The sequence below is a fragment of the Lactuca serriola genome, chromosome 8 (genome assembly GCF_051521515.1).
Source record: "Lactuca serriola cultivar US96UC23 chromosome 8, Lser_US96UC23_V15, whole genome shotgun sequence".
Taxonomy (NCBI): Eukaryota; Viridiplantae; Streptophyta; class Magnoliopsida; order Asterales; family Asteraceae; genus Lactuca; species Lactuca serriola.
Window position 1 is genome coordinate 137,499,606 of NC_136415.1, and position 144,179 is coordinate 137,643,784.

Genomic DNA, 144,179 nt, shown 5'->3' on the forward strand with positions numbered 1-144,179 from the left:
ACTCGTCTTCATCGAAATCAAGCCATAATTGTTGATTAAATCACTTGCACGCAAGTAGTGGTTTGTGAAAACAGAAACTTTCGAGACCTGTCAAACTATTTCATTTGTTTTCTTTGCACCATTAACTAATAATTAGAAGAAGAGTTGACCCAACTAGTCAAGAGTAGCAAGAGTTCAGTCTTCCACTTATCCCCTCGATATGCCTTGCTACACTACGCCTCGTGGATTGAGTTGGACAAATCACCCAAGTAGTAGACTAAACAAGTCAAGAATTCCCTAATAGATTGTAATCTAAAAAAACATGCAAAAAGTAAAACCAAGTTGTGCGTATGATCACGAATTCCTGAAAATAACAACAAAAACCTACCCGACAATTGACATGATATCAACGAAAATAAAAATTAAAATTAAAATTAAAATTAAAAACAAATAACAAATAATCAAACAAACAAAATTAATTGAAAACCGTTCCCCGACAACGACATCAAAAACTTGATGCGAATATTTTTAATGCAATAGTTTGTTATTTATAATTCCTAGTTTATCGCATCTAAACCACACCGTACAGGAAATAAACCCAATCGAGTATAATATAGCTTTGATAAGCAAAGGTGTTGAACATAAGTGGAACGGTAGTGAATTAATTTAAAATGTTTGATTATAGGTTACACAAAACACACGAAAGCAATGAAGAAATATTTTATGGAATTACATCTCAAACCATTGATTAAACAACAAATCTCGATAAACTGACCGAAGACAAATCTGTTTAGGTACTTTTGTTTAGACAAATTACATCTTAAATCATAGATAATTGCACACAGATTTATTTATTCATGTTCACCGATTTCTGAAATGATTAGGTTCATGTTCACTACTACTAATCCTTTAGCAAACAAGTCAATTCAAGCAGTGATCAATTGATTGAACTAACAGATTTCTTAGTGTTCAGTTCGAATCAAGCAAGACTTGTAATAATAGTTAATCAAATTGGTTGGTTCAGTTAACTCATATGTGGTTGGTCATCATGTAGGCTCACACATTAATTTACTTATTTTCTAGTTAACCATAGGTTATGTCAACAACACTATGCTTACAATCTTGTTTTCACAAAAGCATAAGACGCAAGTAATCAAGCACATGTTCATACAAATCAATATACTTAGTCATCAATAGAAAATAATTGTCATTAAAAAATAAGGATCTTTTAAAAAGCATAACAAGATTAATTAAACATTAATAAAGCAATCCAAATAGCAATTAATCCATAATATCAAGGGTTTATCTAATCATAAGAACAAAGCAAAGGGTTTTAACACCCAAATCTGAAAGTTAATGCATAAAAAATCACATTGTAACGCTAATCATGGTCAGAACAACAAACCAAATTATTTCTGGCATGAATCCGCTCTCCAATCCTTCAGATCATGGCTCCTGTCGGCTTAACGGCCCTCCAACTGCCTTTTTGACCCTCGAAATGGCTTCTTGGGGGTTTTTAATCGCAAGAATCTATATAGGGTGTAAGATCTCTCTTTAGGGCTAATTTTCAGCTCTATTTATATTTTTTCGTTTCAAATCGACGAGTTTGGACACCAACTCGGCGAGTTCTTCACTAAAATCCCGTATTCCCCAAGTCAGCATCAAGAATCACGAAGCTTTTACTCAACACGACGTGTTTGTGTTAAACTCGACGAGTTAGTTGGGAATCACAATTTTCTCAAAACACGAAAGTCATCTAAAAAGTTGTTTAGTTTTCAGAACATTGTGAATCTTAACAATCGGAGTTATGAGTCATGATATGTGGCCAAAACACTGACAAGGGGTTAATTTGTCTACGAACACCCTTTTTGCGTCTTTTTAGCTCATTTCTCCTCCTTTTGCATTCCAGCTCCCATTTTAACTGTAATTTAACATTTCAAAGCATATTAAGTATCTTTTTGTTCTAAATAGCATAAAAACGTAGTATATAATATTATGAAAACGTCATAATTATATGCATAAAATAGACGTTATCTCTATGAATCTCATCAACACAACTCTCGGCTTCCTCCAATGCACCACACACACAGACATGTCCATGATAAATCGTTACACCATCCATCTACTAGAATTATAAACTCATTACACAACACCGTTGTTGCAACCATCATACATCGGGCCTGAAGACTGATGACTAACATTTCGTTAGGCATATAAGCACACGACCATCATCCCATTGACCTATAGGAACCCTGTCATCATCCCCCCTAACATATACCAATCAAAATAGGTAGCAAGAGTTATAAGAATCTAAATCTACAAACAACCCCAAAGTCCATGTTAATATTGACACATCGCTAGATAACTACATAGTCGTACATAGCTAATATATAAGATAGACAGTCGAACGCTTATTCCTAATTGACAGAAATGTATATGACAAGAACCATGAAAATAAGTCGGAGTAAGAGTTCTCAGACTATGTCAATCAGATTACATGAAATCCATACGTAACTCACTCAACCATCTAGCAAATTTCACATAACACTTAGCCGACTAACCTTGCCAAACATACTTACACTAGACAATGCTAGACCATCAACTATTCACATACCTATAGAATACAATTCGACACACCAAACGAAGAAAGGCACCTAAAAATTGGAAAGATCTGAATAGGTTTTTGACGAAAGCATGCTAACCCACTATTGATACTATTCCTAGAAGAAATCTTCAAAACTTATCATTGCATCGCCTCCTGCCCTGACTAACACAACCCAAAATTTATTATCCTAAGTGATGAGGCACCCTCAAAATAAGACTCTACAAGGTCGTACTTAGAGAAATCATTGTGCAGTCGCTCTTTTTCCTATACCCTTAATACACTATGCTAAAGGCCCTCAAATATCCTAAGATGTTGACGATCTCACACTACCATCTCATTAACGTATCCCAAATGGCATCCCTACAACTTTAATGACCATAACTCATCTTGAAGGTTGTCCTCTAAACACCCTTTTAGGGGTGAGCAAAAACTGCACCGCAACTAAAAATAACCACAAAAACCGCATAAACCGCAACCGAAAAACCGAAACCGCAATAAAAACCGATGGTGAGGTTTTCTGTTTTTCAAAAACCGCAAATTTGCGGTGCGGTGCGGTTATTAATTTCCAAAAACCGCAAAAAAACTGCACCGCACCGCATATATTATATACAGTTTTTTATCAATAATTAGTTTATTAAATATTAAAAATAAGACAAATTTCATGAATGAAAAACGGATAAAATACTAGAAGACAAAAGTGTTGATTTTTTCTTATGTTTAACTTTGAAAAAAAGGATGAAATTAGACAATTTTATGTTATTTATTGTTAATTACTATTGATTTAACGTTTTTAAGATATTAGTTGTTTGTGGTTTAAGTTAAATAGTTAATTGTCTTATACCTTATGGTTTTTATTATTATTACAAGTAATATGTTTGAACTCTTAAAACTATTTGAGCTCTAAACTGTGGTTAAAAACCACACAAAATAACCGCATCAAATCCATGCGGTTAATAACCGCAACATAGAAAAAATAAACCGCACCGCAAAAATAACCGCTTAACCGCACTGCAAAAATAACCGCACCATGTGGTTTTGAAAATGGATTAACCGCATTTGCGGTTAGTGGTGAGGTTTTGGCTAATAACCGCACCGAACCGCACCGCGCTCACCCCTACACCCTTTTACTCTCTCTCTCTCTCTCTCTCTCTCTCTCTCTCTCTTTCTTTATCTCTCTCTCTCTCTCAATCTCTCTTGACGATATCTTGAAAGAATGTGATACGAAGAAAAAACACACCCTCCTTTAAGAATTATCAAACAATTGACAATTATCAAAAATAGATAATCGATCCTTCCTAATAGCTAACTAAGCTCCCTAAATCAATCACACATCCTGAATGGGACACCCTGCTTCTTCACGAAAATACTCTACGCTTCTTATGGTGCTTACTTGATAGAGTGAGTTCCATGTCCAACAACTCTTATGTTGTGAGGAAAACTCGTGAATCAGTGAAGGAAAAAACACATAAACAATGGTACTCTAGTGATATATTACTTTCTTTCCTCTTCCCGTATAATACTAAGCATTAACCAACAATCCTAAATACCCGTGCGATCAATTATTCTGTCCCTTGACATCGAAACTGAATGATAGGCTACTCCACGCACCCTTATTCCTAACCAACATTCCTCCCCACTTAAGGTTCAAACTTTCCGTTTCGATTTCTCAAAAACATCATATCCCCGACCCAAATCAACCATATCATACAATCCTCAAGTCTCAATGACTATACATAACACAAAAGCAAATGGTCCTTTGAATAATTAGCTCCACCCTAAGAGCTCTACTATAGATTAACAATGACACCTTATTATACAAGATGTCCTAATCGAGAGATTCGACCCTTTACGCATACAACATCTTAAATATAACGAAGAGATGAAAGAAAAAAAGAATATAAATGAACTACATACCGAAATTTCCCTTGGACGTCGCTAACTCTTTTTTGAAAGGAAGGAAAATAGTTTTACTCTCGGCCATAAGGCCCTTCACCCTCCCCTATGATCAATACGAAAACTACAAATCCTATGATGTCAGAGCTAGAAGCACACCTTCCACTATTTCAGCATAACCAACCTTGAAGTGGACATGTTGCTTGTAATGTAAGCAAACATTGACTTATACACACGACTTCAACGAAGATGACTCCTCTGCCGATAACTGAGGAACTTATACCTACAACACTTACACTCGTACATCCACCCACACTTGAAAGAGAAACTATGGCTCCCTTTTCCTTCCATACTATAGTAAGTAGTTGAGAGAACAAGATCTTTGCACAGGGACAAGGTTTGAAAACTCAAACCTTGAGTGAATGCTTGAGATCAACGTCTGCTTACAAATAGATGTTCAAGTCAAGACTGGAAAGAGCAGTCAAGTCTTAGATAATTAATTCAACAGATGATCAAGACATTAAGAAAGAATAAGTAAACAATGATCATGGAAAGATTAATAAATGCGCAAGAAGAATATATTTGATGTGATAAAGACAAAGATGCCAAAAGTGAGAGAGAGAAGATCTGTGATTGACTTGTATTGAATGCTCCTATATATAGGAGAGAGTATTACATCGAATTAACCAAGTAACTTACATAGGACTGAACAAAAGAACTATTTCTGACATTCTGATTGTCTAAGTGTACAAAAAGCTAAGTCCTATGAGATGTTACATCAATACAAATCTAATAAATGACATGAGACAAAATAGCTATCTTCGGATCTACTAGCATTCTGGATGTTAAAGACACTCTAGAATGTGTTTCTTCTTTTCTTATTTCTTCGCTCTTTTCCTCCAGCTCCGGACATGTTCCGGAGGATCTACTTCTCCAGAACCAAACACACTTTGGAATTAGTATCAAGGATTGCTAGAGGTTCACTTTCAAGTTTCAACAATCTCCTCCTAAGTGAACTTAGCAATCCATCAAGTTTAATTCATTTCTTCCTTGATGAAGGTGTAGGCTCGGAACAACCAATCTCGGACCTCAACATACCATGCCAGCTGACTCACAAACTTTTCCTTAATGTGTTCCGGAGCATCAGACTTGGATGCACGCGAAATGAACTTTTTCAGAGCTTTGGTAGGGATCAGGTGTTTGTCTAGAACTCTAAAGCAGTCCTTCTTGTTGGTTTTTCTTGTAGTGTAGACAAACCCTAGAACAGGCTCTTCAATGGGACTATCAGTAAGGAGTTCAGCTTCCGGAAGGATGAAGTCAATTTTCGGAACAAATTGTTCTGTCCCGTAAAGGTGAGCAAGTTCATAGTCTCTTCGGCTGAACTCTGCAACATAATCTTTTAAGAAGCTTAAAGAAGCAAGATAGGCTCCCATACTAAGGTCATCCCTTTGGTTTTCTCTGAAGTATGTAGCTAGGGTATGGATATTGTTCGGATTCAAGGAGGGGAAATCCGCATCGGTAAGAGTCCAAGGAATAGGTCTTTTCCGGAAAATGTGAAACCGGAACAATGGGCAGTTTAGTTCAAACTTTACCAGGATTTTTCTTCCGAAGCCTGAGACCTGAGTGATCCTCTTCTTTGACCATACGTCCTTGGATGGCAAGTCATTCTTAGATTAGAACGTATCAAGTCTTTCACTTTCTGTTCGGATGATTACTTCGGGAGGATCTGTAGGATGGAGTGGAGCGAACTTGGTGTAATATTTGCTGTAGGGAGAAAGAGGAAGATCCAGTTGCTCAAGATCACTTGTGGGAATGTCATAGGACATGACTGGAGTGATTTGGTGTTCTTGGAGGATGCCTTCATGGCAAAGTGGAGATATCCCAGGCAGTGGGTCAGGATTATCTTTTAGAGCCTGAATCCGGATGCTTTCTTCAAGGGCTTGGTTAATTTCCTCCTGAGACCATCCATGTTTGTGTTTGAGAGGAGGTCTTGAGTGAAAAACTGGTTGTTTAGTTGTCATTGGTTTCTTTCCTTTGTTTTTATGAAGAGCAGAGATAACCAGGGGTCCGGAGTGGAGAGCCCTGATCAATTGGAGCAATTTAGGGTTCCAGAATAGAAGGTTGTACTGAAGAAGTAGCTCGGAAGGCTTGGACAGTTAAGAGAGATTTGGCCTAAGCCATTTTAATAGCTTGGTCAAAAACTTCTGGAAGTGAGGATGGCTAAGAGACTGCGGACCATATCCTTTTTTGTTCTTCAAAAATGACCTTCGGGATAGCCAACTTGGGAGCTTGAAGAGCGAGGATGATCTTGGGAGCATCATCAGGGACATATTTGTTTTCTTCTGAACTTGTTTCCTCTTTGGCACTTTTGAGAGGAGATCCAGAGAGAATATGAAGTTCATCATCAGATGATTCTTCTTCATCTCGGAGACAGAACTGAGTAGAAGGCTTCCATGGGTGACTGGGTCCTTCTCCCCCTCTTGCATCGGTAAACCTCCTAACCGGTGCAAGGAGCAGAGAGTCCTTGAGATCATCAAACTTGGAGAAGACTTTCTGAAGACCGGAAGTGAGTTGAAGAGATAGCATGTCATAGGCTTAAGCCGTGGGAGCTTTCTCAGAGAGGTGTTCAAAGGTGGTACTGAGAATAGAAGTCATTTCATCAAACTTCTGGTTTGGAACATCAATGATGTTCCAAGTTGAGCGAAGAAGTTTGATGAGGACTTGTTGAACAATCAAATTCATTTCATCCTTCTTCCAGATCTCCTTCTCTAATCGTTGAATTTGTTTCTCATGGCGAACATGGGTCTACTTGATTATATTGTTGGTAGCAGACAGAAGGTCGTCATGAACCTTGAGCATGGAAGAGATGGTATTGAGGTAGTTCTCGACTAGAGCATCGTATTTTGAGTCAATTTGATCTACAATGTGCTTTAGGCGGAGAGAGATTAATTGGTCCAAATAGGCTTCTGTTTCTTCAACAGATGGTCCGAATCAGAGTCGGTATGTTGTAAAGAGGACTTGTGAGGATGAGTTGAGGGACCTGGTTTGGTGGTTGCATCGTCTTCCTGATGTTTTGAAGGAGAGAACCCATTCAGAGAGGTAGAGGATGAAGATTCGAAGTCAAATGCGGACTCAGAACCGGATGGTTTGGATTGGAAGTGGGTAGATGCTTTGAATGTGAATTTCAGAATGTGCCTAGCATCGGTGTCCAGCAATACTTCTTCGGAGATTTCTTCTTCCGGATCAGCATGGAAAGGACTTTGGTGAGTGGGGATAGGAGGTTGGGTGGAAGCGAGTTCATCATCAGCATCAACGTCTGTAGGAGGAATATAGGGAAAATTGCTCTGAATAGCCCTATTTCTCATTGAAATCAGAGTGGATTCCACTTGAGCTCGGGTGAGATCCGGATGCCTGGATGCAGCCCTGTTAACATAACCTGTCCAATCGGGATCATTAACCCCTGGTCGTCCTGTACTCCTTCCAAGTATCAGACCAGTTGAGGCATCGAAAGTGGGAGGGACAACTCCTCCTTCCGGATGCTTGGGGTCCGGAACAATGGTTCCGGAGTGTGCGTATTGAAGAAATGATAGGATTATCAAATGTGACTCGTGGGTGTGTTCCAGGGGATTGCAAGGAACTTTGATCAACACCAACATCACCCTTTTGAGAGAGTGAGGGTGGATTATGCGGAGACTCCCCGTGAGTGTGTGCATGTGATGTAGAAACATCGAGGGGTGCCTCAGATGAGTGGATAGGGGGTGTGTGGACGGCCAAAATCAGCTGGAATGTCATGGGTGTCCTCCTGTGGAGAGGAGGCACTGAATTTGTTTTTCTTTTTGGCTTTGGGTTTGGTGGGAGAAGATTTTCTCTTCGTTGACTTTTTAGGTTTGGGTCCAGACATGATAGGGTTGGCCTCTTTTGAAGTAGGTTCAACAGAGACCGGGGCAGGTTGTGTTGGGTCGAACACAACCGAAGTCTCTAAGTGTTGTTTTAAGTAAGGAGAATTGGAAGGAATAATAGCCAACATGTGGTCCGGAAGATGTCTGATCGGACCAAATGAGGATTGGTCTGGAATTCTATAGGCCTTGACAAGTTTGAAGGAAATACATACCTCCGGAGGAATGGATTGTCAGAGCCCAAAATCTAGGGCTTGAAATTTCGTTTGCTTTTCTCTTAATGGCAAACTTGCAAAAGTCTTTCCACAAGACTTCAGGAAGATCAATTGTTTTGTCACATCCGGAGTAGATGCTGAAGACGACATTTACCCAATCCATGCTCAATGTGTCTGTTCCTCCGTGCTTGCCAGAAAGACCACGTTTGATGAGATTCATCAAAGAAATCCACAACCCAGAGACAAGACTTTTCTTGAAGTCTTTTGCTCGGTAATCTTGAGAGTATCTGACGTATTGTAGAAAGGTCTGGAACTCTTCAGTCGTTGGTTTAATAACTTTGAAACCTTTGGGTTTAGGTTTGACTCCAATAGCATTGAGAAAGGTTGATTTGTAGATGGGAATAGAGCGATTCCCAATGATGGTGGTTTCCAGAACACCATCTTCAAGCTTAATATTATTGAATGCACGGTGGAGATGATGAAGTGGTAGTGGTGGATTAGGGATTTTGGTAAGTGGGATGGAGATGGGGTGGTTAGCGATGAACTCGATCATTACTCTGATCGATTCATCGTAGTCCGATGGGTTAAGAGAGAATAATTGAGTTGTATCTCTCAAGAAGGGTTCTTGATTTGTAGAAGAAGATGAACCTTTAGAGCCTTTGGATGATTTCTTTCTAGCGATTGATTTCCTGGGAGTGGAATTAGTTTTGGTTGGGTTTTGTGAGGACTCCATTGTTGAAGAGAGATGAGTGCTTGAAGAACACGAAGAACACTGAGGGTTTTTTTTGGAGATTTGCAGTTAAGTGAGCGTAAAAGAGATAAAGTGAGGATTTGAAGGAGTATTTATAGGTAAGGGAAGATGGGTCGGGTTGAAAAAGGTAATGATGAGGATCCAAAATCAACCAGGTCGCATTAAATGAATTTATACCATTTTGAAGTTGAGGTGACAGGAATGCGAAAGGTTGAGTGGTTTGAAGTTGAAAATAGAATAGCAAGCGGCGATATGATGTTTGCTTTTAGGATTGGTACAATCATGGATCAAGGTTCAAGGAGAAATGGACAAGGATTCCGAAAAGTAACCGTTGCTGACGGTTCAGTGTAAAACCTTTTGGTATTCCGGATGAGTAAATCAGGTAAGACTAAAATCCAATAGATACATGGGTTAGTTCTAAATTTATTCTTTTTGAAGCAGTTCCAGAGTGAGTAATGTTCCGGATAGAATTTGAACTTTATTTTGAAAATTGGAAGCAATTTGAAATTCCGGATGAGAAATGAAAATTTCGGAGCAATTTTAAAATTTCGGAGTGCTTTTTGAAATTCCGGAGAAAATTTGAAATTCCGGAGTGCTTTTTGAAATTCCGGAGCAATTTTAAAATTTCAGAGTATGTAGATTCTGATGGTGGTCGATCCAGATCTTTGTGAAGAAGAGAACAAACTGTTTATCTTAAGAAACTCAAGGGATAATTAGTAAAAGAGACAAGTAAAAGGATCCTGTATTTAGATAAAAAATAGTTCCGAAGCAAAATGAATGAGTTTGGAACATATACTTCCTCTGAATACTTCTATCAAAGAGAACATGTCTCTTGAAAGAATTGAGGATCAGGCATCATCATACCCATTTCGTTTAGAAAAACCATTAAATTTGGTTTCGTCTAATGCCTTGGTAAAGACATCAGCAATTTCATCGTTAGATGGAACAAAAATAAGTTCAATATTGCCATTTAGAACATGATCTTTAATAAAATGGTACCGGATGTCAATGTGCTTGTCATGGAGTAGTGGATTGGGTTGTGAGAGATGGCAATGGCACTTTGAGAATCATAGTAGATAGAAATGCATTGAAATCAGTAACCATAATCCAAGAGTTGAGATTTCATCCAAAGAAATTGAGAGGTACAGCTAGCAGCAGCAATGTATTCAGCTTCGGCTGTAGAGAGAGCAATGTAGTTCTGTTTCTTGGATGACCAGCTAACTAAACGACCACCTAGGAATTGACATCCTCCTGATGTACTTTTCCTATCGAGTTGAAGACCACCATAGTTTGAATCCGAGTAAGCTTGTAGAAGGAAAGTTTTATTTGCTGGATACCAGATTCCGAGATTCTTTGTACCTTTGAGATATCGGAAAATTTACTTTACAGTTAAAAGATGAGACATCTTCGGATTCACTTAAAATCTGGCACATAAGCATGTTGAGAACATTATGTCCGGTCCACTTGCAGTGAGATAAAGTAAGGATCCAATCATTCCACGATACTTCTTTTCATCTACAAAAACACCCGAGGGGTCAGCAAAGATTTTGAGACCGAAGCCCAAGGGTGCCTTGGCTGAGGCACAGGAGTCCATAGAGTATTTATTGAGAAGCTCAAAAATGTACTTCTCTTGGTGGATGAAGATTCCTTTGTTAGTTGTTTAACTTGAAGGCCTAGAAAGAAAGTTAATTCTCTATTCATGCTTATCTAGAATCGTTTGATCATTAAGTTTGCAATATCTTCAACCATAGATGAGTCCGTAGATCCAAAAATGATGTCATCTACATATATTTGAACAAACATGAGATATTTTCCATTTGATCTTCTGAGTAGAGTTGAATCTAGGATTCCTCTTTGAAAACCTGAGCGTTTGAGAAAGTCGGTGAGGGTTTCATACCATGCACGAGGAGCTTGCTTGAGACCATAGACAACTTTACGAAGCTTGTAGTAGTAGTTCAGAAATGAGAGATTAATGAAACCTGGAGGATGTTGAAGATATATTTTGGTGTCAAGCTCACCGTTAAGAAAAGCACTCTTAAAATCCATTTGATAAACTTTGAAACCTTCGTGGGATGCATGTGCAAGAAAGATTCTGATAGCTTCTAGTCGTGCAACAGGAGCAAATGTTTCGTCGTAGTCAAGACCTTCAATTTGGGTGAAACCTTTAGCTACCAATCTTGCCTTATTTTGGATGATAAATCCTGCATCATCTACTTTGTTGCGATATACCCATCTTGTGTCGACAATAGGGTGGTTCGGGGGAGGTGGAACAAGAGTCCATTCTTCGTTTTGGTCAAATTCAACAAATTCTTCTTGCATGGTTGTAATCCAGTGAGCATGCTCCAATGCTTCCTTAATGGATTTTGGTTCGATCATAGAAATGAAGGCTTAGAAATGACATTCATTTTGGATACTAGAAGCAGAGCGAGTCTGTACACCAGCATTAAGATTTCCAATCACTTGGTTGGGAGGATGATCCTTGGTCCAAACGTGCAATTTGGGAAGTTCTTGAGCAGCAGTTGATTCAATATCAACAATAGGATTTAGTTTTCCCCCTGAATGATTTGAATTTGAGGATGATGCTCCCCTGAACTTCTGAACCAGAGATATTTACATCATGATCTGAGGGAAATTCAAAGAAATTTTTCGTTGTCGTCATTGTTGATTGGATTGGAGTCATCGAATCCAGCAGTTGCATCTTTGAAGCCATCCACATTTGATTCACGAGAGGGATTAGTATTATTCTCCCCCTCAACCTGAGAAGGTTGAAATGGTTCAGAATCAAATGGGTACAGGCTCGGAAGAGGACCAGATAGGTTGTGAGAAAATGGGGCTTCCGAATGAGAAATTTGAATTGGAGATGCTTTTGATTTGGAATCAAGGGCGGTTTTGGAAGGGCCAAAGAGGGTTTCAAAATCAACTTCAAGGATAGTTTGAGGGTTAGGACATCCTAGCGGAGGAGCATCAGATTCCATAATGTGAGTAGTGATGTGAGAGGGACCAAAATTTCGAACGAAGTTGTCATCAAAGGTGACATCAAAGCTTTCTTCTAGAATACGAGTTCTTCGATTGAGAACTCGGTAAGCATTGGATTTTGAAGAGTACCCAAGAAAGATAGCTTCATTGGCTATAGGTTGGAATTTTGTAAGCTGATCACGATTGTTTTTTATGAAGCATCTGCATCCGAAGACATGTAGGAACGAGATAGTCGGCTTGCGACCATTCATTGCTTCGCATGGTGTCATGTTGAGACGTCGATTGATGATGCTTCGATTTTGAGTGAAACAGGCGCTTGATACAACTTCAGCCCAAAGATAGAGCAGCACGTTTGCATAGTTTAGCATTGATCGAGCAGCTTCAACAAGTGTTCTATTGCGTCTTTCAACTACACCATTTTGTTGAGGAGTGTAGGGAGCTGAAAGGTTGTGGTTGATCCTTTTTCCATGAGAAACTTCTCAATGGTTGAATTAACAAATTCTGAACCATTATCACTGTGGATTCTTCTTACTGGGAGCTTGATCAGAACTTCTATTCCTTTGATGAAATTGATGAGTTCGGAGGCTGTTTTGGATTTTAGCCTTAGGAAGAAAACCCAGGTGAACCTTGTAAAGTCGTCGACGATCACAAGAATGTATTTCTTACGATGAAGACCTTCTACAGTGGAAGGTCCACATAGATCAATGTGTAGAATTTCCAAAGGATCTGAGATAGATTTTTCAATAATGACTGGATAACCCTTCTTTGATTGCTTACCACACTCACACGCAGCACATAAATTATCATTTTCGAACTTGAGAAGAGGTAAACCTCTTACCATTTCACCAGACACAAGATCATTCACATACCGAAAGTTCAGATTTGCGAGCCTTCGGTGGCATGGCCAACTAACGTCAAGAACAGCTTTGGAGGGAAGGCAAAGTTGAGGTTTCCCAATAATCATGTTGATGTCAAGACGGTACATGTTTTTGTTGCGAAGAGATTTTATCAAGCATTCTTTTCGGTCTTCAGTCATCACATAGCTGTATTTTTTTTGCAGAATTCCACAAGTCAACTTGAGTCTGTAAGCTGAGCCACGTTTATCAAGTTGTGTTTCAAGTCAGCTACATAAGCAACATGTGAAATGGAGAAGTTTCCATTAGTGAGTGTTCCGTAACCACGAATTTGAGAGTTAGAGTTGTTCCCATATGTCAAATAGCCAGCATTTGGAGAGAGCTTTAAATCTCACAGAAAGTCTTTCTGCCCCGTCATGTGCATGGAGCAAGCACTACCAATATACCATATTGTTTCTTGCTCCGAAGCATAAAGTGCCTGCAGGTTTAGAAAACAATGGAGCTTTTAGGCTCCAAGTTAGATTTTGGGACATAGACATGGACTTTGGACTTTAATTGTGGCTTTGGGACAACTACTTGTTATTTTGTGAGATTTCTTGTGTGATTTGGGAATAGACAAAATGCTAAGGTCTGTTCATCTATCCAGTAGTCATATTCGACTATTTGTGGGTTAGGAATTGACTTCTTCGGACCTTTGGTATTCAAGGGATGGACACATTTCGTTATTTTTGGGACAGTTGCTTTGTTAACGGATGTTTTGATTTTCCACACAAGATTTTTGTTTAAAGATTTTGAAGCAGTGATTTTTGGACTTGTGAATTTGTTTGATGACACATTGTTCTTTGAAATTCTTGGTTTAAAAATTGTGCCGTCAGATTTTGCAATAAAAACAGATGATACGTTTCGAGGTGGTGGTGAGTTATTTCGGATGGTTTTGACGTTGACATTAGCATGAGATTGGGGTAATTTGGAGCTAAGGACTTCTTTTGGTTCAGAACAAACAGGAGGTTCGGAAGGTCTATTCATGATCCTTGTAGGAATAAAGGAGTTTTGACTATGAGTAAAGGCACGAGAATTCTGGAACGAACTTGGTTTAGAATTAGCAAGGAATCTGGAATCTTGTCTAGTTCTAACTTCCTTTTTGAAAGCATTTCTAGCTTCGACCTTGGGATCTACAACATAATTTCTCTTCAATGTTGGTTTTCTCTTAGGTCCAGAGGATTGTCCTTTGGATGGATTTGAAAATTTGGGAGTGATAGAAACTAATTTGGTTTTTGAAAGAACTACAGAGTCCGATTCACATGAATCAGAGGACACAATACTTGAGACCTCAATTTTGTCATCTAGGGATGCCCATACGAATTCTGAGGCATTGACTTCAGTTGTTTCCGGAATAATTTCCTCAATCACGCAGTTGTTGACGTGATTGCTTATAGGAACATGGTCCACACAATTTGAGAGACTATGATGATATTCTGTGGTCCGGTTCGGGTCCAGGTTTATCAGAGGCGTGGAATCAGGACACTTAACAACTATTGGCTGAAACTCAGGAATTAGGGACTCAAAAGACTTTTTGTCCTCTTGAAGAGGTGATAATGAGGAAACAGGAGTATCCGAATTTTTGATGTTCGGAACCTCTCCCATAAATGAAAATTTTTGCAATTCCTTTAGGGGACTGTTAATTAGTTTCAGAAACTCGCTTCCAAGACTAGGAGCTTTTGACCATGGATGACGAAAGTTATGAGTCATTCGAATGTTAGCTTCAAGCATGTCTACAGAGTTATGTAAAGCATCTATTTTGTCATTGAGACGTTTGTTATCAGAAATCAAAATGTTTCGTTCAGAATAAGTGATTTCACATTTATCCTTCAAAATGATACATTCATCTTTTGACATTACAAGTTCATGTTCTAGAGACTCGATTTTCAATTTCTTATCCTCAAAACGTAACCTAAGACGACTTAGTTCACTGTCTTTCTTCTCACTGGCTTTTATGGCAGACTCATAGGCTTTATAGATAGTGTTCATATCTGTTTGAATTTGAGTCAGATAAGGTTCGCATAAAGTCAAAATCGAAATTATTGTCAGAGATCATGGATTTTACATGCTGAACAATGCTTCGACCTGGTGGATCATTGCTGGCCATGTAGCAGTAGTGAGGTTCAACATCATCTTCATCTTCGGACCTAGAAGACCAATATCCTTCATGACATTCAATTGTTTGTCTTGCCATCAAGCACGTATTCCTTCTAGACACAAACTCTTCATCATCTCAGGATGACCAATATCCTTATACATCTCTTGAAACAGTAGTAACAAATGCCTTTTCACTTTCAGCCATTTCTTGTGCTTTTCGGACATAGTAAGCCGAGTCCTTGATTTTTTATTTTAGTGGAGCATCAGCTAGACAATCCTTGGCAAAATGGTTTGCATGATCACATTTGTGACACAAAATATTTGGTTTTTCCGAGTTTGAGTTTTGAGAAGATTCTGGAACTGAGTTTGGTTTAGAGAGGTTAGGCTTATATGCAGAGGGGTTTTCGGAGGTATGTTTTGGTTCCGAAGCAGAATGTGGTTGAGGATGGTTTTGGTGAGGGGCACTGAACCTGTTTTGGTAAAGTTTGTAAGAGGGATTGAAAGGACGTTTGTATTTCATTGAAAGTAGAGCAAACTCTTGTTGAAAGCAAAGTTCGGAATCTGAAGTTTTGGAATCAGCATCAGGATAGATATGAGTTGATAAGGAGGTTAATGATCACTGAGTTAGAGTAACAACGGGTTTGAAAGGTTCCGGAGCAGGTGGATTAGGAATGGTTGATTCGAAGGAACTAACTAGAGCGAGTGGTCCTCCGAAAAGTTCTCTTATGGTTTGGGCAGCATTTGATTCTTGTCCCTGAAGCTCATCAAAAAGTTGATAGAGTTTCAATTTTTTTAGGGAACCATTACTTTGAAGGCAAGACTTTACATTTCCCCATCCTTTACCAAGACTGTTAATGAACTTGAGATTATACTCGAGAGGAGTTCGAACAATCCCATGAGCACTTATGTTGTTGACAATGATTCGATATCGATTAGAGGCTGCGACTACGGATTCACCTAGAGTGGTAGTGAAAGTGTCAAAGTCATTGACAACCAAGGTGAGACGTTTGTCCTTCATATTTTTGGAACCTTCAATCAGATCCTGAAGAGTGTCCCAAATTTCTTTGGCTGATTTGCACAGCATGATGTGTTCAAAGAGTGACGGAGGAACACCAAACACCATTTCCGAGAAGGCAACTTGATCAGCATGCATCTTTTTAACATCATCAGCAGTTAGAGGAGCTGGACGATCTTCATCTTGATCCATAAGCTAAGCTACACCATCTCTTACAATGGTTCTAACAGGAATATGTGGACCTTCTTTTACGGATCTCCGAATCTCTTCACCTTTATCTTTGGCCAAAAGAAACCTTTCCATTCTGACTTTCCAGTGATCATATTCTTCCACAACTAGCAGTGGGACATGTGTAGGGCCACCCATGCTATTTGCGATTTGCATTGAAATCATTTGTTGAGGATTTGAAGCAGACATTGAAGTCAAGATATCTTCAATCTTAAGTGGTATATAGAAGAACTTTTATCCTTAAAACAGAAATGGTTGAAATACGAAGGTAAGTTCAAACCAACTATAATCTGATCTTATGGATTCAAAGGACAACCACTCAAGCTCTGATACCAATTGAGAGAACAAGATCTTTGTGCAGGGACAAGGTTTGAAAACTCAAACCTTGAGTAAATGCTTGAGATCAATGTCTGCTTACAAATAGATGTTCAAGTCAAGACTGGAAAGACTAGTCAAGTCTTAGATAATTAATTCAACAGATGATCAAGACATTAAGAAAGAATAAGTAAACAATGATCAAGGAAAGATCAATAAATGAACATGAAGAATATATTTGATGTGATAAAGACAAAGATGCCAAAAGTGAGAGAGAAGATTCGTCATTGACTTGTATTGAATGCTCCTATATAGGAGAGAGTATTACATGGAATTAACCAAGTAACTTACATAAGACTGGACAAAAGAACTATTTCTGACATTCTGATTGTCTAAATGTACAAAAAAGATAAGTCCTATGAGACTTTACATCAATACAAATCTAATAAATGACATGAGACAAAATAGCTATCTTCGGATTTGCTAGCATTCCGGACGTTAAAGACACTCCAGAATGAGTTTCTTCTCTTCTTGTTTCTTCGCTCTTTTCCTCCAGCTTCGAACATGTTCCGGAGGATCTACTTCTCCGGAACCAAACACACTTCGGAATTAGTATCAAGGATTGCTAGAGGTTCACTTTCAAGTTTCAACAATAGCCTCAACTTTAACAACTACTTCGAATATTGCACAGATGTGCACATGCTACTTCTTCCCTTTACAAGCTTCCAACTTCATGTATTGAGTCTAGTTCGTATCATATAACTTACTAGTCGCATGGTAATTGAAATTTAGCACAAAATCCCATGTATCATATTCAATCTCCATTGAAGGTACATACTGTTCTTTAAATTATGTCGTAAACTCCTCCCATGTCATTGCTTTCGATTCATCCGTAGAAACCTTCTGAACAACCCATTCTTATAAATCCTCCATCAATCTTTGTAAGAGGTATACATAGAACCGTACCTTTGCCTCCTCAAGGAATAAACTAGTGCAAAAAACATCTTCCATATCTGTTATCCACTACGTGCTAAAAATGGATTCCTTTCTCATTGATCACGATAGCCTAATGTGTAATCATGTCAAAATAATAACGTTCGTTGGCTTTAGTTTTCCATATTATCCAGTTGCTTGTGCACTTTTACCCTTCTTGTCTGATACTGAGGTCATTTTCTCCTTAATCATTGCCAGAATACCCGACATCACTATGCGTATGCCTCGCGAGACCCCTGAACCAATGACACCAGGCAAGCGCGAAACATTCAAACTTGCATTAGGTTTATCCCCTCCTATCCAGAAGCCGGCATATAGTAGACAACAGAATGGTTACAATAAAACAAATAGTCCCAAACTATACTAATATCACCTACAAGTTTTCCAAAAACCTTATCACTCTTCAAGATCCTCATACGCATCATGTGCTTCAAGTGCTACATGCCCAAACTACCTTCCACACCTATATGTACTCATCCCAATAATTTTCCTAAAGTCGTATCACATGCATATATGTTTATAAAACACATACCACTAATCTTCCTAAACTCTACATCAAGGTTTTCCACCCAACATTGCCCTTTTGCCACAAAAATTCTTTCCTAATGCCGATAATCTCATCGTGAATGAAAGTCATACATAATCAAAGAGAATACACACACTTGAAAATATGTCACTACCCTACGACCTTTATTAGACAAGAACTTGTAGTAATGCCGAATCAAGAGTTCCAAGGTTGTCCAATACTAATTAAATACAACTCTAAAATGTTCACTTCGCTACTAGTAAACATTAGCATGAACTGTAAATGGAAAATAACAAGCAAATTTCGAAGACATCAAGGCATATTAAAGATTAGACAATTCTAATATGAAATTTCTTGAAAACATCCTTTGCATGCATACCTACATGCATATCTAACAATTTATATATCAATAACTATAGCAAGTATGTATAGTTTGTAAAAATTCTCTGACTCTAGTTTGAGTATGGAATCACATGAATGTTCATCCAAATCGCTCAAACCAAGGTCTGATGCCAACTTGTAACATGCCAAACTTCTAACCATTTAAAAAAATATATAATTAAAACATACATTTTCCATAAAGATAGAATCCAAAAGTCTTTTAATACCACAAAACTATAACATGCGACAAAGTCAAGCTAGAGCCTTCCTACTGCCAGAAGCACAATCTGAAAACATTTAATCTACAACTATAAACAAAAAGCTTAGTAAGTTCCCCAAAATACAATATAACACATTATGTATACAATGTATACAAACAAGGCTCATACGTGACACCTTACTGGGATTACGTGCAAAAATGTCCACAAATCCACCTAGGACACGCCTCACGACCTACACCGATACATTCACTTCAAGCTTAGTGGCTTAAGAAACTTCATGTTTAGAACATAATTCTTTAGGACAAGAAATCCACCTTTTTAGATCCAATTCTTATAATGGTCTTAATGGATAAAGTTTCCAACTTTATTCATAATCAAGGCTTAATCATTCATAATACAAAACCCTAAGTCCAAAATTCCACTTAAAGTGACAAATCCATATGCATGACTTAAGGAAATCATATTCATTGCCCTTTTATCTAACATGAAAGGTCCATGAGCATAAAAATGATCACATAAAGGTGTTGGAGTTCCTTAACTCTAAGAACAACAAGATTAACGTCCCATTATGACCACAATATCACCAATATTATATATCTAAGGAGAAAAATACACAAAGGAAAGAGCTTATTACTTACAAATGTCCAAAATCATAAGTGAAAGTTGGGTCAAGACGTAGAAATACTTCCTTGCATCTAGAGTGATTTTCTCCTTCTTCCAACTAGAGATGGCAATTGGATCGAGGACCCTAATCTCCATCCCAATCCTCACGAGGATTTGGAATCCCCAACAGGAAATCAACAGTTCCTTTTTTTTATTTTAATATAAAAACTTTTATGTAAGGGAAAACTCGAAATTTACGTTTTAGCAACATAATTTTAAAGATTTACAAAACATAAAAACATTCATAGATTGCATAAAAGCTATAAATAAATTTTCTACCTAAATTTAAATGCATACATGGAAATTTTTATAAAAGTGGTATTAGAAGTAAAAATTGATAAAAGAAAGATAAAAAAAAATTATATACGAGATTAAATTAGATAAACAAAAAATTGAAAAGTGTAAATTCAATTAAGTAATTATTAATAAGTTGTCTTACTTGGATTAAATTTTAGGTATTGTAAATTTTAAGAGTATACTTTTTTTACATATATTATCTACTGGGGAAGGGGACTAGAGGTATCATCATCCACATCCTCATCCCTGCTTTCTTAATTCCAATGTAGCGGATCAACAGGGTATGTAATGTTGATATGTAAATATAAAATGATGAGTGTATATATATATATATATATATATATATATATATATATATATATATTACAGACGAAAACCACAACCACCCATCTACTGCACCACAACCCCCACGACCAAAACAGCCACCACCTCTGCTACCTACACCCTAGCTAATTGATGGGTTTTCTATGTTACAAGAAAATTGTACTTGCGGAATGTCACTTAATACTTAAGTGTACATGAAACCTAAAATGATCTATATATTTTTCACATCTAATAGCGGCATACTTATGAAAAACACAAACTAAAACGTATAAATCAAAACTCATGGTTAGGGATACGTATCTTTTGTTGACTCCGAGCAAGCTAATCAAAACCTTTTTATGTCTCCTTTGAAAACTAGCTCCAAAAGTATGCGACCCAATAATATTTCACACCTAGAACACAAGAAACCATATGATAGAGATGAGAGAGGGGAGAGAGATGGAGAATTTTGTTCTGCACGTTTAGGTATGAGAAAACCACAAAATTAGGTACCCCAAGGGTCCTATTTATAGTCTACGTAACTTAATGAGAAAGCAAGATTCTAATGATTAAATAATAAATTTAATCACAATCCAAACCATTTCCTTATCCACTACAAGGAGGCTTCTAGACACTCTAAAAGAGCTCCCAAAACCGCCTATGTCATGGAGGGTTCTAGAATTGTCTCTTTTGTTCGACTACTGAACAGTTATAAATCAACCCATGCACCTTTGATTAATTCCAATTAATCTCAAATTAATTTTAAATTAGTTCTGATTAATAATTAATAAATTATGACTATTTATTTAATTCATATTAATTATTAACTGTCACGTAAAAAATTAACAAATCATTTATCTCTCTCCATTAATCATTCCAAGCCATTTCCTGGTTATGAGGGCAGCCCAAGAAGGACTTTACTTTTATTCATCAACATTTTACCAATTTAGTTAGGACCTTAGACACTTTAATCCAATAGTCGCCCACTTGGATAAGTCGCTAGTTACAATTGCAAGTACCAATTTGAATAACCAGTAAAGAATATTTTCCAAAGACATTGTCAAACTCTGATTAGACATTGGTCCTAAGATAAGTTATCAAGTATCTCTCCATTCTACATGATATCGTATAGACCCGAGAGACGGATTAGAATCAATCTCATTGTCCAAGATTTTGTTTCTTGATTTTCTTATTTATGACGACTGAATTCAGACGACTAATTGAAAACAACAATTTAGCACAGGCTCAGCCAAGCACTTCAAATCTCAACAACAAATCACAAAGGAGCCCAAAGATATCACTTTTCATGTTAAGGAAAAGGGAAAGAATAACTTTGTCTACATAATCATATGTTTACTCACCAAATCATGCATGGAATTACACTTTATAAACTCCAGTTGCGAGATGCGTTGGAGTAAACCATTACACAAATGATTTGCAAAATATTACTTATATATCTCTGTTTGAAGAATAGAAGATATTATTGTCTTAGAATTGCTCTTCATTGAATCCATTAAATAATCTCTATGTGTGGGTTTTACCAATACTCAAAATCCCTATTTTAGAAGTGCTCATTAATATTGTATTAATCAGTATGCAATTTTCAATCCCTATAGACAGTCTACAATCAAATCACGATGGACTTAAATCAATATCTACTCCCAAAAAGTATGACTGGCAGTAGCATTTCAAATAAATTAATATTCAGGTAGTAACATGCATCATGAAAGACAATAATAAACTATTTGTTCTATGACTTCACACTCTTCGAATATAAATAATTCCTTGTTATTTAATCACCACAACAATTACAAAATATCAATTGTATAAATGTTTTGGGGCAATCGTATCACACTACTAGAAACCAACCCTTTAATGATGCGCAAACAATGACACGCACTGATTTATGGTGTGCATTTTTTGTGTGTCTTAAAAATAATATTAATTTTCAAAAATTTATGTGTGTCACGTACGTGTGTCACTTTATAATTTTTTAATGTAACACACGTTTTAATAGCAGGGGGAAATGAAATTCCCAAAACTTAAAAACGCTACCTCTTCGAATTAGCAAGAAAGAAGCCCTAGGGCCTTCATCTTCACCAACCTTCGGCGCCTCTAACACTTATCTATTCATCCAACACAACTAATGCTTTCTGTGACAACCCGATATTTCGAGACAATGTAATGTAAAACCAATCAAATTTAGGTCAAAATATAACTTTCCTAAAATCTTATTTGGGTTAAATAAAGTAGTAGGAATCGTATCAAGGTTTTCGTACATATAAAGAACCCTAAAATCCGAGTTATAACGAAGAAGTTATGACCAACCGAAGATTCTCGGCAAAACCGGCAACACCAATTAAATGAAAAAACGTGAAGTTTCAATACAATAGTTTTTAGCCTTAACTATCTAAATGAAAGTTATAGATAACCTCAAACCGTGAGCGTACATAAAAAGAACGTCCAAATCTGACTTCGGATAAGGAAGTTATGAATTTTTCCAAGATTCGGGTATAGCAGTAGACAGCTAAAAACTCGAAATAGAGCTCGAGATACTTTTGACCGAAACAACCTAAATGAGAATCTAAGGTCTCAACATTAGGTGCGCAACGGCGAAAAGTCTGACGAAAACGGACACCGGATGAAGAAGTTATGGATTTTTAACGGACTTTTCGTGTCCCGGCCCATTAAAAATAAATAATTAAAAATAAAGTCAAAATTTGCCGATGAAGTCTAAACGAGAGTTGTAGATAACATTTTCAGCTACGCGTGCATATAAAGAACGTCGAAAACGGAGCTCGTACGCGAAAGTTACGGATTTTACAAGTTCGGGGTCCAAAATCCGAGGCTGTCAGGCCCCCACGACGTGGCACAGCTTGGCCGCGACCCGGCAAGTGACTGAGGGCATCCAATCAACGGAAGGGGATAAGGCTTGCTCCCCACGACGTGGCCAACCTTAGCCACGACGTGGCACACCAGAAATGCCCCTATAAATAGAACTCTTGGGGTGTCGGGTTTAGGTGCTCCATTCTTCCATCTCTCGTGCTGAAACTCTGCGGTTAAGCTCCCGAAGCCCTCCCGAAGTCCCGGTTTTCACCTTCAAGTCCCGAAGGAAGGTTTTTTGTTCCTGAGATTCCCGAGATTCCCGAGAATCCCGAGATTTTTCCCCCGCTTTCAACTCTTCCTGTCGAAGTTCTGCTCGATTCTTCTCTAGACTATTTCAAATCAACCACTTCAATCAAGTGAGTTCATACCCCCTTAAATCAACCTTTGAAATGATTTTAAATGTTTAAATACTTTATGGGGGGGGGGGAATACCAGTTAAATACATATAGTTATTGCTTCAATCACATGTGATTGCATTAATCACATGTGATTAATAACTAGGAAACCAATGATTTTATCACTGTTCAAACTGTTTTACATCAAAATGTTTTACAAACTCTTTTACTTTTCAAACTTATTTACAACTGTGATTCAAACAAATGTTCCTTATACTTGAACTGTTTCATCAAACTTATGCCTTCAAATTATTTTATAGATTGACATCAAGTCGATCTTTTCTTGAATTAATATTTATGTTTCAAATGTCTTATAAAAACTTATTTATGCTTTTATATTATAAATTGCATGCCCATATATGTATAGATGTATAAATAATGTTTAAAGGGCTTAGGAAGGCCATCCGCCCTATTTCCTTTTTCTCGATTTGGATGTGGTCTGGTGGGATTTCGGGTGACCATCCGAAGGTCGTTTCAATATTAATTATATATCAAATATACCTATATAGACATAAAAGTACTTCCATATTCATACATACTAGACACATCATTAGTGAGTTACCATCGGGGTAACACAGGATCATACTATTACAACTGTTAGATTAATGAGTCAGTTCATTCATGAGTCTATACATTACATTACTATGAGAACATATACAACTATACTATGAGAACATATACAACTATACTAGGAAGAGAACATATACAACTATACTAGGAGGAGAACATATACAACTATACTAGAACGAGAAACATTACATTACACATACTAGAATACTTAAATTACTGTGATTTAAATCGGAGCATGACTTAAATGTCATGACTCGAGTTGTGGCCAGAGTCTCTTGGAAGGGGAGCGTGAGTTTGCGTATAGATCTATGTTGGATTGACAATCCTACACCCTGCTGCTAGCTACAGCCGGACATGCAGGTCTGCGGGTGCCAAACGTCATTTCGTTATTACGACCATTCATTATGTCGTTGTTACTAGTCGATAGTATGGTGCAATTTATCACATAATTCCTTAATATAAAATCCGGTTTAAGGTAGTTAGTACAGCAGTAGTTCCTATAATACAAAACTACAGTACTACAATGATTTACCCATTACATATTTTTAGTGATAACCTCACTTAAACATTAATGTACAAACTATATTTTGTTAAATGATAGTTACACTTGGGAAATTACACACTTTTACAACAAACGAGCATACAAATCAGTTAAGCCTTGGTAGAAGGCTACTTTAATAGAAAATATAGGTTTTTCTGAGAGATTCAAACTTTTACAAACACTTACATACATTTTACAACTTATACTTGCGACAGGTTCAAACGTTTTGATAACAAACCCGACACTAAAATACTTATGAACTCACCAGCTTAATGCTGATACTCGCTTTCAAAATAACTTGTATTCTCAGGTCATCAGCAGACAGGTACCGAGGCCAGCTTTTGAGAAGATGGAGCGCATCCAAGACTCATCTCATATTATTTTGTTTTACATTATTTTGGTGTCTATAACTGTACAGAACACGCTTGTATTAAAATTATATATTTAATGCAATGGATGATGTTGTTTGCTTATTTACATTTACTGTGTTGTGATACTTTACATGACGTCCTCCGCCCCAGAACGTTTCCGCCCTTCTTGGTTTTGGGGTGTGACACTTTCTCTGTAAGTAAACCTCTAAATACGTCATCCACATGAAAAAGAAACCCAAATTGGAGGCCATATAACACTTTTTATCTTCATGTCTCTTCCATTGATGCACAAACCCTTCTCCTCAAGCGATTTTACATAAGCCCTTCTCTATGTCAACCTTATTCATTCGGCCTCTTCTCCCTTTCTACTTACTGTAATATATGTTTCTTCTCATCCCCCAAGAATTTGTTTGGACTTTTGTTCAAGTCGGTGTGACTTTTATGGTTCCCCATTACACTACTTCCTCATTTCCAGACCGAAGATACCACAAAATGGAGACATGTGAAACAGACCTCACGAATTTTTCACAAGCTAATGATTGCAGAGCCTGCTAGCGATGAAGGATTATTTGCACCTCCACTCTACCTCCCATCGCCCATCCACTTCTTTGCTAGAGTCGTTGATTTAGGTTACTTTAGTTAATTTGCCGGCTTTGGAGTATGACAAGGCTAGCATCGCAAATATTTTGATCGAATCTTAGAGAAGGAAGTCTTTTCTGTTTGACATCTTATATTTTCTATGGCACCCTTCTAAAATCTTAAATTGGCACATCTGCATATTGTGAAACTTCATTGCCATATGAGAAATTAAGAGGCTTCCTGCCATGTTTTATTCTAGTATGCTAGCCTTCCTCATTTCTTTAGCAGTATTCTTCAAAATATTTCCATGTATTGACTATACCTTTTGATCTATATGTGTCATGATTATATGGATAACTGGTATGTTTTATTTACAAACCTGGCTTATGTTAGGGTTCACAAGTCACTATTTGATACATAGGTAAATTATTTTCACTAAATTTGTTAAAACCTGGTCATGCATATCTGATTAATTTTTTTGTGCATATCATAACTTAAATTTATAATTAAAGGAAGACGACTCTCTTCAAGACCGTGACTAGGTTCTGATTTCTATCTTGTAACGCCCGCATATTCGGGCTAGTCAATTTAGAGATAATAAGCGTCAAAAATAACTTTTTGATAGAAGATTATTTAGAATAAATAATCTTTACCAAGTTATAGTATATGTCACAAGGGTTGCGTATATATAAAGAACATTGAAATCCGAGTTACAATGAAGAAGTTATGACATGTCGAAGTTTTACTGCAAAACGGGCACGACACTGGGAATCGTAAAAAGTGAGTTTGAGATAAAATACTTTTTAGCCTTAGCGATCTAAATGAAAGTCGTAGTATACGTTAAAACAAAAGCATGCATAAAAATAATGTCCAAATTTGACTTCGTATGAGCACAGCTTGGAATTCGAATTTTAGATCGGTCGTTTTTTTGCCAACACAAACTAAACGGGAGTCGAAGATCTTGTTAGTAAGAACTCAACGATATAAAGACAGATGAAAACAGACGTCGGATGACAAAGTTATGAATTATTAACGGACTTTACCAGTCTTGGCCTGTTAAAATACAACTTTAAAAAGTAAATCAAAATTAGCCGACAAAGTCTAAACGAAACTTATATAGTATGTCGCCACCTACGCGTGGATATAAAGAACGTCGAAAATGGAGCTTGTATGCGAAGAGGGTGACGTGGCAAAATATAGACCCTTGCTTGCACACCACGACCTTGCATTCAGATTGCAACATGTGCCACTCGTACACGCAGTGTACCGGGAATGCATAGTATCCCTCCGAGGAACGCCCTGCATACCGAGGATCAGCCCCCTATAAATACCACGCGAGGGCACCATGTTTTTGTGACATCCCCAAAATCACGGCCAGAAAAACCGATTTTCATTTATGCTTTTAAAATAATTTCAGAGTAAATGCTTTTGATTTGATAGAGTTGCGGAATTTGTTCCCAAAAACAAAGTATGATAAAATAATATTTACCAAAGCATTTCATCAAGAAATGTATTTTCATTATATAATCAAAACTTGAGATGTCATGTTCCGATACAGACCATAAACCATAAACGATAACATTATAAGTCATTCAACAAATATATACATATACAGACTTGTAAACAAAACAACTTGATGATTCATCCGTCTTATGCCCTTGCGCCACTTCCTGTAATACAAATAAACTGAGTTGGTCAGGCTTGGGAGCCTGGTGAGCATATAGGGTTTTCAACCCACAATAAATAATTATATTTAATTTCACCAACCAACAAGAACCCAATTACCCATTCCCGTTACTCTCACTTTACGGCCCTAAAACAACTAACACAAGGGACCTAGTCTTAGAATATTTCATTGGGGCGACAACAAATGCATTCGGGGGTTTCCCGACAATATATGTCAAATAAGGCAACCATGAGGGGGATGGAGTACAGCGAATGAACACCCAAGTTCATTAACAACTATATGTGGCGAACCTGCTAGCGTTCCACATGACTGTCTAGAAAAGTCTGTGGTCGTCATCTAAACTCTGTTAGATGACTAAATCAAAACAACATCGAGGCCTCTCATCTGTTTATCACACAACTATCTACCCATGTTCTACCCAACATATTAGTAGATAAAAATATATATTTTTATACATAGTTTAAAACCTGTATAGCATTCTCATTCAATACATATTCCAAACAACAGATGAGACACATACACATAACACGTATTTCATAGAGAATAAATCATATCTATGAGAAAGAAGAAAGTGACTATACATTCACACATATAACAACAGAATATACACATAACACGTATTTCGTATAAAATACTTCATAATTATGCGTTAGAAGAAAGTAACCACACACTCACTTGATCAGAAGATGATCAGACAGCACTACAGCTTGTAGAAGTAGTATTCTTCGGCAAATCCGGAAGATCATCACAAAAACCGGACTCCTCCCAGGCAGAGCTTCGGCTCGGGAATCGCACTTCCCGGGATCTCGGGAGCATAAAACTTCCTTTTAATATTGGATATGAGATCCGGGGTGTAGGGATGGCTTCGGGGGTTTAAACACAGAGCTTCGGCACGTAAAAGAGAAGAATTGAGCAAATATGCCCGGAACCCTCGCATCCCTTTTATAGGAGGCTGAACCTTGGACGTACGCTGGGCGTACGAGGTTACGCAGGGCGTACTCCTCCGAAGTCGTCACGGCTTGCGTCATCGGAGCTTCGACGTCATCGCTTACGAACCCGGAGCACTCGAGTGACTCGTTGGGCGTACAGCACTACGCTAGGCGTAGTGTTGATCGGAACGATGACTTCTCCCCCCTTCGGATATTATCCGATATATATATATATATATATATATATATATATATATATATATATTATTTAATAAACTTCAAAAATTCATATCTTCATCATACGAACTCTGTTTTCGACGTTCTTTATATCCACGCGTAGGTGAGACTATGCTCTATAACTTTCATTTAGACTCCGTCAGCTAATTTTGAATTTATTTTAATTATTTATTTTTAGTAGGCCGGGACAGGAAAACTCCGTTATAAATTCATAACTTCTTCATCCGACGTCCGTTTTCGCCTATCTTTTTATTGTTTCACTACTATCGATGAGATCTTCGATTCTCATTTAGATCGTTTAGACCAACAATCACTTGATCTCGAATCGAGTATTCGGGCTGCATACTGCTAAGTCGAAACTTCAGAAAATCATAACTTCCTCATACGAAGTCAGATTTGGGCGTTCTTTTTATGCACGCTCTCGGTTTAACAAACTCTACGATTTTCGTTTAGATTGCTCTAACGTAAATTTCACTTTTTAAATCATTCAGCGTTGCCGGTTCTGTCGCGAAACCTCGACAGGTCATAACTTCTTCGTTATAACTCAGATTTTGGCATTCTTTATATATTCGGAAACCTCGTTCCAACTACTACAACATTATACATAGATATCAGCTTTATCTAACATTTTACTTTGTCACTTATTTTTATTAATTACATTAAATTATAATAATTAAGAAAATAAACAAATAATTCACATAATAATCAAATATTTCATCATTAATACTCCAAAAAGAGTTACAAGGGTTAACCTAGACTATTACATCAATGATAATGCGTAGCCTGTAAACGCGGGCGTTACAATTCTCTCTGCCTTAGGATGATTTCGTCCCCGGAATCACACATCAACAAACAAATGCAAAGAGCGACTCAACATGTCACTCTCCGTTTCCCAAGTGAGATTTGGCCCATTCGAATGTTTCCAACGAACAAGCACTAATTCGACCATCTTGCGTCGAAGCTTCTTAGTCTTTCGGTTAACAATTGCCTCTGGTTCTTCAATTAACCTCTTGTTTTCATCAATTCTCAATTCAGAAATTGGAATTATGTCAGGAACTTCTCCCGTGAACTTCCTCAAATAACACACATGAAAAGTATTATGAATTCCATTCAGTTTTTCGGGTACTTCGAGCTTGTATGCTTGGTTCCCAATTTTCTGAAGAACTTTAAACGGTCCAATAAACCTTGGACTCAACTTTCCCCTTTTACCAAATCTTATAAGTCCCTTCCACGGCGAAACTTTAAGCAAAACCGAATCTCCAACTTCAAAAGTCACCGGCCTTCGCTTCTTGTCAGCATAGCTCTTTTGACGATCCTGAGCTGCTAACATTCTTTCTCTAATTATTTTCAACTTTTCAGCGGTTTGATGGACCATGTCGGGACCCATAAACTGCTTTTCCCCAGCCTCAAGCCAACAAGACGGCGTACGACACTTCTGTCCGTACAAAGCTTGATAAGGTGCCATCTTTATGCTCGAGTGGAAACTATTATTGTAGGAAAATTCTACCAAAGGTGAATGTTCATCCTGGTTACCTAGGAATTTCAGGGTACATGCTCTCAGCATATCTTCAAGTGTTTGTATTGTTCTCTCACTCTGACCGTCAGTCTACGGATGGTAAGATGTACTTAAACACAACTTGGTACCCAATTCCTCTTGTAGACTTTTCCAAAATCTTGAGGTGAAACGGCTATCACGATCCGATACAATCATTAACGGAACACCGTGAAGCCTCACAATTTCCTTCACGCACTACTAGAAAACCAACCTTTTACGACGCTCATTGCGCGTCGTAAAAGGCTCAGACGACGCGCAAATGCACGTCAAGGAAGGCCCTGTCATAAAGAGAGACGACGCGCATTTACAACGCTCATTTACGACGCGCAATTACGACGCTCGTTTACGACACGCAATGCGTATCAAGGAAGGCCCTATCATAAAGGAAGACGACATGCATTCGTGTGTCGTAACCTTATGACGCACGTGTTAATGACACGCAATGCGTATCAAGAAAGCCCCTGTCAAGAAAGGCCATGTCATAAATGAAGATGACACACATTTTTGTGTATCATAATTTTAAATGTTTAAAAAAAATATTATTTATAGATTTACTAATTTTCAAATTAAATAATACATTAAAAATCTCATAATACAAAATAAAATACCATAAATAACAAAGATAATTCATTTCACTAATATGTCAAATACAAATAATTATTCCAAAAGTGAGTAAATGTTATGGAAAAATGAACTCATTTATATACAATTGCATCATCTAGCTTACTATGTGCCAACAACTCGTTGTGTGTTTACTTTTGCTTGAGTCTCGTTTCCTCCAAAGCTTCTAGCCATGCCAAAATATGATATCTTGAGTCTCGTTTCAAGAACCAGATTCATCTTCAATCACCCAATTAAACTCTAATGTTAGTAGACTGAGAGTTCCAGAATGAAGTTTACATCCATCACCTTCAACCACCCAATTAAACTCTAGATCTTCTGTTGTTTGAAAGAAATTGGTGTTTGTAATCTATGAACAAAAAACGCAAAGACCAAGGTTAACATTTGCTATATAGAAAGCACAACTGGACATATGAATATATAATACGCAACATAAACATTTTCATGAAAATGATATAGACAAATAAGTAAGAGTGATGATATTGATACCTTAATTACGCCATTGGTGAACGAAATTTTAATTGATTGATAGCAATACTTGACCTCTGAAAACAAATAAACAAAGGATCGCATCATAATTAGCTCAATGAAGTAATTCTTATACATTGTCTCTACCAAAAGATTCATCATGGAAACATTTTTGTTGGAAATAACTAAACAAAAACCTAAATACTAAGCAAAAAAATTATAATAATCACCATTTAGAGCAGGATAAGGAGTCCGATCAGGCCATATGAGACCATTTAAGCAGAAATAAGTCATTTGGTGTATCTCCAAAGTCACCTCCATATGCCCAGTATTTGCTACCATTTGCATTTTCCTTGAGTAACCCCTGAAACCAGATGCAAATATTCACCAAATCATACCTATCTTCGAAATAATACTAGGAAAGAGAAAAGAAATCATGAAATTAAGAAAATGATTTAGTAAATTAAAATAAAATATTATTTTATTTTAAGAAATCTTGAAATTAAAAAAATGATTTAGTAAATTAAGAACTTCCCAGATACGAGCAATGCACTAATAAGATATCAAAGGATTGAATATGACGAGTCAAAAGGCTCATAATGTTGTGTAATTGTCTCTCTGAAGTTCACACGAGGCTTTCCAACAGTTGCATCAACCTTTTGCAACCTGAAAGTAAATTAGACAAATAAAATAACAATTGTTAAGACATTTAAAAGATAGTGATTTTTTTTATCTAAATCTAAAATTAAAATAATGGTACCTTATATTCCCTCTTAATGCGCCTCCACATAAACTTCAAAATGTAACTCACATTCCCGATATAATTGTCTGAAGTTAACACAAAATTTAGTTTCAATAAATAAATATTTTTATGATGATTGATGAATAAATATGAATATTAAATACCTGACCACTCTCGGGGTCCAATCCAACATAGAATGTAGGATCCTCTCTTTCAAAGCTTTTGAGAACTGAAATAATAAATATATAAAGAAACTTTATTAGTTTCAAGAAATATAAAAAATAAATTACCAGGTGCTTTATGTCTTGAATTGGTTGTTCAGTGGGCTTTCTGTTTTATTTGTAATGGAAAGTGAAGTTGAATATAATATATAGGAATACACTTAGTGTCTAGAAGAGAGGTTGATCCATAATTGAAAATATTTATGAATGTAAATATTCTTATGATGGTCATAATCACTAATTATCACCATCACAATTGTGGAGCTTCCTTACGAGGTGAACTACATACCTGAAACAATCACTTATCACCATCACAATTGATTCACGTTTCAAATTTCTTACTAAGAAAGGATTCTAGAATTACAAACCTTGTTAGGATAATAGCATCTATGAGTTGTGAAGCTTCCTTATCAGGTGTCATATCTGAATACCATAGATTAACAACAAAGTCTTGTAAAATATTGTTATTAAAATCATCAATGGTAGCCTTAACTATAGGAGAATCAATATTTTGTTTCCATTTAGGTGGAGGCAATGTGTTAAGACAAAAATCATTCCCCAACATATATGGACTAAGCAAATGTATTATCAAATAAATACATTTTTTACCTTTATTGGTTGCCCTGTTTCTTCCTCTGATTTTTCATGCATTTTCCCCTACTTGTTGCCTTTCTTTTGTCAGGTCGTGCACAAATGGCAGCCCTAGATCTGGACATATGCAAGGTTGTGACACCTGTACACAATGAGGGTATTTTTGACATAAAGAAATTTATCAGAGGCTTTAGATTTCTACTCCACTACCTAATTATCATATTTTATATCGTTGTTTCTTTTTAATTTTGTAAGAAAAGTCAAGAAAACAAGGCTTTCACAATAACTACTGACTATTTACAAAAATGCCACTAAGATAGATAGATTAATACCTGTTCATTGTGTTCATATATTTTCCTCTGTTGAAAATTCATAGGTATGGTGTTCTTAGCACCAAAGTTCACCATATCTAAAGCTCCTACACTCAAAACAAAAAGTAAGAATTTTATAAGCCCCTTAGTTGTTCCAATCTGGAATTTAAAAATGTAATATATAGTTTTCAAGAATCACCTGTATAAATCCTTCTCTAGGGTAATGAGTTAGTGCTTTGTTCATGATTGCTAGGGCTTCGGATCTGGATTCTTGAATTTCAACAAACAACTTTCCTAAGTGCTAAATGTAGGATTCGGAGTATCTATTGCTTTCCATACAGTTATGGAATGAAAAGTAGTATATAGTGGTCTTGTTTATAATGCTAGATAATCATGTCCAAATTAAGTTGATTAAGTAAAAAACAAACAAACACTTACTCTGAATCAGTTTGTTCATCCACATTAGCTTCTGGAGGATTAACTATGGACTGATCCCGATCTAGATCTTGTCTAGATCCCGATTTCTATTTGCTGGTCCAGGGTGATATTCAGGTCTGGGCAGCAAGAAGTCGGTCAACCCAAGTGCCCAACCCACTCCAGTATTTGCTCGAATGCATATCCGACATTCTGCAATACCAAAAAATTATGTAAGCAAAATAAGCACATCAAATAATACAAAAAAATAATTTTATTCTTATGTATCAAGAGGAAAGATATTAGGAGCCATTTGCATGGCAAGTTTAACCGGTAGAAATACAAGCATTACTACTAAGCTTCTATAAATCGCAGCTGACAAAAGAACCGTATGTGCACATAGTGGAATACGACGATTAGAACTAGGGGCAGAATTGAAACTTCTATGTAAAACCAGATAAACATAAAAGCAAAAAAAAGGAACAATTTTGTTGTAAACTTAATTTCTATCCTTTTTTTACACAATGAATCATTTGAAATTGAGAGAGAAACAACAAAGCTAAGACATTCATATTTTTCACAAAATCAAACATTCATATAAATTGATTTAATTCTTCTAAATTCTAACCCTTTCTAACATTATAATAGATCAATTCAAGAAGGCCCGTTTTCTCAATCCAAAAAGGTGCCTCTAAATGCCAAATCATTGATAAGGACTTTTCACAAACACTTAGCGTGCAAATTTAAAGGCCACATTCTGAAGCTGACCCATGAAACTAAACATAGACACACAATTCACTACTACCTCGTGGATTGTTAATGCTTCTGATGTTGAAACAGCTACGTCCACTACATCAGTGATGTCAACTTTATGAGATTTGGGGTTTTTTCATTTTACCCCTTTAAAGGTTCATGACTGGAAATTCCTGAATTACCCTTCTGTCAACTTGGATTATGACCGATCTCCTTCTCCTCAGGGGTAACTTTGGAATCTAGAAGAGGTTATGGCTGAGATTTACTAGGAATTGGATTTGACAAATTTTGAGATTCTTCATTCCATAATAAATGAAGAAGGTATTGAATTTCATGCTGAGAAGTAAAACTAAAACTGTTAAATTTGAATAATAATCTTTAGTAACACACAGATGAAAACGATGAATAGAAACTTACATTTCTAGAACATAAAGGAAATATATTGTTGAATTGACTTCCTCAAATAAAAATAAATGGAAACTCTTACACCCTTCATTATGAGACAAACTCCCATTTCCTCTTGTACTTGTACTGATGTTTTGTTGAAGGCATCCAATGTCCTAACCATTATAATAATAAATTTCCATTAGATCTATGTGCATATAAATAAGTAATTAGAAAGTTCAAAACATTCAATAATTTTGAACAAATCTCATAAATACCTACCAATTCTACTGATCAGTCAATCGCATGTATTATTTAATTTCTTAAAAATAATATAGTCAAAAAAATAGAGTATAAAATGGTTCAAACTAAAAGAAAATATAAAGATACATATTTCAATGGATTATCTGACTTTTAAAAATGTTGGAATCTGTAGAGGCAGACAGTGCAAATGATGTACAACATTGTTACATAAGCAATCAAATCTATGAAATTAACATCATACTTAAATTTCTATTGCCTTGGGAAACGAGAATAATTACCTTTTAAAATGAATCAATTATTAACAGATGACAAGGTATATAACACATTCTAGTATATATGTTTCTTTCTACTTAACGCAGATCTAGAGTTGAAAACTTGCCTAGAGGATTTTGACGAAGTGTATTTTTTCTGATTTGATATAGTAGGAAAATGTCAAAGTACAACAAAACCAACAAGTTTATGTTGTGTAGGTGATTTGATTTTAATGAGAATCGTGAAGTGTTACCCTGAATTGAAAGGACGTACGACCCGAGACGATACTCTTCAAACTATGCATCACAATCATTATGTTGGATTAAATCGTAACCCTAAATCCCCTTTCTCTCTATATCCCACAACACTTATCAAAACCCATCTTCAACAAAAGAAAACCAAAATCAACTAATGGAGGAGGAATCTACGACACACACACACACACAGAGGAGACCATTGTCGCATACCTTTAATTACGTCACTTCAATTTTGACTATTTTCTGAGTACATCCACGAGATGATTGCCAAGACTTGCTACTCAATTGTTAAACTCAACCTACCCCACGAGCTAAGTAACATACATCCTACCTTCCACGTCTCAAACTTGAAGAAATGCCTGTCTGATGAGACTCTAGTCATTCCGCTTGACGAGATCGAGGTCAATGAGAGCCTCAACTTCGTGGAAGAGCCTGCGGAGATTATGGATCGGGAAGTAAAATGAACGAAGCAAAGCCGCATCCCAATTGTTAAGGTTCGGTGGAACGCCAAGTGGGACCGGAATTCACTTGGGAGCGCGAGGATCAAATGAAACTCAAATATCCCCATCTTTTTGCATTGTAGTTCAGCAATTACCCTCTGTAGGAATTCTAAATTTCGGGACGAAATTCCCTCTAATGGGGGGATACTGTGACAACCCGAAACTTTCATCCTATGTAATTGGTCCGCGTATTGTCTTTAAATCTTGAATTCTTCATCCTTTGTAAATCTTGTGGTTCCAAATGCGTGTATTGGACATAATATAGTCTAGTTATGGGTCTCAAGAGGTGTTGGAAAGTGTTTTGCATTATGAAGTGTGATTAAACACACCAAAAGAGGTGTGTGCGGCCACACTTTTGTGTGTACGGCCACACACCCATGTGTGCGGCCGCACATCCAACCGCACACCCTCTAGCCTCACACCCAAACATATATATAGATGAATACCCTCTTCTTTCATTCGTTTGGATGCTCCTTACCCTCTCTCTACTTTCTCTCTCTACAATCTTCAACCAAGAACACCTTGAAGGCCTCATATTTGTGATCTAGTTCATCTTCAAGCTTATTAGTGGTAAACACTTGAATCCCAAGCTTTAAAACTCATCATGTTCATCATATTCATAGTCTCTTGAAGGTGTACGGCCGCACACCTTAATGAGAGGGGGGGGGGAGCAGCACGCATTCAAATCTTCTTGTGTGAAGAGCAAAAACTTCACATGGACTCACAAGAGGAGTGTACGGCCGCACACTCCTGTGTACAGCCGCACACACACTCTGAACGGCCACACACACTTGTGTGCAGCCTCACACACCCTTCTGGCTGCACACCTCAGCCGCACACTTAATTTCAAGGCCATGCACTCACTCAAATGTCCACTTTTGGCCCTAAACTTGCATGAATCATTAAGTATGGATCATGAGACACTAGTACTCAGTAATGTCGAGCCCTAAGGATGTTTTTCCATCATGATTAAGCATGAAACACCCTAGTTCTAACCCAATTATGTGTCATCACATGAATTATAGGGACCATTGGCATTCAGGGCATCCGTTGACACTCGAGCCCTATGATAAACTGTGAGTTCATACCCCTTCAATGAACTTTTCAAATGTCTTTATATGTTTTAGGGGGGGATACAAGTCAAATATACATGTTTATGAAAGTTAATCACATGTGATTCACTATTAGTAGATTAAATCACATGTGATTTACCACTATGCCTTATAAAAGAACTATGCATTTTCTAAACTACTTTGGATTAATAAACTATTTTCTAAATGTTTCCTTAGTATAAGATTTTATTAAATAAGTTTTCTTATAAAATGTAACCACACTAATATATTTATATAAGTAAGACTTGAAGGACTTAGAACCGATAACTCACCTTATTTCCTGTTCTTGTTTGATTGTGGGCTTAGGGTAGTTGTTATCCGTTCGACTGTCATTGATTTCTTAGTTATATATCATGTATATTAGTGTTGGATACGAGCTTTTTCATTTCATTCGATGCCTTCCCTACTTAATTACAAAGAACTATACACATTAAGTTAACTATAATATGTATAGTTAAGGTCACTACTACTTGTTACTACTACTACCGTACACACTATAATACCCACTATAATACACACTATTACGAGACGATACAATAATAAGGGAACTCGCTACGAACTATACAAAAGACTACTACACTATAATGCAAGAGGAAGCACTAATCAGGAGATAACGCAATAAATCACTACGAGATACGCTGTTCGCTACATACTATGCCCAGAGTTTTCCGGAGGGAAGACGACGCTACATGTATAGATCTATACGGGACAAACACTATTACATCCCGACTTTCAGTTTCAGTCCGAGCCGCGCAGGCCCAGGGATGCCACTACTTCACTACACTATGCATGACCGGGAAGGTCATGGGGTTCGCTATTACTCTCATTATCAGTCACTTACAAGGAACACACTATATCCACACTAAAGTACTAAACTAAAGTCTACATTAACATCCCGAAGTAAAACAAGTATCTATCACTAATGAGAGTTTCACTATTATCATTGACAACAGGCATAATTTTTCTTATCACACTACTTATTGGATACTCATTTTTATATTCTCTTACAACTAAGGATTTTTCAATGATGAAGATTTCCACCACTTAAAAGTTTTTTTTTATTTTACATATGATGCGTTTTCTGGAAAATATAGGATTTTCTAGAGTTTACTATTACGGACAAATGTAAATAGTAACTTTTCACACTATCGGTACTAATGCATGTTATACTAAAACCCAAACTAAACTCTTATGAACTCACCAGCTTTATGCTGATACTCGTTTTCAAAATAACTTGTATCCTCAGGTCAAAGATAGACAGGTACAGGTGCAGCATTTTGGTGAAGGTGGAGCATACAAGATCCATCTCTTATTTTTGTATACTTTTGGTGTTTGTTGAACTTTATAGAACACACTTGTAATTAAACTCACTATTTAAATGGAATGGTTGCATGTTTCTTGTTTTTACTATTATACAATTGTGATGATACTGTACATGACATCCCCCACTCCGAAACGTATTCCGCCGTTATCGGTTTTGGGGTGTGACAGTTGCCTCATATTCAATTCTTTCTGACTAAAGAGATATTGGAGACTCTTATGATTAGTGAAAAGTTTGCACTTCGTTCCATAGAGGTAATGCCTCCATATTTTTAGAGCGAAAACTATGGCTGCCAACTCCAAATCGTGAGTAGGGTAGTTCTTTTCATGCTCCTTCAACTGTCTAGACGCATATGCTATCACCTTTTCTCTTTGGGTCAAAACACAACCCAATCCAATGCCAGACGCATCACTATAAACAGCTAAGTCTTCAACTTCATCGGGTAGAGAAAGTATCGGTGCCTCACATAGTTTCTTCTTTAGCTTCTCGAATGCTTCTTTATTCTTATCATTCCAAGCATAAGTAGATCCTTTGTGGGTCAAAGCTGTTAATGGAGTAGCAATCGAAGAAAAGCCTTGGATAAACCTTCGGTAATATCCGGCTAATCCTAAAAATCTTCGGATCTCTGTGGGACTTTTCGGTTGTTCCCACTTCATTACTGCCTCAATCTTTGCTGGATCAACCATTATCCCTTCATGGTTTACCACGCGACCCAATAATTGGACTTCATGAATCCAAAAATCACATTGTGAGAACTTTGCATACAACTTCTCCTTCTTCAAGACTTCTAACACCACTCGCAAGTGTCTGCCATGCTCCTCTTGGATTTTCGAGTAAATCAGAATGTCATCTATGAACACTATCACGGATTTATCAAGGAACGGATTACAAACCCTATTCATTAAATCCATGAATGTTGTTGGAGCATTGGTTAGTCCAAACGACATAACCAAGAACTCATAGTGTCCATATCCTGTTCTGAACGCAGTCTTCTTGATATCCTGGTCTCCCACTTTTAGCTGATGATATCCTGACCTTAAATCGATCTTCGAGAAATAGCTCGAACCTTGCAATTGATCAAACAGGTCATCAATCCTTGGCAACGGGTATCTATTCTTTATTGTTGCCTTGTTCAACTCTCTGTAATCGATGCACATTCTCATACTTCCATCTTTCTTCTTCACGAATAACACCGGAGCTCCCCAGGGTGATGAACTAGGTCTAATGAAACCTTTGTCCAATAACACCTGAAGTTGCATCATCAGCTCCTTCATCTCCGTTGGTGCTAATCGATAAGGTGCTCTTGCTATTGGCGTGGTTGCTGGTAGCATGTCTATTCTGAACTCCACTTGTCTATCAGGTGGTAATCCAGGAAGATCTTCGGGAAATACTTCTGGATAATCACATACCACTAGAATACTCTGCATCACCTTCTTTTCCTTCTTAGCATCGATCACGAATGCTAAATATGATGTACATCCCTTGGTCAAACACTTTCTGGATTTGGTTAGGGAAATGATTCTAGAATTTACTCTGCGTTTGTCCCCGTACACCATAAATGACTCTTTCCCTGGCGGGTTTACTTTAACTATCTTCTTCTTGCATAAAATTTCAGCATCATTGGCGCTAATCCAATCCATTCCTAGAACGATGTCGAAACCATTTAGTTCGATATGCAATAATTCCTCGTGAAACTTATTCCCATTAAGGTCGATTAAGATGTTTTTCATATGATGGCTAACAGGTACAAACTTGCCACTAGCAACTTCGACTAATAAAGCATGATCTAGTCTATCAACAGGAAAAGCTAGTTTTCTGCCAAACTCATGCGAAATAAAGGAGTAGTTGGGTCCAGAATCAAACAAAATTTGAGCAGGTAATTCGTTTACGAGAAAGGTACCTGAAGCGACATCAGATTCATCTTTCGCAGCCTCAAGTGTCATTTGGAAGGCTCTCGCCTTTGGCTTTGGTGGAATGTTGGGCTAAGCTGCCTCCTTTTTCTTCGGACAGTCTTTCAAAATGTGACCCTCTTCATTACAACCAAAACACATCCTTTTGTTGGACGGAAACTCATTGGCAAACTGCCCAATTTTTCCACACTTGTAGCAGGTTATATCCTCACTACATTTCCCAAAATGCTTTTTCTTGCACTTCTCACACCATTTTGCTTCGCCTCCTTTTCCTCCAAACTTTTTCGAATCAGACTTGGAAAATTTGCTTTTCTTACCGGAACCAGATGTTCCCTCAAACTTTCTCTTCTCACCAACCTCAACCTTGTTGGTGGTTCTCCCCTTAATCATGTTCTCAACAGACTTGGCAGCCCAAATAGCTGCCTCTAGAGTATGTGCCTGACGTACTGGCACAACATACTCCCATGGAAGTCCTTTTACGTATCGGTCAACCTTTGTCAGCTCATCTGGCATGATGCACAAAGAAAACTCCATATTATCGGTGAAAGCGTTTGTGTATTCATTAACTGACATGCTGCCCTCCGTCAATGTCAAAAACTTATTCTCCAACTCCAACAGATTTTGAGCCAAGCAGAACTTGCGCTTGAACTGCGCCAAGAACTCTGCCCATGACAACTGCAGTGGCTCATTAGGGCTTAAAGTCTTTCCTAGAGTGTTCCACCATCGAAAAGCTCCACCTCGGAACTGACGCACTGCATAGATAGTCTGCAACTTGCCTTTGCAGCGACAAGTCATGAAGGCTAACTCCATTTCTGAGATCCAATCCATAACTCTAATCGGATCCTCCTTTCCATTGAAGGTCGATGGTTTGCAATTTAGAAAGTTCTTGTACTTGCATCCCATTCCATCATTCCTTCCATCATGGTTGTTTTGCCTAACTATCAGTGGGTTGGCTTGACCAACAGACCCACTGAAGTTTCCACCTTCAGAGTGCCCTTCATTAATTCGGGCTCTTCCACCAGAATTGACAGTTCTTCACGATTCTGTTGAAGCAACCGCCTAGTCTCCTCCATTTGACGATCCAACATCGTTTCAATCATCAATTGTACACCAGCCATTGTTATCGGCTCCGGTGCTGCTGCTACGACAGGTATTTGCTCAATCACAGGTGGTTGATTCCTGTTTTCATCAACATTTCCAACTCCACTCCTCATTCTTACCATTTTTGATCTACACACCGAATAAGGTGAAATTAGATCCTCATTCACGATAGATATTCAAATCATCCTTATCACTCCGAAACGTTTACATGCTAGTTCTAATATCGTAGACGTACGCTTAGAATCCTACACACATAAGGTTTCCAGATCCGGTCGGCAACAGACCATAGATCGAACAAATAATATCATATATGGAAACATATATAACATTTAGCACATAAAAGCATTTTAGGCAACTTTCCTAAAATAAACTAGTGCTCGTGTCTAAAATATCACAGACACACATCTCAAAATTTCACTTAGCATTTTAAGTTTAAGTCTAGAAATCCTACAAATTCCTAGTTTGCTTAAACTAATGCTCTGATACCAACTATGACATCCCCAAAATCACGGCCAAAAAAGACCGATTTTCATTTATGATTTTAAAATAATTTTAGAGTAAATCCTTTTGATTTGAAAGAGTTGCGGAATTTGTTCCCAAAAACAAAGTATGATAAAATAATATTTACCAAAGCATTTCATCAAGAAATGTATTTTCATTATATAATCAAAACTCGGGATGTCATGTTCTGATACAGACCATAAAGCATAAACGATAACATTACAAGTCATTCAACGAATATATACATATACAGACTTGTAAACAAAACAACTTGATGATTCATCTATCTTATGCCCTTGCGCCACTTCCTGTAATACAAATAAAATAAGTGGGTCAGGCTTGGGAGCCTGGTGAGCTTACAGGGTTTTCAACCCACAATAAATACTTATATTTAATTCCACCAACCAAAAACAACCCAATTACCCATTACCGTTATTCTCACTTTATGTCCCTAAAACAACTAACACAAGGGACCTAGTCTTTGAATATTACATCAGGGCGACAACACATGCATTCGGGGGTTTCCCGACAATATATGTCAAATAAGGCAACCATGAGGGGGATGGAGTACAACGAATGAACACCCAAGTTCATTAACACCTACAGGTGGCGAACCTGTTAGCGTTACACATGACTGTCTAGAAAAGTCTGTGGTCGTCATCTAAACTCCGCTAGAAGGCTAAATCAAAACAACATCGAGACCTCTCATTTGTTTATCACACAACTATCTACCCATGTTCTACCCGACAAATTAGTAGATAAAAATATGTATTATAATACATAGTTTAAAACCTGTATAGCATTCTCATTCAATACATATTCCAAACAACAGATGAGACACACACACATAATACGTATTTCATAGAGAATAAATCATATCTATGAGATAGAAGAAAGTGAACATACATTCACACATATAACAACAAAATATACATATAACACATATTTCGTATAAAATACTTCATAATTATGCGTTAGAAGAAAGTAACCACACACTCACTTGATCAGAAGATGATCGGACAACACTACGGCTTGTAGAAGTAGTATTCTTTGGCAGATCCGGAAGATCTTCACAAAACCGGACTCCTCGCGGGCAGAGCTTCAGCTCGGGAATCGCACTTCTCGGGATCTCAGGAGCGTAAAACTTCCTTCTAATCTTGGATATGAGATCCGGGGTGTTGGGATGGCTTCGGGGGTTTAAAAACAAAGCTTCGGCACGAAAAAGAGAAGAATTGAGCAAATATGCCCAGAACCCTCGCATCCCTTTTATAGGAGGCTGAACCTCGCACGTACGCTGGGCGTACGAGCTTACGCGGGGCGTACGCCTCCGAAGTCGTCACGGCTTGCGTCATCGGAGCTTCGACGTCATCGCTTACGAACCCGGAGCACTCGAGTGGTTCGTTGGGCGTATATAAATTTATATTTTAATTATTTAATAAACTTCAAAAATTTATATCTTCATCATACGAACCCGTTTTCGACGTTCTTTATATCCATGCGTAGGTAGACTACGCTCTATAACTTTCGTTTAGACTCCGTCGGCTAATTTTGACTTTATTTTTATTATTTATTTTTAGTAGGTCGGGACAGTAAACCTACGTTATAAATTCATAACTTCTTCATCCGACGTCCGTTTTCGCATATCTTTTTATCGTTTCACTACTATCGATGAGATCTTCGATTCTCATTTAGATTGTTTAGACCAGCAATCACTCGATCTCGAATCGAGTATTCGGGCTGCATACTGCTAACTCGAAACTTCAGAAAATCATAACTTCCTCATACGAAGTCAGATTTGGGCGTTCTTTTTATGCACGCTCTCGGTTTAACGAACTCTATGATTTTCGTTTAGATTACTAAGGCTAAATATTGCTGTAACATAAATTTCAGTTTTTACGTCCTTCAGCGTTGCCGGTTCTGTCGCGAAACCTCGACAGGTCATAACTTCTTCGTTATAACTCGGATTTTGTCTTTCTTTATATATTCGGAAACCTCATTCCAACTACTACAACATTATACATAGATATTAGCTTTATCTAACATTTTATTTTGACGCTTATTTTTATTCTTAATTATGTTAAATTATAATAATTAAGAAAATAAACAAATAATTCACATAATACTCAAATATTTCATCATTAATACTCCAAAAAGAGTTACAACGGTTAACCTAGACTATTACATCAATGATAATATCTAGCCTGGAAACGCGGACATTACAGTTTTCCTCACACCTTAACCCCCCCTGTCTCTCTCTCTCTCTTTAACTTCTGTATAAACCTCACCCAAGACTTAGTACTTCCCAAGTGCTAAGAAGCGAGTCTCGTAGCAACATAAGGATACGAGAAAAAGAGCTTTTCGGCTCGAAAGTTCTTCCCCGCAGAGCCCGATTCCTAGCCAAACCGCCGGTACGTGAGATATGCTTACCCTACTCTAAGTATAGCTTATGTTTAAGTTTATTATTGTTATTATGACCTCATAAACCATATATATATATATATATATATATATATATGTAAAGTTTTATTATTTTAATTACTCGCGGTACGAGGAATCTGGTCTGAAGGGTCGCATAGGGTTGTTGGATTTCAAAAGTGCTATAATGCCAAAATGGTCATGCCTTCCAGTGTTTCATGTCTGGCCCTTGTCTTTACATATTTGTTGAAAAGTATTGTTTAACCCTTATAAAACATTATCACTCTTAAATAGTCGCAATAAATATTAGACTAAAATCTAGTGGGAGTGATACTAGGTTTCGCCGAAGGAAAATAGAATTATTATAAGTGAAGCATAGCCCGAGTTTGGAATCATCACTTTAACAAGTGAGTGCATAGGTACTTTCATCTTACACATAGATTTGTAGTATTTAATATAAATTATGTGCTGTGTGTGAATATTATCTATGTTATTGATATCTATGCTGGATGAGCAAAATATATACGTTTTATTTCATTTAAACTGTATATGTATTTTATACCTATAAAAATATTGAGTTTAAATGTGTAGATGGATGATTATAGATGAAAGATTAAATAGATGAACATTGACAACTATGGACTTAGTGGCTGATTGTTAAACCCTGGAAGCTATGCACTTAGTGCCAAATAGACAAACCCCGAGAGCTATGGACCTAGTGCCTTACAAATGAACATTGGCAACTATGGACTTAGTTCCTTCCAAATGAACATTGAAATCTATAGATTTAGTGTCCTATAGATGGATATTGGCAGCTATAGACCTTGTGCCTAACAAATAACCTGGGCAGCTACAGACTTACTGTCTGTTATGTAAACCCTTGCAGTAATGGATTTCGTGCCTATTCCTTAGGACAATCCTTAGGAATGAATGAGTGAATGATGGATGATTCTTAGGGAAGATCCTTAATAATTAAAGAAGATAATGGGGATGGGTAATTGGGTTAATTGTTTGATGATGAAACATAATAACTTTATTATTGTCTGTTGAAAACCCTATATACTCACCAGGTTTCTCAACCTGACCCACTTAGTTTATTTGTATCACATGTGTCGATATGAAGCTACATTACACTGAGAGTTTAAAGGATATGTACATCACTAGTGTAAATTAATATAAGGTCTATTTATGCTTATGTTTCTATATTGACGATGACATCCCAAAGTTTTAATATAAACAAAATACATTTCTTCTGAAATGATTTGATAATATATTTATCATGTTTTTCTGGGAAAAAATTCCGCAGTATTTTTCTTTAAAATGAATACTAAGATTTTTAAATAAGCATAAATATTTTTTTTAAAATGACTGTGAATTTATGGATGTCACAGTTGGTATTAGAGCATTAGTTTAAGCAAACTAAGAATAAGGATTTTTTTTCTAGACTTAAACTTAGAATGCTAAGAGATGATCGTGAGGAATGTATCTACTATATTTTAGGTAGTGCACCTGAATAGAAACAAGAACTTGCTTATTTAGGTAAAATGCCTAAAATGCTTTTATGTGTTAAATGATTTGTGATGCTTTATGATGTTATCGTTTGATTAGATCTATGGTCTGTTGCCGACCGGATCTGGAAACTTTATGTGTTCAGATTTCTAAACGTTTAATTATGGTATTAGAACTGGCACGTAAACTTTCAAAAAAGATAAGGAGATTTATACGTTTGTCGTAAATAAAGCTTTCCTATCTAAATTCTCATCGCAACACACCGAACGTTAGATTTGGTGTATAGATCTACATGGTGGGAACTCAACATAGATTGAGCATTACCTGCAGTCAAGAAGTCCAAGAGTTAGATACTCATTTGAAGGAACATAGAAGTTATGGTTGTTACCTAAGATGAGGAGATAAGTATGGAGTCATTACACAAGCCCTGTTTCGTTGATGATTCCTGGACGTAATCATCCTAAGGGGAGCTAATTAGAACGTTCGCAGATTCGGGTTAGTCAATTTAGAGAAAATAAGCGTCAAAATTAACTTTTTGATAAAATATAATTTAGAATAAATAATCTTAACCAAGATATAGTATATGTCACAAGGGTTCCGTACACATAAAGAAACGCTGAAATCCGAGTTATAACAAAGAACTTATGACCTGTCGAAGTTTTACGGCAAAACCAACACAACACCAGGAATCATAAAAAGTGGGTTTGTGATAAAATACTTTTTAGCCTTAGTAATCTAAATGAAAGTCGTAGTATACTTTAAACCGAGAGCGTGCATAAAAAGAACATCCAAATCTTACTTCGTATGTGGAAGTTATGATTTTTCTAAGATTTAGCATAGTAGTACACAACTCGACATTCGAATTCTAGATCGATCGATTTTTATCTGACACAATCTAAATGTGAATCGAAGATCTTGTTAATAAGAACTCAACGATATAAATACAGATGAAAACGGACGTCGGATGACAATGTTATGAATTTTTAACGGATTTTACCGGTCCAGGCCTATTAAAATATAACTTTAAAAACAAAGTCAAAATTAGCCAATGGAGTCTAAACAAAAGTCGTATAGTACGTCACCACCTACGTGTGTATATAAACAACATCAAAAATGAAGCTCGTATGCAAAAGTTATAGAATTTATAAGTCGGAAGTAGGGTGATGCGAAGAGGGTGATGTGGCAAAATCTGGGACATTGCTTGCACACCACGACCTAGTTGGATTAGGTGTCTAAGCCCATAACTATAATTGGTATGAACTTAATTTGATAGTAGCATGGTCCTTTTGGGTTGCCTTCACTTTAGCAACTTGATACGATGATTCATGCAGAGCGAGGTTAATAAATGGTATATTAATATATTATGAGAATAATCTATTAATTAGAAATCATATTATTTAATTAGTATTTGATTAGAAATTAATTTGGAATTAATTTTCGGATTAAAGGAACTGATTAAAAGAACGGGGACTCTTTTCCAAATCATTGATAGTTGATAAACTAGGCTGTGGGACTCCTTTTGGATGGAGTGGACGAAATTTATAGGGAGGCCCTATAAAAAGGTGTTTTATTTATATTCATAAGTTCTAAGACCATATTGGATTCAATTATTCTTGTGTTTCATTTTGCATGTTTTGACTTCCAGAATAAACTAGGTCATTCTTCCTGAAAGACTAAGTTATTCAAACCATCCACAGTCGGTCATATGTTGGAAGTAGCTATGAATCAAGACTGTCATGGGTTGGCTTCTAGTGGTCTAAGTTGTTGGACAAAGTGGTGCTACAACACTCATGAGTGCTCATAAGTTCTGAGTATTGGATTCAACCCACTCTCATTTGAATCACTTCATGGATTTTATCACGAATGATCATGAGACGATAATATCTTATATTCTTTAAACCTAGAGATATGAGTTGTTACTATGAATTTGTTATACATTGATTGCACGAAAAAGCATTGGTAAATCGATGTTATAAAACGTGCCTTTGTGTATGATTCAAAAAGTAGTAGAACCAGTCATATGAGTCGAAGTTTATCCATTCCTTTTACCTTCGGGATAAAAGCGATATTTGTGGGCCCCTCGATGATTTGGTGATGACAAATGTAAGTGCTCGGCCGGGCCTGGACTGATTTGATTTGTTCAATTAGTCAGTCGTCATAAATTGCAAATCGGGAAACAACAAATGGAAAGAGAGAATGATTATAATCCATGTCTCAGTCCATATGATATCTAGAATGGAGGAATATATGACCCCTTATTTAATGGACAAGTCATTGAAAAAGGTCAGAGATCATCGGCAAGGTCAGAGTTTGACAGAAGCTTTTGAGAGCTACGATTGCTAGTCGGTTCCTGAAGTCATACTTGCAATAATAGTTTTAGACTTATCCAAGTGGGAGACTGTTGGATTAGTGTCTAAGTCCATAACTATAATTAGTAAGACTTGACCCAACCCGGCATGGTCCATTTGGGTTTCATGGCATCATGCATTTGGATAAACTATAATGAGAGAAATAACACTTAAGGTTTATTAATATATTATAAGTTCTAATATATTAATACGATTATTTAATTAGTATTGATCAAGATTTAATCTAGGATTAATTAAGTGGTCAACAGAAGACTAATTAAATATATGGGTAGATTGTGTAAATCATCCATACTTGTATAGTAGGCCCATGCTTCATGGATTGTCAAGTTGGGCTAAAACCCATAAGATGCTCCGTGGTGTATTTGAACCCATGGATCCAAGGAAATGGAAAGCCATGACAATTAGGGTTCACCCTAATTATCACTAACTATATAAGCATCTTATTGTTGACAAAATCGACACTAGAGTATATGTGAAAGGGCTAGCCGATTTTTATGAAGTGTGGATTTCTCTCTAGTCCATTCCAAGTGTATTTGGTGTTGTGTGAACCATTTGAGGTGTCACACTAGGGCCACTAGGCACTCAAGCTTCATGAAGACATTCTACATCAAAGAGGTATGTAATTCTAACTTGATGTATTCATATGAATCAATGTTATTATGTTAGTTAGGATAAATACCTTGGAAAGTTCATATTTGCATGTATAATAGAGAAAACATAGATCCAAGGTATTTAGGGTCGCATGTACACTTAGGAATGTTAAAATGCTCAAAAATCAATAGATCTAACAAACAATGGGATGTGTGACTTCCGCCTCATTTCCTATTCCTTATTTGGTTGTGGGCTTAGGGCAGATTCACACAATCGATTGTCTGTTTACTCTAGTTGTATATAACTTGTATCCATTTAGTACTCATAGAAGGAATTGTAGAGTCATTTTTACTTATCATTCACCACATCAGAAAATATAGGATTTTTTGGAGAAACAGGCGAACTGTGGTCTTACCTGCATTATCGAATCTACCACCATTTCCTACAAGAAACCTTTCATAATACAACTCAAAACGAATATCAATTTAGGCTTTGACTCAAGTTCATCTCTAAAATTTATTTCCATATCACTCTTACCAATCAGTTTCTCTATTTTCTACAAGAAACCATTCCTTTGTATCGCTTAATACTTTAGAATGATCTTGATAATTATCTTACGATTCGGTCAAATAATTTCTAACACAATGTTATGATGCTCAAACCATTAGAATAAACGCAAGTAATAACATTCATTATTGATCCTATATCTGAATCATAAAGGACTTCACTAATTCTACAATATTGATGACCATAACATAAGACTCTGAGATTCACTCAAGTCATTGACATGAAACATACGAACAATCCTTTTCTTGGAATTTTTTATGTTGCAATATTTCAACATATTGTTCTTTGAATTAATCCTATTAAACATTTCGATCTACACTTTCAGATCCGAATACTAAGTATCTGTTGGGTTTTCTACGCATCAAATACACTCTAAAACTAGGCAGCGGAAAATTCGAAACAACGATATACCTAAGTGTATATGCATCCTATCGATCTCTGATTTCATGCTAATTACATTAACCCTAGAAAACTAAAACATAAGTAAGAAAACATACCTGTTATGTAGTTTTTGTTCTCCATGCTTGAGATCTTGAACCTCCATGAAGTTGCTTTGATGAAAGGATCCAAACCAAAATCCCTCTAACGGTATCACACCCAATGACACCAAAGAGTGGATTAAAAATAACTAGGAGAAGGGTCAATTTCACAAACCCAAAGAGGTTAGAAATCATCCCTAAGAGGGGGAGGAAGAAGGGTTGGCAAAACTTCAAGCCAAGGTGCAAGGAGGAATGAAATCCTTAAGGCCCTATTTATAGCCTTAGATCCCTCCTAGGGTTTAGTACTCCTTCCCATGTGGGATGGAGGCATAACCACGAAATTTTACTCCTTTCCCATGTGGGATAGAGTGATTTTCATCCAACCCTATTTCCATAAGGTTTTTGAACATTCCTGATTAACCAACTATCGTTTAATGAACATTCAACCCTTTAGTTAATTAAACTATTAATTAATTCCCAAAATATATTTCCAATTAGTTTCTAATTAATTATTAACCATAATAATTAATAAAGCAATTTCTCCTTTATTTATTCTACTCAATTTGGGTCTTGAGGGAACCCCAAAGGACCCTGTTATTATTAGAAATTAATGACCTTGGACACTATTCCAACAGTCTCCCACTTGGACAAGTTATCAACTATATGATGATTAATATTTCTCTAATAATCAACAGAGAGTTAGCCATCCAATGTAACTACCAAACTCTTGATCTAATCAAAATTTAACCCTTAGATAAGTGATCAACTATCCCTTTGTTCTATGATATCTGTATGAATTCGAGACATGGATAATGGTCAATCTCAAGAATTCAAGATTATGTTTCCCGATATAGATTTGTGACAACTGCATCTGACTACTAAATTGAACACATCAATTCCAGTCAGGGCTAGGCCAAGCTCTTTAGATGTCAGCACGAAATCATCGAGGGGCCCATAGATATCACTTCTCCTTTTAAGGCATAAGCAACGATTAAACTTTGACTACATTGTTTTTGTCTATTTCATCATGTCATACATGGACATACACTTTATAACTACCAGTTATGGTTAGCGTTGGGGTAGACCAATGCATAACATAATCATAGAGCAAAACCCCACATGTATCTAGGTTTGAAGAATAGAAGATACTATCGTCTTAGAATTACTCGTGACTAAATCCATGAAGTAATCTCTAAGCGTGGGTTGATCCAATACTGAAATCTCTATTAAGCACTCATGTGTGTTAGCGCAATCTCTATGCTATGTCCAATCAATATGGACAATCCACTAATACTCACGAAAGTCTTGAATCACTACTTACTTCCAAGAGTATGGCCGACTGTGAACATTTGAGTAAAGTAATACTCGGGAAGTGGGTTCCAAACATGCAAAAGTGAGAACCCAGTGATAGGCTAATTGAAATGACCAAAATCCATCATATATTAAGGTCACCACTTAATAATCACCAAATTAAATTAAAACTTATATCGCTTAAAGTTCTCGAGTTTTAAAACAAACCAAGCTGTGAGTGTTTAAGCCAAGTCATTTGAAAATCTAATGCCTCTAGACTTTGTCTGACTGTCAGACTTGGTCAGTGACATTGGCTTAGGAATGGATCGACCATATTATTTTTCGATATGAATCATTGACTATGATTTATTTACATTTGAATCACTATCAAATGCATTGGTACTTACCGAGTATGTGAAATGTGAGCTTGTGTAACTTGGGATCCATACTCGAGGTAAGTTCACCCTTAAAGTCACAAAGAGACTTCATAAGGACCATCAATGATTGAATTTCAACAAAGATGTCACTAATGAATCTCTTTCAGCCACATTCTCTTCTTTTCAATTTAACCAACTACAACATATTCTAAGTTTGCAAAATCCACTGTGGTGTAATACTTGGTACTCTTCCAAGATAAAACTTCACCATTCAGAGAAGCAGGAAATCCGACTACAAACGGAACTGTCTTTATTAGTATGGAACTTAGCATCTATGTAACTCTTACAATGATCTCTTCCATATTATCAAGATCATATCTTCTATCCTCCAAGGACACTTAAGGATGTTCTTGATCTTGATTCATTGATCCTACCAAAATCAAACTAATCCAACTTGTGTTGCACGAGGCATACAAGTCATTAGATGTGGTACATGTCATGGCATATATGATCGATCCCATAGCAGAAGCATGTGGGACACAAATCATTTGCTTTAGCTCAATAGTAGAACCAGGACATTCGCATTACTCAATGTCATGCCATATTATAATAGGCCTAAACTCCTTTTCGAGTTTCCTTAATATTCCATCTACTTTGGCTTAATCGAATGAATCACTTTATCTATCTCCATAGATCCTTATTATGCACGTTTCTTGTATCTCCCATGTATATCATAACGAAAAAGTTCTCATACCAAGCCAAGATTTTACACCTGCTAAGTTAGAATACAGTTTCCTATAAATCGTACATTGTCCATGTACAATACAAGGGTGACTACAGTGCTCCAACTAGCACTGATATATATGGCTTATCTATGTTTCTCGAAATTCAAACTCCTTGAAGTTTTCTCATTTAAACAAAGATTCCAATTACTCCCACTAGCTTTGACATATGTATGGCTTATCTTTATTTTTCGAAAATCAAACTCCTTGAAATTTCTCATTGAAATAATGATCCCACTTGCGAGATGCTTATTTCGGTCCATAAATGAACTTGTTAAGCTTACACATCCTTCAAAACCTATCTTGGTTTAATTATGTGTTTCTTCCAATCCATGATTGTCTCTACTTGAAGATCCACTTGCACCTAAGGGCTAAGGTCAAGTGCTAGGTCTACCAAATAACAACATACATGGATTGAATCTCGCTTTCCAATTCCTATTTCTATGTTGTTGCCTTTAGGGCCTACCATAACTTCCGACAACTAGTACACTCTGATTGCTATCTACCAGTGACTCAAATACCTTAGCAATATAAACTCTTATATAACTAGGTCCATGCCGCCTTCTATCAGATCTATAAGGAAAAATGCAAATATGTCAGTTTCCTTAATAGCTATTTCAATTCCAAATTGAATGTTATGTCCAACTTTGGTCTCTTCGTTGGTTGACTCTTGAATCTTATCAAGATCAATGTGGCTCCCACTAGCCCTTTTGGAAATCATCTCCCTCTCTTGGAAGACTTCCCTTTGAGCAACATACACTTTGTTCTCAGAAGGTTGTTAAAAAATTATCCAAAATGATTGATGGGTTCTCCAACTAGATAACACATCTTTAATCATAGTCTTAGATTGTCGAGCTCTTCACGACAAGCGTAAGCCTCATAATCGAAGACTTACATATATGGCAGTGAAGATAGAATCCCACTTCACATATCATAGAGTGTTTCAGGAACCTACTTAGTTGGTACAAGACTAGAGCACTTCTTGTAACACTATTCATGGTACACTCCACAAATTGTTAGCAAACATAGTGCAACTCATCTAGTAAAAAATCAATGAACGATTTGTTTCTCTATCCAACTAACACTTCCTAGTGATAGTGTTTTGGGCGGAGATAGATCACGAAACTCTTTCATGATCACTTAGATGATTGAGAAAGTTTAGACTGAGATTCTCACTATGAGTTTCTCATCCTATTGCCCAATTGATTCATAACTTCTCTATATGAGAGCTCTAAACACCCAAGAGGTTCCAAACTCACATTCATATGAAGTTGGTCTCACAATGTATCGTGGTTAATCTGAACGGTCCATTAGTGTGAACTAATTCCAACCGATACGTACATCACCCAGTGGCGCATTCATCATCCATCATGATAAACAAGATTTGCATTTATCATAAGACTCGATGTCAAATGATATCCAAAATCTGATCCAACTGGATACTTGGTAATGCATTTCTCATTTATGTATATTCCACAAATACATTTCACCCAAACATTTGGATGTATTTGAATAAGTACTTATTATGGTCAATCTGAACGATCCATTAGTTGAACTAACATCAATAGATATTCACAATAATATACATTATTCAAATGTTCGAATCAATTTTGAACTATTTCTACTATACTAGCTTTATATATTTCATGACTTTCTTTTAACATGTTAGAATGATCCACAATTAAATAAGATGGAACTATCTCATGAATCATAGTATAAACAATTTCAATTATAATACCATAGACTAAATTTTTTGAAAAGAGTTCTCTTTTGATCCTATGAATGTAGCAAGGGCTTGGCATTCATGATCAAAATATCTTCTCCATGTTTTAGGCTTCTTACTTCATTTTAGTGACCGCACATTCTTGCAAATGTCAACACTAATCCTTAGCAAAACACTCAAGGTTTAGAAGTAATGTTTTGATGGCATTATAAATCCATATATTTGATTGAATAACAAACATGGAAGAACTAGTTATCTTTTGATCCAATGGAAAGTAACACGGGTTCGTGATCCATGATCAACTTTAACTTCTTCATGTTCAAGTCCTTTCACCTCAAATATACATTTGGGCAAGTTTGATTTCTTAGTCCTTTTCTTGTTATGGAAACAAGCAGCTATCAGAACATGTCTTAGAATAAGCCTACCTTTGTCCTAGGTATTAGGGCCTAAATGACGTATACCAATCGCCTTTTAAACCATGGGCAATTGGCTTTCTTCTTCTCGACAGTTCTATTCATGATAGTCAAATATGGGAGTGTTTTGAAGTAAGAGTTTTTATGATTGGCCATGCTAGTTCAAAAAGGAAACCTCAACATGCTACACAACTCCTTAATGGAAATTCCAAGTTGTTCATATCAAAATCAGAATGACCTGATCATATGTACATGTTAGCTAGTCGACTAACCATAGTCAACTCCTAACTCAAGGAAATTCAATTTTACTATGTCAACTTACAACGTACATTTGATAATTGCTCTTTCTAACAATTTAGAATGCAATGTTTCAAGTAACCTAGGAAGATCTTTAACAAAGGCGTGATCTTTCCTTTTGTTTATGAGAACTATTCCCAAACTACGAATTTTACAAGATTGATCATCCTCATAGCTAATCCTCTCAAAGGTTTATAGCGGTAGATTTTAGTGGATAAGGTTATAGACACAATTCAATAAAATTCCATTATAGTTTGCTTTACTTATCCTTAGAAAATAATCACCCTAAATTATTTTACAAGGCTAGGATCCATATTTGGCTCCATAATGTGTAAAGGGATGCCGTAAACACACCATAAAGTTATTTAGGTAGGCAAAGCCCTATGCCAATTTCGATCACTACGAAACTCCAAGATTTTTGAGATTCATTGACTATCAATGGCATGTTGTTATTGTATTTTTTTTTCATCTCAAATTCAATAAGGGGAGGCCGCGGATCACTAAACAGATGGTGAATCGACCATAGAAAATTGTGTGGTCCTCGGCTCAAGTTACGCTTGAGTTTCGCGAGTTCCACATCATCATCTACCTATACTCTCAAATTGATGTGTCAGTTAACCACACGAGCTCCATCACCAAGTTATAAAGAGAATGTAAAACTTTTATGGATAACATTAGATTCATATTAAATAGATTGAGAATTAACCTTGCAAAATCGCATGGTCCCTGACTCAAGTTACGCTTGAGATTCACGAGTTCCATATCATTCTTAACAATATTCTAAATTGATATGTCGGTTAACCACACGAGCTCCACCAATAGAATATAAAGAGAATTTTCAATTTTTATGGATAATATAAAATCACTTTCTATTAATAAAATAGGATTTTGTTTTATACTTATATTTAGAATACTTTTAGACTGACCATTATCACTATCAAACCCTTTCGGTAACTCCATTCTCAAAATGCAATAGGGCGGTGAGGGTGGTAAGCGCGAAGCATATTAAAAACCGACCTCATTAGGAATCAAAGAGACCTCCTTAAACCCTTACATTATAACGGGTGAGCCTAGTCGAGGTAAGACTGACAATGTCAATGTTTAAACATGCGAGGGCGCATGTTGTAACTTTCTTATACATATAATAGTCACAATTCTAATATATATATATATATATATATATATATATATATATATATATATATATATATATATAAATACAAGGGATAAATTTAAAACTCTTTAAATTTAGTTGTCTGTTATTAATTCTAATTAATTATGATCGAGGACGCAACGTAACAATTAATGAATCATAAGGGTGTAATATTCAAATTTATAAATCTCTATTATAAAAATATTAAATATTTAAATTCAGTATTCAAATAATAGATAAATATTCAAATTCAAATAAACACATTTAAATAATATTATCAATTTTACAGATTCAAAAACAATGTAAATTTAGGTATTTATCCATGTTTAATAAACCTTCATATTTGAAAAATGGCAAAAATCTGAAAACCCTAATTCTGTCGAGCTCACGTCGTGAACCCCTTGTTCACGTCGTGAGCTACGACAAGGGTTTTTATCAATTACAAAGTTTTCCTCTAATCTTCTTCCATTCATTTTCAAAAAAGTTTTTACATAAAATATGGACCTAGGGTGAAAGTAACCATGAATTAATGGCTCTGATACCACTGTTGGGTTTTCTACGCATCCAATACACTTTAAAACTAGGCAGCGGAAAAATCGAAACAACGATGTACCTAAGTGTACAAGCATCCTATGGATCTATGGCTTCATGCTAATTACATCAACCCTATAAAACTAAAACATAAGTAATAAAACATACCTCTTATGTAGATTTTGATCTACATGCTTGAGATCTTGAACCCCCATGAAGTTGCTTGGATGAAAGGCTTCAAACCAAAATCCCTCTAATGGTATCACACCCAATAACACCAAAGAGTGGAATAAAAATAACTAGGAGAAGGGTCAATTTCACAAACTCATAAGGGTTAGAAATTGTCCCTAAGAGGGTGAGGAAGAAGGGTTGGCGAAACTTCAAGCCAAGGTGCAAGGAGGAATGAAATCCCTAAGGCGCTATTTATAACCTTGGATCCCTCCTAGGGTTTAGTACTCCTTCCCATGTGGGATGGAGGCATAACCACGAAATATCACTCCTTTCCCATGTGGGATAGAGTGATTTTCATCCAACCCTAATTCCTTAAGGTTCTGGAACATTCCTGATTAACCAACTATCAGTTAATGAACATTCAACCCTTTAATTAATTAAACTGTTAATTAATCCCCAAAGTATATTTCCAATTAGTTTTTAATTAATTATTAACCATAATAATTAATAAACGAATTTCTCCTTTATTTATTCTACTCAATTTGGGTCTTGAGGGCAACCCAAAAGGACCCTGTTATTATTAGAAATATTACCAATAGTTAATGACCTTGGACACTATTACAGCAGTATCAATGTTGTTTCCCTTTGCCCATCTATAACACCCATTTTCCCAAATTGATTGATATGGGGTGTTAAGTAGTCAAAAGTTTGATTTTTGGAAAAGATAAAGTGCTTTGTGGTAAAAGGAAGTACCAAGGATGCGATTGGATGCAAATAAGAGTGTTTTCATGCGAAAGGAAGTACCCCAGATGTGATTGGGTACGAGTGAGATGTTTGGATGCGAAAGGAAGTACCCCAGGTGTGATTGTATGTGAGCGGAAGTGATCTATTGCAAAGGCAGTATTAAGATGTGAACGAGGGTACCTATTGTGATGGGTGTTTCGATGCGAACACATGGTGGTTTTTCCGAAAATAGACAATACATTGGGCGTAACTTGGCCCTACGTATAGCATAGCATGGGAATTGGGATGTGGGCATTTAATGAGTATGTTAGGCATACCTTGATTATTCAGGGCATAGAGCCACAACATTCAAATCCTATTTTTTAGGGTTTAGACCCTATTTAAAGGACCTTATGTCCTTGAGATCGTCCATATCTTCAGCCTCCATAAAGTATTCATTTCAAAACTCGAGCCCCATTTGTGAAAGCTTAAGGCCTCACTGTGGTTCTTGTGTGTTCTTGAGGAGAAGGAGTCCATTATGGAACAATTAAGGACCATCAAGCTTTGTGGATCTGGAACTCCTATCCCTGGAGCAACCTCCATAAGTAAAAAGTTCAAAAAATGGTGAATACTTCATTAGATCTTGTGAGTTCTTGAGTTTTGTGCCTTTTTGGTCCCACAATCTTGGTATATATGAGTTTGGCTTACTCTAGACCAAATAAGTTGTCCTTTTAGAAGTTTTTGAGTGTTTGTAGTCATAAAAATGTGATCTTGGTCCCTTTCTCTTATCCATGCAATAGCTATGATGCTTGGGTTTTGGTTAGTAAGTTAGGCTTTAGATTTTGAGCATTTCCTATCCATGCAAAGTCATAAAGTTGGAAACTTTATGATTAAGTAGGTTATTTGAGGACTGGATCGAAATTTTGGACGTAATGACTTAAGGGAATAAGCATTAATTTGAAATGGGAGATGACTGACTACATTGGGCATACCATGTGTATACACAACGTGTACTGAATGGAGGGCCCATAATCTAGAAGGCACCCTAGTATGTTGGGCATAAAGTTGGAGTACACATGACGTACTCCACCTGTGTTGACTCCATGACTTTTTGACTTTGAGCTTTTGATCAAGTTTGACTTAAGGGCATTTTGTGAAATTTGAATAGTATTTTGAGATTTGGGCCCTATTATTTGTATTAGTGAAATTTAGAGGTCGTATTAGGAGCAGTGATCTGTTCAGCTATTTTTCGGACTGTGAGGTGAGTATTCCTCACTGTACTTGTGGGTCGAAGGCACCAATGTCGGCTTACTAGGTTATGTATCTTTCTATTTAAGATGATGTTATGATATAGTGAGTTGTTAGATTTGTATGATGTTGACATAGTGTGGTTGGGTTGAGGTAATACTACTCTGTACGAAAGCCAACAAACGTGGGATCAAGCCAGACAAAAGTTGTAGGCCGGAAAGGCAAGCCAGACTTATGTTGTGGGCTTGGGATAAATTCAGGCATAAGATATGGGACGGAAAGGCAAGTCGGATTTATGACGTGGGCCCTGGAGCAATTCAACATGAGTTGTAGGCCAAGTGGGCAAACCAGAATCGTGTTGTGGGTTCAGGGGTAATCCAGTTTGATGGCTATGGATCCAGTGTGGATGTTTTTATATGTCGTGGGGTGGTATTTTTGGGGAACTCACTAAGATTTAGCTTATAATTTGATTTTATGGTTTCAGGTACTTCAGAGGACAAGGGACAGTTGAAGGCTTGATCATGCACATCATCCAGGATTTTATGTATTTTGATGATTTTGGGACATTCTGATTCATGATAATGATTTTCGGAAACTTGTTTTGTAGAACTTATGATTTTTGGATGGTTTTTAAAATGAAATTTTGCCTTGATTTCAAGGAATGCACAAGTTGGTATCAAAGCCCTAGTTTGAGGGAACTGGATGAACATTCGTTTGAATCCAGACTCAAAATAAGGATCTGCAAAAGTTTCCAAATTATTTTGAAAACTGTTTTCAAAATAACTAAGGAAGGATGAGATGTGTACACTCAATCGGAGCAAGAAAGTATTCCCCTAGATACCCACACCGTTATTGTCTTATGATGATTATGATAGAATTGCATGCTAGTTGTAGGTTAAGGATCTTTCGGAATTGCATGATAGAATTTCCTGAATTATGATGCTTGATAGCCTAGGAGATTTTCTTTTATGTTATATGAAATTGACATCATTATTCTAGTAGCTTAGTTTCTGCACCATAACAGTACATAACTAAGATTTTATAGCCTAAGAATGTTTGATTTAGCCTTATTTCATGTTCCTGGTTTGGTTCTAGACTTAGGGTAGAATCAAGTACTTGACTACCTATGGAATCAAACATTATGTATGATTAACATGCACAAGTGAATGCAAGGTTGGTGGAAGTTCCATGAGTGAGTATAGTTTATAGCAAGCCAACATGAGGAAGAATTAGCTACTCTTGGGAGATTTATATGGTGTATGCGTATTCTAGATGTTGGGTCTTGTGATTGGGTAATATGGGTAGGTGTGGAAGGTAGTATGTGTTGGATATAGTGTCTAAGTCCATAACTATATTTGGTGTGTACTTGACCCGACTCGGCATGGTATATTTGGGTTGCACTTCACCCGAACAATTTATGGAGAATCTTTTGAGAATAGTATAAGTTATGATTTATTAATATACTATAAGTTCAAATATATTAATATAAAATCATATTATTTAATTAGTATTGATCTGTAATTAATCTAGAATTAAGCTAGAGCTCAAAAGCATGACTAATTAAATATGGGCTCTTGTATTTATTTAGTGTGGGCTAATGCTTATTTGGAATGGGCTACGCTTGCATGGAAAGTCCATAGATACTCCATGGAGCTTTAACCCATGGATCTCATGGAAATGAAAAGAAATGATTATTAGGGTTTACATGGATGTAACCCTAATCCACCACACTATATCAAGGAGGCTTTGGTTCTTGAAATCACACTAGTGGTAGTGAGGATACTAAGAGGGCCGACTTCAAGAACGTGATTACTATTTTCTCAAAGTTCCAAAGTTTGTGGTGATTTGTGATTTCGATTTGAGGCATCCACACTATTGGTGCTAGACTCTAAAACTCCAAGCAATCAAATACACCTACGAGGTAAGTAATTCTACTAGCTTTATTTGATTCAAGTTCCCAATGCCATGCTAGATAGGATAAGAACCTTGGAAAAATAATTATTTGCATATATCTTAGTCAAACATAGATCCAAGGTTTCTAGGGTTGCATGTACACCATAGGAGTGTTAGAATGCTCAAAACCCATAAGTGGTATCAGAGCCTAGGCTTGTTTACTAGATACTTGATGCAAATAGCTTGAAAATCAATTTTTTTGTCCACTACTCATATGAACTCGCCGATTCCATGGGGGGACTCGACGAATCTATGAAGAAATGCATGCTACTCATCGAGTTTGTTCATGCACTCGACGAGTAGAGGCAGCAGTGTCCAATTTTTCGAGTTTTGCTACTGGAAATGGACTAGAAACATTACCCTAAACTATTTTGGTGTTATAAAAATTGTTTTAGATGGTGTAAAGTTTATGCAACTCCATTTACAATGGCAATTATCAAAAATTACAAGTTTTATGAGTAATTTATGATTCTTGGAATGTTCATATTCATGTTCTTGAACTTATGAAGATTAGATGATCATAGGAATTGTTTGTAACCTACTTGCTAGTTTAATTCTTGATCATTATGTGTTTTAATGGAGTCCATCACTTGCCCTCAAGTTATGGAAATCCAAAGGTCATACTTTAATAAATTCCATTAAAAGAACACAAGAGTTAGAAAAAATGAAGAGTCTTCATTTTAATACTCAATTAAATTCATAAGTTATAAGAAATGAAAATTTTTGAAAGTTTACAAAACTTGCCCTCAAGTTTTGGAACAAGTAAAGCCATGATTAAAACTTTAGTTCCAACCCTTAGAATTTTAAAGGTTAAAATTCAACCCTTATACTTTATAATATTATAAGTTAATATTATATATATATGTATATATATATATATATATATATATATATATATATATATGTATGTACAAGATCAAGTCGTCCGACCGCTAATACGCCTCATTCACGAAGCTGGTCTATAAGGGGGTATAAGGTTGTTGCCTATAAAAAGGCAACTTAATGGGTGTCCACTCTCACCCACCGCTTCCTTGATCGATGGAGGGTTGTTAGCCGAACGGGTAGGACAAGGACTTATAAATTCTCATTAAAAGTATAATGATAATACCAAAGTAACTAAACCTTATTAAATTCCCAATATTAGTTATTTTAGGAAAATGTGAATAAGGTGCTAATCCATGAAATTACACTTTACACTTTGTTTAAGTCATTAGTGGAGCGTGTGTGGTTAACCGGCACACTAACCTAAACTTAACAAAGTAGGTAAAGGGTGACTTAATGTTTATCGTAGTATCGATGGAGCGTGTGTGGTTAACCGGCACATCGATTGAGTGGTAATACATTAAGGGTACCAAGTAACTTGCATGGTTACTTCACACTTTGTTTTGTGATCCTCAGCATCCCAGTCACAAAGCTTGAAGGGCACACTCGAGATTGAAACATGCCATTTAAGAAAGTTCAATGAATCTCAAATAATCTAAGAGTTTCTAAACCAACTAAAAACTAATTAAATATTTCGTTTTTCATGGTGGAAATTGGTGAATCGTCATTCACCTACCTTCAAATCTCTTATAGCTTAGATTACAACATCTCTCTTCTAAGTTATAAAATATTGTGTTGGGTCCTAGCCTTAGTATTACATTTGGGTGTTTTATTAAGGATTATCTCTAAATCTAATTTAATCTATTCCCCCTTCTTTTCAGATGTCTTCCAATAAAAATGCTTCTTGCTCAAACCTTACTAGCTCCTTCTATCTCGTGAATCTTTGTGGGAGTGTCATCTTTCATGGGTCCAACTATACAGATTGGATCAGAAACATCAAGATGGTCACTTGGTATAAGAACAAAGAATATGTTCTCGACATGGAGCTGAAGGTACCTGAGCCAACTGCTACTCCTGAAGAGCTTGCTGAATATGTGGTACATGAAAGATATGCTACAAAAGTGGCATGCATCATGATGGCCACCATGATAGCCGAGCTCCAAAAGTCCTATGAGGACTATTATCCTTTTGAGATGCACCAGGACTTGATGGACCGCTACCATCAAAGTGCTCGTCAAGAGCGATATGAAATACTTTCCTTCATGAAAACAACCCGAATGAAGGATGGTGAACCCATCATGGGCCACATGCAGAAAATGCAAAGGTATGTGGACCGTTTACTGAAGCTAAATGTGAACTTCCCAGAGGAGTTAGCAATAGACATCATTTTTCACTCCATACCATCGTGTTATGATCAATTCCGCATGACATATCACATGAACAAGGAAGAAGTCACACTCAGCAAACTTCAAGGACTCTTGAAGACCGCCAAAAGTGGTCTAAAGGGTAAGTCGGTTGTTACTACTCCTACTTCTACTCCAACTGTGGTCAATGTGTTGGCAATCGAGCATGGCAAAGGGAAGAAGAGAAAGAACCCTTCTAAGGGTACCAAGGGTAAGACCCTAATGAGGCTGAATGCTTCTATTGCCATGAAAAGTCGTACTGGAAGCGAAACTGCCCAAAGTACCAGCAATATTTGAAGGATGGGAAAGTAAAACACAACCATGCAGGTATATACAATATATTGTCTAATAACTCACCTCACTCTAAGTCTTGGGTCCTTGATACAGGTTGTGGTATTCACATATGTTGTGATATGCAGGGACTAAGAAGAAGTGAGAATCTGGAGCAGGGAAAGATAAACTTGATCATGGGAAATATGAAAGCTTCACCTATCACCAAGATAGGAGTTTATTCCTTAGTGCTAAATAGTGGGTTTAAATTAGATTTGAATAAATGTTATTATTTGCCAGAAATGGCAAGAAATGTTATTTCCTTTCATGCATTGTATAAACAACGTTTTACCTTTTATTTTGATAATAATAATGGTAGTATTGATGCTTTCTTTAATAATGTTCTTTATTTTAAAGCATTACCTTATGATGGTGTGTATGAAACTGTATCTGTTGTAGATAATCTAGAAAATAATGTATTGTGTATTGACTCTTCCACTAGCTTAGATAAAGCATCTTTATGGCATTGTCGTCTTGGACACGTAAGCAAGAAACACATAGGCCAAGTCCAAAAGGATGGAGTCTTGGAGTCATTTGACCTAAAGTCAGATGATAGGGCTGAATCTTATTTGCTTGGTAAAATGACAAAGTCATCTTTTACTGGCACTTGTGCTAGGGGTGAAGGTTTGTTAGATCTCTTACACACGGATGTGTGTGGACCCTTCAGAAGCGCCACAAGAGATGCTAATCGCTTCTTTGTGACTTTTACTGATGATTTTAGTAGATATGGATATGTCTACTTAATCAAGCATAAGTCGGAAACTTTTGAGAAATTCAAAGAGTTTAAGCAAGAAGTGGAGAATCATATGGGCAGGAACATTAAGATGCTTCGATCCGATCGTGGTGGTCAGTATCTTAGTACTGAGTTCCTTAACTATCTTAAGGAATGTGGGATTGTCTCACAATTGTCACCTCCTAGGACACCACAGTTGAATGGTGTAGCTGAGAGGCGCAATTGGACCTTGTTGGACATGGTTCGTCCCATGATGAGTCGAGCTTCGCTACCAGTCTCATTTTGGGGGTAATGCCTTAGCGACTGCCGCCCATATCCTTAATCTAGTCCCTACAAAGAAGGTTTCCAAAACACCTCACGAGGTGTGGACTGGGAAAGTTCCCAATCTAGACCACATCAAGATTTGGGGTTGCGAGGCTTTCGTGAGACGCGAGACTCATGATAAGCTCGAACCCCGAAGCGAAAGGTGTATTTTCATCGGCTACCCACATAAATCCTTTGGTTACATCTTCTACAGACCCAGTGATAATGTGGTCTTTGTAGCAAGAAGAGGATTCTTTCGAGAGAGAGAGAGAGAGAGAGAGAGAGAGAGAGAGAGAATTCATAAGGCAAGGAGATAGTGGGAGGCAAATTGACCTTGAGGAAATTCAAGAGTCAAGTGGTGAAGGAACCTCAAACCCTAGCCCTCAACCTGAGGAGGAAACTCCTGTTGAGCCGACTGAAGAATCTATACCTTTGAGGCGTTCCACCAGAGTTAGGAATGCACCTAAGCATTATTATGGGTTCCATATTACTGTAGAAGGTGAAACACTTATCAGTGATAACACACTGGTAAATCTGGATGAGCCTAACAGCCACACGGAAGCCATGGCAGGCCCTGAGGCTGCTAAATGGAAAGAGGCTATGGACAACAAGATACAATCCATGTATGACAATAAAGTTTGGAACTTGGTTGACAATGTACCTGATCGTAAGATAGTTGGGTGCAAATGGATCTTCAAGAAAAAGACCGACATGGATGGTAATGTACACACTTATAAGGCACGACTGGTTGCAAAGGGTTATTCTCAAACTCTAGGAGTTGATTATGATGAGACCTTTTCATCGGTAGCCAAGATTAAGTCTATTAGGGTGTTGTTAGCCATTGTTGCATTTTATGACTATGAAATATTGCAAATGGATGTCAAAACCGCTTTCCTTAATGGAAAGTTGGCCGAAGATGTTTACATGGTTCAGCCAGAGGGTTTTGTCAGTATAGAGTACCCCAATAGAGTGTGTAAGCTCGAGAAATCCATTTATGGATTGAAACAGGCACCTTGTAGAAGGAATCTTTGCTTCGATGAGAAAGTCAAAGAATTTGGCTTTTCAAGGAGTGAAGATGAATCTTGTGTCTATATAAAGGCTTGTGGGAGTATAGTCAGCTTTTTGGTACTGTATGTGGATGACATACTACTCATAGGAAATGACATCCCAACCCTGCAGAAAGTAAAGTCCTGGCTTTGGAAGTGTTTCGCTATGAAGGACCTTGGAGAAGCTGCTTATATCCTAGGGATATGGATTTTGAGAAACAGGAGTAAAAGACTAATTGGACTTAGTCAAAGCACATATGTGGACAAAGTGTTGCAAAGGTTCAACATGCATAACTCCAAGAAAGGTGGGTTACCTATCCAGTGTAATGCCAGACTAAGTTAAACTCAGAGTCCGACTACAGAGGCAGAGATAGCTGAAATGAGTCGAGTACCATACGCTTCAGTTGTAGGCTCGATCATGTATGCTATGACTTGTACTCGCCCCGACGTTACCTTTGCTTTGAGCATGGTCAGCAGATATTAGGGGAATCCTGGCAAGGCTCACTGGACAGCGGTAAAGAATATTCTCAAGTACCTGCGAAGGCCTAAGGACTAGGTCCTTACTCTTGGTAGGAGTGATGACTTGAGAGTTGTAGGGTATAGTGATGCTAGGTTTCATACTGACAGGGATAATTTCCGCTCTCAGTCGGGCTGGGTCTTTACCCTAAACGGAGGGGCAATTACTTGGAAAAGTTCAAAGCAGGACACAATGGTTGTTTCCACTTGAGAAACAGAGTATATAGCAGCAAGCGAGGCAGCAAAGGAGGCTATATGGATAAAGAACTTCATCGGAGACCTTGGAGTTGTACTAGCTATAAAGGATCCAATGAAGATTTTCTGTGACAGCAATAGTGCAGTTGCCTTAGCCAAGGAACCAAGAGATCATGGGAGATCTAGACATATTGACAGAAAATATCACTTCATCAGACATCGAATAGAAGAAGGAATCCTCGTGGCAAAGAGGGTATCATCGGATGAGAACCTAGCAGATCCCCTCACGAAGGGACTGACTCAGGTTAAGCATCTCCAGCATGCTCGGAGCATAGTGCTGAAGGATGATATTAGTTTTAGTAGTTAGATAATCGTGAAATTTGTAAAATGCAATTGACATTTGATGATAAATAAAACTTGTTATTTATGAGTAAAGTGTTGCTATCTCTTGTCAATCGTTTACTATTATTTCTTTTTGCATGTTTTGACTTCCAGAATAATTATGTTATGGTTTATATGATATTATTCAAACTCTCCATAGTCGGTCATATGTTGTAAGTAGATATGAATCAAGACTGTCATCGGTTGGCTTGTAGAGGTCTAAGATGTTAGACAAAGCGGGGCTACAACACTCATGAGTGCTCATAAGTTCTGAGTATTGGATTCAACCCACGCTCACTTGTATCACTTCATGAAATTTATCTCGAGTGATCGTGAGATGGTAATATCATATAAGTCTTCAAACCTAGAGATATGATTTGTTGCCGATGAGTTGGTTATGCATTGATTACACGAAAACGCATTGGTAACTCGATGTTATAAACCAAACTTTTGTGTGTAATTCAACAAGTAGTAGAGCAAACATATGAGTCGAAGTTTATCTGTTCGTTCTAGGATTAGAAGCGATATCTGGGCCCTCGATGATTTTGTTTTGACCTATATACCAGGCCCAGTCAGAACTAAACTGATGTGTTCAGTTAAGTTCTATGTCAAACAAATCGGAAATCAGGAAACAGATGTTGGACAATAAGCAAGACCATGTTCCATGTATTTGTCTGGCTGATATCTTGAACGGAGGATTATATGATCACTTATCTAAACTGGCGCTTTCTAGTTCAACAGAGTTTAAAGAGCTACGATTGCTGATCGGTTCCTGAAATCATACTTGCAACTATAGTTATTAGACTTATCCAAGTGGGAGACTGTTGGATATAGTGTCTAAGTCCACAACTATATTTGGTATGTACTTGACCCGACCTGGCATGGTCCATTTGGGTTGCACTTCACCCGAACAATTTATGGATAATCTTTTGAGAATAGTATAAGTTATGATTTATTAATATACTATAAGTTCAAATATATTAATATAAAATCATATTATTTAATTAGTATTGATCTGTAATTAATCTAGAATTAAGCTAGAGCTCAAAAGCATGACTAATTAAATATGGGCTCTTGTATTTATTTAGTGTGGGCTAATGCTTATTTGGAATGGGCTACGCTTGCATGGAAAGTCCATAGATACTCCATGGAGCTTTAACCCATGGATCTCATGGAAATGAAAAGAAATGATTATTAGGGTTTACATGGATGTAACCCTAATCCACCACACTATATCAAGGAGGCTTTGGTTCTTGAAATCACACTAGTGGTAGTGAGGATACTAAGAGGGCCGACTTCAAGAAGGTGATTACTATTCTCTCAAAGTTCCAAAGTTTGTGGTGATTTGTGATTTCCATTTGAGGCATCCACACTATTGGTGCTAGGCTCTAAAACACCAAGCAATCAAGTACAACTACAAGATAAGTAATTCTACTAGCTTTATTTCATTTAAGTTCCCTATGCCATGCTAGATAGGATAAGAACCTTGGAAAAATAATTATTTGCATGTACACCATAGGAGTGTTAGAATGCTCAAAACCCATCAGTATGGGCCCGTACTACTAGAAGCACATGACCCATATGTGTAGCAATGAAGTTGCGAACCCCGAGGGTCTAGTCTTCCCGTAATGGTTGTAATAGTATGAATTGTGGCTTTTCTAATGCATTTTGCTTCATTTTCAGTATGGTGTACACAAGAGGTTCTAGATAAAGAGTTTGCGGCCCGAATAGGTCATGATTTTCTAATGATGAGATTTGGGAGTTGATCTCCACATAGATGGCTACGACTGTCTGGGGTGCTATCTCAAAGGTTTTTGGGTCTAATAAGACTGTGATGATGGAGATGTTCAATGAGCAGTACGTCGCTGTGTCCGAGGCTGCTGCTGTACCTATCATACTTGTTGTTGTAACTACCAAAATTGTTGCTGCTATAAGGGTGCAGGGGAAAGGGTCATTCCAGTACCCAGACTTTAGCAACATGAAGCCCCTATAGTTGGATGGAGTCAAGGAACCGATCGTAGCTATGAAATGGATTTCTAATATGTAGGGTTGCTTCTTCAATTGTGCCTATCGAGAGGACTGGAAGGTCAGGTGCACCCTGAACCCTCTGTTGGATTAATGTCTAAGTCCATTACTATAATTGGTAAGACTTGACCCGACCCGGCATGGTCATTTGGGTTGCATGACATCATGCATTTGGATAAACTAAAATGAGAGAAATAACACTTAAGGTTTATTAATATATTATAAGTTCTAATATACTAATAAGGTTATTTAATTAGTATTGATCAAGAATTAATTTGGAATTAATTGAGTGATCAAAAGGAGACTAATTAAATATATGGGTTGATTGTGTAAATCATTCATTCTTTTATTTGTAGGCTTGTGATCCAAGATTCCTTATGTTGGACTAAGTCCATAGGGTGACCCATGAATACTCCATGGAGGTTAAAACCCATGGAGCATAAGGAATGGGTAAAGTTATGAGTTACATGGTGTAACCCTAATAGCCACCATATAAAAGAATCACATGGCTCAAGAAATCGGCCACTATGTGTAAGAGAAAGGGCTAGCCGATTTTTATGAAGTGTGGATCTCTCTCTAATCTATTCCAAGTGTATTTGATGTTGTGTGAACCATTTGAGGTGTCACACTTGGGGCACTAGGCACTCAAGCTTCATGAAGACTTTCTACATCAAATAGGTATGTAATTCTAACTTGATATATTCATATGAATCATGTTATTATGCTAGTTAGGATGAATACCTTGGAAAGTTCATATTTGCATGTATAATAGAGAAAACATAGATCGAAGGTATTTAGGGTTGCATGTACACTTAGGAGTGTTAGAATGCTCAAAACCCAACAGTGGTATCAGAGCCTAGGCTTGTTTTCTTGTTATACTTGCAAGATTAGCTGAAAAATCAAATTTTGGTGCTGTCTGCACAGCAGACTCCCCGAGTCCAAGGAAAAAAGCATCCAACTCGCCGAGTTGGTTTGTGCAATCGACGAGTTGGACCCTCAGACAGCATATATTCGATTGTTTTGGCTAGAAATGGACTAGGAACATTACCCTAAGATGTTTTTGGACTTATAAACTTGTTTTTAATGTGGTAATGTTCATGCTAATCAAATTTCAATGATAATTGTCAATAGATTCATGTTTTGTATAAGTTTAAAAGTTATGCTAATTACATGAAAAAGTTTGATTTGAATTATCTTGTTCTTATGAGTTTCTTAGATTAATAGAAAAATTAATTGATTATGTGTTTTCAATCCATCTTAATCTAAGAGTTGATTCTAAAATGTGTTTTTGTAACTTGTCCTCAAGTTATATGAACAGTTACATTTAAGTTTCATAAAACTTATAAAAGCTGGCAATGGTTACAAAAATGAAGAGTCTTGTCCTCAAGTTATAGAGGTTCAAGAGTCACTTCATTAAGTAATAAAATATGTAACCTTAATTAATTCCATAAGTTACAAAATAAAGAAAAGTTAGATTTTTTAATAATTTAAAGTCTTCCATAACTTTTCCTCAAGTTATGCAACTTGAAGAGTTTTTGGATTAAAACTACTTTAAACACATAAGTTATGGAATTAATTAGTTTTGAATATTTTCAAAACTTTCCCTTAAGTTTTGGAATTTGAAAAGTTTTCACTTATGAATACTTTAATTACAAGTTAGCCCTTAGAATTTTAAAAGTGAAAGTTCAACCCTTATACTTTATAATATTATAAGTTAATAATATATATATATATATATATATATATATATATATATATATATATGAGTAAATTCAGTCTTACCGTTAGTAGGCCTCATTCATGAAGCCGGTCTATAAGGGGGTATAAGATTACTGCCTATAAAATGGCAGTTTAATGGGTGTCCACTCTCACCCACCGCTTCCTTGACTGGTGGAGGGTCGTTAGCCGAACGGGTAGGACAAGGACTATAATTCTCCTTTCATTAAAAGTATTAATGATAAATACTAAGTAGTTAAACCTTTTATAAATTCCCAATCTTAGTTACTTAGGAAAATGTGAATAAGGTGCTAATCCATGAAATTACACTTTGAACTTTGTTTAAGTCGGTTGGTGGAGCGTGTGTGGTTAACCGACACACTAACTCGTATTTAACAAGGTAGGAAAATGGTAACTTAATGTTTATCATAGTATCGATGGAGCGTGTGTGGTTAACCGGCACATCGATTAAGGGGTAAATATTAAGGGTACCAAGTATATTTGCATGGTTACTTCACACCTTGTTTTGTGGTCCTCGGCATCCCAGTCACAAAAACTGAAGGGCACACTCGAGATTGAAACATGCCATTGAATAGTTCAATGAATCTCAAAAGAATCTAGGAGTTTCAAAACCAATTAAAACCTAATAATACATTTCGTTTGCCTTGGTGGAAATTGGTGAATCGTCATACACCTACCTTCAAATATTTTATAGCTTGGATTACGACATCCATCTTTTGAGTTATAAAATAGTTTGTAGGGTCCTAGCCTTTATATTTCATATTGGGTGTTATATTAAGGACTTTAAATCAACTATCTTGAATATCTCCCAAAAAGATGCCTGGTTTAGACATTTATGATCTTCCCAAATCTCTTGAAACAAGCTTTCTTAAATGAAGATGATGTCCCATGGAAATCATACTTCTTTCACTTCCTCCAATTATTCTCCCTAACCTACAAGTTCCTGAAAAGTTTAAGGTCACTCAAGCCCTATTGGCAAGCAAAAGTCTATGTGTGATCACATCTTGGAGATGTAGTCACATATTGACAAGCCGGGAGAGTTGGGTGTCAAAGTCTTGAGAAAGTTGGTGGCTCAACTACTTTATAAGTCACATATTGAGTTCCTTTAGGACTTCTATGAAACATACTATGACAAGACCCTTAATGATCTTATCTATTTGCTAAGATAAACTTCCTAAAACTTTATGGACATTGACAATGATGACATTGAATATCCAGTAAATCTCTCTCTTCCCAATGGCAAGGGATCTGCCACAGTCAACTCAGTTGACCAAATGGTAAAGAGAGAAGCTAAGTCTGAGATAGTCCCATTATCAAGGGTCCATTTCCAAAGGAAGGGGCATTGGTTGCGAAGCTGCCAAATTTACCCAAGGATGTTAAAGTCAATAAGTTTGACTCTACTTCAGGTAAAGTCCACTATCTAACTCTGCTAAGTTTCTATTCTGAGATTCTTGATACATGATGTGACTAGGTCACATGTTGATGTTTTAAGAATCAAAGAAAAGTGAAGAAACTTAAAGAAAGAATATGTTGAATCTGATCACGTAGATGGATTTCTATCGCATAGTTTGAAGATCGGATTCTTGAGCTACTTCTTACGAATTATGATATATTGCTTAGGAATAGATAACAACAAAGTGTTCATGTGCTTTTGGACTGTAAGGATAGTTTTTCCGCAAAGGTTTTAAAATAAAAGGAAAAATTTGGATTTTATTTATTTTAAAAAATATCCTTACAATGGCATTTGTGGAAATTTTTTGTTGCTTATAAGATTCCATTAAGAGCAAGAATGGAAATATTAATTTGATTCTTTCATTTGTGGTAGTGTCTAAATTTACCAAATAAGGAAAGATTCTAATCACCCAAGTTTCAGTTGGATAGAAACTTGGAATCATGCAAGTTGTATAGTATGATGAATGAGAACTTTCAAGCATTGGAAAATTAAGACTAATTACTTGTTCACATGGATGTGTGAGTCAAGTAAAGGATTAAGGGATCGAGTACACATTCTTGTGCACTGATTAAGTCCACCACAAAAGATCAATATGACTATTGATCAGAATTTACTATAGCTTAGTAAATATGGTTATACTTACATGCTTAAGTATAATTCTGAAGCATTGAAAAGATTTCAGTGTATGGCAGAGCGAATAAAAAGAATCAAATTAGGCAGAAAGATAAAAGTTTCTCAAATCTGAAAGATGGGAGAGTACTTTAGTATCATGTTTTGTGATCATCTTGATGATTAAGAAACCATATCACAATTGGTCTTCTAAGGACATCTTAGTGCATTCTTATGGCTAAGAAGAGGAGTCATGAACTGTTGAAATGGTTAAGTCAAGAAGATGACTCATATTTCATTCCAAAACAATTCTTAGAGTCATACTCTAAGATTGTAACTTGAGTGACATGTCTTAAAGAAGGTTTAAAACACTTGTCAAATGTAAGAGTAAATGTTTTCTACTCTTGTACATTTGAAATTGGTAAGTTGTGATGTTTTGGATAAAACAAAGACCAACTAAGGCCAATTGTGTGAAGTGTCTGTCTTCATAAAGAATCTGCACTATCTCTTGAATATTTGGCAAGAAAGTCTTATATGTCAAGAGGACAGTGGGAGTCTTAAATGTCTTGAAAGTCTCAAGAACTTATCAAGAATAAAACCTGAAGTTTTTCACTAGCACACGACTTGAGGTTTATAACCTATCGTGTTGACATATTATGTGCCCATTCCAATTAAAGTTGGCTTTGCATATGAGTTTTTAGAGTTCACAATTGGTTGCACAACAACTTGGAAGAAATGACAGGCCTTGAGCTGCCAGATGGCAAGAAATTAAAATTGAGTTCTGTCCATATGAGTTTGGATTTGTCATTATCCTTTTCTTATGACTATGGTTTTGACAATTCACATGGATAAGAACACATACACTATTACATCTAAGTGTCATAAGGTTTCTCTCCGATTCATGAAAATGATGGTGACGAAACACTTTCACTAAGTAGATTTTAGCTAGATAGCAATTGTGATATTTGCATTCTCAAAGTCGTTAGTGGAGCATGTGTGGTTAACCGGGACACTAACATGGACTTGTAAGAAGTGGCAAACGTCTAAAAAATTGAGACAAAGATTACGACATCCCTTTTCATAGTTCTGAAATTGTTTAGACAAACCTCTGAGCTATTTAAGGTAAGGTGTATGCTATTGATAAAGTTTTATCGAAGCAATCTAGTATCAGAAATCTGAATTTTGGTAAGAAAGTCAATAAAGTATTGATTTGTAGAAGTCCAGTTGATTTCTGAGTACATGTCAAAGCTTGTGGGAGCATAAGTGTTATGCTAATAATCATCATGTTAGTGGGAGCATGATAATTATGATAAAGGTTGCAAGTTATCAATGTTAATTATAGAAAACAAAAAGGTTTCATTTGGGAAAAAGTTGTTTTGCTATAATTAAGGGAGAGGAAATTATACTTCATCTCAAATCTAAAAGCTTAGATTGAGGTTTTAATCGTATATAATCAAGGATATATATATATATATATATATATATATATATATATATATGAATTTCATGTCGGAATGGCTCAACATAAGAAAATTCTATATATGGGTCCATTATTTGCGTTGTAAAATTTGAATATGATTATGGCATCCCTTTTCATAATCTGAATTATGAGAACTTGGAAAATTTAAATGGAAATATTATAGCAAAAGACTGGTTTAGTCTTTATGTGAGACATCATGAATCTTGTCCCATATGCTTCAGGTATAGGATCGATTACATGTGCTATATTCATCCTTTGTAAAATTTTCCAAATGTCTGGGGCATTAAGAAGGGAAAAGGTCTAGAATTCGATATGACTAAAAGGATTAAGAAATTGTTGAGGACAATCTAAGGTTTACCAAAGATTGGTTGCTCAAGGACAGTTGGAAGTATAATGTTAATTCTGGAAGGACCGTATTGACATAATCTGTAAGGAGGCAACTCTTGTTCAGAAGTGATAGTCAAAATAGAATATGGAAATGTTTCAAAGTTAGAAATTATTCAATCTATGTAAGATTAGGAATCTAAATGCAAGAAGGATGTTTCCAAGGAGTTGATCTCCTTTGGAATTCTTTGTAATGTTTGTTGTCAAGTTTTTGTGGCTTTGTGCATAATCATTACAAGAGGATCAATGCATATAAGTTTAGAATCTAACAGATTTTAGTAAATGGAATGAATTTGGAATTCTTGCATTTGCAGTAAGGATTTGGGACTGTCAAATGAGAATCATTGGAGTTATGTTCAATTGGTCTATTACGCAAAGCAAAGATCATAGACAAACATAGTATGCATACTTGGTGTGTGGCATGACTAGTGTTTAGAAAACATAGTGTACATGCTTTGAGCATGAGACAACTATTGTTTTAATTCAAGAGTAAAGTTGATAGCTAAAACAGTATACAATGAATAATGTGTAATCATATGGTGATAAATAAAAGGTGTTTTATTTATATTCATAAGTTCTGAGACCATATTGGATTCGATTATTATTGTGTTTCACTTTGCATGTTTTGACTTCCAGAATAACTAGGTCATTGTTCTGAATGACTAATTTATTTAAACCATCCACATTTGGTCATATGTTGGAAGTAGATATGAATCAAGACTGTCATGGGTTGGGCTTGTAGAGGTCTAAGATGTTGGACAAGGTGGTGCTACAACACTCATCAGTGCTCATAAGTTCTGAGTATTGGATTCAACCCGCGCTCATTGGAATCACTTCATGGATTCTGTCACGAGTGATCATGAGACGATAATATCTTATATTCTTCAAACCTAGAGATATGAGTTGTTACTATGAGTAGGTTATACATTGATTGCACGAAAACGCATTGGTAACTTGATGTTATAAAACGTGCTTTTGTGTATGATTCAACAAGTTTTAGAACAAGCCATATGAGTCGAATTTTATCCATTCCTTTTACGTTCGGGACAAAAGCGATATATGTGGGCCGCTCGATGATTTGGTGATGACAAATGTAAGTGCTCGGCCGGGCTGGACTGATTTGATTTGTTCAATTAGTCAGTCGTCATAAATCGCAAATCAGGAAACAAGAAATGGACAGAGAGAATGATTGTAATCGATGTATCAATCCATATGATATCTAGAATGGAGGAATATATGATCCCTTATTTAATGGACAAGTCATTGACAAAGGTCAGAGTTCGACAGAAACTTTTGAGAGCTACGATTGCCAGTCGGTTCTTGAAGTCATACTTGCAATAATAGTTTTAAACTTATCCAAGTCGGAGATTGTTTGATTAATGTCTAACTCCATAACTATAATTGGTAAGACTTGACTCGACCCGGCATGGTCCATCTGGGTTGCATGGCATCATGCATTTGGATAGACTAAAATGAGAGAAGTAACACTTAAGGTTTATTAATATATTATAAGTTCTAATATATTAATAAGGTTATTTAATTAGTATTGATCAAGAATTGATTTGCAATTAATTGAGTGATCAAAAGGAGACTAATTAAATATATGGTTTGATTGTGTAAATCGTTCATTCTTTTTAAATGTGGGCTTGTGATCCAAGATTCATTATTTTGGACTAAGTCCATGGGGTGACCCATGGATACTCCATGGAGGTTAAAATCCATGGAGCATAAGGAATGGGTAAAGTTATGAGTTACATGGTGTAACCCTAATAGCCACCATATAAAAGAATCGCATGGCTTAAGAAATCGACCACTATGTGTGAGAGAATGGGCTAGCCGATTTTTACGAAGTGTGGATTTCTCTCTAATCTATTCCAAGTGTATTTGGTGTTGTGTGAACCATTTGAGGTGTCACACTTGGGGAACTAGGCACTCAAGCTTCATTAATACTTTCAACATCAAAGAAGTATGTAATTCTAACTTGATATATTTATATGAATCAATGTTATTATGCTAGTTAGGATGAATACCTTGGAAAGTTCATATTTGCATGTATAATAGAGAAAACATAGATCCAAGGTATTTAGGTTTGCGTGTACATTTAGGAGTGTTAGAATGCTCAAAACCCAAAACCTTCTTCATCTGGGCATGAATGACTACTAGAACCTAGTGACTGGTTCTTAAACTCATGAGCTGAGGGTTGTTACTTCCGGGTAGTTCTTGGAGATGTTTCGCACGAAGTATGTCCCCCTGGTGGAGTAATAGAGGTTGGCTTAGAAATATCTAGCATTGAGGCAGACGACAGATTCGGTGACATAGATCACGAAGATGTTTACTGAGAGAGTTCTTTTATGTCCTGAGTATTTTGCTTCAGAGAAGGCCCTGATGACGCAATACTTGAGCATACTCAAGGCTAAGATTCAACATTTTGTGTCTACCCAGTGATACGATACCCTCTCCAAGCATTAGGATTCCATGTGGAGACCGGTGATTGAGATTGAGTTTTAGGCGAGGGAGGAGAGGCAGGCTTCGGATTATCCATAGCCTGCGACAAAGCAGTTCAAGCTCGTTGTTTCACGATCTGGAGGTTTGACGGGCCACACTTGTGTCAAGTGTGGGATGATGCATGAGGGTGTTTGTCGATCAACTTTTGGGTGCCACAAATGTGGCAGGTAAGGCCATATTTCTAGATATTGTCGTCAACAAGACCTAGTACCGAGCACCAGGATTTGCTACCATTGTGACCAGGTTGTCCATGTGAAGTCCAACTATCCCTTGATCGTTACGATACGGGTGTAGGCTCTAGCCCCAGCTACCTTGAGGATTACATATGGACAATAAGGGAGAGCTGAAGTCCCGAAGGCCAGGGGTCATTCTTTTCAACTCACAACAAAGGAAGTTAGGGTCGCGCCTGACGTCGTTATTGGTATGTTCTCTTATTTATTATGTCAAGTTATTTTATTATATGCATATGAATTTATGATTGTGTGTGAGATGCTATGTATGGTTTATCTAAGTCTCCACTTAGAAATCATAAATTTTCCTCATGTTGATCTATACATTATATTTTGAGAATCTTTATACGCAATTTTGCATATCAAGAGCCATGCTTAGAGGATATTCGGGTAAACCGGTTTTAGAACTTTGATGTGGGTCACATCCACCAATGAAAAAACAAGCCTTAGGTGGTGTAACACCAATAGTTGATTCCATTTTTCTGTTTTCAACAAGGAAACCAAGGAATCCGCAAGGTGGGCATGCCATATTTAAAGGCAGGGCTTGTAAGATTAGTGGTTGCGAGGCAATGAGGGATTGGTATGATCGTGGATCGTCAATTTCATACCTTCGGGATGATTGATTGCATGTTTCCATGGGAATTTCTCTATTGGAAGTGGGTCGTGGGATCAACTATTCACCCGTTTCAATGGGTGAGATAATTCTTCTCTGTCATCCGTTTCGATAGGTGGAATCAATGAAAGGTGCTTGGGGATATTGAGTTCGTTGAGATCTTGGGCATATTTATCTGATTTTGGAGTGTGTGTGTGTATGTGTGTTCGCTAGGATTGGTTGGTCGTGGAATGCTAGTTCCTTAAACCTCAGGTTGTCGACATCTTTAAGTAGTGTGGTTGCAAGATAGTTTGGAAATCCATCGATTTTGTGTATGGAAAAGCACAGTTGAATGCGAGTGGGGGAGAACTTTCTAGATCAAGGGAATGATTATAGGCAAGGAACGAGGATTCATTATTGCCTTGCGGATTTTGTGCCGCCTCAGCAGGGGCACATAACAGTCATGTGATTAGGATCAGATTGAGGTTTGGCTTAGGGCCTCTTTGATTATTCTTGCCTGAAAAGGATTTGGGGTTCGAAGCATAACTCAAACACCTGATCAAGGTGTAGTCGGGTGAGTTTTCGAATCTTGACTAGTTATGGAATTGTAAGGTAATAATGTTGTAAGAATGTAGGCTGGTCTGTAACATTCACTTAGAGCGAAGTGTACTATCTAGCGTTCGTGTGATGGTTGGTTATGTTGTCCCTAGTTAGAACAGGAAGGCTTTTGGAGCCATGTTGGCAAAAGGATAAGATGAGACATGTTCATGTAAGAGGCTGTCAGCTTTAGCAACCGATTGTATATCTGATACATCGGTTGACTGGTAGGTAAATATGAGACTAGGGAGACCTCAGTTAGATAAAAAATGAGAATGTTGGTAAATAGGATGAGACTAAGTTGTTGGGATGCCACCAATTCATGAGGCTCGTGTTGGGAGTCTCCCTTCTTTTTGGATGCAAGGTTAGCGGCATTTCCGAATGCCAAGTGTTTTGTTTTTTTTCCAATGATCATCTAGATGAATCAGGGTTAGAAGAGTTGTTGGTATGGGTTGCAGAGTGGACTCAATATGGTTGTGATTTAGAATGATTATATTTTTCTGGAAGCCAGATATGATATTGGGTTTTTGGATTTTAGGAAGAGTAGTGATGGTTACTCTTAATTGGATTTCAGGAAGTTCTGTATAGATCAGCTAGTGAGGTAGAAGAAGTAGTAAGGAATGATTTCAAATATGAAATCTAATTTAAGTGGGGGAGATCTGTAACATCCATTTTCCCAGATTGCTTGATTTAGGATGTTAAGGAGTCAAAATTTTAATTTTCAGAAAAGATCAAGTGTTTAGACGTGAAAGGAAGTATCCTAGATGCGATTGGATACTAATGAGAGTATTTGGATGTGAAAGGAAGTAACACATATGTGATTGGAAGCGAATGAGAGTGTTTGGATGCGAGAGGAAATACCCAGGATATGATTGGATGCAAACGGGAGTGATCAGATACAAACAGAGTATTCAGAAGCGAACAAAGGTACCTGTTTTGATGGGTGTTCCGATGGGAACACATGGTGGCTGTTCCAAAAATAGAGAGTATGTTGGGCATAACTTATTCCTACGCATGGCGTAGCATAAGAATTGAGACGTGAGCATTTAATGAGCTATGTTGGGTGTAACAGGAGTACACAGGGCGTAGAGCCACAACATTCAAACAATAATTTTTAAGGTTTATACCATATTTAAAGAATCTTAAGTCCTTGAGGTCTTCCTTATCTTCAGCCTCCACGTCTTAAAGCAATCATTTCAAAACTCAAGCCCTATTTGTGAGCATTTAAGGCCTTAGTGTAGTACTTGTGTGTTCTTGAGGAGAACGAGTCCATTAGAGAGAATTTGAGGAGCTTCAATCTTTGTGGATCTGGAACTTCCATCCCTCTAGCAGCCTTCAGAAGGTATATAGTTTCGAACTTGATGAATACTTCAATAAATCTTTCTAGTTCTTGAGTTTTGTGCCTTTTTGGTCCCATAATCTTGATATATATGATTTTGGGTTACTCTAGAACAAATAAGTTGTTCTTTCAGATGTTTTTGAGTGTTTGTAGTAATAAAAAAGTGATATTGGTCCCTTTCTCGCATACATCCAAGAGTTATGAAGCTTGGGTGTTGGGTAGTAAGTTAGGGTTTGGATTTTGAGCGCATCCTAGCCTTGCAAAGTCATAAACTTGGAAACTTTATGATTAAGGAGGTTATTTGAGGACTGGATCTGATTTTTTGACGTAATAACTTGAGGAAATAAGCACTAAATGGGAAAATAGGAGCTAACCGCGTACGATGGGTGTACCTTGTGTGCACGAAGTGCATACTAAAAGGAGGGCCCTTAATATGGAAGGCACCCTAGTAATATAGGCGTCGAGTTGGAGTACATATGGCGTACTCCGCCTATGTTGACTCCTTGACTTTTGACTTTGACCTTTTAACCATGGACTCGACCAAGTTTTACATATAGGCATTTTGGGAAATTTGAATAGTAGTTTGAGATTTGGGCCCTATTATTTGTATTGGTGATATTTAGAGGTGGTATTTGGAGTAGTGACTTGTTCGACTATTTTTTTTAGTTTGTGAGATGAGTTTTCCTAACTGTACTTATGGGTCGAAGGCACCATTATCGGCCCACTACGTTATGTATCCTGTTATTTATGATGATGCTATGTTGTAGTGATATGTTAGATCTGTATGATTATCTATTTTATGGTTATATGTTTATCTGGTTAATATGTCAACATGGTGTGGTTGGGTTGAGGCAATAATGCTCTCTACAGAAGCTAACAAAACTAAGAGCAAGCTAGACTTAAGTTGTCGACTAGAAAGGCAAGTCAGACTTATGTTGGGGGAACTTTCCAACTCCATTCAAGTATTTCATTGGTTTCTTATCCAACGAAAGACCTTACAACACCAGATCCGGATGTAAGGGAACTTTCCAGCTCCAAATTTCATGGGGTGTTTTTAAAACCTACTTATTTGGTTAAAAGGTTCAAAATATGCTCTACTATTTCAAGTGTACATTCCCGAAAATTTGTGAATGGTAGCGAAACATGATTTATCATAGATCGAACCATATATCATTCGATTCTCCTTTTAGTAACTTCATTATATTATGGAGTCCTCGGAGAAGCCAATTATGGAAATCATTCCACAATTTCTATGATGATCGCAGAACCACATACTAAGGCATTCTCTTTTCTTGTCATATTGGAGATCCTTTATCTTCATGCCGAATTGATTCCTACTTTGTTTCGATCCTTTTTGAAACATTTCAAAGTGTCAAAATTATGCTTAATCATATAAACATAACCACATCTACTGAAACTTAAACTATTATTAGAAACTTAAACTATAATTTCATGAATGCCAATTTCAAGAAGATGTTTTAGAGATAAAACCATCATCTTTATAAACTAGAAATATCACATTTCCATTATGAAATGAAAACTGAAATTCATGTTTATAAAACACATAATATGAAATTTTGGTTTCTAGACATCTTCGAAGAGTAAAAACAGATAACTAGTTTAAACCTAACTCCATTACTAAGCACAAGCTAAATATCCTCAATCATCTAGACATTTGACATTCATCAATTCCATGATTGGCTTTAGCTCTTTATGCTTAAACTTCATTCTTTCCTTTAAATCCTTCAGTTCCATCCAAATGTTATTAGCACATTATGCATTAAGGAACTATGAATTGGATGTATTCTGAATTTGATTATTCAACTACTTGATGTAGAGCCAAACTTTTGAGTTTACCATCTCAAAATATTTAGGAAAACTTCATTTCCTATGATCCTTGTCATTTCATTAATCACAACTTTCCTCGTTTGAATCATGGTTGCGTGGAATAGAGGGTACACCAATTCCTTCATAATGAGAAGTTTTGGCCGAAATTGTTCCTTTCCATTTAGGATTCGTACATTTCCTATTCATTCCACCAACATTCGATACCGATAATTGGAATTGGATAATAAATATAACTCCTTTCTAGTTTCCCATTTTGTAGAAGTTTTAACAATATCATCAATGTTTTCCTCCATACTATCCTTATGATAATCAAGTTGAAGTTATCATATGAACTAGTGAAAGAACCGAGCACAAGATCTATAGCAAGTCTCTTCTCAAGGATAACATTAAGATTCTTGACTTTGTCCATGTAGCTCTCATTGATTACATATAAACTATTTTCTTCAATTCGAATGTAACTAGGAACTTTTGATGATTTTCGAAGTACTCTTGTCTTAGCTTTTGGTGAAACATTTCACTCAAATGCAAATTCATTTCATATGCTCACATGTTCAGAAAATGTTAGTTTTAAACATTGAGGACATATACATAATGATGCAAGAGAACCATATTTGACAAATTTACATGTTTATGGTAATAACAACTTATTTAAAGTTTACTTGTTATTTGTTTAAGAGATATGCTCATTATGGACATCTTTCCCAATAAGAAAAACAAGGAAGACTCCATAACAAATGAGCCATTCATGTGGGAGAGAAAAGAGAAGTTTTAATTAGAAAGTAAGCAAGGAGGTGGGAGAGGATTCCGTCTAACCTAAAGGAGAAATTTTAACTATGTCGATTTATTTCTTAATTATTAAACCACTTTTATATTAAGGCTGGGATCCATAAATATGAAGAGACATGTCATAGTCATAGCATGAAACTATTTTAGGTTGGTAAAGAATTATACCAATTTCAATCAAAATGAAAATCCTAGGTATTTTTAGATCGTTGAACAATCAATGGAGTGTTAATAACGGATTTTGCTCTTTGATTTGTGATTGGGATGCCGAGGATCACAAATAAAATGTGAATAACCATGCAAGCATGCATGAAACCCTCGAGGTTGTTTATGATCTCACATTGATGTGCCGGTTAACTACACTTGCTACATCAACGACCATAAATCTAGAGTACGTACCATCATTTCAACTATTTAGTCCTATATTAGCGTGTCAGTTAACCATACACGCTCCATATAACGACTCACAAATAAATGATGTGCGTTTTCATGGATTATGATAGAATTTCACATTTTCCTAAACTAACCAGAGTGGGATTTTATAGAAGGTTCTAGTAATTTATACATTATACTTTTAATATGAGTATGTCATATCAAATCCGTTCGGCTAACGACTATCCATCATATAAAGAAGCGGTGGGTGAAAATGAAACTCATTCAACAGTCATTTTATAGGTCATTTTATTATACCTCTCTTATAGTATGGCTTCGTGAATGAGGCATACTAGTGATTCAACTAACTTATAATGATACAAATAGTAATAGACATTTATGTGTATGTATATATATATATATATATATATATATATATATATATATTATAGGGTGTATTTTAGAACTTTTTAAATTACATGGTTCAAAGCATATTAATTTAATTAACATTTAATGATTAATATTTCAACTCAATAGGATTTAATAATCATCTATTAATTAGACTTTTAATTTTTTTTTCTTAAATCTTATTAGGAGAATTATATTATCTTATAATTGATAATTATCTTATTTAATCGTCCTTTCATATTCAAATTAGGATTATTATCCACATAGTTGATATATTCATATTTTATACATTTAAAATAACATGGATTAAATAGTAATTATCCTATATGTTGAGTTAGGGAAAGAAAATCCAAAAATCGCAATCCAGAATGCCTTCACGCCGTGACAGAGGACTCGTTATGACATGATAGACAGTTTTGTGGAATTTTTTTTTTTTTGATTGTTTCAATTTCATATATTATGTACCATTAATGTGAAAATCAAAGCTCTGATACCACTAATGGGTTATCTAGGTTACAATAATATTGTACTTGTGGAATTCCACTTAACATTTAAGGGTACATGCAACATAAAAAGATCTATGTCGTTTTCACATTTAATAACAACATACTTATGAAAAACACAAACTAAAACCCTTATAAATCGAAATTCATGGTTAGGGATACATACATTTTCTTGACTGCAATCAAGCTAATCAAAACCTTTGTTGTCTCCTCGGAAAAATAGCTCCAATGGTATGTGAGTATCTAATGTTTCACACCCACAACACAAGAAACCCTAGGATTGAGAGGAGAGAGGGTAGAGGGGAGGATAATTTCGTTCTCTACTTTTAGGTATGAGAAAGCCACGAAATTAGGTACCCCAATGGTCCTATTTATAGTCTATGTAACTTAGGGAGAAAGAAAAATTTGAATGATTAAATAAGAGATTTAATCTAAATACAAAATTCTTTCATTATATACTACCAAGAGGCTTCTAGAAAATGTAAAAGAGCTCCGGAAGCTGTCCATGCCAAGAAAAGTTCTAGAATTGTCTCTTTTGTTCAACTATTGAACAATTACAATTCAACTCTTGCAACATTATTAAATTAAATTTTATCCCGAAGTAATTAAAATCAATTTTGATTAATAATTAATCAATTCTGATTATATTTAATTAATTCATATTAATTATTAACTCTCACATAATAAACTAATAAATCATTTACCTCTTCCTTTAATTAATCAAATCCATTTCCCGGTTATGAGGGCAACCCGAAAAACAATTTACTTTTATTCATCAACATTATACCTATTTATTTAGGACCTTAGACATTCTACTCCAACACTACCATCACCACCACCTGCGCTACCGCCACCACTACCACTTCCTCTATCTCTACCACCACCACCTCTGCCACTGCCACCGCCACCTCTAGCATTACCACTACCGTCAATGCTACCACCTCCACCACCGCCGCCACTGCTACAACAAGCATAACTCTCTTTCTCATCAGTTACCGCTATCAGCATCATCGCCACCAAATGTCATAATCATATAAGGCTAATCACTTATGACTAAACCTATATGGATAAATCATATATGAATACATCATGTAATATTCATATATTAATATATACTTAATTTTATATTTACATAAGAATGTTACATCTCTCGTGTGCAAGTACGTTTTAGCAAAATGAAATTTCAGAATTGAGCATTCACCAATGTGTACGTATGTATCTATATATAAAAGTTTGGAATGTGGGAGTCATTCTCAACCAATTTTTTTTCAACAAAAAACTCTATCATACCGGCCTAATGGGGGATAGGTAATACTCATATATTCATATAAATATAACTATATTCGTATATGAATCAACTATCTCCCCACAACGACTCTGACCACCACGGTCACCGCTACCTCCGCTACAAACATTGCCACCGACCACCAACTCTACCGCCCACCAGTACCACCACCTTTGACACATCTACGACCAATATCTCTGCCACCCACCGATGCCCAAACACCACCACCACCACTACCACTACGGCCTTCACCACTGCTATCCTTGCTACCGAAACCACCTCCACCACAAATCGTCAAATTCATATATGAATAACCACTTGTAGGTACACACACACACACACACACACACATATATATATATATATATGTATATATATATATATATATAAATATATATATATATATATATATATATATATATATATATATCTCCCTATTCTAATAAAAGAATAGGTTTAATCTTCTATTGACAAGTGTCATACAATTAGAACACCTTATTAATGTTATATATTCATTATTATGCCACTTGTCAACCTATTAATTATTAATTTCAAATTTCATATTTTAAATTTTTTCACTCTAATTACATTAAACTAATAATTGATTCTTTTATTTAAATTTCAAATTTTAAATTTTCTCACTCTAATTATATTAGATTAATAACATTAGATTGAAAAATAAAATAAATTTAATACATATTATAAGATGATATAACTTCATGTATTTATTTAAATCAATGATTATAATTTTATATAACTAAAAAAAATATCTTGAATAATAATTTATTTAAAACAATTAATTAATAATTTTGAATTTTTATATAAAAGTTTAATTAATTTTATAACCGTGGTTCTCACGGGTTATAAACTAGTATATATATATATATATATATATATATATATATATATATATATATATATATATATATATATGAAAAAACATTATATTATGTCACTTTTTCTAGTTTAACAATCTAATTTTCATTTGTGCTAAAAAACCGACTCATTTTTTGAAAAAAGCTCTATCGCGACCGCTATGACCTGTGTTAGTGCTAAAAAAAGCCACCAATTTTTATTTTGTGCTAAAATCCCACCCATAGAATTGTGGTTACATTAAAATTTTGAAAAAGTATAGTGCTTTTCGTATTTAAATTCAGTTTTATTAGTTAACAGAGGTTGCGTTGAAATATTTTACCAAAAAATTGTTGGCTTTTACAGAACTTCTTAAAAATTGATGGTTAAACCGTACTTTTGAAAAAATATAGTGTTTTTTTCGTCATTATATATATATATATATATATATATATATATATATATATATATATATATATATATATATATATATATATGGTTAGGTTCATGTGAAACTACTATATTTTGTGAGACGGGAAGACGCAATTCTAGCCACACATTTTCTAGATAAAAAACATTTGTAAAAGGCAAAATAATTGAAAATTTTCAAAAAATAATAATTTTAAAATATTATTTTCGTCACTTTATTTTTATCCAAAAAAATTACCGTTTTTATGAAATATCATGAAATATTCAAATACAATATTATAATATTTTACATATCTGACAAATCTACTAGTAGCATTCTAAAAAATACATTCGAATATTTACATTAAAATATTTAACATTTCTTAAAGAAATTTTTTAAGGTAACAAAATGACGAAAATAATAATTAATTTTTTTTTTCGAATTTTTTCTTTTATTTTGCGTTTTGAATTTTTTTTTTTAAATTACGTTTAACGTCTCACCAAATTAAAGTGGTATCAAATGAACAAAAACATATATATATATATATATATATATATATATATATATATATATATATATATATATATAAATAAAGTGTGTGTGTGTGTTTTATAGGAAGATATGACTAATTAAGTTACTATTGGTGTTGCAGATGAGCATATCATGAAAATTACTTAGAGCCAAGATGAAGATTATTCAAGATTTCTTATTATATATTTGTTAAATATATTAATATAAATTTGTGGTAAATAATAATCATCATTCCATTTGTTTTTTTAAGGTTATAATTGTATTAGAAATCTTAAATTGATATTGATATTGTAAAAAATACGAATTTAATTACAGCATTGATTGTAAGTAAAGAACTTTGATTGGTTTGTCATATAAAATCAGTTTTGGAGCAATCAAACATGAGAAATGTAACTATCAACATTAATATATATTGTATCTAAATTATTATTGAAATAATAGCTCTAAAACATATGGTTAACCCTCTAAAATTTGGGGTTCATCCCATCTAAAGCTAAATTTTACAAGAAGTAAATTCAATTTTGATCGCCAACGAACAAAATGCTTATAAGTTATTTTTTATATATTATCAATGTTTCAATTATCTAATTCAATTCCTTTGTAATGCGCAAGATTCTCATAGTTTGTGGTATATGAGGAGAATTGAGAGGAGTTGAAGATTAACAAATATGAGGGATCGTGGCTAGGGTACATTAGAGGGGATATCGATGTTAATTGTGACATAATACATGATATCTATAAATATATATTATATAGCAAATTGACCAAAATCTAATTATTCTTGAAAATAGATGATAAGGCGTAAGAGCACGAGTAGTTGATTTATTTTGTGACTAAGTAAAATCGATATCATGTATTATGTCACAATTAACATTGATATCCCCTCTAATGTACCCTACCCATGATCCTTCATATTTGTTAATCTCTCTCTCTCTCTCTCTCTCTCTATATATATATATATATATATATATATATATATATATATATAATATTTTTTATTTAAATAAGTGGGATATACTGAAAACTGAGTTGTAATAGTGGATACACCAACCTAATGTGGCTTTTTGTGGTGATGAGGTCATAGTGACGCTGCACACACCACATTTGTGTTTCGTGATATCAACATTAAAACGCCTAAGGCCGGATGGTAAGGGCAAGCTCTAGCCAAGCTCCACCTCATTTTGATACTAAAAATACAATGCATCGTATACCATATTTGCCATGATGTGAGAGATAGAGACAGGGAAGAGAAAGAATACAACGAAGATTGAAGACTTGTTTCAATTTCAGAGTATACCATATTTGCCATATTTTGATACTAAAAATACAATGCACCAATTCAAACTTTTCTGCAATATTGAATCAGAAAACTTATTTCAATTGATTGTTTTGTTTCGATTCTGCACTCTATTTGTAAGATCGAGTGATTATTGGTTAATTTTTGTTTGATTATCCTTTCAGATCTCTTTTTGAATCTAAAATCTCATTTGTCAGTACAATAATGGCGAACTTTAACATGAACACGATGTCGAGTTTCTCACACTTGCTTGGATCATCTACGAAGATTCCAATGCTTATTCTTGAATACTACAAGTAATGGGTCGACATAATGGAGGACTATCTAAATGGAATAGATGAAGATCTTTGGAGATGCATCAAAAATGGAAATTATCGTCCTAGCATGCTTGAAGAAGTTGGAACTGCTGGTTCTTTTGCTGATTTGGCTGTGTGAAAAAGTAGACAGGAAGAGAATGACAAAAAATATCTTCATGAACTACGTGATGCTCTTCCGCCAGTAGTTTACGACTACATTTGAAGTTGTAAAACAACAAAGGAGATTAGGAAACATTGAAAGAAAAATATCAAGGCAATGAAAAGACAAAGAAAAAAGCTCTATGAAGTAATGTTTGTTAGAAATGGTTGAGTTCAAGCAGAAAGATAACGAATCAATAGAGTCTTACTATGACCGCTGAATGAATTGATATTCAAATATACACGATATGGTGTTACTCGTTCGACTCTGGAATATAATCTGACTTTTCTTATGGGATTGAGAAAAGAATGGAGAAACATTAGCCTAATAATCAAAACTCAAAAGAGTTTCAATGGTTATTCGTTGTCTGATCTTTATAATGTTCTTAAGGCCCATGAAAGTGAGATAATTGAAATTGCTAAAGAAGGAAAGTTAAGCTTGGGAGAAGCATTGGCATTGATGTCAAAAGTGATTGCCAAGGACTCTAAATTCGAATATGTTGAAGAAGATAAACTTGAAGAAGAAGGCTTTCTGGTTAACTATGAAGATGAAGCGGTGACCTAGTATTCAAATAACAAAGTGAACAAGTTCTTCAAATTCCATTCAATCCGAAGTACAAGAGAAATGAGTTCAAGGGGAATAGCTCAACAGGAAAAAGTGTAAAAGTCGATTCAAAAGAGGAAAAGAAGGAAGTAAAGAATACGGTTAAGAAGAAGCAAATTTAGCTCAAAGGGGATTCAGTGTATGATTGCAATTACTACAATGGAACGAATCACTTAGCAAAGGAATGTATGTTGAGAAAGAAGGAGGAGAAGAAGGAGAGAGTGAAAAATGAAGCATACTATGCAGGAAAGATTGAGGAGATGAAAGCTCGAACCAAAGGAATCTCCTTAATGGCTAAAGGATGAGATAAGGACGAAGGTACGTATTAGATCTAACCTTCGGGGTGTGATGATGAAGATCTTATGAAGATGCTTCGTCTCAATAGGTGCTGACAAATTTCTAATAACGTCGAAGGTACATAATCTTCTTGAATCTCATAAAATTCCTTCGAATATTTACTGCAAAAAATTATTACTCTAGATTCTTCACTAACTCAGAGTCTACTTCATGATCTATCAAGTAAGGAACAACCAGGTAGGATCATATCGTAGGTAGGGTCCGTTTGGTATATGAAGTATACTGTTTGGAAATCCTACTTTAAACACCTCAATAAATCACAACCTAGACATCATCCCCGTAAGTAGATCAATCAGTATAACGACTTTGAATCACTGATAAATTTTATTTGTAGGTTCATAATAATGATATTATAAGCTATATTTAACGTAGGGTATCATAACTTACTTAGCTATGATCCGGACTCTGCAGGGGCAGAACTTCGTCGCTGAATCTTTCTAAGAAAGATTTTTGCAATGCTTCAGCGCTCACCTTACTGTACTAAAAAATAACAACAGAAAGAGAAGTCGAATCACGAGGGACCAAAATGCTCGGGGGATAAGAAGAGAAAGACTCTTCAATCAAAAGAATAGTGCAACAAATATGAAATCCTAGAGGCTCTTATTTATAATAATTGAATTTTAAAAAACCACCCTGTGTACTTATTTAAATGACTAAACACCCCTTTATAATAATATTTTAAATAGATTTAATGATATTTGTACTAAACTAATGTCGAAAGTACTCAACACTAGTATTATAACGACCACATCGTCAATACCTTTATAATGATGTATACATATGTATATATATATGTATACGTATATATGATTTATACTTTATTTTTAATATGTAAATATGTTATTAAAAATTATACATCATTCAAACGAACTCCATTTTTGACGTTCTTTATATCCACGCATAGCTACCTACGAGATCTACAACTTTCGTTTAGACTCCGACGGCTAGTTTTGAAATTATATTTTTGTCCATATTTTTATAAAATTAAATGATTTTGCTAAAATCCTAACTCTCTCATACGGAATCCGTTATTGGCAATCTTTTTCTCAAAAATTCATATTTTAAGGAGTACTACGATTTTCTTTTTGGTCGCATTAGCTAAAAGTCAAGCATTCTCTTAGTAGCTTTTTACGTTGAATTTTATATCTTAAAAAAATAATATCTAATTCATACGGATTCGGATTTCGACTAAATTTAAATTTTTGGGATAGGGAAGACGTGTACTTTCTAAATATTTAATAATATATATGTTTTGGCTCACTTATTTTTACGATTTTCGGACGATTTGACTGATTTTTCATATTTTGTTATATTATAATAATCATGAAACACATAATATTCACATAATTTTTTTTTATTACGTCAAATAGGTTATAATTGTTGACCCTAACTATTATATTATCATAATAATGCTTAGCCAGCAACGCGGACGTTACAATTCTCTCCCCCTTAGGATGATTCCGTCCCAGATTCATGCATTAGCAAACATATGTGGATAGTGGCTCATCATGTCAATCTCTGTTTCCCAGGAGAGGTTTGGCTCATTCGTATGTTTCCATTGCACAAGCACCAAGTCGAACATCTTTCGTCGCAACTTCTTTGTCTTACGGTCAACAATTGCTTCAGGCTCTTCGATTAACCTCTTATTTTCATCCATCCTTAACTTCGAAATTGGAATTATATCGGGAACTTCTCCCGTGAACTTTCTCAAATAACACACATGAAAGGTGTTATGAATACCATCTAGTTCTTCTGGTAGTTCTAGCTTATAAGCTTGGTTCCCAATCCTCTAAAGAACTTTGAATGGTCTAATAAACCTTGGACTCAATTTTCCTCTTTTTCCAAATCTTATAATTCCCTTCGACGGTGAGACTTCGAGCAATACCGAATATCCAACTTCAAATGTCATCGGTCGTCGCTTTTTGTTAGCATAACTCTTTTCACGATCCTAAGTTGCTAACATCCTTTCCCTGATTACCTTAAGCTTTTCAGCAATCTGATGGACTATCTCAGGGCCCATAAACTGCTTTTCTTCAACCTCAAGCAAACAAGACGACGTATGACAATTTTTCCCATATAAGGCTTGATAAAGTACCATCTTCATGATCGAGTGGAAACTATTTTTGTAGGATGGTAAGTTGTACTTAAACACAACTTCATATCCAATTCCTCTTGTAGACTCCTCTAAAACCTTGATGTGAAACGATTATCACAATTTGATACAATCGTTAGAGGAACACAATGAAGTCTTGAAACTTCCTTCATGTAAGCACTCACAAGCTTATCCATAGACCACCTCTCATTGGCGGCTATGAAGTGTGTACTCTTAGTGAAACGATCCACGATCACCCAAATCACGTCGTAACCATTCTTTGTTCTGGGCAGTTTAGTCACAAAATCCATGGTGATGTCTTCCCATTTACCCATGGGTATAGGTAAAGATTCTAAACTCCCATGTGGTTTCTGATGTTGTGCCTTAACTCTTACACATGTTACACACTCAACCACATACTTTGCAACATCAAGCGTCATCGTCGACCACCAGCAGTAGGGTTTTAGTTCCCTATACATTTTAGTGCTACTGGGATGAATCGAGTACATGGTCTTGTGAGCTTCTTCCATTGATGATCTCTTACTCCTTCCATCTTAGGTACCCAACTCCTATCTTGGAATACCTTCAATCCTTGACTATTTTTACCGAACTCCAACGTTTTGCTTAAACTTTCTTCCTTTCGGTCGTTTTTCTCTGAAGCTTCTTCTTGAAATTCCTTAATACTTTCCACAATAGTTGAGATAACTTCTATTCTTAACGCTCTTGGCCTTTTTCTTTCAAGGTTTACTTTTCGACTTAGAGCATCAGCGACAATATTTTCTTTACTAAGGTGGTAAATTATCTCACAGTCGTAATTTTTTAGTAACTCTAGCCAGCGTCGTTGCCTCATGTTCAATTCCTTCTGATTAAAGAGATACTAGAGACTCTTATGGTCAGTGAAAAGCTTGCACTTCATGCCATAGAGATAATTGGTATGGTGCTTTCGCAATTGGTGTTGTCCCTGGTAACAAGTCTATTCAGAACTCTACTTGTCTATCATGCAGTAATCCAGGAAGATCTTCGGGAAAGACTTCCGGATAGTCACACACCACTGGTATACTTTGCATCTCTTTTTTCTCCTTCTTAACATCGATCACAAATGCCAAGTACGATGTGCATCCTTTAGACAAACATTTTATGGCTTTCATCAGGGAAATGATTCCAGAATTTACTCTGCGCTTATCCCCATAAACCATAAATGATTCCTTTCTGGGTGGGTTTACTCTTACTATCTTCTTCCTGTAAAGTATCTCGACATCGTTGGTGCTAAGCCAATCCATTCACAGCACGATGTCGAAACCATTCAGCTCAATGAGTAACAGCTCTTCGTTGAATTCATTTCCATTTAATTCGATGACGATGTTCTTAATACAATCACTAACAGGTACGAATTTGCCACTGGAAAATTCCACAATTAGGGCATTGTCAAGTTTTTTTATAGGCAATGCTAGTTTCCCACCAAATTTATGCGATATAAAGGACTAATTCGCTCCGGAATCAAATTGTATACTGGCAGGTAATCTATTTACAAGAAAGGTACCTGAAGCGACATATGTTGCCTCTTTCACAACTTCTAGCATCATTTACAAGGCTCTCTCCTTCGGCTTCAGTGGGAGATTGGGCCTTGTCTCCTTGTTATTCTTCAGGAAATCCTTCGCAATGTGCCCTTCTTGATTACATCTATAGCACACCCTTTTGTTCGCGGTGCACTCATTGACGTAATGCCCGGTCTTACTACACTTGTAGCAGGTCACCTCCTCGCTACATTTCCCGAAGTGCTTCTTTTTGCACTTCTCACAACACTTTGCTTCGTTTCCTCCTCCTCCAAACTTCCGCGAACCATACTTGCTCTTCTTATTAGGCCTTGCAGACCCTTCGAATTTCCTCTTTTTGCCAACCTTAATCTTGCTAGCGGCTCTTCCTATAATCATTTCTTCAACAGACTTGGCAGCCCAGATAGCTGCCTCCAGAGTAGGTGTCTGACTTATTGGCACCGCATACTATGACAACCTGAAACTTCTATCTTGTACATCCATTCGATTCAGTCAAAGTCAGACTTGTTTTTGGCTATCTTTTAGCCATGTTAAAGGTTTGTTTGGGTGTTTTAAGCCTATTACCTTAAAGGATAAAATGTTAGGAAGTATCGTATTGAGTTCAGTGTGCAGCATACAAGCCGGAAACTCCACCATAAGGAGTTTACGACCGTAAACAAGAGTTTACGACCGTAAAAAAGCCGGAAACTCCATCATAAGGAGCTTACGGCCGTAAACACCTCCTTGGCCATGAACTCTTCCCTTCATATGAGATATTCCTTCATTTTTCACCTTTTTCTCACACTTCCATCTCAAGAACTCGATTTTCTCTCAACTATCATCAAGAACTTTCATCTTGATCTACAATCTAGTAAGTAATCTTTCCATTTTCAAGTTGATATTCTTCTATATCTAGTGAAGATTCATGTTTTCATCCATGAAATATCTCTTTTTGGGTAGATCTTCAAGTTTCTCCACTTTCACCAAGAACAATCTCTAGTTCTTGGACCGTGAACCCCCTCCCAAGCTTCAAAAATGTGAGTATATCTTCTATCTCCTAGTTAGACTTGTTAAACTCTTGATTCTAGCCTTAGATCATCATAAAATACATGAGCATCAATATTTTATGTTCGTAAAGCCTTGCATGGCCGTAAACTCTTGTGTTGGTGTATGTTTTGGCTTCAAACACCTTCAAGACCAAACCTAGAACCGTGAACACTTAGGGAATGCTTGTTAGAGCCATAAAACACCTCATTTGCAAGCTCTTCAATGAGTGTACGACCGTAAACTCCATGATCGTACACCCATTGGTCGTAAACTCCCATAGTCCGTAAACACAATGGCCGTAAACTCCATTGTGTGGCTGTAAACCCCTTAGATGCAATCCTTTGTGATTGTAACACTTCAGTATAAATGTTTCCTAGTCCCTAAGGTGAATCTCTCATGATTAGTTGCTTATACACTAATTAGATCCATATATATGTCATTATATGCTTATCAGGATCTGTTTGTGCTCGAGACTTCACTTTACACTTAGCATCCTACAATCGATCTTACTTTCGTATCACTCACTACAGGTGAGTTCATACCCCTTAACTTACCTTTTAAATTATTTTAAATACTTTTATGGGGGGATACAAGTTGATAACATTATAGTTGTTATATCAATCACATGTGATTAATAACTATCAAACAAGTGGATTTTCTTATACTTCAAACTATTTTATCAAACAAACTCTTCAAAACATTTTATAAACTGACATCAAGTCATCTGTTACCATTCAAATGGTTAAAACTCTTTTATATGTTAAACATTTTATTAAACTCTTTTAAACTTATATATTGTCAAAATCATGTCTATATAGATATAGTTATATAAGTAAGTTTGAAAGGACTTAGGACTGATAACTCACTTTATTTGTTGTTCCTTGGTTGGTTATGGACTTAGGGTATCCGGTTATTTGTTTGAGTGTCGTTTGAATCTTAGTTATATATTATGTATATGTGTATAGATATAAAAGTTCCTACATCAGTTCATCACCTTTGGGTAGCAAGGGTGTACAAACATACACAGTCATTCAAACAACATTACTAGTAAACTATAATAGGTATAGTTTAGAGGTTTGCTACTCACTATTTCTAGTACAATGAAACATACAAGAGTCAGTTCATTCATGAGTCACTACAAACTTAGTATTATGAGAAACAGAAAGAACATACTATGATGAGAAAGTAAGAGAGCATACACTGCACTAGACAAGAGAACATACACTACACTATACAAGAGAACATACACTACACTAGAATAGAGAGAACATATAATACACTAGAACATACTATACAAACACTAGAATACTATAACATTAATATGAGCCACTACTTCATGGCATGGCAATCTACTGCTGTGTCACATTTTGTAACCAGAGTCTCCTGGAGGGAGAGCTTGAATTTGTGTATAGATCGATATGGGACTGACCGTCCTACACCTTGCTGCTAGCTATAATGGGACCTGCAGGTCTACGGGTGACGAATGTCATACCATTTCGATGTCTTCGAACATCTTGTTTTATCCGTCAATCAAGTATGTTTACAACTATATCACATTTTACCTTAACTAAAACAATTGTTTTAAGGTAGTTAGTACAACGGTAGTTGCTATATACAGATACTACAAGTACATCTTTATTGTTTTCCCATTACATTCAAATTGTGATCTTCTCACATAAACAGTAATGTAACCTATATTTTTGGTAAATGATAGTCTGTCTTTGGGAAAACACTCAATTTTACAAAGGAACAAACATACAGAACAATCTTTTCTTGGTAGAAGACTACATTTCAGTTAAAGTAGAAAATATAGGATTTTCTAGGAGATACAAAAATTTACTACAAACATTTACATCATACATTTACAAACAATTTCATACAAAAAATTACAGTAAAATACTTATGAAATCACCAGATTTAATGTTGATCTATGCTTTCAAAATAACGTGTATTCTCAGGTCACCAGTAGACAGGTACCGATGACCAGGTTTTTGAGAAGACGGAGCTTTCAAGACACGTCTTTATTTTGATTATTCATTTTTGGTGTCTTATAAACTATACACAGAACACACTTGTATTAAATTATATTATTAATGCAATTGATGATGTTGTTGCTTGTTTACTATTATGCATTGTTGTGATACTGTACATGACGTCCTCCGCCCCTGAACGTTTTCGTCGTTTTGGTTTTGGGGTGTGACACATACTCCCAGAGAAGTCCCTTTGCATACTTGTCGATTTTCGTCAGCTCGTCGAGGACAAGGCGCAAAGGAAACTCCATTTTGTCTGTGAAGTTGTTCGTGTATTCATCGATGGACATGCTTCATTTCTTCAAAGTCGGGAATTGGTTCTCTAGCTCGAGAAGGTTTTCGGATGAGCAGTACTTGCGCTTGAATTGCACCAAAAACTCTGCTCATGTCAGTTGCAGGGGCTCATTGGGGAATTAGTTCTCTAAACTAATGTCAAAAGTACTCAACACTAGTCTTATAACGACTGCATCGTCAATACCTTTCTAATGATATATACATATGTATATATATATATATATGTATATGTATATATGATTTATACTTTATTTTAATACGTAAATGTGCTATTAAAATTTTATAACTCGTTCAAATGAACTACGTTTTTGATGTTCGTTATATCCACATGTAGCTATCGACGAAATCTACAACTTTCGTTTAGACTTCGTCGGCAAGTTTTGCATTTATATTTTTTTCCATATTTTTATAAAATTAAATGAATTTGCTAAAATCATAACTCTCTCCTACGGACTCCGTTTTTGGCATTCTTTTTCTCTAAATTCCTATTTTAAGGAGTACTACAATTTTCTTTTAGTCGCATTAGCTAAAAGTTAAGCATTCTCTTAGTAGGTTTTTACGTCACACATTCCTTGTGCGCGGCTGACTTTTATATCTTATAAAAATCATATATAATTCATACGGATTCAGATTTCGACGAAATTTATATTTACGGGATCGAGAAGACATGTACTTTCTAAATATTTTTTAATATATATATATATATATATATATATGTATATGTATATGTATATGTATATATATATATGTTTTGGTGCACTTATTTTTACGATTTACGGACGATTCGGCTGATTTTTTCTATTTTATTATATTATAATAATAATCATGAAACACATAATATTCACATAATTCTTCTTTATTATGTTAAATAGGTTACAATTGTTGACCCTAACTATTACATCATCATAATAATGCTTAGCTAGAAACGTGGGCGTTACATTTTTCTTATCTAAGTGATAAGTTGATTTCCATGAGTAGAGAAGCTTAACAATCGAAATCATTGTTATATGATGTTTGAAACAATTTGGTAGTTCAGAAGAGTGTTATTGAGAGTTTAGTGCGTCAATTAACGAATATTACAGAAGATGGAGATTTTGTTAGGATTGATAACATGTTGTTAGTTAAACAGAGGAATATTTACTATAATTCTGCCAAACACTTGTATGCTAAATTGACTGAGTTGCATCATTCATCTGACATATACAAAGAACAACATCAAAATTTGTTTTCTTTCTTAGCTTATAAGAGAGAAAAGGTAGATGAAACTTCTTATAATTTGAAAAGAAAATATATATGAGTATGATAAAGTACCTAATGATTTGTATGCATATGGAATAGTTAAGATTGATGAATGCTTAAATGTTGATCATCTTGTGCATATTGTTAATGAAAGTCCAACTAAAAACAAGCAGGTTAAAAATTTAAACATGGTTAAGAAGTCGACATTTGATTCTCAACAAAATTTTGCTGATATCGAAGATGATTCTAATAATATCAGCTAAATTGAGGCTGAGGAAAGTTCCTATTATTCTCAACTATCTGTTATTAATGTCAATTCGATGGATAAAGGCAAAGAAATATGTCATGATTCAATGTCGAAGGTCAATAGTGATCAACCTTCTACATCGAAAGTTTGTGATCCTTCTGATCATATTGTGGTAGAAGACTATGTGAGCAATGAGGATGATGTTTCGAATGAATCACCTATTCCTAGACTAGTAGCTGAATAGGTCTATGAAGAATAAAAAGAGTACTCAAAGGTGTTGAAAGATAAAGGACAACATTATATGGAATCAAACTCAGTAGTCTATCCATGACTCAAGGATACAGATAATGTTATATTTCCAAATCAAATATTTGTCACCTTAGGAAATGGTGATAAGGTGAATCCGAAATTGAACAAACTGGTTGAGGAAGACAATAAAGAAGTAACAAAAATGATGGATTTCAGAAAAAGCATGAAAAAGTGAAAATGAATGTTGAACCTTGAATGATAACATTTCGATGGCTAAAGCCAATGAAATTGAGTTTAATTGACAGTTCCAAGCCAAAAGTTCATAGTTGGGTTATTGGTTCACCATTTCATAATACATTTCAAGCTAATGTCCGAGGACCCAAAAGGTCTTGGGGGCCTAAATTCTTCTAAGTGATCGCAGGTACTATGTGTCGAGCAATATGATGAGAATTGGTACATTGATATTGGATGCTCACATCACATGACTGAGAGAAAGAAGAATTTGAGAGATTTTAAAAAAATTGGACAATGCAGGAGTCGTAAAGTTTTCCAATAACAACAAATGTAAAGTCAGGGGATATGACAAAGCGACCAATGGAAAATTTACGGTGAATAGGGTGGAATATGTCGAAGGCTTAAAAGATAATCGGATTAGTGTTTCGCAACTTGTGTGGGCACTGGCAATCAAGTTGTGTTTGATGAATAAGGAAGCATTATCTCTAACAAGAAAACAAAGGAGATTCCTCTTAAGTCAAAACGAAATGGAGACATGTTTACTCTCGACATGAAACCTATCGTTGGAGTTCCTTCTGTATGTTTTATGTCGAAAGCTTCATAAAACCTCACCTGGTTATGGCATCGATATCTATCCCATCTAGTTCATGTAACATTTGGTGGTTAAGGTACTTCTATTTTCAATCCTTATGATTTCATTTTTTTGTAAATTGGACCCTGAGGGCATGAATGTGTTCAATTAAGCCATAGTGGCGCTTCTATAATTTTGAGGTTTTTGCATGTGTTTACACAACATTAAGCCTCATTTATCTTCTCATTTCGAGCCTCCATCAACATACTTGCAAACCCTAGCCTCATTTGAGCACTTGGAAGATTTAGTGTGAGTTTTTGTGTGTTCCAAAGGAAGTGGAAGGTGGTGGTGAAGCTTAGAAGCTAGAAGCAACCTTGGATCTGGCAGGTTTGCATCCTTCTCCATCAATAGAAGGTATAAAGTTCAAAACTTGATGGCTAGTTCACTATGTCTTGCTTTTGTGTTGATTTTATGTCCTTTTTGGCCCAAATTGTTAAATGTTGAACATGACATGTTCTTTACTAATTAAATTCTACTTCCAGACAGTAGTAGTGGGGTTAAGTAATAAAAATGGTGCTTTAATGGCTAGTTTTTGTCACATGCATGTTAATGGGAGTCTTATGGCATTTAGGTGTTGTGTCTTTAGGGATTAAGCACTTTTTTATGCATACAAGGTCATAAAGTTTCCAACTTTATGACTCTTTATGGGATTTGGACCTTGGATCTGCATTTGGGTGCATTAACTCATTACAATAAGCTCTTAATGAAGGAATCATGATTTTTAGAGTTACACCTCGTGCACTTGGGAGTACGCTCAGCATACACAGTCAATGGTCCCGATGTAGTCAAGGAGGAGTATGCCCAGCGTACCTCCAGAATACGCCCCACATACTCACTCTGGGTCGACTTAGCTGAGTTGACTCGGCTGGTTAGACTCAATTGACTCTGTGGTTTGACCAGTTTGACTTTGACCTTGACCTAGTTTGACCAGGTTCGAACTTAAGGGTATGTGGGTATTTTGGATTATGATTATGAATTGGTCATTATGATGATTAGGTGTCGGATTGAGCTTAGATTCGGAGTTAGTACCTCAACAACTAGTGTTCAGTTTGGGGTGAGTTTTCCTCACTGTATCTGTGGGTCGAATGCACCAATGTTGGCCCATTATGTTATGTATCTTGATATGTAGGGTGTTAACATGCAGTACTTATCTGTGGATATGTTATTTGTTTACCTATTTCCTGGTTATTTGTTTATCTGTTATGTATATGTCGACATGTTATGGTGTATGGTGAGACTGGACTACTATGTGCGTCAGTCAACAAACCAGGGGTATTCTAGCCTGAGGCAAATTGGACCCAACATGTTGGTATTCCAGCCCAAGGCTAATTGGGCCAACATGCTTATGATAAAAGGGTATTCCATCCATAGGATGAGTGGACCCATCGTATCCAGGTACGAGTGTTTGTGTATGTGCTTTGTTTTGTGGTGGTATTTTGGGTAACTCATTAAGGTTTGGATTACAGTTTTAGTTTACTGTTTCAGGTACTTCGGATGATCGTGGAAAGACGAAGGCATGACCGTGCACATCCTCTTGTTTATGGCTTTTTATGATTCTAGGATACTATGATATTATATAAGCATTTTGAAACAATGTTTTTGTAAAAAAATTTCTAATTGTGGGTTGGTTGAAAAGTTTAAAATTGTTGTGATTTTTGCTAGTGTTAGAGCTCGAGACTTACCTGTCGTAATATTTGATAACGATTCATTATGTGCTACTTGTCAATAGGGAAAGCGACATTCACAAGGTCATCTAATTGTCATTGATTCCATCATCATCAAACCTTTAGACTTATTCACATTGATTTATATGGACCTTTAACTATTGAGACTCTCAATAAGAAGAAGTACATATTAGTCATTATTAATTATTTTCCAATTTTTTACTTGGGTTTTCTTTCTGTGACAGTAGTTTGAAACTGCTCAAGTGATGATTGACTTCATTAAAAACATTGAGTTGAGTTTAAAGAAGAAAGTTCGAAGGATTAAGAGTTACAATGGTTCAGAATTCAAATATCGAATTCTTGATTCATTCTTGATTGAGTTTGGAATTTTTCACAACTTTTCCTCTTCTTACACACTGCAACAAAATGGTGTTGTTGAAAGGATGATTTGTTCTCTATGTGAATTTTCATGAACCATGCTTACATATATGAATTTGCCTCAATATCTTTGGGCATAAGTTGTCTCGACTGCTTGTTTCACACAAAATTGATTCTTTTTTTCATCGTCGTTTCAACATCACACCTTGTGAGATAATAAACAAAAGAAAACAAATGATAAATTCTTTCATGTTGTTGGGTGTAGGTGTTTCATCATGAATGTAAAGAACAGTCTTTCTAAATTTCAGTCGAAAGCTGATGAACGAATCTTCTTGGGATATTCACACAATTATGTTTCCTATAGGGTGTTGAATGAACAAACAGGAAGAATCAAAGAAAATTTAATTCTTACATTCAATAACTATTATGTCAAGAGAGTTGAACAATCTTTCATTCAAAAGCCTATATTTTCTGAAACAAATGATGAATCTGAAATCATGAATTCTTATGATATTTATTACGATTTGATTTTTTCAATTCTAGATAGAAAATTGGTGTCGGAAACCATGTTGATGGCAATCATGTTCCTGAAGCATCAAAACATTCTGATGATTCCACTATAACAAGGGAAGAAAATGACACACACTCTACACCAACTTCCAGAGTGAATGTCGAAAGAATATCGGTTTAGACTGATGATCAAGCATAGGGGAGCACTTGAGTTTGACATTACATGATGAAAATCATGATTAGACTATTAAGGGGAGCATATACGCACTACATCTTAAGTCGAGGGGGAGCATGTGCTGGACCATGCTGATGTCAAGGGGGAGCATCAGAACTCAAATCCATTGGTCGAGGGGGAGCCAAGTGGATCGAATCTGTAACATCCAAAACATGCAACCCGGAAATTATTGTTTTAATATTACTAAAACCCACAATATCAAATGTCATACAATAAAACCATGAATCGTGTGTCTCAAAACGCCATAGTAAAAGTATCAAATCAAACTAATGTCACTGTCATATCAAACATCTGAACAAACTCCCAGGATAAAACTGTGGTGTGTCTCATGCCATCATCCCGAGCTCTTCCCCTTGCTAGCGGAAGTACCTGAAACCAAAACTGAAATTGTAAGCACGAAGCTTAGTGAGCTCCCCCAAACAACCACATACCATACAATAACATATGAAGCAACTACTGGGTCTTGCCCACTGCATCGGACTGAAGTCTGGAAACTGCATCGGGCTGAAATCCGGAACTAATTAGGGCCTTGCCCTCTGCATCAGACCGAAGTCCAGAAACTACATCGGACCGAAGTCCGGAACTAACTAGGGTCTTGCCCTCTGCATCGGACCGATGTCCAAAATTAACCAGGGCCTTGCCCTCTGCATCGGACCTAATTCCGGAAACTAACTGAACATAGCATGGCATAATCATAACTACTAGCATAAACACATATACTGCATACTACATCGGACCGAAGTCCGGGACACATAACACAAGGACTTTCTTGAATCACAAATACATCAAGCACACTGAACTACTACATCGGACCGAAGTCCAAAACTACTGCTAACTAAACGGCCGACATTGTGGCCGTAGACTCGTTCCTACTAGAAGGAAGACTCACCTCGTAACGCTAGTTGCTGAGATGCTAAATCTGAAAATGGCTGATTGCTGCTCCGGAACTCCCTGGCTACAAATCCCATAAACACTAAATCAGATACTGATAACTGTTATTAGGGTAAAATCACTATTTTACCCCTGGTCAAATCCAACTTCCTGGTAGAAGTCAACTTTCAGTTGACCGGACTCGCCGAGTTGGGCCGCCAACTCGCCAAGTCCCTAACACCTTTTCTAGTCCTCTACTCGCTTCAACTTGTCGAGCTTGGCAACAACTTGACGAGTCCTCCTTCCATACTAACGTCCAATCTAACTTCATCTGACTCACCGAGTTGTATCGACAACTCGTCGAGTTCTCCTTCATCATATGAACACGTCCAGCATGTGACTCGTCGAGTTGTATGAACAACTCGTCGAGTCTGTTCTTGAGATAAGAAGATTGCCTTGGACTCGCCGAGTCTCCTGCATTTCATTACTATATAGTCGATTCTAGTCGATTTCAGTGCATCCAATTCATAGATCTTGGCTTCTAGGGCTAGTTTTACATGTAAAGTTTCCAACTTTACGTGCATGCACATGGGAATGGGGCTAGAATACCAAAATCACCCAACACTAAGCACTTAGGCTTTGGAACAAGGCTATATTTGCATAAAGGTAGATAACATCCAGATCTATGGTCTCCATCCTAAGGATAACCCAAATCTCGAGTTTGAATCATATAAAGCTCCAAAAGAGACATAAACGAGCATAAAAGAGGGTTTAATGGAAGAATAAGCAAGGTAATAACTTTATTACCAGAATATGAAGCAGATGGAAGCTAGATTCTGTATCTCTTTTCTCTTCTATTGATCTTATTTTCCTTCCTTCTCTTTTACACTCCCAAGCTATCACAAAACACTCAAGCTCAACAATGGGGACTAGGGTTTTACAGAGAAATGCTCTAAAGGTGCTGGAGGCTGGGGTGGGAGGCCATAATGACATTTAAATAGGGTACAAACCCTGGGATTTAGGGTTTCATCCAAACCAGTGGACTCGCCGAGTCCGGAATATGGACTCGTTGACTTGCCAACTAAAAACGCATGCAATTCCCGTCTCTACTCGACGAGTTGGGCTACTGACTCGTCGAGTACCTCTTAAGAAAGGAAAATTCTTTATATAAATTACTTACCAGAAATGGGGCGTTACAGAATCCTGATAATGTCAAATCTCAGACTAATGATTTTCATGATGTCACTGACAATATTTTGAAACTAGGTGAAGGTTTAGAAGCAGATGATATATTCGAAGATACGCCTTTGCAATATGATCCTGGATATCCACCAATGGATATGTGGATACGAAATCATCCAAAGGAACAGGTTCTTGTTGATCCAAATTTTGGAGTTTTGACATGAGCCCAGATTTAAGCTAAAAATGAAGTGTTGAATGTTCATCAAGAATATGTTATTTTTAATATGTTCATTTCGAAACTAGAACAAAAAACCAGTGAAGGTTGCATTAGAACACTCTGATTGGGTTGTCGCAATGCAATATGAATTGGCTGAATTCGAACGAAACAAAGTTTGGAGGTTAATTCCTAAACCAAAGGATGCTTTGTTAATTGGTTTAAAATGGATTTTTAAAAATAAAATTCATAAAGAAAGCAATATGATTTGAAATAAAGCAATATTAGTCGTAAAAGGTTACTCACAACAAGAAGGTATTGATTATGAGGTAACCTTTGCCCCTATTACACGACTCGAGGTAGTTCGAATTTTTCTTTCTTATGCAGCAAATAAAGAATTCGATGTTTATCTAATGGATGTCAAATGTGCATTCCTTAATGAAGTTTTGGAGGAAAGGGTCTATGTCGAACAACCACCTAGTTTCGTCAACGATAAGTATCCTGACCACTGTTTTATTCTAGATTAGAAGTCTATGGGTTGAAACAACACCTCGCGCCTGATATGCAACTCCGAACAATATTTTGAAAATTGCTAAATTTAAACAATGATCATTTGATCCCAGTTTATTTCGAAAGAATGTGAGAAATCACCTGATGCTTGTTCAAATTGATGTCGATGACATAATTTTTGGTTTGAATGACCCTTTGTTATCTAATGAACTTGAAGAGCGCATTAAAAGTCAGTTCGAAGTGAGTATGATGGGGAAAATTAATAATTTTATGTGTTTGCATATTTATCAAAGCAGGGAAGGCATCTTTATTAATTAGGATAAATATACAGGCAACGTGCTTGAAAGATTTGGAATGATGAATGGTTGTTGGAACTCGCTTGAATAAAGAGATTTCTGCAAAGTCCATATATTTCGCAGAGGTACAAAGATTTGTTAAGCACCATCTTTTTCACCAAAATTTCTTTCTTGATCACACACTTTACTGCCTATCCTCGATATGTCTGGTCGAAACTTACTAGAATGTATATATGGAAACACTCTGTTTTTATGATCTTGATTCATTTTTCTGTGATGATGGTGAAACCCAAAAATCCTAACATTTGTTTCAGTACCTTTTTGATATTCGAAATCTCATTCTATTCGACTTGCGTGATCTTGATGAAATGTTCTAAAACCAAGACATTTTTGCCCAACAAGATCCAGTACTTAATTTATGGAATGTGATTTTCGTCTGAATATCTTCCTAACTTCTTGTTATTACAAATCATATCCAACCATACTTGTTTTTACTACATTGGTCATCCAAGTAATTTTGTTTAATTGAATCACAATTATGTTAAGTTGTGGTGTTGAGCAAAATTGAGCCTACCTTTTGAAACCAATGGAAAATTATGACAACCCGAAATTTTTTCCATCGCTGTAACCCATTTCCGTTAATAGAATATTTTTATTATTATTATTGTTATTAAGATTTCCGTTAACATTTGGGTTACAAAAATCAATTAATGAGTTATTTTATTTTAGTGTCGAAATGAAATAAATAAAAACACGTGTAATACCCTCAAATTTATTTGGGAAAAATTTTAATTTGCGACTAAGCTGGGTTATGACCATTTAATCGGGTAAAATTTTAAATTGCGTTTAACGTCGGTATGGGGTGGATCCCCACCTGGCCGCCAGCTCAAGCCCTATATAAGGGATGAGTGGGTTTCCCATGAACCTTTTTCTCACTCCTAGAAGCTTTCTCTCTCTACAATTGGGTTTAGCCAAGAAACACCTCATTCAAGCTCCAAATCCATAAGTAATCATTCCTAGCTTGTTGTTTTGCTTTGTGTTCATGCAAATTCTGGATTTAACCACCCAAAATATCTTAAAAACTAGAGTTTATAGTTTGGGAACACCTCCCAAAACCGTGAACTCCCTTAAGGGGGTTTTTGAAGCCCCGAAATTATTCCAAAACCTTCCTAATGCTTATCTATGACTTAGAAACTTGCATGCATGAAGTTAGAAATCCAAAATCATGCCTTTAAGGGAGTAAACATGAGTTTACGGTCCATGAACATTCATGAACCATAAACACCAAAACCGTAAACACTAAGAAGGGTGTTTTAGTGTCCCTAACTCCATCCTTAGCATGTTTAATGGGCTAGAAACTTCTATAAATGAGCCTAGGACCACAAAATACAAAGGAAGTGTAGTGACCAAGGGTTTACGGCCGTAAACCATAGGGTTCACGACCGTAAACTCCCAAGGAGTGGTCCAAGGACCGCAAACTTCAAGCGAGTACCCCTTTTGAACCCTAATCACTTCTCAAGCCATGGATTTGATCTTAGAACCCTTTCTAATGATACAAGAGACCCTAAAGCACTCAAATACCCTCCTCCCATGATTTTATGACCGTAAACTCATGGGGGAATTGGTCCCTCAACCGTAAACTCACTTAGGGTGAGTATTTGAGGAGTAAACTCCACAGTGAGGCCTTACACTCCTTCCTTGCAACCCAATAGCCTTCTAGCACTTGACCAAAGCGTTTTTCTTCGTATTAGGATGTCTATACGTTTTTAATTAGTGTTTAGTCACTAATTATATGTAAACATATGTCTTCATATGTTTCTAGGGTCATAGAGTGTGTTCAAGTCTTCACTTGACACCTAGCACCCTACCCGACATTCCGTCCACTCCACTCGCTGTAGGTGAGTTCATACCCCCTTAATTAACCTTTCAAATGCTTTTATGGGGGGAATACAAGTTGAATCCAACAATTTATAGTATCAATCACATGTGATTTGTAGCTTACAATCATAAAGGATTTCTATACTTCTAACCGGTTTGCCATCAGAACTAAATTCAATGTTTTCAAACTCATTTTCATATTAAATTGTTATAAAAACTATTTTCAAACTCTTTTAAAACTTCTTATGTTTTTAAAATATATCCACATCAATATATTTGTATAAGTAAGACTTGAAGGACTTAGGACTGATAGCTCGCCTTATTACATGTTCTTGTCTGATTGGGGTCTTAGGGTATATTGTTATCTGTCCGACTGTCATTGAATTCTTAGTTATATATTGTATATATTTGTTCTGGATATGAATACCTTCACTCATTTTAATACTTACGAGTATCCAAGAATGACTGTAAAAATACCAGTTAACTATAATAGGTATAGTTAAGGTTTACCACTCCCCACTATCATTACTATGATACTTACCACGGTTAGTACTATTATGAGTCATTACATGCTAAGTACTACACAAGGAGAATACTATATTCTATACTATAGAACACTAAATACATTATACTGAGAAGCACACTATGCACTAATACAAGAGAACATACTAAAACCGAACGTGAGACACTATCTCTCTATACGGCACTTTACTGCACCTTCACCGTGTAACCTTAGACTCCTGGAGGGAAAGCGGGCTCTACATGTATAGATCTATATCGGGCGGATACTCATACATCCCGACTGCTAGCTACAGTCCGAGCCTATTAGGCCCAGGGATGATAACATGCTACCACACTACAAATGACCTGGAGGGTCATGATACATTCAATCGCCTATCCGCATGGTTACATACCTATTCACATTCGGATCTCTAATCTAACAAATTAGAAATTAAAGGTGAAGTAGACAACCCGAGGTGTATTAAATATATACCGCTATCTAGAGTCTGCGGTTAATTACCATCCAGTCAGCAGTAACACTGCTAGAATAATACATTATTTCCCCATTTACTTGGGTCAAATGAAGTTCAAATTATATGTTTATAATTGCGAGCCTAATTGGGAAAACTTTTACACACTCAGAGGATCAAACTTACAAGTAACCAAGTCTTGGCAAAAGACTACTTTTATTAGAAAATATAGGATTTTCTAGAGATTCATACTATTTTAAAACTTAATAACAACTTTCATGTTATACGATAGTAAACATTTTTATACAAGCAATGACACTAAATTCTTATGAACTCACCAACTTTATGCTGATACTCGTTTTCAAAATAACTTGTATTCTCAGGTCGGCAATAGACAGATACAGAAGCAATTTTGAGAAGACGGAACGCATACAAAACTCCTCTTTATTTTTTTATTATACTTTTTGGTGTCTAACAAGCTGTATAGAACATGCATGTATTAAAATTACTATATTAATGAACTGGATGTTCTTGTTTGTTTTTACTGTTGTGCATTGTTATGATACTGTACATGATGTCCTCCACCCCAGGACGTATTCCGTCATCCTCAGTTTTGGGGTGTGACAGATTGGTATCAGAACATTGTTTATATTGAATCAAGTATATCAACCCATAAAAGATATATGAACTATAAACACTTCAGGACTAAAACACTTTGACCAAGAATATATACTTTTAAATACTAAAATATTTAATTAAGTATGTATATATATATATATATATATATATATATATATATATATATACACATCCATTAATACAAAGGATCGGTATCATACTAGAACAAAACAATAGTATTAAGATTGTTGGACAGCACAATTACGCTTAGAGACATATAGTCATATCTGGGCGGATGTAGCCTGATCAACTACATTTTCCTAGGAGTGACTAGCATGTGCCTAAGAGTGATTGTGATGTTGCAACAAGTCTAAAACTTACCAACACTACCACAAGAACGTTAGAACAAGAATACTATAGGAGTATTCTGCATTCTATTAACTACATATGTGACAACTAAAAGGGTCGTTAATAGTAGGGCAATAGTTGCTAAGTGGATACACCACGGTTACATGTGATTAAGGCGCTATAGACTTAGAATCTGTGACCTTTGCTTCATTTCTTGTTCTTGTTTGATTGTGGATTTAGAGTTAGGGTCACTTATTCGAAGGTCTATCCTGCTTCGATTACATGTAATTGGTATACACTATGCAAGTATTGGGTCGGCTAATAACGATCATCTTATAAGTATCCTAGATTACTGCGTCTTTTAACCTTCCTTTCCCCATTCTCGCGTAGATAGCATGGCTGGCTTCTACCATCTCGGCGACACGTACTATCCAAACCAAGGCACTGGAGGATGGCTCGAGGAAGATTCAGAAGATGATCACTCGATCCCTTTGGATGATCACCATGCAGAAGACTTTCCGGATAGCTCCGATTCCGAACCAGAAGTCAGCAACCTGCTCCCAGTAGCTCCGAACCCTAACCCCCGCCCAACATTTCGAGGTCCCACTCCCATGTGGGCAATAACCTTGAACCGATGGAGCGATGAGCGGGGTCAGCCTTTACCTTTCAACGGAGACCGAAGCTTCTACAACATAAGAGAAGGAGGTTCGGCAGACCGAGTCTTGCCCATCATGGTCCGTAGGATTGCCAGGAACGTCGAGCATGGTCAAACAGCCATTCGCAGAGTTGTAGAGGTTGATGCCAAATCTAAACTTAACACTGTTCGTATCTGCCAGCTGGAAGAAGCTATAGATAGGACGAGGAGGACCAATGAGGCTCTGCAACAACAGCTAGCTGCATCCCAAGCTGAAGTTAGGGAACTCTGAACACGTTAGAGGGCTCATGAACGACATCTTCAGGAAGTTGTGCACCAACTAGCTGACCTGAGGGTTCGCCCAATGGGTACCCGTCGTCAGTAGAAGATGTCAAATCATCTCATCCTTTTGTTTAAGGACTAGCCTTTCCTTTTTCTATGCTCGATAGAGCACTTGTCTGTAAACATTCCTAACTTTGAAAGTACTTTACCTAGGCTCCTAGACTGCCAACATTTTCCCTTATGGTTTGATGTAAGACCTACTGTTAGGTCACTTTTCCCGAACTCATATTACATCATTAATACCAGTAATATTGGCAGTTACCTACTCTGTTGCTATGACTCTCTCTGATTTATGGGCTATGTTGATTTAGTCCATGAAATGCTCTTATCATACTTGCAATAGACTCTTACTATTGTCATCATCTCTATGAACTTTCAGTAAAAGATGCCTCCTCGCAAGCGCCCGAACAGAGGCAGACCTGCGACTCAAACCCCACCTCCACCACCTCCTCCTCCGCAGTTCGATCCAGTTCTGTTTCAGACAGCTGTGACAACAGCCATGGCCCAAATGAATTCTGGCGATGCTAGTGGAGCCGGAATATGCACAAACTCCAGACATAGTGAAATCCATCCGCGTACACAGGGGTGTACTTATAAGGATTTCATGAACTACAAATTGACATTTTTCAATGGGACCGGAGGGATCCTTGATATGTCCCAATGGATTGAAAGAACTGAAGCCGTCTTCGAAATGTGCTCATGCCCCGAAGAAAGCAAGATAAAGTTTGTTGCTTCCACTTTCACTGAAAGGGCCCTAACATGGTTGAATGGCCATGTCAATTCACTCTCTTTAGTAACAGCCAACGCCATGGGTTGGGACACACTAAAGGACTTACTGAGAAGGGAGTACTTCCCTAGAGGTGAGGTTTAGAAGCTCGAGGAGGAACTATGGAAGCTAAAGATGAAGGGGACAGACATAGTGGCTTATACAGCCAGGTTCTTTGACCTGGTAGCTATGTGCCCTAACATGATCCCCTCTGAAAGCAAGAAAATTGAACGATACATCTGGGGTTTAGTGCCCCCGTGTCGAGGAAACGTTCTATCTTCACATCCGGCAACCTTTGACATCGCCAAGGAATTGGCCCACAGGTTGATCGATCATTAAGTTCCTTCCACTCCATCAACAGCAACAACAACTGCCAATGCACCAACCAAGACATCCGACAACAAGAGGAAGTGGTGGTACAAAAAGAAGGACAAGAAAGCTCAATCCTCTTCCAAAAACCAACAGATGATGGCTATCCATGCCGCCACCACTCCTGCTCCCCCTGTACCAGCAAAAACCTATGTTGGAAACCTGCCCAGGTGCCCATTTCATCATAATGGCCCCTGCCATGAAATTCACCGCACTAATTGCGACTGGAAGGGCCATACCGCCCGGTTTTGCAAATCCCAACCGAAACACATTTCTCAGGTCTCCGGTTCGGGAGTCAGCCAGGCCTGTTATGGCTGTGGCGAAGTGGGGCATTTCAAGAAAAACTGCCCAAAAGCTGGAAATGCGGGAGGAAAGGGGAAACTACTTGCTATTGGCCACAGTGAAGCAGTAGCAGACCCCACAGTAGTCACGGGTACGTTCCTTCTCAACAACTTTTATGCTTGTATCTTATTCGATAGTGGAGCAGAAAGAAGATTTATAAACCAGAACTTTAAACACTTACTTAAGCAACCCCCACAACAACTAAAAGAAACATTCGTCGTAGAAATGGCTAATGGAAAGATAGAGAGTTCTAATGAGATCTACATAGGCTATACCCTCACGCTAGATGATCATTCATTCCCAATCGACCGCATACCAGTACCGATCAAGAGTTTCGATGTCATTGTGGGCATGGACTGGTTGAGTCTCCATCGTGATGATATCTTGTGCTTCGACAAAGCAATCCGTCTAAACCTACCGAATAACGAAGCCATGTTAATCTACGGAGACAAACCCAGTACGAGCCTTTGCATCATCTCGAGTATTCAGGCCCAGAAGTACTTGCACAAGGAATATCGCGCATTCCTTACACACGTTGTCGACACGAGCCAGAAAATGAAAAACCTAAAAGACTTCCCCGTTGTATGCGACTTCCCCGACGTCTTTCCAGAGGAGCTACCAGGTTTGCCTCCTAAACGTCAGGTTGAGTTCAGAATTGATCTAATTCCAGGAGCCACTTCAGTATCCAAATCGCCCTATCATCTAGCACCTGCTGAGATGCAAGAACTGTCCAGTCAACTTAACGAGCTGCTCAACAAGGGCTTTATAAGACCAAGCTTCTCACCCTGGGGAGCACCGGTCTTGTTAGTAAAGAAGAAGGACAAATTGTTCTGTATGTGCATCGATTATAGGGAGCTCAACAAACTCACAGTTAAGAATCGTTACCCTCTTCCCCGTATAGACGATATATTTGAACAACTGCAAGGGGCGAGTTATTTTTCCAAGATTGATCTAAGGTTCGGGTATCATCAATTGCTAGTGCTTGAGGAGGATGTACCGAAAATAGCTTTCCGAACTCGTTACAGACACTACGAGTTCGTAGTGATGCCCTTCGGACTGACCAACGCACCCGCAGTATTCATGGACTTAATGAATAGGGTGTGCCGTCCTTACTTAGATCAGTTTGTCATCATCTTCATTGATGACATACTTGTCTACTCTCGGAGTAAGGAGGAGCATAGCGATCATCTACGACGAGTCCTAGAAACCCTACGATCGGAGAAGTTATAAGCGAAGTTCTCTAAGTGTGAATTCTGGATCCGAAGAGTCGAATTCTTGGGACACGTGGTTAGCAAAGAAGGAATCCACGTGGACCCATCCAAGATTAAAGCTAATGAGAACTGGTCAGCACCGAAGACGCCTACATAAATTCGTCAATTTCTCGGCCTCACTGGCTACTACCGCAGATTCATTCAGAACTTCTCTAGGATCGTGAAACCCCTTACCACATTGAGCTAGAAGGGGATGACCTTTAACTGGGGAAGGAAACAGGAGAAAGCATTTCAGACCTTGAAACGAGCCTTATGCACCGCACCAATACTGTCCCTTCCTGAGGGGACAGAAGATTTTGTAGTATACTGCGATGCATCTAATCAGGGGCTCGGTTGTGTCCTGATGCAATGTGGTAAGGTCATCCCCTATGCCTCGAGACAGCTAAAGACACATGATGTTAACTACACCATGCATGACCTCGAATTAGGAGCGGTTGTATTCGCTCTAAAGATCTGCAGACACTACCTGTATGGTACGAAGAGCACGATATACACTAACCACAAAAGCCTCCAACACATACTGAACCAAAAGGAGCTCAATATGAGACAACGAAGGTGGGTCGAGCTACTCAATGATTACGACTGCGGGATTCATTATCACCCGGGAAAAGCCAATGTAGTAGCAGACGCCCTAAGTCGAAAGGAATATTCTTGTCGAAGAGTCAAGTCATTAACAATGACTATCCATTCGCATCTATCCGCACAAATTAAGGAGGCTTAGCTCGAAGCTCTGAAGCCTAAGAATATGGCGGGAGAATCCCTACATGGAATGGATAAGAACTCGGAGGTCAAGGGTGATGGAGCCTTATATCTCATGGACCGAATCTGGACGCCGCGACATGGTGGCTTCAGAGACTTGGTCATGAAGGAAGCCCACAACACTCGGTATTTCATGGACCCAGGTTCAGATAAGATGTATCTAGACCTTAAAAAGTCTTATTGGTGGCCTAACATGAAAGCACAGATTGTTACCTTCATGAGTAAATGCCTTACTTGTGCCAAGGTCAAGGTCGAATACCAGAATCCATCAGGGTTATTACAGCAACCGGAGATACCTGAATGGAAGTGGGAGCGAATCACTATGGATTTCATAACCAAGCTACCTAATACAATAAGTGGGCTTGATACCATATGGGTCATCGTCGACAGATTGACCAAGTCCGCGCACTTCCTACCCATCAAAGAGAAAGATAAGATGGAGAAACTCACAAGAACATACATTAAGGAAATCGTATGACTGCATGGTGTTCCTATATCTATAATCTCCAATAGAGATAGTAGGTTCACTTCGAGATTTTGGCAATCACTACAAAGCGCCTTAAGGACGAGGCATGACATGAGTACAACCTACCATCCGCAGACCGACGGACAAAGTGAGAGGACTATCCAAACCCTGGAGGATATACTGCGAGCCTGTGTGATCGACATTGGTAAGGCATGGGATACCCACTTACCCCTTTTCGAGTTTTCCTACAATAACAGTTATCACACGAGCATCAAGGCAGCTCCGTTCGAAGCCCTCTACGGCCGAAAGTGCAGATTCCCTCTGTGCTGGGCTGAGGTGGGTGACACACAGTTAGCTAAAGGTGTAGGGTTTCAAAGCACTCCATGGATGATGGAAATGGGCCCATTTGATGAAGTGTATGTTAAAAGCCCAAGACTTGTCTTTTGCCTATAAATAGTCATATATTATTCATTATTAGGGTTAAGAGAGAGGCAAAATGTAGCCGCCACGTTGTGAGGTTTCTTGTAAAGTTAGATTCTTATTTCTTAAGTGTAATTTGTTCCTCACATTTCAATAAATCAAGTGATCATTCGATCTAATTTTCATATTTGTGTTTCTTCTTATTTTCCACATCTTGTTCATCAAATCTCAATTAGGGTTTTAATCCCAACAAGTGGTATCAGAGCGGGTCTTTAAAGATCTATTGATTTTTAAAGTATCGGTTCTTGGTTTGGTGATTTTCTGCACATATATTGAAGATTATTGATGTTTTGGCGGTATGAAATCAAGATTTCTGTTCAATCTGCTGTTCATGGAAACTTATGTATTCAGTTACTATTCATCATGATGATTTCGATCTTATTCTCTTTTAGTCTTTTTTTTTCTGCCACTAAAGAATTTCTTGTCACTGTTATATTTCGCCGATGATGACCCAATTGCATTTTACCTATAACGTTTTTTTCCAGCCGATGTCATTGAGCCCAATCTTTTCTTTTAATCATTTACTGTTCATTTGTTTCATCTAGAAAGCCCATTGTTTAGGTTCACTAATCGTTTGCTTGTTCTTATATCGTTGTTAGAAATCTCAGTTTTCTGAATCACAAAAGTCTTACGATTGAACATTACGATTCTTAATTTCTATTTGATTCGCTTATTGATTTAGTTCGGTTCTTGAGTTTTAGTCATCAAATCGATTTTGATTGACTTAATCAATTTTGTTCGTGTATTGTTGACCCAACTAACGATTGACAATCATTTTTATTTAATGAGAATCATCTCTTGTTATCTGTATGATCGTTTGTGATTTTGGGTCTAGTATTGTCATTCGATGTTATCAGGGGAATCATATTGATGAGCTGATTGTTTGAAGAATCGATAAAGAATTGATGAAGAACAATGAACTGAACTGGGTTCCAATTTTTATGGTCAAAATTGTAAAGGATGGTCTCACATGCGATTTTGAACGGAAACGAATGCTTTATCGAAATGACTATGATCTGTGTGTTTGATGTTACGAACAGAATCCTTGTTCACGATTGATAGTTAATTTTGGGAATTGAAGTGCATGTCTTAGAATCCATATTGGCATACCGTTGGAAGAATCATTCGGAATCGGAAAAGAAATCTGGATTGGATTTTATCGAAATGTTTGAGCAGATGTTCTTGCGAGTCAAACCATAAAAGTCAAAATTTGAGATGAACTGATTCGCTGCGAATAAGGATGTGTACCTGTTTGCAATTGGATGTCAATGTTGAAAGTCAAAATTAAGATTTGTAAACTCGCCTACGAAAGCTCTAAATGTCAGGAAAACGAAAGTGTCGGCTCGGATTAGCAACTCTCAATTTTAATGGGTCTCGTAGTTGCTGGGTTTCGCAATTGGTTCAGCCTCTATTAATTTATTAATTTCTTCGTAAACAATTGAGGAAGATGACATAAATTTTCGTTTTTGGCCCCTCCAACTTCAATGATTTGATGATTCTGGTCCCGGTATTTTTTGTGACTTGGCAGTTTTGGTCCACTTCCAGAAACTGTTACAATTAAAGGGGTAACTGATGTAGAATTGTCTTTTTAGTCCAAGAATTTCAGCAATGTGACAGTTTCAGCCCATTTTTTGAAAAGTTTGCAAATTTACGGGCTGGTGAACAATTTTGGAACTTTTAACGCACATATTTTTTTCGTGAACAGAAAAATAAGGATTCCATCAAGTCTTGGCGGTTTGGAAAGTCGCTTTTCGTGATCACGTCAAATTTTTACGACTTTTTCGGATTTTATACTTCATTGTATATATCATTTTGTTGTGGGGGAGCACGGTAATTTTTTATCCATTCAAGATCATTCTCATGACCATTTGAAGGCTATATAATCACATTTTTATTATAAATTGGGGGAGAATTTGGTATGGCCATTCGGAATTGGATTTGTGCATTTTCAAAGTTGAAGATTTTTGATAAAGCTTGTGGTAGAATTTTGAAGGTAGCTTTTACAGTGGAAGTTCTTCATCGAGCTCTGCTAAAGCTTTTACAGAGAAGTATCCTTTACAGCAGAAGTTCTTTATCGAGCTCTGCTAAGGACTTGTTATATCTCCAACTTATAGTATTTTCTCGATCAGGTGGCATTACGAATCTTAAAGTTTGGGTTGTTACATGATATTTTTTGATGGCTTATATCATTAGCTTATTTGAAGATCATTGTGACTTGGAGGGGGAGCTCTTCAGAGACAATAAGTGATTCGGTTTCTTTGTTCTGAAATGGGTTTTTATGGCGGGTTTGGTTTTCATGATTTTTTTTGGGATTACATTCGAAAATCAAGTTTAAAGACATTACTTTAGTTCTTGGTTTATATATCCTAGAGCCCGTGTTTGAAGACTATTGAAGAATCAAGATTCGTGGATTGCTTCATCTATTCCTCGTTGCAAGATCTTTTTATTTTCTAGATGCTTGTTTTGGAAGTTAAAGCATTGTCATCCATTCCATACTTTGAGGGGGAGATTGTAGGGTTTCAAAGCACTCCATGGATGATGGCAATGGCCCCTTTGCTGAAGTGTAGGTTAAAAGCCCAAGACTTGTCTTTTCCCTATAAATAGTCATATATTATTCATTATTAGGGTTAAGAGAGAGGAAAAATGTAGCCGCCACGTTGTGAGGTTTCTTGTAAAGTTAGATTCTTATTTCTTAAGTGTAATTTGTTCCTCACAATTCAATAAATCAAGTGATCAATCGACCTAATTTTCATATTTGTGTTTGTTCTTATTTTCCGCATCTTGTTCATCAAATCTCAATTAGGGTTTTAATCCCAAAAAAAGGACAAGTTCCTGACAGCGCTCTCACAGGTCCGGAAATCATTCGAGAGACGACCGAGAAGATCGTACAAATTCGCAAACGATTAAAAGCCGCTGGAGATCGACAGAAAAGCTACGCAGACAAACAAAGAAAACCTTTGGAATTCCAGGTGGGAGACCGAGTCCTTTTGAAAGTCTCACCCTGGAAAGGCGCGATACACTTTGGAAAGTGTGGAAAGCTGAATCCAAGGTACATAGTGCCTTTCGAGATTCTCGCTAGAATCGGCCCCGTAGCCTACAAAGTTAACCTACCCCAGGAACTCAGTAACATACACTCTACCTTCCACGTCTCGAACTTGAAAAAGTGTCTATCCGACGAGACTCTCGTAATTCCACTAGATGAGATTGAGATCGACGAGAGCCTTAACTTCGTGGAAGAACCTGTGGAAATTATGGACAGAGAGGTCAAACGAACGAAACAAAGCCGCATCCCAATTGTGAAGGTTCGCTGGAACGCCACGCGAGGACCGGAGTTCACTTGGGAGCGCGAGGATCAAATGAAACTTAAATATCCTCATCTCTTCGCATAGTTTTGTTGTATTAACTTAGCTACTTGAATTCTAAATTTCGAGACAAAATTTCCTCTAACGGGGGATGATGTGACAACCCGAAATTTATTCTGTCCCTGTAACCCATTTCCGTTAATAGAATATTTTTATTATTATTATTGTTATTAAGGTATCCGTTAACATTTGGGTTAGACAAATAAATTAATGATTTATTTTATTTTAGTTTCGAAATGAAATAAATAAAAACACGTGTAATACCCTCAAATTTATTTGGGAAAATTTTTAGTTTGCGACTAAACCGGGTTACGACCATTTAATCGGGTAAAATTTTAAATTCCTTTTAATGTCGGTATGGGGTGGATCCCCACCTGGCCGCCAGCTCAAGCCCTATATAAGGGATGAGTGGCTTTCCCATGAACCTTTTTCTCACTCCTACAAGCTTTCTCTCTCTACTTTCTCTCTCTACAAGTGGGTTTAGCCAAGAAACACCTCATTCAAGCTCCAAATCCATAAGTAATCATTCTTAGCTTGTTGTTTTCCTTTGTGTTCATGCAAATTCGGGATTTAACCACCCAAAATATCTTAAAAACTAGAGTTTATGGTTTGGGAACACCTACCAAAACTGTGAACTCCCTTAAGGGGTTTTTAAAGCCCCAAAATTCCTCCAAAACCTTCCTAATGCTTATCTATGACTTAGAAACTTGCATGCATGAAGTTAGAAACCCAAAATCGTGCCTTTAAGGGAGTAAACATGAGTTTATGGTCCATGAACATTCATGAACCATAAACACCAAAACCGTAAACACTAAGAAGGGTGTTTTGGTGTCCTTAACTCCTTCCTTAGCATGTTTAATGGACTATAAACTTGTATGAATGAGCCTAGGACCACAAAATACAAAGGAAGTGTAGTGACCAAGGGTTTACGGCCATAAACCATAGGGTTCACGACCGTAAACTCCCAAGGAGTGGTCCAAGGACCGCAAGCTTCAAGGGAGTGCCCCTTTTGAACCCTAATCACTTCTGAAGCCATGGATTTGATCTTAGAACCCTTTCTAATGATACAAGAGACCCTAAAGCACTCAAATACCCTCCTCCCATGAGTTTACGGCCGAAAACTCATGGGGGAATTGGTCCCTCAACCGTAAACTCACTTAGGGTGAGTATTTGAGGAGTAAACTCCACAGTGAGGCCTTACACTCCTTCCTTGCAACCCAATAGCCTTCTAGCACTTGACCAAAGCGTTTTTCTTCGTATTAGGATGTCTATACGTGTTTAATTAGTGTTTAGTCACTAATTATATGTAAACATATGTCTTCATATGTTTCTAGGGTCATAGAGTGTGTTCAAGTCTTCACTTGACACCTAGCACCCTACCCAACATTCCGTCCACTCCACTCACTGCAGGTGAGTTCATACCCCCTTAATTAACCTTTCAACTGCTTTTAAATGCTATTATGGGGGAATAAAAGTTGAATCCAACAATTTATAGTATCAATCACATGTGATTTGTAGCTTACAATCATAAAGGATTTCTATACTTCTAACCGGTTTGCCATCAGAACTAAATTCAATGTTTTCAAACTCATTTTCATATTAAATTGTTATAAAAACTATTTTCAAACTCTTTTAAAACTTCTTATGTTTTTTAAAATATATCCACATCAATATATTTGTATAAGTAAGACTTGGAGGACTTAGGACTGATAGCTCGCCTTATTACATGTTCTTGTCTGATTGGGGTCTTAGGGTATATTGTTATCTGTCCGACTGTCATTGAATTCTTAGTTATATATTGTATATATTTGTGCTGGATATGAATACCTTCACTCATTTTAATACTTACGAGTATCCAAGAATGACTGTAAAAATACCAGTTAACTATAATAGGTATAGTTAAGGTTTACCACTCCCCACTATCATTACTATGATACTTACCACGGTTAGTACTATTATGATTCATTACATGCTAAGTACTACACAAGGAGAATACTATATGCTATACAATAGAACACTAAATACATTATACTGAGAAGCACACTATGCACTAATACAAGAGAAAATACTAAAACAGAATGTGAGACACTATCTCTCTATACGGCACTTTACTGCGCCTTCACCGTGTAACCTTAGTCTCCTGGGGGGAGAGCGGGCTCTACATGTATAGATCTATACCGGGCGGATACTCATACATCCCGACTGCTAGCTACAGTCCGAGCCTATTAGGCCCATGGATGATAACATGCTACCACACTACATATGACCTGGAGGGTCATGATACATTCAATCGCCTATCCGCATGGTTACATACCTATTCACATTCGGATCTCTAATCTAACAAATTAGAAATTAAAGGTGAAGTAGACTCCCTGAGGTGTATTAAATATATACCGCTATCTAGAGTCTGCGGTTAATTACCATCCAGTCGGCAGTAACACTGCTAGAATAATACATTATTTCCCCATTTACTTGGGTCAAATGAAGTTCAAATTATATGTTTATAATTGCGAGCCTAATTGGGAAAACTTTTACACACTCAGAGGATCAAACTTACAAGTAACCAAGTCTTGGCAAAAGACTACTTTTATTAGAAAATATAGGATTTTCTAGAGATTCATACTATTTTAAAACTTAATAACAACTTTCATGTTATACGATAGTAAACATTTTTATACAAGCAATGACACTAAATTCTTATGAACTTACCAGCTTTATGTTGATACTCGTTTTCAAAATAACTTGTATTCTTAGGTCGGCAATAGACAGGTACAGAAGCAGTTTTGAGAAGACGGAGCGCATACAAAACTCCTCTTTATTTTTTATTAAACTTTTTGGTGTCTAACAAACTGTACAAAACACGCATGTATTAAAATTACTATATTAATGAACTGGATGTTGTTGTTTGTTTTAACTATTATGCATTGTTATGATACTATACATGACGTCCTCCACCCCAGGACGTATTCCGCCGTCCTCAGTTTTGGGGTGTGACAAAAAGAGGCCCTTCAATTCTCATCATTGACTATTTGATTATAAATCATGGGAAACAACACAAGCAGTTCTTCATCTCTCTTTATGTCGAATGAAGAGATCTTTGCCCGGGATCTAACTGTTTTCATATCAAATGCAATTTGATATCACAAAAACCACATTTTCTTTTAATTTTCAATCCCAAAAGTGAATGAACCTACCCTCTATGTCAACAAATGATGTTCTCTAGGTATCGAAACAACAAGATTTACTTGATCACAATTCGAAATAAATGGCGATTCTTATCCGGTTGGGTACAACGAATTATTAGATGGACATGACGATTCAAGATTTTCATGAGATTCAAGGAAACGTGATGATCACTTTTATGACGTGGAGCTTTTTTATCGTGTCGTGGCTGTGTATTATTGGTTACTGTTTCAAATTCAAAAATCCTTGCAAATTCCCAAACTTTATGCTGAACAAATTCCCCAAAATTACCAACTGTTCATCGTCTTCAACAATCCTTGCTATCACAAAAATGGTTGTTCATCAAACCAATGTTGATCCCACAAACACCACTAATGAAGAAGAAATCTAACAACCTCTGACAAAGATTCAGAATACGATTCTTCGATTGCTTCCAACGATTGATCAGTATCCAGAGCAATTATGCATGCTGATTGAAACCCTAAATATCTCTGTTCAATCAACAACGTTATCTTCTTCACTTATAGTTCCAATTACTTGGATTTCTCTTGTTGGTTCCAAAGTGGTGTTAAAAAAAACCACGAAAGTCATCACATTTAAATTGTCGAATTCAAAGACGAGAAAGCTCATGAGGAAGCACTTTGCCCAAATTTTGAAGTTGCCTATCTCAGGTACTTTCTATGAAGTTACTAACGATCAAGTTCTTTACATGTTCAATGATATGGGGGCATCGACCTATTTTGACTGGCATCATTCACTTTAAAATTTCGAGTTTACCCTACATATGGATTTTTCTCTTTTGAATAGTCTTACGATGCTTAACAGGTCGAAGTTCAAGGTTAGACAAAGCCAAATTGGAAATCTATTGTATTATTGATGGGTTAGTATGGTCTAGATGTGGATTATACTACACATCTTTGGGATGAATTTTACACAGAAATTACTCACACCAATTTGGCAAATGGTGTTTCATGTGCTTGTTACTGGAGTTTGATTTTGAAGGAGGTTTATCAATAAGAAGGGATTTTGGTTCCTTCTGGTTTCGACACTGCTGAGTTTTCGACGATGGATGCTTAACGAATGGTTGTTGATGATCCAACCATATTTCATATTGTTTCTCATATTCCAAATGTGACGCTAAGGCGTTTTGATCCGCAAAATCCACTTCTTGTTCAATATTTGGCATCAATTGATTTTAGTGTTTTTATTGGTGTTCTTCCATTGAAAGGGGTTGAGGGCTCTTCGAAAGCTGCTAAAGTACCAAAGAAGAAGAAGAAAACTGAGAAAACACTAATTGTGGTGGAGGAGGTTTCTAAAGAAATTATTCCTTTGAAAACCGACATTCTCAAGCATACCAAGAAACCACTAAAGAGATCTCGTGATTCTCCAGTCAGGCAATTTGTTCAAGAATCCGAAATCAAGACAACTAAGCAAATGCAGGTTAATTCTTCGCATACTCATTCTTCTCAGAAGTGTATCAAGAAGATTCTCACCAGCCCCGAAGAAACGTCAAGCATTGGATATGGTTCAGAAATTGCAATAAAAGAAACATAAGCATCAAGATCCACTTGATCAAGTCACTGGCGAAGCAGATAATGACAATGATAGTGGAAAATCGGATATTTGACATAATGATTTTGGGCTTGTGTCACCTCAAAGTGATTCTCCTCTCAAGTTGAATTTCAAGGACATAGGAGATCCTGATGTCACTATAAACATATCTAATACGGACACAAACATTAATTCGAATGATTAGTCAACTACATCCATCCCTGAGAACACTATGGGCATACCATACGGGGTTTCTCATATTGAGTCCAATATGGAGGAGATTTGAACTCTAAACATATCTAGAACGTCATGATATTTTTGTTGAACAAGTGAAGAAGATGAAAGAGTATGTGGATCTTAAGGTGGCTGAACTCAAGCCGAAGATGAGAAATGAGGTTGAAAAGATGGAGAAAAAATACACTTTTTTCCATAGCAAAGTTGATGTTGTTGCAGTTGCTATCAAAAAGTTGGTTGATTTTAATACTGAGTATTTGAACAAGCTTGAAGCCAAGATGGAGAAGGATTCGCAGGTGTTCGCAAAGCTGGAAGAATTCTTATCCGGTATCAAGGAGTCCATTTCGAAACCTGATCTTTCAAATCAATCATCAACTTCTCAATTGAGTTCGACCACTGAGACTAATATCAAAGCAGAGCTTGCTCCAATCCTTGAGATGGTTCTTCGATTACAAAAGAATATTCCACGTGTAGTGCAAGTGTCACTAGGGGGAGATAAAGGATGTAGAGGTGTTGGTTCATCGAAATATTTTGAGAAAGGAACTATTGTTAGAAAAGTGATTTCGACTCAAATATCGACTTCACTTCCTATTTTCCTGACCACAACAACAACAACAAGACCAATGACAAAAAGGATCACAATAAACGAAGGAGCTAGAGATTCATGTTTGAGTTATGTGCCACAACCTTCAAAAGATGATCAAAGTGATAAAGGGAAAGCTATCTCAGTGGTTCCTTCAGAAGAAGATAAGAAGAATTCAAGCCCTGGAAATCGAAAAGCAAAGGAAAATTAATAGTATAATAAGGTGAAGACAAAATGACCCACCTGGTATGAATAAGGGTGATCTCTAAAAGCAATGGTGTTACGAAACAATAGAGGAAATATTTTCGATTAGGCAGAATGAATATTTTTGCAAGGTACCTAAGAAGAGCTATGATATTAAGAACACTAATTTCATTCAACTTGAATTCCCAATAAACTATATGTTGTTCACATCTTCCCAGTTCAAGATCGTTGAAAACTTCAAAGATAAAGAAGAGTAAAAAAAGAATGAAAAAATGTTTTCATGCAGTCTTGGGAAAAAACGAAGAAGAAGTATGGTCATCAGTGATTATTATTATGCGAGAAAACTAGTTTGAAGATATTCTGAATTTTCGATATGTGGTCTTATAAGCAAACAATGTTGTTTGTGAATTCTCGATTGCAGATTTCCCACTGATGAACTTAAATGACTTGGTTACTGTGATAATGATTTTAGGTAATGTGGATGGTTCGAAGCTTACTGAAACCAACAAAGATGATTTCATCATTGGTTTTGCTCATATCAAGGTTTTCATGGACAATTATTATGATTGCCTAACAATTACTGATATTGAGCTTGCTTTAGCTGTAAATAATCCTTTAAAAATTAAAAGTTCCTCAATCTCTGCCGAATGTGAAGATCGATATTGACAAGTATGAAGATGTGGAGATTATACATCAACCGCTTGGGGTTGTATTTCATGGGAATTACAAGAATGGAAGGTTGACAAAATTCTTGTTTCAAGTTAGTGATTTAGAGAGGTATATGAATGCTCAATATACCAATCTCCTTGTTCGCATCAACAAATGTAAGAGAAATGAAGTTGTAGACAAGGCAAAGATTCGAAAGACAATTTTGTGGTTTATGGAGGTTCACATTATACTTTTACAAACTTTGAAGCTTATGGCGTAATTTCGATTACTCTCACTAAGGGGGAGATTGTAGGTGTCAAAATGTAGATAGTGAGGATTCGAAATACATTGAGTTTGTAAGGGTTCGGAATCCAAGTGATTTCACCTCTATACGTATTTACAAGGCACATTTCTAATTCGAATCTAGAATGTATAGTCCTTGTATTTTTTGTTGAATCTATAATACCCTATAAACAGGGTAAGTATTAGAGTCGAGAGTAACTCTTGTGCTCTTCAAGTTTGTAAACTCTCTTGAACGTCTTGTACTCATTATACACTAATACGAGCCAATAAGATCTTATTTACATGATGTGTTCTTCAAGTTCTCTTTGATTGATTATGTATTCGTTACTCGATTCTAACTCACATCAGATAGAGAGTAAAGGGCGATAAGAGTGTGTAGGTGTGTGTGAGAGAGAGAGAGAGAGAGAGAGAGAGAGAGAGAGAGAGAGGGGAGCTCGTGAATGGGGAGTCGACTTCACCAAACCATGCACCAGACATGATGTTCACTATGGGAACACATGTTATACATGGCTTCATCTCATCTTTAATATTCCCCACTTCCTCTAGTATAAACAATTGTCATTATTTCTCAATTTCTGTTGAAAAATGAAACTCGTGACTTTAGCGGGCAAGAATAGAGGTATCATTGAAATTTTGATTGGGTAGTTTTCTATTTTAAATTCATCATCTCTTCTTAAATTGTTTTTTTTTTCTTTCATGTTTCTAGAATAAAACCGTTTTTTCTTTTATTGTATGTTGACGAAATATTCAACTCGTGCGACATCATTTCTACTTATTATATTTTCATTTTAGAAATTTAAGTTATATGATATTATTGTTGTTGAGAAATAATTTATAACAAACTTTATATTTCCACTTGAAAAATTAATTCTTCTACTTATAATATATATAATATATATTGTCTATTTATTCGATAACTATAGATATGCTATACCTTAATGATAAATCAATTTCTTAAATGAAATATTATTTCTCTTATACAAAACATTTAGTTTTGTATACGTTAAGAAAATGAAAGTGCAACTAATTTGAAAAACTAAGGTTTTTTAAATAAAAAAAAATATTTTTAAATCCTTCTTAGGTTTGAAGCTTTGAATAGTAGATTTCTGTGAGATCTTGCTATAGTACTCGCCTAATTTTATATTTGTTTTTAAGGTTTGTATTCCTTCAAAGGCTCCCATGTTGCCATGTTATGCTACTAAGCCGTTGGAATTGTTATACGTGGTTTGTTCTACTTTGGGGTTAGAGTTTATATTTAATTATACAGATTCTCGTGCGTTGTGCAACATAGGTTAAAAATGTATGATTAAAATGTTGAAAAATATATATTTAAAATTGTTATGTTATTGATATTAATTTTGACATAATATTTTGAACAATATTATTTGTTAACATCAACTCACATTCTTCATTAATAAAATTAAATATAATTATCTATTTAATATTATTTTTAATAATTGTTATAATTGATTAATTTAAATTTTTACTTATGCGATTATTTTTTAATTTCAATAATGATGTTTATTTAAAATACAATTTATTTGTTGTTTACGTTATGTAATTTATAAATTGATATTATTATCATTTAAAATTATTGTTCTTAGTTTTAAACAATTTATTATTATTAATAAGTTAAAAAAGACTTTTAAGAAACACTTAATATTACTATTAAAATGTGACACATAAACTAAATAATAAACTGATAAGATAGACAATTTACATTTCAAAAGAGACTTTCATAGATAATATGACATATCCAAAATATTTATAATTTGATTTTGTTATTTATAATTATTATTCATTAGTTTTAAAACCACTTATTATTATTAATAAACGAAAGAAAACTTTTATAAGACATTTATTATTATAATTAAAATTTCAAACATATACTAAAATATAAAGTGATAAGATAGACAATTTGCATTTTTAAGGAGACTTATATGGATAATATTGGATATCCATGATTTTTAATTAATTATTACTTTGAAGCAACACAAACATACAAACATATATACAATATTTAATTAAATATTATCTATATCACTTTTCATAGCATATGATCGATACCATGAATCTAATGTAATTTATATTAAAGTTTCAACCACAACATACAATGATAATCTTTAAAGAATACTTAAGGCAATATATATATATATATATATATATATATATATATATATATATATATATTAACAAACTTACAAATTAAAAACTTTAACATAATAACATGGCTCAAAAAATGGTCCAAAGCCCTCAAACCAACACAAAAATTTTAAACTTGTTTTCATTGTGCGAATTTTGTATATGATTTGTATTTGTGTGTCTACTTGTAAGTCCCTAATTTTCATGTGTATCAATCAGATCGGTTTGATGGTGCTAAATCCCAATCAAAAGGATGATGTCAGATCAAATAGAAGAGAAGGAGAAGAAGAATATGTTGAATCTTGAATGTATTGATGATATGAATTAAGTTCCTTACACAAGATTCACACACACTAACACACACTAAAGTTCCTCTCTTCTTCTCTCTTGGCCGTACACTCATTGTGTTTCATCAATCTCTACTCCTCACCCTAACACCTATATATATATATATATATATACAAGGGGAACATGGGCAGAAGATGGGCCGTAAATGGGTTTACGGCTGTAAACACAACCGTAAACACTTATACGGACGTAAACACCTAGTTGTTTACAGTACAAGACACAAAAATACATTTTTTCTAGAAAAGTAAAGTATAAACCATATTTTTGACCCAATAATCTCCCCCTTGGTTTATAACTTTCTTTTCTTAATTGACCCAACAAGCTCCCCCTAAAAAGTAGCTGGCTCTTCTTGTCAATCTTCAATGGGAGCTTGGCTTTAGCTTTAACCTTCGATTTCTTCACAGCATCAGGATGAACATATGAATCTTCAATGAATGACTTCATCTTGAGCACTTGAGGTTTTCTTCAAAATTTGGCATTGAACGCACATTGGGTGAGGAGGCTTGACGTACTGATTCTTGAAAGATAGCGCTTTCAGCTTGAAAATCTTCAGAGAGAACATCAAAGAGAAATAATCTTCTGGATCAGTTTAGTAGGTTTAAGATAGCAGCAGACTGATTGAGGAGGCTTCAATGCAATCTGTCACATAATCTTCAATTTCAGCTTCACCTTTCTTTTGGGGTTGAAGGATTGAATGTTGAAAGAATAATCTTCATTTCTTGCTCCTTCGAATGAGAATTCTTCGATTCTCATGGACAAGGCTTTGGCTCAAAAATCTTCAACACAAACTCCATGAGTTTCATCTTCACCTGAAATCACTTTTCAAGACAAAACAAAACTAAAAGAAAACTTAGAACAAAAAGTAAAACAGAAATAACACTATTTTTTGATTTGGAATTTTTTTTATTTTTTGTTTTTTTTTTATTTTTAATTCTCCCCCTTTTATTTAAATTAGAAGAACACTATGAACAAACTTAACAAAAACAAAAATAATAGCTCACTTTAAGAGTGATTTGGGTTCAAAGTTTTTAGACAGCCTTTATCCGTTTATCACTACCTCTCCCATCGTGAATAGATCTAGTCAATCGTCGGTATTGTGGTCCACTTAAACACGAGAGATTGTGACAAAATTAGGACATACTATAAGTGACAAGACAATGTGATCCTACGTTCCTAGATAATATTCCTTAAGGACCATTCAGCTGACGACGACCAAAGATATTGTTGTCCACCTAAATTAAGCAGCGAGATCTACAGACAAACTGTATGTGTTTAGTTTTAATTATACTAGAACGTGTTTCCCGCTTCCTGATATTCTCCAACCATCAAGGACTTCCAGAATACTCCTTACACCGGGTGAGCAGACAATTATTAAGAGAGAAGATAGATTTAGAATGCATATGTTGTACATCTAGGTCGGATCTCTTCCAATCATGCAAATGATGAAACATATGACTAACTGAAGTTTTTAGAGGGATTAAGAAGAGAATGGTGCATATACTGTGTACCAGGTCGGATTTTGAGTCACACAAAGGAGACAATATATGACTAACAGATAGAAAGAATTGCATAAAGAGAAGATGCAGAGAGATAGAATTGCATATGTTACAATCCAGGTCGGATCTCTCGATCACGCGAAGGAGGCAATGTATGAGTAACAGACAGAAAGAAAGAAAATAACTTTCTATAGACCTAGTTTATCGGAATTTCCCAGTCATCCCATCCAACCGGAACTAAGGATAGAATCCGCACATCGAGGAAAAGTTAATACACAGTTCTAGATACGAGTTTATTTAATGTGATCGGTAGATTCTCATGTATATCTCCCTACTCAACCTATCCGAGCGTCGTATTGTCAGGCAAAATGGATCTATCTAGGTCAATATTTTTCAAGTCTCTAGATTCCTTAAGTTCATTAATGCCTAGTCAAGTCCATTTTAAATCGTTCGTGCCTACCGACACACAAACTCAGAGCCTAGACAATTCAGATCCAGTCCCTTACACATACTCAGATTGCATGTTATCACATGATTATATCACTTCCCAAAACATCTCCTGCAAGCACATTCCATTAACACCATATTTTTGATTTTCTGATTTTCTAATGTTTTTGGATTTTTTTTTAAATTAAAATTTTCTAATTTTTGTTTTGTTTTTCTTTTTCCCCCTGAATTTGTGCATAGGAGAGAAACGAAAGTAAATACGCAAATTTAAACTATCCTAAAACAAAAATTAGTCTTTAAAGAGAATCAGCTTAAGAAAAACTCAGGAGTATAGAGAAGAAAATTCAAACCGTAAGTCACCGATTGAATTTGCATCCAGAAGTTCTGAGAACAACACGCGTAATCTCAAAACATATCCAAAAATTCTTCACATCGTTAAGCACTAACCCCATGAGTGATCCCTTCCTTTCTTCCCTTCCCGCAAATGACACATACTCTCAAATAATGTTCTGAGTGTTATATAGTTAAGAGATGCCTCATATCATGTGCGAGGAAAAGCCACTACCAACAAACCGAAGTCTAATGATATGCCTCCATAGCTGCTCCGACACAGAGCGGGATCAGCTGGTCTTTGGAACCCAATCTATTTTGAAACTGGGTCGACCTTTGTCATCAATGCACGATACTCTCTCCCATGACATATCATGCTTATCACAAATAGAAGATGATGAAATATTAGAGTCATTAGAAGATTTGGGAGTTTTCACCTTTGGTACCCATCTATATTCGGGTTTAACCCATTTCTTGTTCGATCCGGTGGGTGGCTCAGTACTTGGTTTTGATCTTGATGTCGGCCCTTGAGATGACTTTGACCTAACCGGTCTTTGTTTCACTGGAGCATCTCTAGGATCAGGCTTCTTGGCCGGCATTTCCTTCTTGCCCTTGAGATTCAGATTCTTGGCCTTCTGCGCATTCCAGTCACATTGGTCTGAACGTGACCTTGAGGGTTTTCTTTTGGAGTATCTCCCTCTTGGCGCATTCTGCCACCCTTGTGCATAGTAGGGAACGTATGCGATTAGGAAATTTTTTGGCAATATGTTAAGGTGTTCCACAGTGAAAACATGTCTTTTTCTTCACTGTGAAGTTGTTTCTTCCTGCCCTTGGTGACGTATCCTTGCCTTGTCTCTTATTGATCCCAGATGCACACTTGCAATAGGCACTCTGTTGCGCTGGAATTGGAGGCCTATATTTCTCAACGGTAGGTTTTTAGGAGTAACAGAATTCGAAGCAACAGATTCTGAGTTCAAAGAGTCATTGGTTTGTTCAATAGTGCTCTCCTTGTTCTCATCTTCTGCTACTTTACCTGCACATGAAATAGAAACATTAGAATCTTCAACCTGAATACCTCCCGACACAAATCCATATGGTTTTCCATAATGAAAATGTGGTCCTTGTCAATTTCTTCCTGTGTCATAGGGATGGATGTGTAGTTATGATTGAAAGATGGAGGAACACTATCATACCCTAGACCCTTGTTTTGATTATCTTTGAATTTTAATTGGGTTTCAAATAAGGACTCGACTGTCTGACTTGACGCAGTATAATTTTTAAAACTAACATTTGTTTTTCCACACTTAATTTTCATAGTGTCAAGTTCTTCAGTTACAGCAGCAAGTTGTCTCTTAATATAGTCATAATTTTCACACTTGTTGCTATACTCTTCCTGAAGCATCCTAAAGTCCTTGGTTTTTGCTTCTAATTCAACCTTCAGGGGTTTCTGTCCTTTCCTAAGTTGATATCCTTCATATCTCAGGTCCTCAACTTCTCTTTTTAATAAATCAATTTGTTCCCGAAGAGATTTAATCGTAGTTTCAGAAGCTGGAGTACATGTAACTTCAGTGACCGGAATGCTTTCAGAACTCATGGTTTTTCTACACTTCAAAGCATCAAATTCCTCAATTACATCAGCAATAGTAAGATGGTTGAGATCTTTTGTTTTCTTGATGATAACCGCATTCATATCCCACGATTTCGGAAGTGAATTCAGTAGCTTTTTGTTTATCTCAAACTTAGACAAGAAGATCCCAGCTATATTCATCTCAGTAGTGAGTGTGGTAAATCGCTGCAACTGAGTTTCGAGGGTTTCTCCAGGGATATAACCGAAAATGTTGAAATTTTGTCTTAACATATCCTGACGACTCTCTTTCATGTTTTCAACTCCCTCGTAGACCTTAAAATCAATTAAAAAGAACAACTAGAAGCCAAAATCAAACTTAAAAGCCAAACCCTTTGATTATAAACCTCAAAAGTCAACCTTAAAAGTCAAATTTAAAAAGTTAAACTCAAAAGTCAAACTTAAAAGTTAAATCGAAAAGCTAAATTTGAAAATTTAAAAGTCAAACGAGAAAGTCAAAGTTTAAAATCAAAGGTCAAACCTGAAAGTCAAAATCAAAATTTTAAATAAAAAATCAAAAATAAAAGTTAAAAAGATTTTTTTTTAAATTATTTTATTATTATTATTATTATTATTATTATTTTTATTATTATTTATTTTTATTTTAATTTTTTATTTTGGATGAAAAAGGAATTTAAAATTAAAAGAAATTGATTTTTGGGCTGATTTTGTCAAAATTTCGAAACTTGCAAGCGAGAAAGACAGGTTATGTTTTAAAATTCGGAGGAATGACACAAGGAGCTTGCTAGCTGAGATGGTAAGGCGTTGTGTTTGTGAGCTAGAGGTTGCGAGTTCGATCCCAGACACCTGTACCTTCGCTTCCTTTTTATTTGACGATGCTGTGCTGCGAGGCTTGCTGAACGAGCTGTTGAGTGCGAGGCTGCTGAAGTGCGAGGTGCGAACCGGAAACGATGCTAAGCCGTAAACCACCGAGGACCGCAAACTGAGGCCGTAAACTCTGAGCCTCAAGCTCGGACCGTGAACCTCGGGCTGCAAACTCCAGACCGTGAACCTCAGTCCGTGAACTCCGAAACCCTAGCCGCCGGCCGCAAACTCCGCCACACCCTCCCAGGTTTCGACCAAAAACACCAATTTTTCGACTTTGAAGCTCCAAAACTCGATCAAAAACCATTTTTTATGAAAAACACGAAGAACAAACCCCCCTTTATTTTTCAGAGATCTAACAAAAAACGCAAGAATATTTTGAAAATAAGATCAAATAATGCTCCAAATCTGACAAAATTGATTGATACAACCAAGCTCTGATACTAATTGTAAGTCCCTAATTTGTCTGTGTATCGATCAGATCCGTTTGATGGTGTGGAATCACAATCAAACGGATGATGTCAGATCAAATAGAAGAGAATGAGAAGAAGAATATGTTGAATCTTGAATGTATTGATGATATGAATTATGTTCCTTACACAAGATTCACACACACTAACACACACTAAAGTTCCTCTCTTCTTCTCTCTTGGCCGTACACTCCTTGTGTTTCATCAATCTCTACTCCTCACCTTAACACCTATATATATACAAAGGGAACATGGGCCGTAAATGGGTTTACAGCCGTAAACACGTATACGGATATGTTAATTAATGTTATTTATAGTTGTTATTGTCAATTAATTTTTAAAAAATTATTTTCTTAACATTTTTATTTCTATTATTGAAATTAGTTAAAACATCAAGCATTGTTTTTCTTTTTTAAAGATAACAATATAATCTTTTATATAAAGTTATTTTTAACTATTGTTATTGTAAGTTATTTTAATCTACTTATTTGAAAACTTTTAATGATTATAAAAATATCTTAACATTTTATAGTTGTTATTGTTAATTAATTTTTTAAAAATTATTTTCTTAACATTTTAATTTCTATTATTGAAATTATTTAAAACATTAAGCATTGTTTTTCTTTTTTAAAGATAACAATATAATCATTTATATAAAGTTATTTTTAACTATTGTTATTGTAAGTTATTTTAATCTACTTATTTGAAAACTTTTAATGATTATAAAAATATCTTTAGGAAATATTTTAGTTAAATTGAGATTAAAATTTAGTTTTTGCATTTAGCACTACAATTTATCACTTTTAATTATTCACAAAATATTTTTTTTGTTTTTTACGTGGCACTGAAATTTATATTTAAATTGACTATTTAATGTTTTAAATTAACAATTTAAATATTTTTATCCAAACTATTCAAAAGTTATAGTTCTAAACTATTAATGGTTTACATACAACAACAAATTAAATTTAATAAATTAAGTATAATATGTTAAAAGTTAAAAACATAACTTTTTAAATAGATGTAGATATATTATTTTAATATTGAAATTTAGTTTATTTATGATTACACTTTAGGTTTGATATTTATTTAACATTATTAACCAATTTATAATCATTATTAGAAAGACACTACAATTTATCACTTTTAACTATTCACAAAACTATTCTGTGGGTTGTTTAAGTCGAATTAAAATTTATATTTAAGTTGACCATATATTTAAATTAACAATTTAAGTATCGATCATAACACATCAAAAGTTGTATCTTTAAAATGATAATGGTTTATATATAACAACATATTAAAACTAATAAATTATGTATAATATGTTAAAAGTTAAAGACATAACTTCATAAGTAAACGTAAAGATACTATTTTAACAACATATAATCATTATTAGAAAGAAATTGAAAAGTTCTGGAAGTTTCAAATGAATGTGGTGAAAGGAAAAATAAATGGGAGATTCAAACGAATATAGTGAAAGGAAAAATGTTTCCTTTATAAGTATACTAGGCGAATGCCCACGCGTTGCGTAGAAACACCTATATAGTTGAAGTCTTTACAAATATATGTTTTTTTAATATAGAAATATTATTGTTATTAAATTTGATATAATAATTCATATACTAGATTGATATAATGTATTGATGATTTTGAATTATATGATAATATAAACATCTATTATAACTGCATAATCTCATTCGTTTGAATGACTTCTACTCGTGAGTTACACATGAATAAAATTAAATATAATATATGATTTAATGTTATTTATAGTTGTTGTTATTGTTGATTATTTTTTTAAAATTTATTTGCTTAACATTTTAATTTCTATCATTATAATTATTTAAAACATTAAACATTGTTTTTTTGATTTTAAAGCTAACAATATAATCATTTATATAGATTTATTTTTAACTATTGTTATTGTAAGTTATTTTAAGCTACTTATTTGAAAACTTTTAATGATTATAAAAATACATTTAGGAAATATTTTAGTTAAATTGAGATTATAATTTAGTTTTTGCATTTAGCATTACAATTTATCACTTTTAACTATTCACAAAATAATCATTGGATTTTTAAGATGAACTGAAATTTATATTAAAGTTGACACTGTAATGTTAGATTTAAAATTTAACAATTTAAGTATTTTATCCAAACTGTTCAAAAGTTGTACTTTAAACTGATAATGGTTTACATACAACAACATATTGAATCTAATAAATTAAGTATAATATGTTAAAAGTTAAAGACATAACTTTATATTTAGAAGGAAAGATATTATTTTAAAATTGAAATTTAGTATATTTATGATTACACTTTTAGGTTTCATATTTATTTAACCTCGTTAACCAACTTATAATCATTATTAGAAAAACACTACAGTTAATCACTTTTAACCATTTACAAAATATTCTTTGGGTTTTTTAAGTTAAACTAAAATTTAAATTTAAGTTGCCCTATAATGTTATATTCAAATTAATAATTTAAGTATTTTATACAAATTGTTCCAAAAATGTATCTTTAAAATTATAATGGTTTACATCCAACAATATATTAAAACTAATAAATTAAGTATAATATGTTAAAAGCTAAAAAATCACTAATAAGTAGATGTAAAGATAATTGTCACACCCCAAAACCGAAACGGCGGAAACGTTCTGGGGTGGAGGACGTCATGTCAAGAATCACAACATTTGCTACAGTAATCAAAGTACAACAACCATTGCATTAATAATAATAATTTTACATAGGTTACATTTCATATCAACATCAAAGTAAATACAGAACGTAACATAGATACAACTTGGTTCTAGGCTAACTTCGCAAAAGCTCCTAGGATGTAGCTGTATATCGATGACCTGAGAATACAAGTTATTTTGAAAGCGAGTATCAACATTTTTATAATGCTGGTGAGTTCATAAGTATTTAATGACATTAGTATGAATACACATTTTTATTCAAAATAACCTCATGAAAGATGGAAGTTTAGAATCTATAGAGTATTAGAGTTCTTTCTAGAAAATCCTATATTTTCTAAATAAGAGTAGTCTTCTACCAAGACCCAATTGTGTTATGTTTAAGGAGTAATTTCCCCAATAGTACTATCATTATCAAAATATAGTTTTTACTTTAACGGAGTTGTGAGAAAAGCCTCAAGTAAAAATAGTAGGGAAAAATAATATTTTACCTCAGCAGAAACACTGCTGGCTAAAATTAAGTAAAACCTAGACTCCAGGCAGGACGCCTCGCAAAGCTCAAAGATAAATAAATCACAGACTTCAGGCGGAACGCCTTACAAAGTCTAAAAATAAGTAAATCATAGACTCCAGGAGAGTATTGAATGGACAATACACCTGGCTCAGTCTAAAACAAGGAAGCACAAACTCCAGACAGTATCGAATGAACGATACAACTAGCAAAGTCTAAAACAAGGAAACACAGACTCCAGACAGTATCGGATGAACGATACAGCTAGCAAAGTCTAAAACAAGGAAACACAGACTCCAGACAGTATCGGATGAACGACACAACTAGCAAAGTCTAAAACAAGGAAACACAGACTCCAGACGGTATCGGATGAATGATACAGCTAGTAAAGTCTAAAACAAGAGGTGAATGTGAACTCGTATGTAACCATGCTGATTCAAGATCGAATCCTTGATGACCCTCCATGTCACGCGTAGAGTTAGTGACATTATGTCACCCATGGGCCTTACCGGCGCGGACTGTAGCTAGCAGTCAGGGTGCGGGAGTGTCTGTCCCGTATAGATCTTTACACATGATGTTCGCTCTCCCTCCAGGAGACTCTGGTTACATGGCGATGGCGCTATGAAGTGTTGTATCGGGAAATAGTGTGTCACATTCTATTTAAAGTAATATAACACTAGTATAGAGTCACAAATGAACTGACTGTTGTGGAATTCTTCGTACAAGAAAGAGTAAATAGAATCTCCTAACTATTCCTATAATAGTTATTAGTGTTCTAGAAATATGAATAATGAATGGAAGGATGCCTTTGCTACCCAAAGCAAGTGAACTGACTGAGAGAGCTTTTATGACCATATATGTATACATGATATATAACTAATATTTAAACGACCTTCAGATGGATAACCGAAACCTTAAACCACATCTAAATGAGGAAAAGGAATTTCAGCGGGTTCGCCTTCCTAAGTCGTTTAAACATTACTTATATAACTATACATATACAGTCATGCATATAACAATATAATAATATAAAAGCGTAGAAGAAAATTAGGTAAAAACCTTTGGAGAACTTATAAATAAGAAATTATGACTTGATGTCCTTTTAATAAACAAGCTTTGAAAACCTTTGGAAAACTTATAAATAAGAAACTATAACTTGATGTCATTTTAATAAACAAGCTTTGAAAACTTTTGGAAAACCTTTAATAATCTAAAAAAAGATATACATACTTTAACGAGACTCGAAATCATGATTTGAAAACCTTTAGCTGGATAAAGCAGTTTAACATGCAAAAATCTATGTTGCTATACAGTTATTAATCACATGTGATTTATCTAATAACCGTATAGTTCAACTTGTATTCCCCCAGCCCCCTTAAAAGCAGTTAAAATCATTTAAAAAGGTTAATTCAAGGGTATGAACTCACCTGTCGCGGGTGATTCGGATAGACGGACGATATAGGATGCTATGTGTCAATTGAGGACTTGAACACACATTCAGATCCTATTTAACAAGTAATGATACATTTAAGTATCTAATTAGTCATTTAACGACCAATTATGCAAGTAAGGACATCCTAAAGCATGGAAACACTTTGCTACAAGTGCTAGGAGTACCAAGGGTTGCATATGAAGACTGTATGGACTCACATTGGAGTTTACTCTTCAAATGATGGCCCTTAGGGGCGTTTACGATTTCTGGGCCATAACCCCCATGAGTTTACGGCCGTAAACTCATGGTAGTGGTGCCATGGGGTGTTTAAAGGTCTTATCTCACTCAAGGAATTATGCTAGACTCAAATCAAGGGCTATGGAAGTGACTGGGGCTCAAAATGAAAACTTTATAGAGTTTATGGTTCTTAGACCACTCCTTGGGGAGTTTACCGTCGTAAACACATGAGTTTACGGCCGTAAACTCATATTTGTCCATTTTTCTTGTGTTTTGGTGGTTCTAGGTTAAGAATGCAAAGTTCTAGTCCCATATACAAGCCATATAAGGTGTTAAGGGCATCAAAACACCCTTTGGGAGGTGTTTACGGTTTTGGGAGATCCCCAAACCGTAAACTCATGTTCTTGAGGGATTTTCGGTGTTTTCACGTGCTAAACATATCAAGGAAAGGATCTATTCTAGTTGTCAAGGCTTATAATGAATAAGGCACACTATGGCACCCATTATAGGGTTTACGGTCCAAGAACACCTTGGACCGTAAACACCTTGTTCTTGGTGTTTCTTGGGTGATTTCTTGATACATGGAAGTATAACAGGCCTTAATGTATGCTAGGATAGGAGAACTTACGTATACGTGGGTTGGGTACGAAAGCTTGACGGTCCTTGGGAGAGAAATTGGGTTTTCTTTAGCTTGAAATGGAAGAAATGAAGGAAAATGGCTAAGTGCCATATATATAGTCATTGGGGTTTACGGTCTAAACTCCGAGTTTTCTCCCATAAACTCCAAATTTTTAGAGTTTCAGGACTCACGTTAAACACGACAACTCTAAATTTATACTTCCTTATTTTTGGTTCGCTTAACGAATATTATTTAAAATATTCCAACGGGCTTAAATCCAACCAAAAATGTTTGAAAATAAATTTGGCTAATTTTTGGATTGCTTAATTGCGGAGTTTATAAAAATAAAAAGTTCGGGTTGTCACATCATCCCCCCGTTAGAGGGAATTTCGTCCTGAAATTAGAGTTTAGGTAAGGAAGTAGGCATGAACAATCGAGTAAAGAGACGAGGGTACTCCCTATTCGGTTGGTCCTCGCGCTCCCAAGTGAACTCCGGTCTTTGCTTGGCGTTCTAGCGAACCTTCACTTAACGGGATGCAGATTCATTATGCTCGCTTGATCTCTCGTTTCATGATTTCCTACAGGTTCTTCTACGCAAAGTTGGGTTCCCATTGATTTCGATCTTGACGAGTGGGATTTCGAGAGTTACGTCGGGCAAGCACTTTTTCAAGTCTAAGACATGGATCGATTTGGGTGGAATTTATGGAATTCCAAAAGTAGTCGAGGTTTAACGGAAAATGGATCGATTCTTGCAAGGAATCTTGGATGATCTTAAGCTCTTTGGAAAAGTAGAGCTTTTTCAGTACTTAAAACATAACGTACTGCTATGGTGAGATCATCATTGGCGTGATCGTCATTTTGAAGTTCCAAAAGTTCTCTCATACCGGGGGTGTAGTTCTCCGGGTTGGTTCTTAGAAGACTCAGATTAACTTTGGATTTGTGTTTCCTACTGATTGGCTTTCGGAGGTTTTCTGGATCATCGGATGTATTGGATATCTACTGGTATCTATTGGCTATAAGGCATCTATCTCAACCTAATGTGAAAATGGACCTGCACTTCTGATTCTTGAGGTGTCTCTAACGGAAACCTTTGAGGTCGGTGAGATAGGATTTTACCAAACGATTGTTTAAAAAATTTAATCTTATAGATGCTTTCACAGCACAATCCCTAAACAGAAAGAATCATGCTCTTACTGACTTTGTTGTTTCATGGATAGCAGTCTCTGTTCAGGGATAACTTAGCCCTTAGAGATTTTCTGAAGTGTTAGACTATCTCGGGAGGTGGTTCTACTATTTGTGTTGAGATAGTATTCTTGGAACACCTAGTAGTCCAACGAATCTCTAATACATGCCTCATTCTCTAAGGTGTCGGCTCTTTCCAATTCTAGGGAAGTGCGCATTCTTGTATAACCCATCGACTCACACCTAGACTGGTGTATAGTCTACAATCTCTTCATGATCTGGGTTATAAGGGTTAACGCAACATACCATTTTACTTTATTCAAGTATTCTTGGTTGCAGAGGTTATCTTGTGGTTATTAGCATTCTAGTATTCACTTTGATGAATGCGGTCGATTCGTCTTTAGGGTGATGGTGACTTTCGTCGCATGAGGAGGCGGTGAATTTCTAGGTACTTACTCGTTTGCGACTGGACGGACGAAGTGCTTGAGTAGTTGCGAGTATTACTTGCAACTACTCTTCCGGTGTTTCAGAGTTTCCTCGATCTAGATTAAGTCTAGAGTATAGGGTTCCGTCCCTCAGGACTTCTAATTTTCTCATCCACTCTTCTCAGAGTTTTAACCTATCACAGTGTAGGGTTTCAAAGCACTCCATGGATGATGGCAATGGGCCCCTTTGATGAATTCTAGGTTAAAAGCCCAAGACTTGTCTTTTCCCTATAAATAGTCATGTATTATTCATTATTAGGGTTAAGAGTGAGGCAAAATGTAGCCGCCACGTGAGGTTTCTTGTAAAGTAAGATTCTTATTTCTTAAGTGTAATTTGTTCCTCACAATTCAATAAATCGAGTGATCATTCGACATAATCTTCATTATTGTGTTTGTTCTTATTTTCCGCATCATGTTCATCAAATCACAATTAGGGTTTTAATCCCAACAAGTGGTATCAGAGCGGGTCTTTGAAAATCTGTTGATTTTTGAAGTATCGGTTCTTGATTTGGTGATTTTCTACATATATTGAAGATTATTGATGTTTTGGCGGTATGGAATCAATATTTTGTTCAAGCTACTGCTCATGGAAATTCATGTTGTTCATCACTGTTCATCCTATTTTTTTTTAATTCGTTTTTCTGTTCATATCTTTTTATCTGATCTGATCTTTCGTTTGATGTCGATGGATTTGTTTCTCATGATTTAGTCCATTTATTCAATTCCATATTCGTTCAATCCAATATCAATTTATATCATCGATTGATCTGTTTTGTTTGTTTTGGCCCATAAGAATTGGTCCTTTACTGTTCACAATCCACCCGATCTGCTTTTCTTTTACCTTCGTGGGTCACCTGCTTTGGAGATAACACTTTTATCTGTTCAACAATCAATGACCATTATCGTCTGAGGTTATTGTTGCTATCACTCTCATGAATCGATTTCTTTTAGCTTTAATCCAAAATCAAAATTTTCATTTTATCAAATCGATTTCTCTGGTATCATATTTCTGTAATTGACTTGAAATCAAACTATCTTGGGTTGAGAAGTTGAAAGAATAAATAGAAGAATATTTGATGGGTATTAGATTTGACGATCTGTAGAAGACGATTTTGGTGTATATCATATGCTACGTTCAGATGAAAAGCTTCGCTATCTGGGTTAAATCCTTGACGGATTGGTTGTGTGTTTGTTCGCAATCAATTGAGAATGTTTTGTATTGTCAATCCAGATAATAATCAAAATTGGAATTCTGAACCTGTTAGTGCGATTTGACTTCCTGCGATCTTAATCAAAATCGTAATTTGGAGTCGAAATTGGTAGTATTATGCGAATGAACGGAGTAGGATATTGGGGCTCAATCAGAACGATGGACTTATTTGGGATGAACATTGGTCAATAGAAAAGTCAAAATCGCTGTGAAAATCCTTACCTATGAACGCTCGTTTACTATGCTTCTCATTGGGGTATAATCGATGAAATTGAAGCGAATCTATGATTGGGTTTGTTTGTTGCCTTGGAACGAAAGAAAGGAAGACAGAAAGCGAACTTGAGTTCGGTTGGTAGCACTTGGAACGAAAGGGGGGAGATTCGCGTTAGCAGCTCATGGAACGAACCTCGATCTTGGGTTCGCGTGTTTATGCTGGGACTGAAATAGGAGATGAACCGAAAGCGAACCTGTGATTCGGTTTGACTAAGGTTTCGCTCCTTATTCTAATCGGGATGCTCGGTTTTGCTTTTGAAACTGGGTTCGGTTGTTAATGGTTGGAGCGATCGAAGGATGAACCGAAAGCGAAAGTAGTTTCGCCTGATAATGCTTGATTTGAAACGAACCGAACGTTCGGTTCGCGTGATTACATGGCGATCTTGAAACGAACCTTGGTTCGGTTGCTTGTGGTTGAAACGATAGTGGCTCAAATTCCCGTTCGCTTAAAATCACCTTCCAGTCGTGTTCTTTAAATTGGGGAAGATGACTTAAAGTTTCTTTTTTTTGTCCCTGCAACACCTACGATTTGTCAATTCCGGTCCCTATACTTTTCATGCCTTGGCAGTTTTGGACCATTTGCAGATTTTGTTACATATAAAAGGGTTTGTTGATGCTGAATTACCATTCCAGCCCCTGTCTTTCAGAAAGTGACAGTTTCGGCCCAATTTTCAGAAAAATTACTACATTGAGGGCCGGTGAACAGTTTTGGATTCTTTAACGCTCATATTTTTTTTGTGAACAGCAAAATAATGATTCCATCAAGTCTTGGCGGTTCGGAAGGTCGTTTTTCGTGATATCATCAAATTTTTCACGACTCTTTCGGATTTTATACTTCATTGTGTATATCGTTTTGTCGCGGGGGAGCTTAGTAATTTTTTTTATCCATTCAAGATCATTCTCATGACCATTTGAAGGCTTTATAATCATGTTTTTGATTATAAATCGGGGGAGAATTTGGTATGGCCATTCGAAATTGGATTTGTGACTTTTCAAAGTCGAAGATTTTTGATAAAGCTTGTGGGAAAATTATGAAGGTAGCTTTTTTACAGAAGTTCTTCATCGAGCTCTACTAAGGTTTTTACAGAGAAGTATCCTTTACAGCAAGAGTTCTTCATCGAGCTCTGCTAAGGACTTGTTATATCTCCGACTTCTTGTATTTTCTCGATCAAGTGGCGTTACGAATCTTAAAGTTTGGATTGTTACATGATATTTTTTGATGGCTTATATCATTAGCTTATTTGAAGATCGTTGTGACTTGGAGGGGGAGCTCTTCAAAGACAAGAAGTGATTTAGTTTCTTTGTTCTGAGATGGGTTTTATGGCAGGTTTGGTTTTCATGAAGATTCTTTGGGATTACATTCGAAAATGAAGTTTAAAGACATTACTTCAGTGCTTGATTTATATATCCTAGAGCCCGTGTTTGAAGACTATTGAAGAATCAAGATTCGTGGATTGCTTCATATATTCCTCGTTGCAGATCTTTTTATTTGCTAGATGCTTGTTTTGGAAGTTAAAGCATTGTCATCCATTCCATACTTTGAGGGGGAGATTGTAGGGTTTCAAAGCACTCCATGGATGATGGCAATGGGCCCCTTTGATGAATTCTAGGTTAAAAGCCCAAGACTTGTCTTTTCCCTATAAATAGTCATGTATTATTCATTATTAGGGTTAAGAGTGAGGCAAAATGTAGCCGCCACGTGAGGTTTCTTGTAAAGTAAGATTCTTATTTCTTAAGTGTAATTTGTTCCTCACAATTCAATAAATCGAGTGATCATTCAACATAATCTTCATTATTGTGTTTGTTCTTATTTTCCGCATCATGTTCATCAAATCACAATTAGGGTTTTAATCCCAACACACAACTTCCAGGTTTCTGGGATCTCTACTGAGATACTTAATTTGTGGGATTTAAGCTTGAATGAATGGTCGCAGTCAATTTTCTTGACTCTTACGACTTGAGTTACTTTACTAACTGAGGGTGTTAGCTACTATGTTTGCTTAACCGGGAGGACAACAAATTTCGAATTTGTGGTCATTTTAGTAGCTCATGTCACACCCCGAAATCGAAGGCGGAAACGTCTCGGGGCAGAGGTGACTTCATGTGAATATCATAACCAATGTACATAGTAAGCGAAGTAAAACACAAAACATTACATTACATAGATTTCATAACATCAGTTGAAAAGTTAAGTAGTACAAGTTTTATAGATACATAAGTTTAAACAAAAGAAAGACGTGACTTCCATTCGCTCCGTCTTCAGCAAAAGGACGCGGGGTACCTGACTAAGGAGAACCTGAGAATACAAGCAGTTTGAAAATCAGCATAAAGCTTGTGAGTTCATAAGCGGTATGTTTTATGAAATGAATGAGTTCCTTTAGTTTCCTGAAAAAGTGGTTATCCAAGAAAATCCCATATTTTCTTAAAAGTTAGTTACCAAATCCAAAATGTAATGTAAAAGATGTATACTGAAAGCATGATTGTTCTTGTGAATTGTAAAGTTTAGTTATCTAAATTGTTACACGTTTCTGGTTACGTACTACTGTTACCCAGGAAAATCCTATATTTTCATATATGTGTGTGTGAATTGTTACCGATTCTGACTATGTTCAATGTTATCCCCAGGAAAATCCCATATTTTCCTGAATGTGTGTGTGTGAAGTCTCCTAAAAGTCTGATTATCCTTAAATGTACAGTAGTTTTAACACATATATAAAACTAATAAATAAGTGAAAAGTGTTCAAAATCTTGATTGCGAGTCCTTAACCATACTTAAGACTAGATATGACTCGGGCCAGGGCCAGTATCCTTTTTATGACTTTCTTCACCCTTGAACATTTCGGTTCGGCTGCAGCTAGCAGTCAGGTGTGGGATTGTCAGTTCCGTATAGATCTATACACTCAAGTCACGTTCTCCCTCCTGGAGATTCTGGTTATAGGGGTAGTCCTCCACTCTCTCATGCCAAGGAAGTGTTACATAGGACGTGTCTCCAATCTTTAAGATTACTCTTTACTTCTCGTGCCTAATGGAAGTAGTACCTATGACTAACTAAGTTTTAATGGTGCCTGTCCTTTACACTCGAACCTAGGTGTTTTATTAAGGACATTACAAATGTTTTATGTTTTCTAATGGTGTCTGTATTTTACACTCGAGCCTAGGTGTTTTATTACATAAATTACAAATGTTTTGTGATCTATATCATTATAAGTGTGAACAATCAATTGTGAAGTATACAACATAACGGTATATAATAAGATTTGAAAATCGGTTTGAACAAACAACTCTGCAAGTTAAAACAGTTTGTTAATAGGTTTTCAGTTCTTAAATATGTACGAATTATGAAACCATTTAAATGAAATAATGTATTTAAGTACAAGATATTCTTGTACTTTTGCTTGTATTCCCCCCCCCCCTGAAAACATTTAAAAACCATTGAAAAAGGGTAGGGGTATGAACTCACCAGACGCAGAATGTGTCGAATGGGATGCTAAACGTCGAATCGAGGCTTGAATACGAGCGAGGTTCCTATGTAATATTAAATAATACACAAATATATCTAATTAGATTTAAATTCACTAATTAGATACACTAAAACATTCCAAGACGCGAAAACACTCCATATCGAGTGTTTGGAGTGACCCGGGTGACGTTTCTGGACATGAATGGCTAGTATATGGAGTTTACTCTTCAAGAGTAAACTCTAAGGAGTGTTCATGGCCCTAAACACCACATCCCCATGAGTTTACGGCTGTAAACTCATGGTGGGTGTTCTTATGTGCTAAATGGCCTTAAATCAAATGAGGGGTGTTGCTAGGTTTGGTTCTAGGACATTTGAAAGGGACTAAATCAAACATATGGACTAATTGGTGAGTTCACGGCAGTAAACTAAGTGTTTACGGGCGTAAACTCTCACCCACATCAATCTTAAGTGTTTTGAAGGTCAATGATTTATCACAAATGATTCTACTCAAATTTACAAGCCAGGGGGTGAGTTTAGGGCATCAAATGACCCATATTTAGGAGTTTACGGCCCTGGAACATATGTTATGGCCGTAAACTCTCAAATGGAGGTTTTTTATTATGTTTAAGGTCCCCAAATAATTTTTGGTTGGTTCTAGGATTTATTCCAAGGCGTATGAGGTGTGTAAGTTGCATTTTAACACCCAAAAAGGAGTTTACTCCCCATGAAATGGTGTTTACGGCCCAAGCTTGTTCTTGGGTAGTAAACTCATGTTTACTCCTCAAATGTTGAGTTTAAGGTGTCCTAAGTCCAATCCAATAAGTCCTTAAGGCATATCTAAGCTCCAATGGTGATTTGGATGGGTTTTAAGGCTCAAAAACCCCATTTACATGTGTTCACGGCCTAAGGCTGTTCCAGGGCCGTA